The sequence below is a fragment of the Coloeus monedula genome (assembly GCF_965178545.1).
Source record: "Coloeus monedula genome assembly, chromosome: 2".
Taxonomy (NCBI): Eukaryota; Metazoa; Chordata; class Aves; order Passeriformes; family Corvidae; genus Coloeus; species Coloeus monedula.
In genome coordinates this window covers 94261030-94403678 of record NC_138782.1, presented here as the reverse complement: position 1 = coordinate 94403678, position 142649 = coordinate 94261030, and the positions used below count along the sequence as shown (strand labels likewise).

At 38.2% G+C, this 142649-nt stretch overlaps 1 protein-coding gene across 1 annotated transcript; it reads left to right on the top strand.

Moving 5' to 3' along the window:
* The first annotated feature begins 28165 nt into the window (after positions 1–28165).
* On the top strand, positions 28166–124704 carry PRIM2 (DNA primase subunit 2). Its single transcript, XM_082303037.1, has 13 exons — positions 28166–28373; positions 29077–29180; positions 29490–29569; positions 36938–37058; positions 52956–53051; positions 53894–54031; positions 86228–86295; positions 89792–89864; positions 90847–91032; positions 110476–110602; positions 111448–111530; positions 119260–119328; positions 124217–124704. Exons 1-13 carry the CDS (start codon positions 28220–28222, stop codon positions 124442–124444), a joined length of 1527 nt encoding a protein of 508 aa, XP_082159163.1. The 5' UTR covers positions 28166–28219; the 3' UTR covers positions 124445–124704.
* Positions 124705–142649: the final 17945 nt, after the last annotated feature.

The window sequence follows — 142649 nt, the reverse complement described above, 5'->3', positions numbered from 1 at the left end:
CCCCCCTGTTTTTTTTTGGGGGGTTTTTTTGTTTGTTTGTTTTTGTTTTTTGGGTTTTTTGGTTGTTTTTTTTTAATTAAACTGCTGAAAGATGTCTGCTGCCTTAAATCCCCTTTCCATACTGCAGAGGATATCCGTGGCTGGGGTGGCTGCTCTTAGTGGCCCCAGCCCTCCTGCTGCTCGAGGCTGGCCAAGTAACACTCAGATATTAACAAATGTGGGTTGATGAAATCTGCCTTCCACAACAGAGAGCCCTCTATGCCTGTCCTGTGCTTCCCAAGGTGACAATTTTGTTCTAGATTCAATTAGTGTTGCCTGTACCTAAATACTTTTTTTGGACTAGAACATTTTGCAGTTACATCCCAAAAGAATAGTAAGATTTTATGCATGGTTTTTGTTTTGAAATTTATTTGTTCATTTTGTTAATGCTGATGCTGGCTCATAGTCTCAGAGCCTGTCTGATGTCAGGACTTTTCTGTTCCAAAAGGCTTTGAATTGGAGAGCCCTCACATTAAGAGAAATTTGTTACCTGCCTAATACCAAAGTAATATATTGGAAGTGTGCCTTATCATACTTCCGTGTTTTCATCATGGGAGATGTTGGGGGTGTGGCTGGGATTCATCTCACCTAATACCTACACTGTAAACACTTGTATGGTATGGTTCATCTTCAGGTGGGTGTCAAGTATCCCAGGTGGACTGCTCCCTCCAGTCTTTGTTGACTGGAAATGGGAGCCTGTGGCCACAGCTGTATAAGGTTAGAGAAAACATAGCCTGTCTTAAGTTTCCTAATTAAATTAGTCAGTATCTCAGTGATAGCTCTGTTATGAATGTTTTGTGATGTTGGCTTTTTGCATGTTCCTTAATGTTAGAAAAATTTCACCTAGGTTCTGTAATGTAACACATGATACAGAATGTCTATTGTTTATGTAGTCAATTTAGAAAAGATAGGCAGAGAAAGTCTTCACATTCCTGGAGTATTTATAAGAAAAGAAGAAAAACCACAAACCACAGAGAGAAGAATTTATGGAGGGAGCAGAGACAGAAAAGAGCCAAGGAGGAAGATAAGGCTGATGGGATGATACATAGAAACTCTAAAGAATTTATGAATCATGCATGATTGTGATGAATATGCACTAAGAGATGTACTTTTAAAGATTATCTTTTGGATGTAGAGGTGTGCCTTTGCCTCTGCCAAAGCACCAGGCCATAATACTTTTTTGCTGTTGTCTCCTAATTGTCCCTTTCATTAAATTTTTCCTAAAATTTTACTAAGAGTGAACCTCGTTTTTCACAGCTCTAAGTAATTTTAGTTTTTAATTTTTTGTTCTTTCAATTCTATATATGGGGTAATGCTTTTGTGAAGTGTAATGCTAGAACATGTACTATGACCTGCCTGTCATGTTGGCAATGCTCAGGTACTTCTTTGTAAAACCCCACCAATGCAGCGAGGCTGAACCCATTCCAGCATGTCTTACTGGGTATACTAAGAGTAATCCAGGAAACTATTTTTACCTTGTCCCACAAAGGAAAGAGAAGAATGAAGGAATTGATATATTAATGAATTTCAAGGCTTTAGCTTATACATTATTTGATGACTTGTGATGAGATCAGCTAGCAGTGGGACTTGTGTCTAAAACTTCTTTATGTCTTTTAAATTTGTCTAAATTAACATTCCAGTCACTGGATTTTACTACATCTTTTCACAGACCGACTGGCACCTATTCTTTGATATCTTTTGCATTTGCAGGTACCAGTATGCACATCTATGAAATTTCTCTTCAGCAAGCTAGATATGCCAAACCCCATAAAACACTTACCACAATGCTAACGTCTCAGCATCTACATCACTTTCTGTGACACACCTACGAAAATTGAAGTATTTTGATGTTGTAAACAGAGACACAAAATTAGCAAGCAAATTTTAGTGTTATAGTATTAGATATACAAAGGTGAGACAACTTCCTCCCTTCTAGTTTGTCTTCCCCTTAGAGACCCCCAAAAGATCATGCTAATCCCTCTTGCCATAGCATTTTATCAAGGTTTCCTATTCAGACAGTTTTCTGTACATTATCCTGTGATTACTTCCAAGGGATGTAGCCTGTATTTTTTTTTTCTTTTTTTTGCAGGTGCAGAACGGTACAGTTAGCTATAGTGAAATTATTATGTTTGGCTGCAAGGCAAATCAATGGATCTGTAACAGGAAAGTACTGCCAACCTTTAATAAAGCCATCTGTTAACAGCAAGCTTTACATGAGTAACGCAGTTCTTGGTGCTCGAGACACGAGCTCTGGCGTGCCCCAGGTCAGAGCGAGTCCAGCTGCGTTCTTCTGTGCATCGCAGAAGCGACTTTGGCACCAGGAAAAGAGCTGCTGGCTGGGCTGGCTAGCTGGCTTCTCAGCAGAGGGAACACGGCAGGAGCCGATGGGATCGGCTCACGTTAGCTCGGAGACAAAGGAAGAGAGGCTGTTCTGGTCTGGCTCCTAACAGGTTTATTGTTAGAAGTTTTGCAACCCGAACAAGCTGGAATCCGATGGGATGGGGTGCGATGGGATAGTGATGGGATGGCTCTTCGGAGCCTTGTCCTCAGTTTTATAGGGAATTTGAAAACCCCGGTGAAAGGGGAAAACAACCAATGAGTTACAAGCCAGGGGAGGATACAATTTAACAAGAACCACTGGGGGGAAACCGAGAGGCGGGAGCTATAACAAAGAACCAGTGAACAACCGAGTAACCGAGAATTTTCCCGAACCGGGGGAGGTGGCTTGGACCCGGGCTCCGCCCAGGGGGTGCGGCTTAGGCTTCTGAGCCGCCCCTCAACCCACCCTCTGAGGCTGCCTCTTCGGGAACTCGATCCAGGGGATGGGCTGGGATTGATTGGCATCTCGCTGCCCCAGCCCCGCAGTGGGCTGGGTCACACCAACACATGAGTATCATATATGTCTGATTAATCAATAGAAATGTTAAATAATCTCTCACAGCGAGTCTTTGGGAGTCCCATTGGTGCTGAAGGTAGTTGATGAGAACTGTCTTAATGATGATAAGAAGATGATATGACTTAGACAGTTATATTTTTTTATTAATAACTAATTCCTTTATTAAATTTTTGTGGGCTATATAGGCCCTTCTGAAGTATTTTGGAGAACACAGTGCTTGCTATGGTCAAGCAAACTATTGGCTTATTTTTACTTCATTTTCAGGGAATGTTGTTGATTGGAACATTGCATCTGAATTTCTAGAGTCTGTAGTGATAGAAGTAAGTTTCAAGTTCATGGTGTTACATATAGGCACCAGAGTTCACCTAAAACTATGTAAGAGAGGCTATATGCATTTTAGGTATACTGAGGACTTACAGCTTGCCTGGAAATCAGTGGAGCTGAAGAATCTAAGTAACCTAGAAAACTTTATGTGTATATGTACTTACATGCATGCGCACATTTTATATATATATATGTGTATATATATATATATATATACACACACCTAGTACTGCAACCCTCAGCCATAGGGAGGAGGAGAGAAGATCCAACAGGCAGGAATTGTGCAGCAAGATTGATTTATTTAATTATTTTACAAACTCTTTTATAGACTTTTTTCTTCATAGTCTAATTGGACAAAGGATCAGCCACCCCCTGGGTGGATTGGCTAGAAATCCTAAACATCCATTGTCAAAATATTTTTCTACTGTACCATAAACATGGTTCTACAAGGTCACAGGTGTTCATGGTTTACAGAACTTCTGCTATTATCTTCTGTGAGAGAGAAAAGTATCTCATGGCTCAGAAAGCAGCAGGAAAACTCCTTGCTAACAGCAATATTGTATCCACATGTACCTTACAGTATGTGTGTTGAGGATGAGATCAAATGCAAAGAAAAATCTAAATGTAAAAAAATAAATATATTGGCGATGGGAAACCCACCGATGCAGTGTTATAGTGTTGAGCTCTGCAGTGTTACAAATGAGTGTTTGAGATCCCTTAAAAAATCTTTGGCAAGGGGATGAGGAAAAGACAGGTTTGATATTAAGCGACAAAGCACGACAAATTCATTGGCAAGATTCACTCTATTACTTACAGGACATTTAAGGCACAACAAGGGAAAACAAGCAACAACAAAACCAAACAAAACCCAGGCATTCAAAACAGAAATGAACCAAGAACTACCTAGGTGTGTGGGGGGGGGTGTGTTTAGGTACGTGTGACAAAAGACAGTGAGGCCAAGGATAAAAAGGAATACAGCCTAAAACCTTAACAGCACTCAAACTTAACAGTACTTTAACTTAACTTATACCTTAAGCCTAACAATTTAACACAGGAAAAACAATTATACCTAACTTAACATATAACTTAAACTTAATTTGTAACTTAACCTTGTAGGAGCCCAGAGTGCCGAGAGGATTTCTCTGCCTGTTTTTAAGTGTTCTTACACTCCTGAACAACACTGTTTTTACCTCCAACCTTGGGAAAAAATTACCAACAGTCAGACAGGAACTAGAAAATACAGCGGTGTGAATTAGGTGATAGACTATTAGGTAAGATTGTCACAGGGTGAAAAATTTAGAGGTTTTGGGCTTCTCTTTGTAGTAAATAGATAAGAGTAAAAAATATCAAAATGGAGGATTGTTGTTGTTCTCTAAACCTTCTTCTCCTTCTACTCCTCCATGTTCTGCAGTAAAAGTAGTTTGGAATGATTGGATAGAGAATTCCGCAGTTCTTGCCCGTGTTACTGAATAATTGGTAGGAAAGTGAAAATAATATACATTTTTAGTAACCATTGGTTAAATTATCTTTAAAAGGCTGTGTAAATCTTGATAATTAGAGCTTTCACTCCTGCTTTCTGTGCTCTATGCTGTACCTGGGTCACACTAGTGGCTCTGTTCCTCTGATAAGACTTAATAAACAACTATCTGGAAGCATTGAAACTCAAGGAAAAGTCTTGGTTTATCTTTGAAACTCCTTGCAAGGACTTTTAGAAAATTCTCTCCCATCAGTAGGGATTTGATTTATGGCACGGTTCAGTGTCAAACCGTAACAATTTAACAGAGGATTAACACTTAACAGCCTTTAACCTGACTTGTAACTTCGAAGTTATGCTTAGCAAGTCAGCTGAACAACACTTAGCTTATCACTTAGGTTTAACAACTTAGCAAAAGTACATTTAGCAGCATTTACTTAAGTTTATAACTTAACCTTACTTACAGGCCTAGCTTACTTAGGTATCCAAAGTACTTAAACATCTAAGAAAGCAGTATTTCTCTCAGATTTGCTACAGCATATGCGCAGGGGCACACACACAGACAAATAGTCAGTGCAAGGAAGGTACCTGTGAAAAACTCCCCTTGGAGGTCAGTGAAACACTTTGGATGCCTTTGCGTCTACTGAAAGGTGAAGGATCAGGCCTTGAGGAGTGAGGGTATCGGCCCAGGACACGTCATTTTTCAGTGGTCCTCCAAGTATAGCAAACCTGAGGGTTTGCTGGCTCTGAGAGGCGTCCCACTCGGAGGGAGATTGCTGGGCCCGCTGCAGCCCAGGAGAGCTCAAAGGGCCCCATTTTGGACTGCTGTTTATAGGATCCCAAGAGAGTGGGCTTTAGTCGTAACAATGTTTCATCCTGGCCACAGTTTGGGTCGGCACTTTCTTTGAAAGGGTGAGAATAGCAATGTTATGCCATTCAGGCAAAAAAAGATTCTCCAAGTCTGGTCAAAAAGAAAACAGGAGCTTGTTAGACAACAGCAGTTCCTGGGAGCAAGACAGTGTTTCTGATAAGCTCAGGAAGAGCTGAGCCCAGGTGGTTTCAAGGCCAAAGCCTAACAAGCATTTCTCACATCACACTGCAGCCTGGAAAGGAGGAGGGGGGAATGCACCACCACATGCAGGTGGTTTTTTCTTACCTTCTTGTGTGTTCCTTTGCCACACGAGCTCCCTTTTATTTAATTTAATTACAGATAAACAGTCGCCTTCTGACTGGTCCCCAGGGCCTCTGCTAATTTCGTAACACACAAAATTTGTCTCAAGCATTCCATGCATGTGATTGTTTTCAATCACAGTAAGACACACACTCAAACGGTGGATTTTCTACCAAGACAGTTTGTTCACGGCATCCTCAGCAAACACACAAATTAGAAAGGCCTTTAGGGCTAATATTCTCTTGTTCTGATCTTGGTTAGGATTTGCCAGGTGTTTGGCACCATTCCCACAGTGTTCACATGTTGACTTAAAAATTTTATGAAAGTGTGGGTTTTTACTTCTGTGTATTTTGTGAATAAAAATTTTGACAGCATTTCTGGGAAGACTTAAATAGATAAAATAGAAATAAGGAAGGTTACAATAATCCTGTGAAATCAAAAATTCCAATTAACTGTTTCCTTAAAACTGTGAAATGTCTAATAGAGGAAAAAAAAGGAAATAGCAGCAGCAATCATTACTGTGGTGAAATTAGACTGCTGTTCAACAGGAGGTCTAAGAAGTCAGAGGAAAGAAGACAAACACTTTCAGTGCTTTTGTCTTGAGAACTTGTTATGAAAATACATACGATGAATTAAAACAAAGCTGCCCAGAGACCTAGGCTGTGAAGAGTTTTTCTTGCTATCCAGTGTCATCTGTAAGGTCTGTTCAGACTTTGTGCAGAACTGTACTTTAATCCTTATGTGGAATTAGAGGACAGTGTTCTCATTAAGTATAAAACCTTCCTAATTTTAAACCAGTGCCATTCAGGAAGTGGAATCACCAGAATGCAGTAAGCTATAGTTGAGATTGTTCTCAGAGGCAATTATGGGTTTTGCAAAGATAGTCATTTCCTTCTGTTGTTCATAGTTACACTGTCATTCATCAACATTTAGTTTCCCCCACATTTTTCAAGTTCCCTTTTAAGTCACTGTAGGCTTTATAGGAAATAAATGATTTGAGAAATACCTTGCGTGACCTTATCTATTTTGTGGTCCAGTCTTTACAGCCAGTAAGATGCACCTACCAGTGTAATAGCAGTTGAAACTTGCAGTGGCAGGAATCAAAACACATATGCATGTGGATCCCTGTAGCTAGGCATGTAATATATTTGCCTGGTTGCCATGTCCGTATTACTTGAGAAATTTTTCAGGGACTAGAATAATTCATAATTGTCACATTAGTAAAAGTCGGAAAATCAGTTTTGTGTACAATGAGTCATGTGTCCAAACTATTGTTGAAGTAAGTTAATGTCTCACGTAAGACTGATATAACCTTATTTTAAATATACTCTATTAGATAGAAGGTGTAAATTTACTGTATTAAGTGGTCAACATCTCTGTATCCTTATTTTTGGAAGCATTAGTTCTCCACATTATAAGTCTTGCATTCTAGTGGGTGTCTTTGCAGGCACTTGCTGCTGGAAAGCAGTTTAAATGTGGAACACCACATTAGGGGCATTTATCCCGGACACCTTTGTAAGTATATTTACAAAAAGTAACAGAATCTGTTCTATGAAAATAGAACCTCGCTTATTTCCCTCTTTACACAAACATCAATAAAACTGTTTAAGCCTAAATGAAGATGGCAGAAAAAGATACTCTCCAAGAGTGAAGCTGGATATTTTGCATTAGAGCAATCAGAAAACTCTCAGGCATAATTGTCAAGAAAACCATCACAAGGATAATAGGTCAATTTGCTTTGAAATCTATAGAATTTTCCTTTCATTCACATGGAATTAAACTGAATAAATCTGCTGCAAACAAAACTTTGTATTTGATTTAAGTACTGACAAATAAGTGCCAATTTTGTTATCTTACTGTGTAAAAAACAATGTTAAAATAATGTTGATATTTTTATATAAGGCTACAATTCCTTCACTCCTTCCTTCTCTCCCTCCCTCCCTCACTTGTGGCTGACAATATAAAAGTTCTTTCTGGGCTCTGCCTCAACACTTTCTAGTGGAGATCTATTTTCTCTGAAATTCCTTTAAACACTATTTATTAGAACACTGCAATCTGGAGCTGGAGTGTGTTAATTCATGTGAGGACAACTTTAAATCACAATTAGATAGTTCTTCCCCACACTGTATAGCCTGACCAAAGCACACCCCATATAGTCTTACTTCTGAGCCTCTCATGTGGGGCGAGGATGAGGTGGCCTCACTGGATTATGTTCTCTTGTTGGAGCTACTGGAGCAGGGACTCAAAAGCCACAGGGGGAACTTGTTGATACTTTGCTTGGAAAACTGAAGCATGGATGGTTTTGGGAAGCAGAGGAGAGGAAGGAGAGCTAGAGAACGTATCTTGGCTGCATGTAGTTTAGTCAAATGCTTTGCCAGATGGTTGGGGTACGTATATAGTAAGCCTCCAATTAATAAGGGGAAATTATTTGGGACTAAAAGTGCAGATTGTAACAACTGACAAAATGCAAAAGTATGCAAAGTTGTTAATTGTACTATAAAAATAGCATAACAACTTGTTTTCTGAGATTTTACTTAGCATTTTAATCAAGAATGGCTAAAATTTTCATGTCCCCTGTGAAGGAGCCAAATGTCAATAGAAAAGTAGTAATTTAGTAATAGATTAATAAATATACTGAGAGTCTTGAGAGTAGTGATGAGTCTTTCCATGCCTACACAGTTATTTCTGTTGTTCTCAGCATATTATGTGCTATATCTTAAAATTCTATAGGCTTGTTTTAAATAACTGCTGAAAAGAGTAGCAATTATGAGTTATTTGACTAAAGATGTTGATTTATACATCCCGGTAGCTGCGTACTCCATGATGCTGTGGTTTTTTACATTTGCCTTCTAGTAACTCTAGATATTTTTAGAATTTTTTGTTTGTGTTTGTACGACATGATTTATGTGTATTGAAGTTGGTCTATATGTTTAATAATAAATGAATTTTCATAAGGAAATAATTTGCTGTGGGAATGCATTAGTTAAGATATCACTTGGTCAAACTTTGTCTCTCTGCCCAAGTAATCTGAATTGTGTTTTTACCCATATACTGGGAGGACGTACAGGAGGGATAAAAGTTGAATTAGTCAGAAGAGAAATGTGAACTAGATTTGAGTTTTCCAAATTATAGCTCTAAGCACTGGGCAAGTAAGCGTAAAGAACTGCCAAGATGCTGCCTCATGCTTTGTGTGAGGTTGGAAGGTTACCAGATGATGACTGCTGGGGCACATGGTGCTCAGTCTTCTTGTCTTACTGTCCTTGGGGGCTGACAGCTTATATAACATGATGACAAGAGTGGGCTGTGGTGTGAGAACTTAACTCTTCACCCTTGCACTATATAAGTTTTTAGCACATTTTCTGTTTCTTTATCACCAGATTGGCTTTTGCCTTCTGACTGTATCACCATATTCTGTATAAGGAGCCATGCCCATCACTGCCCCTTGGCTTCTAATTTGCTCTTGCTGTGCTGCCCATGAAGCTGGCAGGGTTTTAGCTGTGCACGGCTGGTTGAGGACCCTCAACATCCTATAGAGTAGGGCAGATGACTAGAGTTTGGCATCACAGACCTCATCTTTGAAATAATCTTAGAGCCCTCCAAGGACACATAACACCTCAGAAATGAAAGAAAATATGTACATAGATAGGTAATTAGAATACAAGGTCTATGCTATTATGTGCCATTATCTTTTTTTGTCTACTCCCTTCTTGGTAGCACATATTCAAAAAAACTCTCATAAACATGTTAAGAGAGTTAGATGTTGTGAGTTCAGACCCTGTCCAGCTGCCATATGACTGGAATCCAAGGTTTTCCTGGTCCTGGGTTTGAGTGCTCAAAGATTTGACCTTTATATGAAAGACCTCTGAAGGCAGTTGATTTTTTTAATCCTGCATAAATCATGACACTTTAAAATAGGAATTAGTTTTGGTGCCTAAAGCCATTAAAATAGACCCATACAAGAGAAAATGTTTTAGGTACACCTCTTTCCTTGCCATTTGTGCTTGCCTTGTTCAACCATCTCACTGTGATAGCTGCTCCCATCTGGACTGGGGAGTGTTGCTCTCAGTGTAGCTCTGGATCATTTAATATATAAGATTAGGCAAACACTAAAGTTTGTTTGTGACCTTGATCTTAGAAAAGTTTGGACAGAAAAAGATGAAAGGTGGAGGCCCAAGAGAAACTTTGCAGCAGGGCTCTGTGTGCACACTCAGCCCCATGCAACACACTCACCCCCCTACCAGTGAGATGTGGGAGAGAACCAGAAGAGTAAAAGTGAAAAGACTCATGAATTGAGTTAAAGACAGTTTAACAGGGAAGGCAAAAGCCACACACATAAGCAAAGCAAAGCAAGGAATTCATTGATCACTTCCCATGTTCAGGCAGGTGTTCAGTTATCTCTAGGAAAGCATGTGTGACTTGGGAAGACAGACGCCATGACCCTGAATGTCCCCCCTTCCTCCTTCTTCCCCCAGCTTTATATGCTGAGCATGACACCATATGGTATGGAATATCCCTTTGGTCAGTTGGGGCCAGCTGTCCTGGCTGTGTTCCATTCCAGCTCCTCGTATACCCACAGCCTCTTGCTGGCAGGGCAGTACGAGAAGCAGAAAAGGCCTCGCTGTGCAAGCGCTGCTCAGCAATAGCAAAATATCCCTGTGTTATCAAGCCTGTGTTCAGCAGAAATCCAAAACACAAACCCATATTAACTGCTGTGAAAAAATTTAACTCTATCCCAGCCAAAACCAGGACACCTCATTACTACAAATCCTGGGAGATCTCACCAGGTATTTTCCAAAATGCCTGGTGGAGTCAGCTATATAATTTAAACTTTTGAAGGAAAATAGATATTGATAAAATTGATGTCAATTAAAATATCCCTGAAAATAGGGGGAAATTACTGCATAGCTGTACCCTGCAGGGCACAGTAACTAGGCAGAGCACTACAGCTTGCCTTGCAGAAGGAGGTTTTCTGTAGCTGCTGTCAGCAGAGGGATTGACTTTCCCTGCCAGTGGCTCGTTGAAATTGATACAGCTCACACTTCACCTCCGAGCTGCGCTGTGAATCTCTGAACTCCTGCTAAATAAGCAGACCATAGCTTCAGAGGTAGCAGTAACTAATATGGGGAAACCCACCATCGACTGACTTATAAAAATAATTTGGGCTGAAAAAAGTAATCCCACTCTGATATCATTTGGGTTATAAATTATATTTAGCCAAGCATATGGTTATTTTGCTAGATTAGAGATAAGATTTCTTTATTTTGAAAATGTGAAGGTTTGTAAATGAGGATATTACCAGATCCAAATTCCAAGTCCATTCCTCTTAACAGTACTGCTCATTTGGGGATACACTGTGCTTCCTGTTTCTAAGTCCACAGGAACACAAATTGTGCTGTCAGAAAGTGAAAAGAACCTGTTCTTTGAGCCCAAGTTTATTCTGAGACCCCCCTCACATACTAAACCTTTTCTTCTGACACAATATCCATTACAAAAGGTGTCTGTCCTATAGTCACCCAGCAATAAAATAAAAGCCTTGTATTTGTTCCTCCCTCCATTCCATACACTCTCACTCCCAGAATGTCCTGAGACTTGATTTCCTTAAGGATTACTTTTCAAGCTTTCCTCCTCATAGGAAGGCTAATGAAACTCCTTAATTCCTGGAGAGGTTAGTAGAAGCTAACCAGGGACCCAGAACTGACATATATTCCTCCAAGTGTGGCCTCACCAGTGCTGAGTAGGGGAAAGATCACTGCCCTACCTAACGGCAGCATTCCTCCATCCTAATTCAGTATAACAGTAGTCACCCTTGTGGCATGGACACATTGCTGGCTCATGATGAACCTCATGCCCACCAGGACACTGAGGTCCTTCTATCCAAAAGTGCTTCCCAGCTGGGTGGCCCCAGCAGGTACAGATGCTTCTTGTTACAGAATCACAGAATGTTCTGAGTTGGAAGGGATCATCAAGCCCAGCTCTTAAGTGAATGGCCCATACGGCAGTGAACCCACAACCTTGGTGTTATTAGCACCATGCTCTCACCAGCTGAGCTAATCTCAAGGGCCTGGTGCCTGGGGTTGTTCTTCCCACAGTACAGGACTTTGCAATTTTCTTTTTTGAGCTTCATGAAGTTCCTGTCACAAGAAACATTGAAATAAAATAAATTTCTTATAAATAAGAAACAATTTAGATAACAAAATATTCCAGTTGAAGGATGTTTTTGTATTTCTGTCTTGCTCGAACAGAGCACCTGTGCCTAAGTCATTCCTGACAGACATTTATCTTGGTTTTAATAAGCTCCAGTAATGAAAACTTGGCAACTTCTCCCAGGCACTTCTTCACCCAGGGAAGGTTTTTCCTGATGTCTACCCTGAAATTTTCCTTGCTCTTATCATTGCTTTTCCTTCATGATGGTTTTTGAAAATCATCAGGTTGCCCCTCTCCCCTACCAGTCTTCCCTTTACTAAACAACCCCACTTTATTACATATTTTTGATTTTGGATCTTTGATTATTCTTGTTGTTACACTCTCCAATTTTTTTGTATCCCTCTTAAATGTGATGACCAGCTGTAAAACCAGATTTGTGGCCTCAGTTGTGGTCTGGGCTTTTGGTGATGATGGCTCCTACTGAAATTTCACACCCCAGCCCCCTCCCCCTCCAAAACAAACCCACAAAGGAAACTGAAATACCTTGACCTGAACAGCCATGCAAAAGACTCTGTGCTTACCAACTTCATTTAACTTTAAAACTAGCACTGCAAAAGACAGGGACCTGGGCTTTGATTTGGAATAGAAAATTTCAAGTTTTCTTCCTACATCTCTGAAATAATGCCTCAGTTGTGGTGGTGCATCCCTCCTCCTTTCCAGGCTGCTCTGTGACCTTAGGAATTCTCATTAGGCCTCGGTCTTGATTAATGACTCTTGGGCAGTTAAGCTCCCCCTGAGCCTATCAGAAACACTGTCTGTTCCCAGAACTTCTGTTGCCTTAGAAACTTCTGTTTTGTAACAGATAGCCTTGGAACATGATTTTGTCTGAATCATAGCCGAAGTGGACCAGTATTAGTGTTACTGAGGAAAGTTCAGTAATTACCATCTTGGATAGTAATTGCAGCCAGGACGGAGATTGACAGATAATTACAGCCAAACCTTTTGTCACCCTATAAACTGCAGTCCTGAGTGAGGCCCTTTGAGTTTCCCTAGGCTGCAGCATCTCCCTCTGAGTGCTTCTCAGAGCTTGCCAACTCTCAAGTTCAAGATGATTGGGGAATCATTGCTGAAAGCTGATGATGGAGCCTTGTTAACAGAGCCTGGACTAGTAATACCCATCCCCAACTCTTTTATTATTTGAGGTATCTCACCAAACTCGAGGAGAATTTTTAACAGGTGCCTTTGTACATAACTGTTGTGTGTGTGTGTATGAATGGAGGTAAATACCTTATAGCAAGTTTAGTGTGAATGTTGCCATCTCCAATTTGTAGTTAAGCTACTGCTGTGATTATTGTAAATCCTATTGAATCATTCATTGTTAGTCAATTACTAAGGGTTGATAAACCCTTTATATATAAGCTGTTGACCAAGTCTGAGGTGAAGTTTGGACTCAACCACACCTAGGCTCCATCAGGAGTTTAGAAAGTAAGGGGTCAACTCTGAGCCTTGTGTCTCAGTGGGAGGATCTGCCTTACCCTCTTGCCCTTTTGTGACCCTGGTCACAAATGTAAATTGATCAAATGTAAATTGATCCTAATACAATTTTCCTTTGTGTACTTCATTTATATAGTAAGTAATAGAGTGAAACTTGCCACCAAGTTTTAAGTCATGCTTTTACAAATTTATATTACACTTGATTTTGCTAATACCTTTGATAGTATTCTTTAAGTGACCTAAACCACTCATTCACATCAGCTAACTGTGATTTCAAGCTGGGTCTATGTAATGCCATTTCTTTGCAGTCCATCTGCAGGGAACTTTGTAAGTACACTGCCTAACAGCAGAGGTGGGCATCCATTTAAAATTTGCTCATTTTGACTACCTCTGTACTCAGCAGAAAGAGGGAGGACTCCTGGAGGGTGATTCATCTTGGGATAGTGTAAGTATCAAAAATACACTGGCAATCTTTTGCTCTCTGAGACCATTCTCCCTCTGCAGTAAACAATGAGGCAGCCAAGTAAATTAGCTTAAATTAGACTTAGCCTTTAGGTGGTTAAATTGGCTGAGTGAACGTAATTAGCAACAACATTCTGTTGTGGAACTTCTCGTTACTAATGCAAAAAAAAAAATTAATGCAAAAGGTGACCTCATGAAATATTATCCTGCTGACTGCTTTGTCAGTGTAACTGAACAAAAATGCTTGTTAAAACAAAATAGACATGGCTGTGGGCTATCTACTCAATAAACTGTACACACACATTGCAGCTGGTGACCTGTGGTGAATCTGCTGAAAATGCCAAGGGTCAAATTGCTGCAGTACAAGCAAACTGAGTGGTAGGAATTGGCTGAGTTTACAGAGATTAAAACAGCACATTGAAAAAGATTTGCCTCAATCAGGTATCTGCAACACAGACTCATAAAGGTGCAATTTCTCCCAGTTTACATAGTCATCACCAGTGTTTTATACAACACATAATCCATGGATTTGATTGTTCAGTAAGGACTGAGTTTAAGAGTCCAGCAGGTTTCAGCAATAAGTGCACATCAGTTGTTACGGTCCCTATTTTGAGTTGGATTGTTTGGGCATGTTGTCCATACTCCATGATCTACACAAGCATGACAAGCCCAACTTACAGGTATTAAGTGAATGCTTATTGACTCACAAGTCAGCTTGGATTTAATGACTTCTGAGGTTAAGGATATACTCACTGCTCCAGATATGGCACCCAGGGTTGTTGCTGCCCAGCCAAGCATCAGCCACGATGGGGAGGGCAGGCTGTCCCACAGCTCCCTGCAATGGATGCCCAGGGCTGCTGAGCTGCCACCTGCCACCAGCTCCACTGACATTCATGGCACTGATGACATGACCAAGAAGCTCCTGAATAGTCCCTGGGCCAAGGAGCCTTCCTCTCTGTTTCAATTCAGGATTATATACCTTCCTGTGCCAATGTTTTCCCTCATGAGTCCTTGAGCTGCTAATAATCCTGGCACACCATACCTAGAATATTTATTTTCCTTTTTTCTCTGGGGACTCAGCTCATTTTCTGCAGTCTGAGCAGAGGCTGTGCAGCCATGGTCTCAGAGGATCCTTAGTGCACAGACTGCTAAAGCCCTGGAGATGAGGGAAGTAGGCAGCAGAGTACAGAAAGAAAGAGACAGGCTTCACTGAACAGGATATACATTATTGAGGTGACGGGAGTGAATTTGGAAAGGGCATCAGATGTCATTTTTTCAGGGCATGAACCAGCTAAACAGTAAATTTGGGAAGAAACTGTCATTATGCATCAGTTCTTCCATGACTGCTTACCTCGTGGTTTCTGTGGAAATTTCCTTTGCATCATCTGGAACCAATCACTGTCAAAACCAGATCACATTAAGTAGGTGCTTGGGCTGCTCTTGTATTTGCAGCTCCTGCACTTTGTGCAGATGCAGATATCTGTGTGAAAAGAAAACCCACCTGTGCTCTGCATTGCTCTGATGTTAGTGAGCAGACAGGGGTAGAAAGTGATTGTAAAAGATGGATCAATGGCTACTAATCTTTTTTGTCAAGTTGTTCAGTATTTCATTTTTCAACACTACAGATGGAAAACAACCCACTTTTTCTTCATTTGTAGAATGAAATATCTGTTCCCATATTTATGTCACATTCTTATATAACTGATGTCCTTGGTGATGATGGCAATGAGAGAATATTGGCACTTTAATCCAATGTCCTAGTTATGGGGTAGTGCATGGTGGTCCTCTTGCTTGCTTTAGATTTATTTCAGTGCCAAGGCTCTTTGTCTCATGACTGGTTATCAGTCTCCTTAGCAATGGTAGGAGTTATTTATTATTTTTTATATTTATTATGTTGACTTTGCCTTTAGAGCTTGTCTCTCTTGCATTTGAAAAATCGACAAAACTGATTTCTCTCCTAAAACATCACATAGCTCAAACTTTTTTTGAAAGAAAAATGTCAAGAGGACATGTTTTTGTTACTTAGAAAAAGGACTCAGTCATTAAATGCTTTCCTTCATGTGTGAATTTGTAGTACTTAAAGCTGCCTTCAAGGTAGAATAATTACAGTGATGCAAAAATGTTGCCTATGAAAGCCAACTGACTGGATCAAGTTAACCTTGGGTCACATCCAGGGAGCCCCCTTATTTCTCATTTAGAGCATTTCAGAACCATTTGATCCTCTTTATTTTTATGTGACTTCTCACTTTCCTCTTTGCCTCCCTACAATCAGAAGATATTGTTTATTATTTTTATATTCATATAAGAGTAATGAAGGAAATGCCTTCATGAAAATCAGGAAAGACTTTTCCTATGAAACCTGGAAAATTCTAGGCTAACATATACAGGTGGTGCTAAGGACTAAAATTCCTGTGTACTTTTCTACTTTCTCGAGCACTGCCTTCAGAGCAGCAGCATCTGCACTATTCTGAGATAGCTGGGACATCTGGATATCTTGGATGAAACTCCTAAAGAGTTGCAGACAGGCAAATTAAGGAAATAAAAGAGGATAAACTGTTCAGAAGCTCTATACAACTGAATTCTGATAGTCATAATTCTTAAGGACCTTACAATAAACTACCTTCTTCTCTAAGATATAAGAGAACTGAGAAAGAAATATCATGACAAAAAGTCTTATTTTTTATCAGAAACAATGTGCTGTAATTTGCAAGATAGGCACCATATTAGCTTACCAGCATTGTCCCCATTCCATGTGACATTTTGTGGTGAAGACAGGGACCCACTATTTGAGTGGCAAATGCTGTCCATGTGGTTGATCTCTGCTGGCTGCCTTTGCAGGCTGTTGCAAATACAACAGCAGCGGCAGAATTTTCTGTTTGAATGGGCAGCTGGTAATGGTAAATTTCAATTAATATCTATAGATAAACATCTTGGAGATGGTAAACATTCAACATGCCTTAAAACTGACAGTTGAAGTAGAAGAAAGAGACCTAGATGTATGTTCACCCAGGGGCAAGACAGCTGAAATGATCTGTCACTTTTGACAGCCACCACTTAACTAAGCAGTGTGCAGGCTATGCTCACACGTACTGGGATCTTAAGGCAGCGAGGAAGATAAGGAGAACCTAGGAGACACAAATGGGGAAGAAGGTGAGGCTGTGTGTGAAATGGAGCAGAGGACTGTAGGCAAGCTAGGGGAAAGAAAAAATGGTGATCCATAAAAAACCTGAATATAGAATGGATGCTGTACTTCTAATGGTATAGAGAGTTTAGGAATTATTCCAAGTCCCAGATACTTCAGGGAGATCTTCTTTATCCAGTGACCTGTTCCTGCAGACTGAGTGGGTCACTCTGTATTCCCATCTGGAACAAAGCTACTCAGAAATCCAATCCTCTACACCCCAGCAGACACTGCTAGCTTTATAGCTACACAGAGCTGAAATGAATAGTTTTGAAACATCTGTGTGGAGTAATGGGGACAGAGAGGAACGGGTAACATGACTCGTTATTTTTTCTCCTCTGTTTTTAGTTTATTTAAATTCCCAAGTCAATCTGAAACCCCAGAAATAGTGTTATAAACAACTGTAACAAATACAAGACACACTATTTTGTCAGGTTTACTCTCCTGAAATTTTGGGCTACTTAGTTACAATTATAATTGCAAGGAATAAGCCAAAAACAGATAAGAAACTGGTCAACCACACCAGATTTTAATATGAGCTGAAACTGTTTTAGATACCGTACTGCTGGCAAAATTTCAGCCTGAATGTGAGTGTTGCCTGAAAATGTTCTTTCAGCTGACTGTCAAAGGCTTTTGCTGTTTGAAATGAGAATCTTGGTGTCTGATAGATTTTTTTTTTTTCAGAAATTTCAGTCCTGACTTTTTTTGTTGCTCCTGTTGTACTGTTGTTTTCATCCTGGCCTCTGTGTCTGTAGTCCAAAATTGTAATAGCTTGTCTGTACTATTTCTTTTGTTTTAAATATTCATTTTCATGAATCTTATGTAAAAAAATGAAAAATGCTTAATTATATTTCAAAACTTTCAGGAATTATTAAAGTGTAAAGAAATTAAAATATGTAGATGATTTACAATTGGGTCCTTTCTTTCAGTCTTGGCAACAAGATTAGGTGACAAATATCCCCTGTAACACTGAGGTTCTTACTTTAATCTGTGAAGAACTTATAAGTAACTCATTATTAGTATGGCAAAAAAAGATAAAAATTACGATAAAAATTATTTTTAAGATGTTAATGTTATAAAATCTGCTTTAAATTCACTATTTAGTTTGGCAGTATTCTCTAAGGACATTTAAATGCCATTTGCCTCAAAATTATGTATTGTTTAAAGGTTAGAGCATCAGTGTTTCGGATGTTGGTGAAGCAAGCCTCATAATACAGTCTGGCAATTAAAATATCATCAACCAGGAACAGTTTTGTGCTTCTTAAGCTTCAACCACTGTAAATGCATGCAATAAGAAATAACAAAGCTTTGCCTCCCAGGGTCAGGATGCAGGTTTTTTTGCAATATTAGTCACAGAACTGATGGCCTATCAAACTATTTTTGGTGCATTTTGAGCTGTTGATGCCACGCCGTCTTTCAGACATGCCGGTTTGTGCGTGTATAATTAATTGCTTCTCCAAGAGCATGGCTCTTGCATGCCACTGCAATACTAGCAACAACAAGAAGGAAGAAAAATAATTTGCTGCCTTTATACAAATGTTCTCAGCCAAAAATGTATCCAGCATATATAAAGTCTATTTCTTTACTTTTTTGTAAAAAAGCCAGTTTCAGATAGTTGAAGAAATCTGAGTAAGTCAGCTCTAGTCAGGCTTGAGTAGTAAGCACAGCTGGACTCCAGACACTGACTCACTCTCCAATTACCACTACCCAGATTTTTTTCCAACAGGATCTTTTCTGCCAATAAATCTTCCAGCTTCCCATAATGTACTGTTAGGCTGAGATCATGTCAATGTAGACAGAAAAACTAAATCTATGTTCACATTCATAAGGAGGAAAATAAGGCAAGAAATTTGGAACTAACTAGCACCAATAAAAGCAAAAGAACAACTGGAAAACATACAGACAACTTTGGAACTTCTTTGTACAGATCACTGTGGAAATATTCTGCCTCTGTGTTTACTGGGCCTGCCTACTGTAAGTCTTCCGTTGCAAGCAGGAGAGGAAAGCAATTTATACTTAAGAAAGACTACTTAAAAGCAACAAGACAATAAAATTTTACTTTGTAACATGTTACAGCCTGACTACAGGAAAAAAACCCCTTACATTTTGGTAAATATAAGGAAAATAAATAGGGGTCTCTACCAACCCCAGTCTTGCTATCGTATGTGGATAAATAATTACTGATCTGAAGGGCTGTTTGCAATGTCTTGCTGCAAATTTCAGATATATGTTCCATGTTCTTGTGACCACAGCACAAGAACTTTACTAAGTTTTGGCACAACCAGATCTTCCTTTTACTTCAAGTTTTTCTCCAGAAAATCTGGACTGGAGTTTAACTGAAAGATCTCAAGATCCACTCTTTCCTGAACCAGATATTTTAGACCAATTTTAATTGTACGGGTCCATACAGTGGATGAATTCTACGACCTGTTATATATAGGAAATTTAAATATATTTCCTTCTGGCTATAAAGCCTAATTAAAAAAAAAAAAACAAAGCAGAAAAATTAAATCATAGACCATATTCTACTTTTTCTAATTGTGTGGTCAGTCTCTTTCTGTAGACCACAAGTAAGCACCTTACAGTCAATCTGTCATCATTAGAGCACAACTTAAAATAGACACTGATGGAAAATGATCTGTCAATCACAAAAACAACACAGAAATTGTACTGTTGAATTTCCAGAGCTATCTCATTTTGAAGTAGTTTTTACAGATATCCAAAGATACTAGCCAACTGTCTTCTCAGTCCTAAGCAGCATGGAAAAGAAAATCTCAAAGTAAAACTGTGGCTGACAAACAGGCTAGTAGAGAGTCCCAACAACCCAACCAAATTGATATAAAAATTTGGTTGGTCTAGCAAAATCTCAGCCAGACATTTTTTTCAGTTTGTTTGAAGATCAAAAATATCAGGAAGAATGAGTTCCTGGTCTTTTCTTTGGCTGCTAGTGAAAACTTATCAATATTCAGACTATTACCCTTGAACTTTGAAGAGTCTGTCATAGCAACCTTAAAAAAAAAGTAAGTGAATCCAACTTCAGTTTACTGAGGGAGACAGAAACCTTATGAGGGAATGCATATATTTTTACACCAAACTCAGGAAAATGCTCAATAAAAATCACTGAAGTAAAACATTATGAAGAAGGATAAATGCAATGAGAAATTAGGCTAGTCTTTTGCCTCCAACACCAATAATTTGTAAAAGAAAATGTATTTTTAATTATCTAAAATGTCATTACCCTCTCTCTGCTTTTTACACATAACATAATTGAATGTTCAGAAAAGCCCTTTTTTGTCTGATGAGTTCCTTTGAATTTCAGTACTGTCAGGAGACAGCGTCGGGAAGGTGTCGCTGTTGCCTACTTAGCATATGCCTACATTTGGAGGGGCAGAAGGCTGGGAGATGGGAGGTCTTCTTCTCCTCCTCAGACACTGTAAACTCCTTGGATAGCTAGGCTGAGGTGGAGCCATAGTGAAGAACAGGGTCTAGATCACTTCATCTGCAGCTGCTGAAGGTGAGTGCCTGGAGATGCAGAATCAGCTGGTTAGTAAGTGTGATGCTGATGAAAAGTGTGGGAAGAAATAGGACTGGCTGTGGGGCCGTGAGGGAGGGCAAGAAGTGAACTGTGGTGGTGTGATCCAGGACACCAGGCTGCTGGCATTACTACTCTCACTCTGACTACTGTATTACTGCTGCCTGCAAGTGAGGGATGCCTGCACATGCTTGGAACTGGGTGATGTGGGTAGGCAGTAACCCAAGTGCTGCCTATGCAGAAGACAAAGCAGGAGAAGGAAATATGGGGAGACACACACACACACACACACATATGGATGGGACCAGAGTGGAAATGAGCTTCATGAGTTCCTGGGGCCCAGAAACTGTCAGAGTGGACTGAGTTGTGCTAAGTGAACTGGAACGGGCATATGGGGTGACTTAGGAGCTAAGGATGGCAGTGTAACCAGCATACTTCTGAGGACACCTGTGTCTGTCTCTCTCTTTTTGAGACTGCCTGCTCTGTACTCCCCTCCTACAGCTTGGGCTTTCTCAGTGTCCTGTGTAGCGTTTGTAGGCTGCCATGGGTATACAAAGCAAAAACCAAGATACCCAGAGGCCTGTTGATAAATTAACACTCTTGTCTGTTCCCTGAGAGTATCATCTGTTCACTTCTGCAGGGTGATGAGATTAGCTGGCGTTGGATGAGAAGGTGCAACACCACACATACTCAAGATGCAGTATACAATTACATAGCTGCCATAATTTTTACTCATATTTAACTGTATACAGTTCTTTGAGAAGGCAAAACTGCAGGCACTTAAGTATGTAATACCATCCAGGTACCCATGTAAGTTACAGGTCCCTAAAAATTAAATATGTATAAAGATAACGTAGCCACTGTTGAAAGCATTTGTAACACTATATGCTATCTGCTACTATATACTATCTGCTACTCCATGCAATACCACCTAAAATATAAAGTATACGAGCTGGATTCATTTAGATAGATTGTGATCCACCCTTGCTGTTTAGCTGTTACCAGATTTGTTATAAAAATATCAAGTCTTCAATATATCTAATAGAATTGTGGTTTTTAAAGCAATATGTTGCTAATAGCTGTGCAACTGATAAACTTGGTTTTCTAATTGGAAATATAAACATATTAAACCCTTGTACTTAGTGTGGCTATACTGTAGGCAGTTTTAATGGTTATTCAAAAGTTATTAGGATGAGTCTCAGCTTCTGAAACTTGTTATGCAAACGTGCCATGTAGTTTTCAAAATAACAACGTGTGTACCAGATTTCTGCATATTCATGTAGGTGAGCTGAAGAAAGACTGCCAAGATACTGGTGCCAATAGTTATACTAGCTCTGTAGTCTGAAAATAAATCAACAGTTTTACCAGCAAGCCCTGAATTTTAAGGAGCATTACAGTAGGAATTGATTTCCACAGGGCTGGTGGATGGGGTTGGGGTTTTATATTCTGAGGCTATATTCTGCTTCTGGTGAAACCAGTGCAATTTTAGACAATACTTAATGGGGAGAGGAGCCTTAGTTGGAACTTTTCCTAGTCAGTTTTACTTCTTTAGCTCAAGTTCCACAAAGTTTCAGCCAAAGGAAATTACAGAGCATGACAAAAGTAACACAAAGGCAAAATAATATGAACTAAGACAAAATAATATATTTAGTTTACAGTAGGAAGGTGGCTCAAGAATTGGCTGGTATGTTTATTAATCATCTTCATCTTATATGTCTTGCTTAGGCGACTTTAAATTAATTGGAATTTTGCTTACATAAGTAATGTAAGTTATCTCTAACTCCTTATGCTGGAATCTATTCCTAATGGGGAATTACATGCAAGGGAGACTTCTTTCCCCTAATTTGCAAAAATATTTAAGTTTCCACTCCTGAACATCACTCATATTTGAAAAAAGACCACAAACCCCAAACCCACAGAACAAGCAAGTAAAAAAGCCAAACAAATTTGAGGGAAAACAAATCAGCTATGTAGGCACCTAAATTTAGGCAGTCTAGATGTCCTTTCGGAGGCCTGCAGGATACCTACCTCTTTCCAAGTATTCTCTGGAACACTCTTCCCTTTAAAAGAAGAGCTTAAAAGGTAGGTGCAGGTTTAGTGGCTAGATTAGGCAGACGAAATCCCACCCCAATGTTTATTTTGGGGGGTTTCACTTGCAATGATGGAAGTGCTCTGAGTAAGTCTAACATGAAGATTTCTTAGCGATTGGAGTGAGGCTGGCTACTTACAGTTAGGTTGGAATTTTGCAGACTGTTTTACAAAGTGGCTGAGTATTTGAACACTCAGTATGTGTCAGGACTGAACAGGACATTTTTTCATCATCAAGTCATGGGCTTAAACCAGGAAGTCTTCCTGGCCAAGTCTCTATTATAAAATACCCCTAATCAAACACCAAAAAGGCTGAACAAAATCCTTCAACTGAAGTGGGTTTCTTTTAAGTGAGACAGAATAATATTTAAAATTTTTCAGACAATAAGAGATTTTCCTTGTAAAAATATTTTAAACTTTGTTTTTTTGTATTATTCTGAATCCTGACAAATAATTCTCTACCTGATTAAAAAAAAGTTAAAAATCCTAATTACATAGCTATGTCTAGTTCTTATGTTGGATAGCAATACTTTTGGGGTTAATGAAATGTTTCAATTATCTACAGATTACTTGATACGAAAACATCCTATTCTTCACTGCTATACAGGTAGAAATTTGATTATTCTCAGGAGAGTATTAGAAATGCAGTAAATCCTAAATGTTATATGTCACAAAAGCATTTTCTTCTTGTAAATTAGTTTAGTGGTAATAAAAATCCAAGAAAAGAAAACATCAGTATCCCTTCAAATAGACAGACTTTGAAAAACTTCTATGTGTGTTTCAGAAGCTCACAATTTAATTATGATAAAGATAGACATACTAGAAAGAAGAAGAAGGAGATCCTTATGCAGCAGATTAAATTAAGTCTAGAAATGAATTCTAATTTCTTGGTCCTGATTCTGGATATTTCAAACCTTCCCGTCTGTTTGGAGACGATGGAGTGGTGGCTGAGCTCAAGCTGTATTTATGCAGACTGGCCAGCATGTTTCTGCTAATTGTCTTGTTGCTGCTGCTCCACACACACAAAAGATCAAGTTCTGTTTTTCTTTTCCATCCAGAAATATGAATCTGCCTCTCTTTTCTTTACTCAGATCTAATTTCTCAGATATATGAGTGCATCTTATCTTTGATACTTCAACCCCTCTCTTTAACATTGATTCAATGCTCAAAAGTTACCAGAGGAAGATTAACAAGAGAAAAAAAAAAGTCAACTCCTCCGCTCCCCCAAGCCCCAGCATGGCAAACAAAATTATTTCAAGTACATGGAGCATCTCATAAGGAAATACAAAGATAACATCCTTTTGAAAAAAGCCTAGCGCAGGGAAAGGGCAGATTTTGCCTCTATATGTACCCTGAAAAATTATATTATATATAAAATTATATATATATATATATAATATAAAATTAAGGAATCAAAAATATTATATATAACAGAAGAAAAATGCAATGAAAGTATTTGCTACAGCAGCCTAAACATACTGAAGAAGATGCATGCAGTGAGAGGCAGAGGTGAATGACAGACCTACCTGTCAGGATAAATTTAAGAAGATTGTAAAGATGTATCTAGATTTTCTCTGCCTCTGCACTAGAGTCTTGGACAGGGGATTTGGGGAATAAATCTAGGATTTGTGAACCATATGTAAGTGGAGCCAGAGAGATTCAGAGTGTCACAAGGGATGTGACTATTGTAACTCTCCACTTAAATAAATTAATGCTGAGAGCATATTCCAGCTAAAGCAGCCCTCTGAACCTCTCTTCACTGCATGATTCATACTTTACTCACTTCAGAACCCGAGGAATTTAAAGGCCAGCTCAGAACATTTACCCTTCTATTTATAGTAAGTACAGAGGTATCTGTGCATTGTAGTCAGAACTGAAATCCAGGTGTAACCTGGATGTCAAACATTTAAAGAAGTAATTAAAACAATGGAGAACTGTGAAACAGAAAAAATAAATAGGAATTGGGCTAGGAATTACACAAAGATATTACAAGAAAAGATTTCTGAAAAAGTTAGATCAGTAAAGGAATAGAGTTAGACAAGGGGAAAATATGTAAATAAATATTTTGAACAAACAAAAGTTAAAAAATTATTCAAGAAGAACATTTTAAGAGGTGAAAACACTAAAACTCCAAGATATTAATACAATATATTTGAAGACAGAATTATATGATAAGTCCATCAGGCTGATGATACATGCAGTAAGTAAGATTGTCAGTTAACAACAAGAGCTGAAAAGGGAGCCCAAAGCAGAGAAGGGACATTTTGTGTTAATCATTGCCATCCATACAGATCCAAGCATCCCAGACATGAGGGATGAAAGGCGTTTGAAAGAGAGACTACATATAAGCATCACCATATTTACCCTTTTATTAGCAGATGTAGTTAAACAAATAGAGAAAAACTGGGCTCTGGCAGATTAGCGTTAGGCACTCTGCTAGTTAATATAACAAAAGTGGGAGTAACAACTCTGCAATGATACATATTTAGTGCAAACAAGGATTCTGTGTGTGTGTGTTGTGTATCTGTGTTGACACAGTCAGGCAGCTGGAACAAGCACAAAAACACAGTTAAAATGCAGAGGGTAAATTTATTGCCTTACCTTGCTAACTGGAAGATCCCAAGGCAACACCCTGGCAGAGACACACAAGCAGAAAGGCAAGCACTGTTAGGCTCAGTCCATCTGAGTGGAAAGGCAGGCCTGCTGCTTGCACCTATTTATCAAGGGTCCGTGCATTTGTAGCTTACCAACATGCTGTGATCTCCTCTGGGGTTTTTTTATGATCTCTGAGCTTTGACCCTCTCTCTCCCAAAACCAAGGAGCTGAAGCATGTCCATGAGAGTGCCTCCAAGTCTCTCAAAACACCGTTATCTATTCACAGAAATGCTTCTCAAAACAGAGTATAAACAGCCATAGGGGCTCCCCACACTTTTATTCTCCACACCCTGACATTCCCAGATGCAAGGTCACTTGAGTGAATCTACCATCCTCCTCCTCCTTGCCCTTCTTCCACTTTTAACCCTTTCCTCCCAAAAGTGCGTAAATTAAGTAGCAGAACAGTTTGGGGTGTGCTGAATTTGACTGTTTGCATGGCATGATGGGGACAGTTGACAGCTGAGCATATGGATGTTGTTGTAAAACATTTGTGAGGTGGGTTGTTACAACATCAATTATTCTCTTAAAAAGTGCTTAAAAAATCAGCCCCCAGTGGTAGTGTTACTGTGGGAGTAGTGAAAATATATTTAGAAAAAAGTAACCAAAATATAGTGAGAAATATTACCATCTGTAGGTTTCAACAGATGCATCAGGAAGAAAGTTTGAGTTTTGAATTTTGGGGGGGTTTCACTTGTCTATTTTCTTTTCCCAAGAAAATTATTTTTGTGTCAAAGGTTAAGGTCTTGCATCATAAGTTTTATTTAAGTCTAGTAATATAGTAATTAAGTCTAGTAACAGAGATGTTAATTTTGATTCTTAATTTCTGCTGAATTATTTTTATGTATCACTTTTTGCAATGCTGTTAGTGTCACCAGTAAACTGAATTTTAAAAAACCAAACAAACAGGGTAGATCTTCACCTAACTACAGACAATCTGGGGTTTAGTATTCAGCAAGAAAGGAAAAAAAACCCTAGAAGTAAAACAAACAAAAGAAAACAGATGTATACATAGCTGCTGACCTGTCAAAAATTAGCAGGACATGGCTCAGTGGAATTAGTGACGGACAGCAAACTGCACACCGTGGTTTCCAAAGGTGTGGTGCTGCTTATGTGCCAAAACCTAAAACATGAGTAGAAATTAAAATAAAAAGTAACTCTGGTGTCTGCTGTGCTCCTCAGCATTGTCACACTTCTCCCCCTCTGGTCCAGGCTGGATACAGCACTCCAAGCAAATGTGGGAACTCTGATGGAAGTCCTTGACCTGCCCTGGACAGTGCATTGCCAGTCTCTGTAAGATCTCAAGGGTGTTAACACACTGGTCAAAGGCAAAAACTCCGCCTTCTTGCAAATATTAGGAGGATTTTGGCGGAGGCACTCCTTACTCCTAAGCAGCTCATGCTGCCGCCAGGTGATGAAGGGAAGAAATTGTGTGGGATGAGCAGTGGGTATTTGAAAAAAACGTTGCTTCGGGTTAAAGTTTTTTTAGTATATGTAAAAAGATATGAACTTGATTTCGGTTACATATTACAAAAATATGAATACATAAAAATATATCAATAGCATGTTTTCCCCTGGAAAATTACAGAGGTGTCCTGGAGAATGAAACTTGACTTTCTATCCTGCTAAAACGTTCAGGTATTGCAGCGGCAGAGGTTTGGCTCAGGCCAAAGAGGAGATGCCATAGTTTGAGAATTAGCACGAGCATAGGATTATGCACTGTAGGCAGTTTGGATGTGGCCACCTTGTGTTTGAAGGTGGAGTGGATTATCCTGCCTCAGGTGAGCTCAGCACCACGTTTAATCTGCTGGTACAGAGGCAGGCTGCAGTTCCAGGCCGGCTTCCAGGGCAGTGTTTGTTAAAGCTGCAGTCAGATCTCTCGGGAGTGTCCCAGGTGTTGCACACAAACACGGGACTAGTTCGTGTCCTGATCCATAATCCTTTTGTTGCTCTTAAGAACTTGCCAGCCTAAACTACTGATTTTCCTCACTTTTGTTGGCACAAACTGTATGCCAGTTCTCATTTCCCAGACCTTTACGGTCCGAACTTCTTGCAAGATCATTAACCAACTTCTTGGGTAGGGGAAAATTAGCAAGTAAGTGGCATTTTGTGGCAGGGGCATAAAACAACATAACCTCAGATGCAGCAAAATGGCCAATACAGCGGCAAAAATAGCAAGTCCTGCAGTTCTCTTGGAAAAATGACAAAATTATAAAACTGTAAAACAGTGTAGAACATGACGGTGCCAAAAGCGCCCGTGCCGGGTGTAGGCACTGCCAGCATCTCCCGGCCCGCCTCGGGGCCGCCATGCCGGGTGTGGGCACTGCCAGCACCTCCCTGCCCGGCCCGGGGCCGCCATGCCGGGTGTGGGCACTGCCAGCACCTCCCTGCCCGCCTCGGGGCCGCCATGCCGGGTGTGGGCATTGCCAGCACCTCCCTGCCCGGCCCGGGGCCGCCATGCCGGCTGTGGGCACTGCCAGCACCTCCCTGCCCGGCCCGGGGCCGCCATGCCGGGTGTGGGCACTGCCAGCACCTCCCCTCCCCGCCATGCCGGGTGTGGGCACGGCCAACATGGCCCCGCCCAGATCGCGGCAGCAGCCAATGGCCGCTCAGGAGGCGTGGCCATGTGCGGAAGTAGGCGGGGCCGGCGGAGCGCGGGAAGCTGGGGCGCGGGGCCAGGCGGGCGCAGGCCGGGGTCTGGCCGGGCTGTGTCGGTCGGTGTCGGTCGGGAGCGTGCCAGAGGCAGCCCGGGGGCGCGGGAGATGGAGTTCTCCAGCCGAGCGAGGCAGAAGCATACGCGGCTGGCTGGAGACCGGCGGGAGCAGTACCCTCACAGCCTGCAGTTTTACTTGGAGCCCCCCACGGAAAGCATCTCCCTGCTGGAGTTTGAGAGCTTTGCCATCGACCGCCTGAAGCGTGAGTAGCGTCTCTCCCTCCTTCCCTCCCTCCCTCCGTCCTTCCACCTCCCTCCTCCTCCCCCCTCTCCCCTTTTCCTTCTCCTTCCTCCCGTCCCTTCTCTAGCTCGATGCCTTGGATCCTTCCTGTCATGGCTGTGTGTATTTCTGGCGGGCCTGGATGTTGTGTTCCCCTGACATAAACGGGAGCTGGGCTGGCTGTTCGTGCTGCCATGAGCTCCAGCTAAGGGAAAACGCGTTGCTTTGGGCGTTTCGGAGAGCTGAGAGAGATTTTACAATGAGGGTTCATTGTAGCTGTCGGGACTCTGTAGTTCGGTTTACACCGGGGGGTTTTATGAGCACGTTTCACTTTCTGTAGATGTTGTGACATATTTGATGGCTCAGGACTACATTTCAGATCGTTGTGCCTGGCAGCCAGAGCTTCCCCTGAAGTCCTGAAAACTGCTGGATCCAAGTTTCCATTAGAGTTGAAACCGATGTTCTGAGACTGATCCATCAGTTAGCTGTCTCCCTTTCCTTGTTGGCAGTATGGATCCCAGAACTGGGCCAGCTGTTCAGGACTCACAGGCCGCACTTCATCCTCCATATTTCTCACCTTTTTGCTCCTCATACCACTAGAAGCAATTCCTGTGCTCTTTCCCAAGCCGTGAGAAATCGATTTCAGCATGTTGTCTCTAACACGGACCTTTTCTTTTTTTGCCCAGTGCTCAAAGTAGTTGAAAATCTTGGTGTGAGCTATGTAAGAGGAACTGATTTATACAAAACCAAGCTGGAGGCTGAGTTCCGGAAACTGAAGTTTCCCTACAGAGTAAGTAAAGATCAAAACATGGAACTCTCTTGCACTTTACTTTCTTTACACCATTCAACAATGATGACTAAGAATAGAGGTGATGAAATGCTGTTTCTAGAACTGCAGTTTGGTCGTTTTGTCAGAGGTGTAGTTTTTCTTTGAAGGTATATAATTCTTTCTTTAGGGTAACCCCCTTCCTCAATAAGTTTGCATTTTTTGTCTAAAAGATGAGTATTGATACACTGTTGAAGACCAATGGTAAATTGATTGTAAATTTTTAATCTGGGAGAGATTATTTCTCCAAAATAATAAGAATATGTTCTATAGGCTTTGGCTGAGGATGATTATGAGGCAAGAAGAAAAGATCATATCTCCCATTTCATACTGCGCCTTGCTTACTGCCAGTCGTAAGTACTTTTTGGATTATGCTGTACTCTTATTATTAATTTTAAATGTATACAGATACTGCAGTACTTTATTATAGACATTACAGATGCTTTAGAGTTGCATGGCTACTAAAAAGAAGTAGGCTCAAAGAGGGGTTTTTTTGCTAGGAATCTGATTTCGACTGTGATGGAAAGGGATATGTGGAATCAGAATTAATATCTGGATTTTGTAATAACTTAAAAATTTTAGAAACTTTTGGCTTTTAAACACACAGCATTGATTTGAGTCTCGTGATATTTTTTTTTAAATGAAAGCACATCAGTATTAAGAGTTTGTCAGTCATTTGCAGTGATTGATAACATAGTTTAACTTCTGTATATGCTAACTGTTGATAACTGACCAAAGACCTGACTATTTAAACAGGCTTTTTATTACTGTATAGAAAGCACTGTTTCTGACGGACTAAAAATGCCATCTGAGTTTGAGGTTTCCTCTACTGCCTCTGTTTTTTGTCCAAAGTCATTGCTGTGGCTGGTTACACTGCATTTTTTTGTTATGTGAAATTTCAAGCAAAAAGTTGATCCTGTAAAATGCATTGGTTTTGTTTCCCATGTAGTTTTTGGATGAAGTTAGAGGTTGTCAGTTCTTTGTTTGCAAGTAGTTTTGTTATACATTGGTATGAAGTCTTTACTCCTTATCACTGCAGTTTTTCTAGAATTAAAACTGGCAGATATGAAGTGTGTGCTGTTTTGAATTGTTAATTCAATTGCACTTAAGACTGCAATACAGTTCATTTTAATTAGGTGAATGTGGTAGAATGCATATTATGATACTGTGATAGCTGACATGACTGAAATGCTGCTATGGATACAGACTTGTAAGCAAAACAGACAGGGAAGGTGAGCAGGAGAGATTGTGGTCTAAGCCAGGATATGGAGCTGGAATGGATGGGGCTTTTCTTTGAAATGGCTTTGGATTCCTGCTGCAGACCATCTGATCGGAGTAGGAAATAGCAGAGGCCTCAAAAGCCTGCCTCCAGATGGATGAAACCTTGCTATGACAGGCCCTGGGTGACTTTTAAACACCCTGAAATTTTCTAGATCATTCATGTCCCATCCTGTTGACCTTTCAAAAGACATCTGGGCTGTGCTGAAAACACAAAAGTTTGTCAATGTGTGTGATCAATGAGCCTGCTAGATCCATGGTGCATGTACAATGGGGAACGGGTTGTGGATGTGGAGATCAATACCAGCCTTCACTGCAGTGACTCTGATAGTGTAGCTTGGAATCCTGAAAGTAGGGAGCAGATTGAATAACAAAATTGCAACTGAAATCCCTTCTGTATTCTACATGTATAATTTGTGATTGTGTTTAACAAGTGAAATATTGCCTTCTTTCTAGTGCCCACGTTTGTTGTATTTTTATAAACTCCCTTAATCATACTAGTCCTGGTGATTTTCACAAGAAAATATCTTGCTTTACCTGTATTGTAAGTTTAGCAAAACCCCCTAAAAGGTAGTATCCTCAAGTAGTCTGGGGACTAAAAGGCCCCTGAAAACGTAGTGTTTTGTATTAGTGGCATTTTGAATAATCAGTTTGTCTTAATTCCGAAGCCAAAACTTTACTTTAAACATCTAGTTGTTATTTAGATTGTTTAGACCATTACTTTTTTCTTGGGAGATGAGACGCATTGAGGGTGTTGGTAGTGACACATTTGATGAAAATTCTGCTCTTGTGGAAGGTAGAATTGTCTGATGGTGAGAATCTGATCTGGAATTCAAGAGGTATCTATTTTTTGGTTGGTCTGTGACCTCAGGAAAATGAGTTTGGGTCAGATTTACAGAAGGCAACACAAGTCACCTAGCAAAAGCCTGAAGGTTAGGTATTGGGCTCAGGAGTGAAATTCCTGAGGCTTTGTCCACTGAACTGAGCAGGGAGGAAGACACTTGTAAACTGACAGTGGGTGGCAGGCTTGAGTGAAAAGCTGACTCAGTCAGAAATAACCAAGGAGGGACTTGGCTAAACATCTGCCTTTGTCAGTGATGTGATCTTTACCTGCTCTACTTGTCTATAATGGCTCTAGAATCTCCTAGAATTAATGATAGATGCAGGTGCTTACTTTTTCCTCTGCAATCTGTGTTTTTAAAAGAAGATGCTTGTGTCTTTTATCAGAGGTTATTTGACTGAAGTTCTTGCTTAGTAAATATATTGGAGATACTGTTCAAACCCTGTGTTTCAGGGAAGTATCTTAAAAATTAGGCTATAAGCAGGGCAGAAGTGGGCAGCTTTTTGAAGGTGAACCACTGTGCAGAAATGAATACAAGCTATTTTGGGCCACAGAATCAGCAGGAAAGAGCCTGGCTTTGTAATCTAGGGGGAAAGACATCTTTAGATGGAGGAGAGGTCTTGGACAGATCTTTGGGGCACCCTTTAAACAACTTGCAAATGCCATTTTGTGTTCCTGTTTATATATACTTGCTGATTTTGATAAAGCAGCTTTTAGTCAGTTTCCGATAGCACTTTTCTTCGAAAAGGTGGATTTGGTACTCACTCATGAAATGGAAAATAGCATTCTAAGAACTATGAGGTGAGCCTGTACCCAGTGTTCTTTATTTTCTCGAAAAGCAACTACTTTGGGGATATTTATATCGTCTGCAATTGGCCTGTTGTCAAAAAGATAAAATTGGGAGGCAGATAGAATATACTGTACTTCAAGTTTCTGTCATACTAGGTCAGAAAAATAAGGTTGGCACAAATCATTAGGTTGATTAAAGAAAGTTGTTAAGGTAGGAGTGACTGAAAAAAATGCACTTAAATAGACATAACTGCAAACTAGGTTGAATTCAGTTCCTGTGGCAGCTGTGTGTACATCTGTTTGCGTTTTCCTGTGATAGTGCTTTTTTCAGTTTTCAGTTGGCCAACAGTGCCACCCAGGGGTACAAGTCAATATCGATTTTTCTTTTCTAGTCTGTCATAGTCCTCACTTGTAAATTGGATTGTTTTGATTTGATTTTCATATGATCTGAAGTGACCAGCTCCACCATTCTGGTCAGTTAAATTTGTAAGATAGTCATCATCTCTTGACTTCCCTTCTTCTGCCTTCTGAAATCCAAGACTTTAAAGCTTATTCCCGTAAGATAGCATATGTAAAGTCTCAAGAGAACAGTCTCGTCCATACCCTTCTTTCACACCTCTTCTAATGTCGCTTAGATCTGTCAAGACCAGGAAATAGAATCATCTTGTTTCATTTGCTTTCATGGCAGATATAAAGGTAATTTTATATGGATGTGGACACGACCATGCACTTTTGCTTTTGTCTGCTGCATCTCTCGTCACTTCATCAAACCGACTATGAAGAACCTTGAAAGTCACAGGAGCATAATTTTCATTTTACTTTCTTAAGATGGAAGAAATAAATTCTGCCTGTTCTCTGGCAGCAAAACTCTTTTTATCTAGGAAACTTTGAAACTTTCAAACATACTTTTGTGCCTTTTTTTTTTTTTTTTTTGTTTGATTTGTGTCTGTGTCGCATAACAAGGACATAAATTCTATTTCAAACTTAGCAAGGCCTATTCACTACTCCCTGACTTTTTTTTTCTATTTGGTAAATTAGACCTGTGAGAAATGAGACAACTCTTAAGATTAATTTATTGAAAACAGAAAAATTGAAAAATTACAGAAATCAGAAAAATATAAAAATTTGGGATCCTATGGCTCGGTAGATGGTATGCCCCAGGAGCGCAGGGATTTGAGATCTTCTGGCTGAGACAGCACTAGACCTCAGGTAGAGAAAAAACTTGCAGTGCTGGGTTGACTTAAAAAAATTACTAAAAGCCCCTTAAAAGGGGTAAGGCTTTTAATGCCCAGCACCGATGTCTCCCACAGCTAGTCTGGAGAGAGCAAGAGGGGAAGAGGGAAGAAAGAAGAGAGAGGGAAGAGGGAAGGGAGAAGAGAGACCGCCTCTTGGCTTCGTCCTTTTTATAGTTTTTGCTCCGCCCCCAGTCCGCCCACAGCCCGCCCCTTCGGTCCAAGGCGATTGGTGCTTTCCCTTTGATGGATCATCTCTGTCCACCAATGGCTCATCGTTGTCAAGGGGGGTGGTATCAGTTAGAGATAAGGGAAAACAATACCTTCATTAAAATTCAGGTATTCAGGTTGCCATGGAACTTGCCTGCAGAGTAATGGCTCTGCAGCTAGAAATAGCTGCTGGCTATCAAGACTGGGTGGGGGGGTTTTGGCCTTGGAATCAAAATGCAAGTGAAACACCTACAAAAAGTATTAAAATACATCCAACACACCTCAGAACACTTGTAAAAGTATACAGTAAACACAGGAAAGGTAACTCTTATGGTGTACCAGTGGTTTGTAGCTTGAAAAGGGGCAAGTTTGTGATTTTTAACTGGGAAAATTTTAACTGGGAAGGGTGCAACTCTATTAATAAATTTTAAACAAATAGAAACACTGATAATGGAATTGGATTTTTGTACCTGGGCTGATGGGTTAATTGTAACATTCAATTTAAAAATAATTAACTCAAAATTAATTATTTAAAGCACTTAATATGCAAAGACCAAGCACAAATAGGGATTTCATGTATGACAGACCTGTGTGCTAAAATTGCTGCCTCTTATATTGAGTAGCATTTTCTTTTGTGTGTTGTCTGTACCCATGTTCCCCTTGCTGTCTAGTCTTTAAAACTTAAACTCTGAGTAATCCTTTGGTGGTGTTGGTTGCCTAGTAAAGCAGTGATCTGGCCTATGCCTAGAGTTTTCATAAGTCAGTGTTAAGTTGTTAGAACTCTTGTATTAATTGTGGAATGTCAGCTACTAGTCTTAAATTCCAGATTTACAAGCATTTGCATGCCTTTTCTAAAGTACTTCTATGTTCATGCTTCCTAACAAATATTCTGATTTTTTCCTACCCCTCCTTGGATTGAAGATTATTTCTGTTCCAACCCCAGCCCCTCAAGTGCTGTTCCGTATATGAAAGAGACTGTTCTTTTATACTATTTTTATAGTTGGGAATCTATGAACTGGTTTAAACTGTTGAGTAATCTGCACACCAGAAAGTTAAGTGGCAAAAAATGAGGAGATATTCTTAACATCTACACCTCAATGACCTGCAACTCCCTCAGCTTCAGCAGCAACTTGGTTAGTTATCTAATGGCAGTGACATTGCTTTTCAGTTAAGCTTGGGGTTTTGATAATAAGTATTATTACTTAGTGTGAGTTTGAGATGAGAGTGTACAATTTTTTTCATGTGAATATTGAGTAAAAAATAGGATTTGGCTCTAGAAATGATGTAAATAATGCCCTAATGATGATGATCCTAGGAAAGTCAGTTTTAAAGTATATGCTGGACATATACAGTAGCGTGAAGTCAGCTCGTCAGCTACTTTGTTAGATGTAGGAAGAATCCAGATAGGTGTGTGTATAAGTATTGCAGCTGGTGAGGGGGTCAGTAGCTCTGACCCAAGAAGGGGTGACCGGTCCCAAAAGGAATCGCCTTCCCGAGGCCCGGTGTCTTCCCTCAGCTGCTGGCAGGAGGGCCCTTGCAGAGGCTGTCAGCTCTTCAGTGATTATCAGCTCGTGATTCCAGCTCAGCTCTGCAGGGCAGCCTCCAGGCCAAGCCAGACCGGAGAGAGAGACGAGAGGCTCATGTGGCTGGTTCCGCACGAGGCAGCTTTACTGGTCCATACGCCGGCGAAGGGGAGCTACGGGCGAGCATCTGTGCTCGTAGGGGCAGAGGGCTAGCTTTTATAGGGATACAGGGAATGAGTCTCAGAGGGTAAAGGCCAATGGGTTACAAGGGATCTGCATAGGGTCTCCTAGAGGATTCTGGGTCTGACTTTTCTCGCCGTGACCAAAGAAGTGGTTGCCTTTCCAGGGAGTCCTGCTGGGTGATTACCCAATCTCAGCAGACATCCCTCCAGGGCAGGGCCTGGGCATACCCCACATATAAGAGATAAAGTAATATTTTCTTGTTATGGTAACTTAAATGGGTAGGTGGGATTATAGCCTTTGATCTGCTTTCCTGAAGAAAAGGAACAGGCTGGCTGGTCTCCAAAGCAGTTATACATAATCGTGTTTGTGGTTTGCTTGGTTTTTGTGTGTGTGTGCGTGGTGGTGTTGTTTTGTTTGGTTGGTTTTCCCCTAGGAAAACAAATGCAGTGTAAATCTAGGAAAACAGAAAAAATTGACACATCCCTGGATTTTACTACTGTCCAAGATGGCCACAGAAGAGCTGCAACAGATCAGTCATTAAAGCATTAACTTGCATTTTAAGTTGCACAGATTATTATTACATGCCAAGCACTGAAACTGTCCACAGGATTATATTTTACAAAGCACCTTAACAGCCTTTCCATCTGGAATTACTGTGAAAAATAATTACTTTTCTTCAAGCCATATTTCAAGCAGAGGTTTTGTCACAAAACCACAAACAACTCTGTTGTGATTCACACATTCCCTTATGGGAAAAGATGGTTAAATATTGTAAAGAGAACATATAAGAGTGCAGTATTTCTGTGCTCTGTGAATTCCAGTGGCAGTGGCCCACAGGGTAGCTCTCAGAGTACAGCTTAAGAGAGTGCCCTGTGGTAGTGAGAATGCATCATTTGCATTCTGTGCTTGCACATACAGGGTGGCTTTTGGTACTGGCACTCTGGTACCTGCTTGCTGTAGCTTTGAGTAATGTGCTGCTGCCTGGGAATCTGAGCACTAGGATGTGAAGAGTTACATAAGTGCTTAGAGTACTTGGATTGGCTTCAGTGTTGTTTTATTCTGTCTTCTGACTCCTGTTTCTGTGTTCCTGTTTGTTCTCCTGTTCACCTCCAGTTGGTAAACCCCTTTTTCTCTTTGTCAAGAGTTAGATGTGCTATTTGTGTTCCTCACCCAATTTCATTGTCATGTATTTTCCTTTTGCCTGTTTCCAGTCTGTTTGTTGCCTAGAATAGAGTGCACTATTGTCATACTATCTGAGATGTATGCGTGTTTCTTCAGCTAGAGATACACCAAAAGTGAGAATTAAAAGAAGTAGCCTTCAAAATATATTTGCCTCATCACATTAATTGTGACATTAATTGTACAGTGAAGAAATATTGTGCCATGTTGTAGAAAAAAGCTGTCCTTTAAATACCAAGGGAGCATGTTAACTACAACTGAATATTTTTATCCAAAAAGTAAAAAGTATTGTCTCTCCACAAGTCTTTTCTGATTGAGTGTGCATTACTGAAGCTTTCCTGCCTTCACTTCCAAGCTTCTCAGTTTGTGAGTCACATGCCAAAGTCAGCATCACTGTTGTGTTCACTGGGTTTGAGGTCTAGTTTCCAAGCAAAGAAATAATGCGTATTCAGAAAATGTTTTTTTTTTTTACTATTTTTATTGCAGTGAGGATCTCAGGCGATGGTTTCTTCAACAAGAAATGGATCTCTTCCGATATCGCTTCAATGAACTAACTGGAAATTTAAGGCAGAAATTCCTGGAACACGTTAACTTATCATTTGAAGGTGTAAGTATGTTCTGTATTTATGTTGCACATGCCTGTTGTTTTTTAAAATTCTCATTAAGATAGTTTTAGCAATTGTGTTTGAAAAATAGTGCAGTTATGGTTTTAAAAAAACCCAACCACACAGAACTTCTGAATTTGGAGAATAGTGTGCATGAGGACTGAGTGATAAAATTGATTGAGTGAAAAACAAGAGCAGTTCAGTCTGCTTCACTCTACAAACACAAGTGAAAAAAGATGTGATTACACAGGTAAGTTAAGGTTTACAAAAGCTGATAGGTATTTTTGAATCAAAATTTCGGGTGGATTAGATCATAGGTCAAAGAATGGTTTGGGTTGGAAGGGACCTTAAAGATCATCTAGTTCCAAATCTGTCTTGGTTTGAAAGACAGGTGCCTGCTAAGGAAGGCAGGGGCCTCCCTTGGAATGGAAAATGCAACCCCCTTCCCTCTGAATTATTATTATAATTTTGAAAGTAAGGGGCTCTCAGGCAAAGATATAAGAAATAGGAATTACAGTTCATTGCTAGTATATATAACAAGGCAATAATACAGAAACACTGGCTTAAATTGCCGGAGTCAGGATACAACCTGACACGCTGCCGGCTGGGGTGGTGGTAGCAGTCCGATTAAGTGGTGGCTGAAGTCCTGTTTGAAGTGATAGATGTGGTTCTGTTGAAGGGGTGATCCTGTAGAAGGGTCTGGTCTTCCTCAGAAGGTCCAGTGGTGGTTATGTAGCTCTTGTCGTCTGGGAATCCAGTAGGTAAGGCTGACTGTGGTGTTCCAAACCTCAGATTATATCCAGGATGGAATGCTTGGTTGCTCCCCCTGGGTGGGGCATGTCACACTGGGATGATGTGTAACTTTGAGTCATGCAGTGAAGCTGGATGGCCCATTGACAGAAGATATCTCTCCAGAGGGAGTTACCAGGGATGTGTCACAAAACAGATAAAGAACACTGCCCCACCTGGTTTTAATGGATGATGATAGAATACATACTTTTGGTTACATTTTACATTGTAACCTAAGACAAACTCCCTGCCATGGGCAGCGACACTTTCCGGTAGACCAGGTTGCTCCGAGTCCCATCCAACCTCGCCTTGAACACTTCCAGCAATGGGACATCCATGACTCCTCTGGGCAGCCTATTCTAGAACATCACTGCCCTCGCAGTAAAGAATTTTGTCCTAATCTAAACCTACTCTCCTTCAATTTGAAGCCATTCCCCCTTGTCCTGTCACCACATGGCCCTTGTGAAAAGTCCCTCTCCATCTTGTAGGCTCCCTTCAAGTACTGGAGGCCACAATTAGGTCACCCCAAAGCCTTCTCTTTTCCAGGCTGAGCAATCCCAATTCTCCCAGCCTTTCCTAATACAAGAAGTGTTCTGTCCCTTTAATCATCTTGGTGGCCCTCCTCTGCACTCATTCCAACAGGTCCATGTCCTTCTGTGCTGAGGACCCCAGAGCTGGATGCAGCACAGCAGATGGGGTCTCACTAGAGTGGAGTAGAGGGGTAGAATCACAGAACTGTTAGGGTTGGAAGGGACCTCTGGAGATCATCCAGTCCAACCCCCCTGCCAAGGCAGGGTCACCTAGAGCAGGTTACATGGGAACACGTCCAGGTGGATTTTGAATGTCTCCAGAGAGGGCGACTCCACAACGTCCCTTGGCAGCCTGTTCCAGTGCTCTGCCACCCTCAGCAAAAAGAAGTTCTTCCTCATGTGGAGTTGAAACTTCCTGCATTTTAGTTTATGGCCATCAGTCTCGTCCCTTGCCCTGCTGGCCACTATACTTTTGATGCAGCCCAGGATACAGTTGGATTTCTGGACTATGAGTGCGCATGGCTGGTTCATGCCCAGTGTCTCCTCCACCAGCACCCTCCGAGTCCGTCTCGGCAGAGCTGCTCTTGATCTGTTCATCCCCCAGCCTGGATTGATACCAGGGATTGCCCTGATCCAGGTGCAGAACCTTGCACTTGTTAAACTGTGTGAGATTCCTGTGGGCCACTTCTGGAGATTGTCCAGATCCCTCTGGATGCTGTTGTTCGGGTGTGTCAACAGCACCACTCAGCTCAGTGTCATCTGCAGACTTGTTGAGAGTGCATTCAATCTCTTCACCTATGTCGTTAATGAAGGTATTAAATAACACTGGTCCCAGTCCTGAGGGACACCACTTGTCACTCACGCTCATTAGGACTCTGAGCCATTAAGCACTACCCTCTGGATGTAGATGTCCAACCAATTCCTTATCCATCTAATGGTTCTCTCATTACATCCAATTCTCTCCAGTTTGGAGAGATCTTGTGGACTGTGTCAAAGGCTTTACAGAAATGCAGATAAATGTCATCTGTAGCCCCTCCCTTGTCTGCTGATGTAGTCACTCCATCATGGAAGGCCACTAGTTTGGTGAGGCAGGACTTGCCCTTGGTGAAGCCATGCTGGCTGTCCCAAATCACCTTCCTGTTAGCCATGTGCCTTAGCACAGCTTCTAGGAGGATCTCTTCCATGATCTTTCAAGGCACAGAGGTGAGGCTGACTGGTTGGTAGTTCACAGGGTTTTCTCTAAGCTTTTTAAAGGTGGGTACAATGTTTGCCTTTTTCCATTCACTTGGGACTTCTGACTGCCGTGACTTTTCAAATATCATGGGGAGTGGTGTGGCAACTACATCATTCAATTCTCTCAGGACTCTGGGATGCATCTTATGTCCCTAGTTTGTGTTCTTCAGATAAGAACAGTCTGTGTTCTTCATGTAAAGTCTTATCTGCCTTGTCTGGCCATCTCGGCCAAGTAACACTCATGTTAAAATTACCTTGCCTTGCTTTCTTGGTGAATTGTGTGGTAATTCACCCTAAATGTTTCAGTAATAAGAAAGCAATGGCTGTGTTTGATCCTGATGTCAATTGTATGTGCAATTTGTTCTCATCACATTATTGACTTCAGTTGAAAAATAATTGTGGCCAAAATATGTCTTTGTTCATAAACTTTGCTCTAGAACCTTTACAATCTACTAACTACTTTTAAGATGTGGCTTTTTGCTATAGTAACTGCAGCAAACTGCAGTGACCTGGGGACTTTGTACATTGTTCCATTTGTGAACACTGACATCTGGAAAACTATGTGGAAATGGAAAATAAGTGCATTCAATGAATGCTTATGATAACTGTTCAGGACATACTTAAAATTTAATAATTCAATTATGAAAATCCTGTATGGATTGCTCAAAAATGTAGCTTTCTGTGTTATTGTCTCCATGGGGACACATGGTTTACATGTTTGTGCATGCCAAAAACCATTCTGATTCTTCTTGTTTGTGCATATTATATGAGTTACTGGAGCTATAGGTGTATAACCAAGATCATGATTTAGCTTAAATAATGAAAAACTAAAGGCCGGTGTTAAATACAGTAGCTACAAATTGTGGTTAAGGACTTATTTATAATTTTAAGAGAAATGATGTACAATTAAATAAGTTTCATTGTAACATAGACTTTATACATGCACATACATGTAAATTATCCTATTTTCTTTTAATAGCTAATTTGATTTTTGCCCATTAAGTACATGCTATGGAGAATGCAGAATATAAGTTGTCCAAAATTCTGTAAATGCTCTAATTTCACAGTTGTTGCTTTCTCATTAGAAGTTAGATTCAAAACTTTTTCCCTTTTGACTTAAACTCATTCTGTTTCTTTTGACAAGTGATGAAAAACCTTGAAAATGCAAAATCTGTTTAGACAACTGTTGTTGGTGTTTTAGGGATATTACAAAAGAGTTCCTGCTGCTATGTACTGCTTTGTTTGTCTGAGTGGATTAAAGGAAAATGTCTACTGCAGTGTCTGTGTTAATGATTTTAACAATATTTTGCACTGCAGCTATGAACTGTTTCTTTAGGAAACTCCAGCTTTTGCCCATAGCTCTCATTGTAAACTTGAGTTAATAAAAATTAATGTGCAATCATCACTCTACTGAAAAAGCCTTTCTCTTAAAATGCTGCTTATTAGAAGAACTTAAATATTCTAAGATATGTGGCTGACATACATTATATGTTGCTGGATTGAAATATCTGGCATCAGTGCATGTTGGTAAAATAGGATTTGTATGTTAAGAGTAACAGAGGCTTTCCTGTGTCATTGAGAGACTTATTAGAAATGCCATTCTCTGGTTCAACAGACCTTTCAGTGAGAGGTGTGTTTGTGGAGCTGTATTTCTGTTGCTTATTCCCCAGCCTCATATTCTTCTGTCACGGTTTCAGCATTCAGGCTTGTATGGATAAATTAATGTTTGCAGGTTGCTGGAAATAGCTAGGAGTAGGGCTTGGTTCTGTGCTACTGAATGTGCCTTCAATATGTCAAAATGATTAAGAAGATATTACTTTCTTACTCCTGTTGAGGCAACAAAGCATCATTTCATTGAAAATCTACTTCCCTGCTTCTACTTCCACCCCCTGCTTCCAGTTCTCATGGGAATTTAGGCAAAACTAATCCTTCCTTGCACTATCATGTATAAAACATTTGAATATTACTAAGGAATTCCATATGTATATGAAACAGGTCTAAATGCTATGGAGCTATGTAGAGGCCACTACAAAAGTAAGGGCACTCTAAAAGCAGTATTCTTTTTCTCAATGTTCTATTTGTAAAAGGCTTTAAGAAGAAAATTAGGATGAAGTATTCTTTTTATGCTTTTCTGTTAGAAGTAACAATGTTTTTATGCCTTACTGTGGCATGAAACAAGATAGAAATCAAACTTCATGCTCTACCTATTAGAAAAGGGGATGGTCTTCGGAAACAGGAAGGAAGTTCTGATGTTACAATCCATTTTCTATATGGGTAAATGGGTATTATGGAACTTTCAATTGCTTATGATGCACTAAGAAACTTCTAGTTAAATTTCTTCAAAGAGAAGAGAGGTGCCTTGCATTTTCTAGATAATTTTTCTGGTTTCAGAACTGTAATCTGAGAAAGGCCAGAGCTGCTAAAGCTTGACCTTGATGTAGTCTGGTGTAGCAATGTTAACAATTTTAAGAACCACTATAAGAAGTGATTCTCAGTATTTATTAAAAGAACTGGTCAGCTCTTTTGTGGGGAGCAGGAATAATTGGATTGCCTTGTACAGTTTTGTCACAGTTGTCTTCATTTACAGTGCTGACAAAGTGAACCTAAAATTGAGAATTCATTAACAGTCACCTCTCACCTTCTTGTGTTTGTCTACATGCATGAGGAAGTGAGACTTATGTAATATTCTGCAGGGGATTTTCAGACTAATTTATGAGATTTTGTAAATTATGCATTGAGAATTATTGCTTTATAGAATCAAGAAATCTTCGATCCCACCAATGGATAATACTTAAGAAGTTGTTAAGATCTTTATATATTTAAGATCTTTGAATACTTAATAAAATGATCTGATTTAGCAAATTTTTGAAAGAAAGAAGTTGTTAGCAACTAGAAGGAAAAAATACCAGATTTGAAAGGGTTTTTTTTAATATGAAGGTCAGCTGTAGAGAGTTTGATATGATAGTAGCTCTGATCTCATGATTAAATAAATTTTTAATCAAGAACTTTCTGAAATTAAAAATAGAAATGAAATTTAATGTAAACTAATGTTTTAATTTTTATACTAGGATTTCCTATGTCATGTGGCTGACATTTGTATTGCTGAAGGAGCAAAATATGTGGCACAGGGCTTATTAAAATTAGTAAATTCCTGCTCTGGGGAGTTTTACCTGATGATGAAGATGCCCTTCACTTGAAAAAGGAAGGCTATAAACTTCATGGTACTCAAGATAAACGTGATGGTTTCAGTATGATGAAATGTCTGAACATGTATAGGATTATTCCAATTCAAAATTTTTACCATGTTTGTGATTAAAAAATAAGCCTCTCTACTGTGGATACAATATTGCAGCTAGCAAGAATTTTATTGCTTCTTTCTAAGCCCGTGGGATACTTTTCTCTCTCACGGAAGATAATGGCAGAACTTCTATAAACGATGAACACCTGTGACCTTGTAGAACTGTGTTTATGGTACAGTAGAAAAATATTTTGACAATGGATGTTTAGGATTTTTGCCAATCCACCCAGGGGGTGGCTGATCCTTTGTCCAATTAGACTATGAAGAAAAAAGTCTATAAAAGAGTTTGTAAAATAATTAAATAAATCAATCTTACTGCACAATTCTTGCCTGTTGGATCTCTCCTCTCCTCCCTACGGCTGTGGGATACAGTAATACTCTACATTTAGTATAAATCATGGAAATTTGAAGGTTAGGTAAGTTCTTCCTTGGAAAGTTTTTACAAAGCTGGTACTGGATTACGTTAGTCCATCTTTAGTATTCTGTAAGAATACTAAAGTATTTAGTATTCTGGGACCTGGATTTCTTGGAAAAAAAAATGAAGCTTGATTTGAGTTTGTATTTGAGACACTTTTTTGAACTACTAACATATAGATTGCATTTTAATCACTTGTAGGAATAGCTTTGGCCAGTCTCTTCTCTGACAAGTGTGGAAGGTGGCTGGACTGGTGCTGCCCAGCCTAGTAGAACATTGCTTTGGTGCTCAAAATTTTACAGTAGTCTGGAATATTGTTGTTTACACCTACCAATTTATGCCAGCACGAGCAAGGGGTAGAGTGCATGGTATTGAATAAAATGTCGAGAAAGGAAGAGGGTAGAAGGAAAGCAAGAATAAATCTCTACTTTAAGAGTATTTTCCCCTGATACATGGATTGGTTTTTTTATCATAGTAAAAGGAGAATAATGGTATAGTTCTGAAGGTATTCCAGAATGTTTTTAGTCTGTTCTACACTTTAGGTATTAAAAAAAAAAGGGAAGAGAAAAGGTTTTTAAGGGACAGTACTCCCCTCATTCAGATAAATATGGAAGCTTTTTATGTATGGCATGTAATTTTCAGCACTCATGGCCTATTAAATAATCCAGGTGCAAAGTCAGTCACGTAGGGAGCATCGGAAACCCTTAAGCAGCACTCAAGAGGAGTAAATGCTGACATTTAAGGTGACAGAGCCCATCAAAGATAATATGCAAACACAGGTGTGCAGTTGAGATTTACATCAATTTAGGATATTAAAGTATTAAAATCTTACTATAAATGAGTAATTACATCAATGATGCCTGACAGTTTCTGGCAGTAAAAGGTGCTAACAGATGTAAAGATATTTAAAGGGAAATTTGTGAATATTTTAAATATTAAAGTCATTGAAGAAAATATTTTAATCTCAAAGTAAGTTGTTCAGTATATGAAGGAATTATATAAAATAAATGGTTTTACAGGTAAGTGATACTTGGGCATCAACTACAAAGTTGCTCTTGACATGGTCAGAAATAGCTCCTTTGAAGCCCTTAATCTGAGTTTCAGCCTTTTGTCTGCTTTGCCTCGCATAATTTTAACTCTCCAAGACCTGCCACTTGTTCTTAGACATCAAATAGAAGATCTGTCCTTTCAGCATCTGCAGCTGTAGGTCTGTGATACATCTTGTTTTGATTTGGAAGATCTAATGAACTTATGGGTCCTTTCCACTTGGTTTTTCTGAAAATTTGCCACAAAACCTGTTCACCTAAACCAGTCACACTTTGTCTCTCGCTGGGGTTGGTTCTAGGGTCTCTTCTGCTCAGGTGGACCAAAATGTTCTGTGGTTGCGTTCAAAGTGCTGTGTGTTTTTTTGTTTGTTTGTTTGTTTTTGTTCATTTGTTTTTGTTTTGTTTTGGTTTTGGTTATTTTTTTTTTTCTTCAACACTTTCAACAGCATTTTGAAAATGACAGTTGTTTCACTTGCTTTGTCTGTGAAAATGTCACAGCTCTGCTTGCAACGTTCCCTGCAACTCTATATTCAAGTCTCACAGCGGTGGTCATCATTCTGCTGCTTTACTTTCCTTTTAATCTTTTTAAACTAATGTCAAACCTAACATATTTCTTCTTGTTCTATCCACTAGTTGAGAAAGATAGGGCTTTTCTCCTGTTTTTTTGTTTGCTTTTCCCTTCTCTTTGTATTTGCCTTCTATCTGTCATGATGCTTTCTTGTTTCTTCTTTTAGCCTTTCTTTGTGTGGTGTTTTGTCATTTCTGTGAGTGCCCTTTGCCATTTTTACAGCCTTCAGTTTTAGATCAGATTTTCTTCCCTGATCTCATTCTCTAGAGCTCTTACAGTGCCCTCAGCTTCATGGTATTTCAGTATGTGATCTGCTCCTCTTTTAATATACAGGTTAGGAACTGAAGTATTAAATTTTAGTTTGATTGTAGAATTTGGCTTAAGTCATCCTTCTGTTTTGAGTTCAATTCTTCCATGCATGACTTTTCCAATGGGTTTTGAACCCCGGTTTTAGAAGATTCAGTGGAACTGTTTGGAACTGTTTGGTCATTTGCATGTGAAAGTGTCTTTTGGTGACTTCAAGGGCATTTGACAGAATATGACACCTGCTTTTTTCTGTGCCCCTGAGGTCTGCTGCACTGTGATAAAGGCAGTGAAATCAGCTTAACACAGTTCGGTTTTTTTGACAGTCACAGGTGGATTGCTGCTTGTCTTGTGTTTTTTCCTAAGTACTACTGGATGCTTTGATTTGTTGCTGTACCTTTCCAGCAATCAAACTTACATACTGGAATATGGAGTGGAGTAGAATGCAAAATTTTATCCTAAATTTATTTTTTGGTGATATTGTGGTCATCATTTTGGCTGTTCTGGTTTCTTTATCTTCAGACTGTTTGTACCTCTTTGTTGCTTCCAGAAGAAATGAAAATTAATAGTTATTATCATGTCTTAATCTGTGGTGTAAGGATGTTGTATAATTGGATTTATATTTCCTGCAATGGTTCTGTTCACTATTATCTTTCTGCATTGTGCAAAAGACATAAACTTCTAACCATGGTGTATTTAATCTTGAATACATCTGTGTTGCTGTTTCCACTCCACAGAGCAGAAAAAAAAGTCATGTTTAAATTGAACTTTCTTACCTCTGAATAGCCTCTTGAAATTTAAAAAATATTATGACCTTTTAAATAACTTATAGTTTAGATGAGTTATTTTTTGGGTAACAGCCAGTTACTGCAGAATCAGATGTCCTAATTTTTAGGTGCTGTTATAAAGCACATTATTTTAATAAATGCTTTGGATCATAGTAATGGGGAAGGAATGGCAGATGGGAATAGTCAGCTGGGGGAGCTAAAGGTCTTTAGTGCATCTGCAGACATTCGAGCGAAAGGAATAAGAAGTGAAAAATAAAATGGAAAGAGCAAAATGCATTAGCGATGGAATTTTTTTCCACAGTAGCTCTTTGATGATGCAGTTGAAGTGCTTTTTTAGCTGCTTTAAGCACTAGAAATTAAACTTCTTTAATTTGCATTTTTATGATCAGAGTAGTCCTATGAGAGACTTTCTGATATCACTATAATGCTTTCTTCAAAAACATTTATCTTGGTAGTGGGGCAGTTGTAGAAATATTTGTAGTTCAGCTTCTTGAAAAATGCTTTATGACTGCCTTTATTTGGTACAGAAGATCCTAAAGTCAGATGTGGATTAATGAGAATGGGGACTAGTTTTTGTCCCTATTAAGGACAGATATGTTTGAAAGAATACTCAATATCATGTCTAGCCACTGAAGGGCTGTGACTGTAATTATCTGCTTTGGAACCAGATGTTTAAACCACAATATTCTTCTGATACAGTTTATGGCTTTTCATTTCCGGGACATCAAACAGTATTTCTTCCTTTCCCAAACAGGATGGGGAAAATGCTTAAAAGTAGAAACTGTCTGGAGTCTATATTACTGTGTGGAAACTTACGCCAAGCTAAGACAACAACTATGCAAGTAGGCTATGGTTTGCATTTGCTAAAGAAATGGTTCTGAATTGTATCTTACTTTTCTGCTACTTAGATCTTGTTTTTGTCCCTTTGCTTGAAAACCGGTGATGCTTGTCTTACAGGTGACAGCAAAGGTCATAAGTGATGCATGCCGAAGTGGGAAACGGGCCTTACTGCCAAAATAAGCTAAAAATATGTATTGTCATTTAACTCCATGCTTCAAGTTGTAACAGAAACAAAATTGTATGTGGAAAGGTTTAGGAGTAGGGTGGTTTTTTAAGTGCTAGATTTTGTTAAATAAGACACTGAAACGTGTACTATTAGTGTTTTAAAAAATGTAGTGAGTTACTCTCATCCAAAAGTAATTGGGTTGATTGCCAAGCAGCCTGGGTATTGTAGTGAGCTAACATTTTGAGGGACAGGTAGATGGGATGAGGTTTGATAAAAACATTTAAGCTTAAAATCAGTGGTAATATTCTCTCACAGACTTTTAAATTTTTTTTTTTAATTTCTTTTTTTTATGCACTGACAGGATGTATGGGGTCTCTTTATTTACTCTTCTCTAATGGATCCTTGAACTGTAAGCATGACTTTTAGTTATGGAGAAAACATGCATTTTGCTGCAGTAATTCTAGTTGCATGTATTTATTTGCACATATGGTATCGGTGATATTCTGTAAAACTGTAGAATTGAGTAATAGATGTGATTAAAGAATATATAGCTACTGGGGATGTCCTTTTTCACCTTCATAAACATAATGAACAACAGTTTGTAAATGATGCAAAATGCTAATTAAAAGTTTTAATTTGGCAATCATCTCAGTTTGATTAGAAACAGATGCTGATTATCTGCAGAAATCTAAACAGACCCTTAGAAGGTCTTTTTTATTGCTTAAAATTGACTTGTGGAACGAAGTCTAGCTACACCACAAAATGTACAGTTACTTATGCCCCTTTAGTGGACTGGGGCACTATGATTCTTACTAAATGGCTTTGTGTGTTTCTTCATTTGAGTTAAATAGGAACTTTACAGTCCACTGTAAGGCTGAATCCTTCTGTACTAGGTACTATGTATGTTCTTTCTGGTTTGAAGTACATTCTCTAACTGCTTTGAAAAAAGTTATGTGCTTTGAAATAAAATTGAAAAAAAGGCTGCAGTAAAGATATGATGAATAAAAATATTCTTCCTCTTAATCTAGCTGACAGCTACTAGACAACATTTGGTATACAGTCTGAATCCTGAGGCAGATGTTCTGCTGTAACTCTGGATTTCTAAAGTAAAATTAAAGTGGCAGCTGTGGCAAAATTGTTGTGGAAAATAGGCTCTTCAGCTTAAGGTAGAAGTGGGAAGGGGACCCACACTGCTTGTGTGATAATGTGCTATAGCACTCAGTAGCTGACCAGGTCATACTTGACTGCCATTTGTCTAAAGGCTTGGAAAGGGTGAAAAGCATAGAAAATCCTAACTTCATCCTAATAGATTTTCAGTTCTTAGCAGTTGGTAATTTTGGATTCTTGGAAGAAACTTAGTATAGACAACCATCAAGTGTCTCCTCTTTTTTCTATATATTCTAGATATTCTTTTGGGGAACGAGAAGAGAGAAAATTGGGAAATCATTAGTGTATTTTTAAAAATGATACCCGTATGTTGTCCAAGAAGAAAATATGTTCTTTGAATAATCAAGGTGTTAAGTTCTTTTGTAGTGGTTGAAGTTAATAATGTTCGTAAAATGAATTTATTTTTTACATAGCAGTGAATGCAGTAGCTTTGGAGATGTTTGTATTGATCCTTAATACAGCAGCATAAAAGCTGATAGGATGGTTTCTGCAGGATGTAATTACTCTGCAAGTAGAATTTACTACCTGCCATTTTGGACATAAACTTCAGAAAATGGTCTGCCAACTTTGAAACACTCTTCCCTGCTAATCTTGGGATTCAGTCTAGAGAAACATTTGCTAACAAGTTTCTTTTTAATTCTACTTTTATACTTCTAGGTAATTCTGTAGTAATTGTTTTGTTCAGCTTTCCTTTTAATGGATATAGGGAAATGCTTGTCAGGAATGTAGGAGACTGAACCTGTCATTGAGTTTCTCTGTGATTATGGTAACCCTGAGTTAGCCAAATAGTGCGGAAGAAAACATAAAATGTTCTTTCTGTGCCCACTCTTGACTTAAGAAAAAGCCCAAACAATATTTCAATTCAGGGATAAGAATAGATAATAATTCCGAGTGCTGCCCTTTATATTTTTAGGTATGCCAGCAAGCTGAACTTGAGCTAAAATATAAACTTGTAGTACTATGGAAGATAAAATCTTGTTCTTAATTAATTTGTGCTTGGCCACAGTGAAATTGATAATCATCAGGTTTGTGAATGACAGATTTACAAGCCTCTGGAGTGTTTTCTTTAAGGCTCTTCATCCTTTTAATTGGTAGGAGAGCTGGGAATGGTGTCCTTTGCTAATCGAGCTAGTATTCATTAACTGGCTGATTACACTTCAAATTTATATTCTCAAATTTAATGGTATCTAGGTTAATACTTTGGTATTCTAGTGCTAGCTTAGTTTGTAGTGTGATGTGTGACAATGGAGAAGATTGATTAGGAAATGATTGTTTTTTCTGCTTCATGCCTAAAGTTGCAATTTAGCAAAGTATTGATTGACACTGCCTGTTTTTGGGAAGGGTGTTGTGCCACTTGAGTACCTGGTGCTCTGCGACTTACAGCAAATTTTAGGAAGTTCACTTTCTAAGGACACCAGTGGCATGTTCACATAAATACCTGAAGCTGAGTCTTGGAAAAGGAAAGGACTTGTGCATGGAGTTCTTCTTGCTCCTTACTGGGAGACTTAGAAATAGTGAAACTAGGTAGTTGCACATGTATAGCAGTATAATGTATACATGCATCTTTATCTCTTCATTAAAACAGAGTAGGGATATCAAATTTATTTTGAAGTTTTTGGACTACATCACTGACTGTGTTTGTTTAACCAAGCCCTGCATATTAAATTATTCATATTTTAATCTAAATTTATGTGTCTTTTTGTTTCCAGGACAGTTCTGTGATTAAAAATCAATGAATAAACTGCACATAGGAAGCAAGAAAACCAGAAATTATGCAACTTGTCCTGAGTACTTGCTTTTTTCCCTTCCTCTCTTTTTCTCTCTTTATTTTTCCTAAGTCTCAGAAACTTACAATGAACAGCTGAATTGTTTCAAGCTGTGCTACCTGACCCACTGTCACTGAAAAGGGAAGATCCTGTTCCTGGTGTTCTTTGCTTGTGCAAAGCAAAGTCTGACATGGTGATAAGCAGCTTACTAAACTGGCTACAAACGAGCAAGACAAAACTAGTGAGTTGTTTTCTGTGAGGTGAGTTTAATCAGTTCTGTGTGGAAGGTCAGATGATCACCAGGTGAGACCCTCAGAAGAACTGTATGTTTTGTTTTGGTTTTTTAAAAATATTTTCGGCAACACGGTATTTTATCTGGTGAAGATCACTGAGTTCTGTCAGAAGTTAAGCAGCGTGTTTATCTTTCCAGTCTTGATTAGAATCCTAAAAGCTGTATTTAAGTGTATCTAATTTTTTAATGATTACTGGAATGCATTTTTGCAGGTGCTATTTTAAGATGAAATTATTAAATATACAAACTGTAGTATTCTTATTTAAATAATTTAAAAACCCAAAAACAACAGTAAAAATAAGCTTTTCTAGCTTCTGTGAACCAAGAAAAATTGGGATACATCTTTCATGATGCTCTGAATGCAGAGGTACAGGCATGGCCTAACTGAAAGCTGGAGTCTGACTTTAGACTATGAGGAGCATATTTCTTTGCATTGCATCTTCAGTCAATTTTATGTGAAAATGGTGAAATCAGTAATGCCGATGGAAGGTTATTTTTCATGTTTCAGTCTTTAGGGAAGCCAATTTTATTTTTGAATGCATTCTTGCGTAATTTCCCAGCTCTAGTTGGGGGCTAGGATTATTCTTGTTTCTTCTTCCTCTTTCTCTCTATTAGCTGAAAACATGAAGGCAATGTGAATTTAGTGTAAAGGCAAGGAGCAAAGTGTTTCTAGGGCTGCTGAATGTTTGCCTAACCTATAAGAGACTTGAGGCTCTAAGAAGTAAATTATTTTACAGCTTTATGTATATTATTTATTTATATAATAAATAGTGGTTTGATTAATATTTGTTTATTTAAAAAATATATTATATATAATGCTATTGTGTATTTCCTCTCTCTTCGAAGCTACATTCTTCTGCCTTGCTGGCATCTTTATTATTTTTTAAGGCTGGTTTTCCTGAGAGAGTACTACAGATTACATCAAGATGCAGACAGGGTAACCATAAGCCTTCTCAACATTGCTGCCTTGGCCATTTTGTATGTGTATATCAAATCACTGTTTTTCACTAAGCTACTCCTCCAACTTTGAAATTAAAGGGTCCTTCCTATGACTTCCAATGACTATGACTTGTTTTGTTTTCTTGGGTTTTTCAACTGGGAAGGCAAAAATCTTGTTTAAATGTCCATTTAACTGCATATCGGCATTGGTCAACAAATTAGATATTTGGTCCCATTCAGAGAAGAAAACTGCTTAAGTACATCCCTTCCCATGGAGAGAAAAGTCACTGGGTGACTATCTTGCATTTGGAGTCTGCTCATCTATTGCATTTGATGGCCTGGGACTGGTTCCTGATTAGTCTCTAAAAACTACCTTGACTGCAATGTTATATCAGCTCACTATAGGTATTGGAGCACACATCCAGTTTATGGAAAGCAGTGTCACACGTGTTATGCTTTGGTGACATTGCTGTCCATCTACATTTTGAGAAGGTATTCTGCGTTCCTTAACACTTTTAATTCCTTTCAGTCAGGGACTACTCCCATTACACTTCATCAAGAACGTGTTATGCAAATGCGTGCAGTTTTAGATGCAGTAGTATAAGAAAGATAAAAAGTTACTAGAGAGTGTTCAAAGGAGGGCTAGTGAGGGTGGTGAAAGGTCTGGAGGGGAAGCCATATGAGGAGGGGCTGAGGTCACTTGGGCTGTTCAGCCTGGAGAAGAGGAGACTGAGGGGAAACCTCATTGCAGTTACAGCTTCCTCATGAGGGGAAGCACAGGGGCAGACACTGATCTCCTCTCTGTGGTGACCAGTGACAAGACCTGAGGGAATGGCCTGAATCTGTGTCAGGGGAGGCTTAGGTTGGATATCAGAAAAAGGTTCTTCACCCAGAGGGTGGCTGGGCCCTGGAACAGGCTCCCCAGGGCAGTGGTCACAGCACCAGCCTGACAGAGCTCAAGAAGCGTTTGGACAATGCTCTCAGGCATGTGGTGTCTCTTGGGGCTGTCCTGTGCAGGGCCAGGAGCTGGACTCCGTGATCCTGATGGGTCCCTTCCAACGCAGCATATTCTGTGATGTGAATTTATGTGTTATGCACTATTTAAGATTTTTAATAGGAAATGTAACACTGTGTTCTTAAAATACTTCGAGTTGTTAAATTAGAGCATTGCTGCTTACTTGTTTCAAGAGCTGCAAAAGCACTAACACTTAGAGGACAATAAATATACCATTGTTCTCGCTGCTTAGAAAAGTGAAGTTAAATTCCTGAATATAAGATTAGATATAGTTTTGTTAAATCTGTATTAAATGTATTTAAAAATAAGCTGAAACTGTTTTTTTTTTTTTTTGTTAAAAATCTGACAAAGTTGTTTAAGTCCTTACTAACTGCCATTTAGTCATCTTGCTTTGTTTTAATGTGTATCTAGAGACAAGCAAGGATTGTCACAAGTTTTATTTTAGAGAGGTTGACTTCTAAAAAGTGTGTTTTACAGTTCTTGTTAATGCCTAAAATTATTGTAGTTTAAAATCTGTTCTTCTACTTCAGAGGGAAGGTTGCTTAACACTGTTGACCTCTAGTATTTTGCTGGTTTCTGCGTGATTAATTGTTAGTGATTGCTTGCTGAATATGTACTTCTTTTTCTGTTTTCAACTAAACTGATGATATTACAGGTTAAGTAATATTTTAACTCATGGTAATAAAATAAAAAAGCCTTATCCTAAAGTATTTCAACAGTTTTAAAACAAATTCTTAATTTTAGATTGGTGAAGACCTGAAAAATGAATTGGCTGATGAACTGTGTGCATCAACCCCTGGCTTTAGTATGTCTAAAGTAAAAGAACAAATGTTCTATAAGGTAAGTAAAAATTGCTGAGTCCCACAGATCTGCATTCATTCTCTCTCAATTAAATGCAGAGTTACTAATTTTAGTTTTACCTAATACTAACAGTTAATCCAAGTTTCTAAAAGACTAATGAGAGTTCCTCTACTTCATGTGAGTATAAAGGTGGAGGCAGGGACTGGGAAAATGAAGGAAGCTTCAAACTCCTAATAATGTCTTTTGTCCTCTTCTGCCATCCCTGACTTTTGCCACAAAAATGATCTTATGTTTTAATATTTCCCACACAAATGACTTAATTTACCTGGCTGTCAGATTGTTCAGGATGGAGATATTCTCAAACATCTATTGCTGAAATTAGGTTTGGTCTGATTGTATTAGTCTAAAATTTATTTTGCAAGAGAGCAAGGGGAGAGAAGAAAATTTCTCATGTGGCCCACTATTTCTTTGGAGTAAATTTGGTTGGGTTCCAGATCTGTTTACAAAACCTTTTGTATGTTGCTTACATGAATCAAGTATTTCAAGATGTCTGAAACAGAAGGCCAACAGAAACCCATTTTCAAATATTGAATCAGTAAGTGATGCAAAATCATACAATTGAGTCAGTAATCTGACACAAACTTTAAAGTAGCTTTTTGTGCCTAGTTGCATGACTTTTTGTAAGCAAGTAGTATTTTCCCACCAAAATAATGATCAGCTATTCCTAAGTCAACAATTAATTTCACAGTCTTTGAGTTTTGTCTGGAGACAGTGTTAAAAGGCAGAGAATGACTTAAAGCTTTACTGGCCCATCTTAAATCTTAGGGCTTGTTACTGCATTATTTTGCTATTCCACAATGTGGGTTTTTCTTCTTTCTCAGGTTGGACTTGCAGATGCTGTGGATTTATTTAGAGCCAGAAGAGTATTTATTAAAGATGGCTTTGCCTATGTGCCATTAAAGGAGATTGATGTGATTGTTTTGAATAATTATAGAACAAAATTGTCTAAAGCACTGGCGGTAAGTCAGATAAAGTCTGATTTTTACAACTCTTGTTGTACTGTTTGGTGATGCTCTTGGACAATTAGCCTTTTTGGTTTTTAAATTGATATGCTTCCATCTGGAGAATACCAGAAACCTTACTACAAGTACTGGCAGCACTAAAAAAGTTCATTGTGAGCTGAATGTACATTAATTTCAAGTGGTGTGCATTCTAAAGAAATTTGTGCTAGAGGATTTTAAAAATTGTTTCTCACAGAGATAGTAACAGCTCTTTCACTGAACATGTTAGCCCTATGCACACAACTGTTTTTTCTACTTGTATCTATCTTTTCTCCCACAGCATTTTGCAACAGTTTTTTGTTGGAATGGGTAAAATAGTTGTGGGTTTTTTTCTCTTTTTTCTGTTAGTTAGAACTGAGATTAGCTCATTTGGTTAGGGCATGGTGCTAGTAATGTCAAGGTCATGAGTTCAATCTCTGTACAGGTCACCCGCTTAAGAGTTGGACTTGATGGTCCTTTTGGATCCCTTTTAACTCAGAATATTCTGTGAACTGAAATGAAGATACGCCAGAAGATGTCACACAAAGCTAAAGTTTTTGTTGTATGAGTATGTGGGGTATCACATCTAGTTAGGACCTCGAAGGCAAACACTGTATGTGAATGGCCTTCTGTTAGTAATTCAGTGATCAACTCAGGAGTTGCATTTTTACAGTATGAGACTCTTCACAGGGCTTAAAGGTGGGTGATCGTGCCTAATGCATGAAATTTTAGTCCTAGAAAATGCAGCATTGAATCACATGAAGGCAGTTTGCATTGCTTTTTAAAAATATTTTCAAAGCCTTGTATTCTTATGTTACATTGATACCAAGATGACCACAAACATTTAGTAAACAAACAATGGGAAGTAAAAATGCATTCCTTTAACAAATTAGAAAATTAGCATACTGGAATCTTATCAATTTTGAATATAACTGGAATCTGTGGAATTGTTTAATGTACAGTGGAAATTGTGATAGTCTAATGTGAACATTTCCATTAGAAGTCTTTAATACAACTGCAGCTAGAGATATCTGTATTTGAGTTGATGCATAATGTTCTTGCTGAAAGCTGATAACACTTGTGTAGGATTTAAAAAAAAAGAATGTATTCTGCAGGAATGTGGCTAAATATGCGGATTATCTGCATCTATTCAAAATACTTTTGAGAAGCTTTGTGGACTTCTGGAATTTGTGTCTTTTGTGAATAGCTGAGAAGTCTGAAAAACAGTAAGAACTGCAATGAGTAGTTGCTGACTCCTTAGTTCGAGCAGAAATCTGAGAACACACACACTATCTTACATATTATTCATTTCACCTGGATTACTTTCTTAAAGCCAATAGCTGCTTTATAGGAAAGAAGTACTTCTTTATGTTGTACTTTGTAGTCATGGCTTAGAAATTTGAACACTCATGACCTAGGAAAACTATCTTCTACAGAACTGCTGTATGTTATTGCAGTGCTTCAGGTTTGCATTAGTCTTTTAGTATATAAGCTTTGTTTATTAAAGTTCACCATGTTTTCTAGGTAAGGAATAAAAGATTAGTGATTTCTCTCCTATTCCAAAGCTCCTAATTGAACTTGGGAACTTGGCGGGGGGGGGGGGTTTGATTGCTAATTTAGTTTGACAAACTGTATTTAGTAAACTGTTTCAGCTAATTTTAGCCAGCCAGCACAGTGCACTGCTGAGAGATGCTAGGAATATTATTAAATTGAGTCTTTGGAAATAAAGGCCAAAGTTCCAGCATGTTTTACAGAGGTCAGTCTAATGTTAACTCTGTTACACCAGAGGCTTAACTGAAGTGTGGTACTTGGTAGCTGGCTACTTAGTGTAGTCTTCACTGAAACAAAACCATAAACATCAATTACATTACAGTGAAACTGTAAGAATACAGTTCTAAAGAAAGGACTGTGTATATATAAATCCAGAGGATAATCTTAACAATTTCCTCAGCCATATCTGGACTGAAGAGGCAGAAGTTAGGACACAGTAGCACAATTCCAGTATTGTTTGTGAAAAGTAGTTGTAGAAATACTATTTGATCTGGGCCCAAGCTCTGCAAGTACAGCTGGTTTAGCTGTGCTTGTGTAGGACATGGATGCTGTTTTGCATCTGCTGCAAAGGACAACTCAGGCAACAGAAATGTGTTTCATTTTAGGCACTCTGGCAATATAGAGGTCTTCATGACTTTGAACAGAAGTTGTGCATCATGGCCAGACTTAATTAAGAAGTAATAAAGCCTTGAACATCATCACCTGTTTTGTTATTTAATTTGTCTCTTAATGAATTACCACTTTGGTAAGCGTTACTTGTGTGTTCTTTTGGGAGTGTGTTCTGGTGGTTTTGCAGCATCTGGCTATTTACACTCTTCTCAGCACTTTCTAGTGAACAGTCCTTGTATTAGAATTTGAGAATTAAAAACTGTAATGGTGCAATAATCTGAATGCTATTTCTAAAGAAGGGGTTTGTAAAATTAGGTTAAAAAATTGTATCTCCTGTTGGATATTTTGACTTCACTGGGTTAAAAATTGTCTGGATGGCCAGGCCCCAACTGTGGTGGTGAATGCGGTCATATCCAGTTGGTCTCTGGGCACTAGTGGTGCTCCCCAGGGCTCAGTATTGGGCCCAGTCCTGTTTAACATTGTTATTGGTGATCTAGATGAGGGAATTGAGTGTATTCTTAGTGAATTCATGAATGGCACCAAGTTGGATTGGACTGTGATCTGCTGGAGTGTAGGAAGGCTCTGCAGAGGAATCTGGACAGGCTGGATTGATGGGCAGAGATGAGTGGTCTGAGGTTTAACAAAGCCAACTGTCAGATCCTATACCTGGGTCACAACAACCCCAGGCAGTGCCACAGTCGGGGGGCAGAGTGGCTGGAAAGCTGCCCTATGGAAAAGGACCTGGGGGTGCTGTTTGACAGCCAGCTGAACATGATCCAGCGTGTGTCCAGGTGGCCAAAAAGGTCAATGACATCCTGGCCTGGATCAGCAGTAGTGTGGCCAGCAGGACCAGGGCAGTGATTGTCCCCCTGTACTCAGCACTGGTGAGGCCACACCTCAAGTCCTGTGTCCAGTTCTGGGCCCCTCAATTCAAGAAGGACATTGAGGGGCTGGAGGGTGTCCAGAGAAAGAGGCAACAGAGCTGGTGAAGGGTCTGGAGCACAAGTCCTGTGAGGAATGGCTGAGGGTGCTGGGGTTGTTTAACTTGAAGAAAGGGAAGCTCAGGGGAAACCTTTTTCATTCTCTACAGCTTCCTGAAAGGAGGTTGTAGCAAGGTGGGGGTTGGTCTCTGCTTCCAGGCAGTTAGTGACAGGATGAGAAGACAAAGCCTCAAGCTGGACCAGGGGAGGTTCAGGCTGGACAGCAGGAGGAGTTTCTTCACACAAGGTGTGATTAGATATTGGAATGGGCTACCCAGGGAGGTTGAGGAGTCACTGTCCCTGGAGGTGTTTAAGGAAAGACTTGAATGTGGCACTCGGTGCCATGGTCTGTTTGACAGGATGGTGTTTGGTCATAGGGTGGACTTAATGATCTCACAGGTGTTTTGTAACCTAATTGATTATGTGATTCTGTGACTTTGGGCAATACTTCTGGTTTTGACAGTCTGCTGTATACTTCTAAGAGAAAATACCCTGATTATAGATGTTGGAAAGATGGTTTTTCAAGCATGTAGTTTCTTTCAGCTCTTGTTAGAGGTGCAGTTCTTCAATGTTAAAGCAGCATCATTTTCCAGTATGGATTGTTTGTGCAGTATTATTGATTATTTGTACTTGATCCATGTTTTTCTTCATGGAGCTTATTTGGTACTACTCCAAGTAGTCACATGCACAGGTTTTTGGAAGAAATTATGCTTATGCAGGAGTGATACTATAACGAAGGTCTGCCCCATGTTTTCCAAGGTCCTCTAAAATTGTACACCTTATGGGAATGTGCTTGTACTAAAGATGCTCTTCCTGGGTCTCCAAAACATTCAATAATTTGGGTGGTTGCCTAGCCTTGTTACATTGCTCGCTACATTGCAGATGTATGTCACCATCCTGCATGTTAGAGTGATTCTAGTTGGGGTTGTAAGGGAGGAATAGAATGAGAGTGAATTGATGTATTGACACCGAGCTTTGGGAGAACAGTAAATAATTCATAGCACTGACTTTTAAAAAAAGTTTTATGTTGACACTGGCAGAAATTCAGTTCAGTCAGTTATGCTTTAATCGCTTACTAGTCAAGCCCATGAAGCACTCACATGTTCTCTTTCATCATTTAAAAACAAGCTTGACATCCCAACTGTGGCTATTCCTTGAGGCTTTATAAAAAGGGGAGTTGATATTAGTCAGGCCCTCTTGGCAGTTCCAAGTACAACTGAAGACGTTAATTTTATGTGCAAAATCAATACTGCAAAGGCCTTCTTTATATATTCTCTGACCCATTTGATAGTAAATAATTTCCTTGTGCCATTAATGATGATTAAACTTTAGAAAGCTTAAACATTTTCTGTAACATGTGAGCTGTAATGTTAGCTCTACAACTGTTTTATAACTTAACACAATTTAAATTCATAGAAGTTTGCTTAATGTTTTATACATGAGGGTTTCACTGTGTTTACGCTAACATACAAAATTATGCATATCATGTTTGAGGAAAGGAAAGTAGTTTTAAATTTTGATTTTTAAAAAAAAAATCAGAAGATTAAGCTTAATGTCATGGCTCAGACCCACAGACCCGTATCAGAGCTGTACTGGACTCAGTACTGCACAAAAGAGGATTGCTCCAGAGAAATCTACAGTAGGACAAAAGGGGGAGAAGATGGAAGAAGCAGCTGACACATAGATACAGGACAGAAGGAGGCACCAACACTGAAGCAGGTGGAGAGCTCCTGAAGGAACTGCAGCCTGTGGAAAACCAATGCTTAAGCATTTTTTTTTTCCTGAAGGACTGCATCCCATGGGAGAAAACCCATTCCAGAGCAGGGGGAACTGTGAGCAGGCAGGAGCTGTGGCGAGGAGCTGTTCTGGATCGATCACAGCTGCCCCTGCTGTCCATGTCCTGCTGCTCAGGGTGGGAGGTGTGAGAATCTTGGGTGAAGGAGCACAGTGCAGCTGATGAGAGAGGGAAGCAAAGGTGTAGTCTTTTTTGTCTCTGCTCCTCACTACCTGAGTCTAACTGGCAGTAAATTATATGAATTTCCCCCACATTGAATCTGTTCCGCTTGCAGTGGTACTTGTTTATCAATCTCCCTGTCTTTATCAGCATCTGGTGGGATTTTGGCCATTAGGTTGGGGTGAGTTATCTATGGCTGTTCTTCTCATATTTTGTCATGAGGCTTGTAGTTCTGCTGAGGTTGGATGCTGGAGAAAAGGAGGCTCAGCACTCTGGTTCCAGCTCACACAGTCATGTTAACTTCTGTGTTTCCTGGGCTCTTCCTCTGAAAGAGCTCCCCAATAAATTCAAGATGTGGGGATCTTAGATACTGAAAAACCTGACTCTGACTGGGATGCCTCCAGTAGTGTTTGAATCAAATAGGTTGAATCATTGTCATTTTACCTTAATGAACATTACATTCAGAAAATGCTTTGTCCTAAAGTTTTAGTGCTTTTTGAACAATACATGTTAAAGCCATAAGCTGATGCTTGAGAATGTGTAAATATTCCTGCTGTGTGAGTGCTTTTGTGGTGTGTTGAAGAGTTTATTTTACAAAGACTTGTAATCACCTAGGCTAGCATAACTGAGCCATAGATTTCTCATACTTGTATTTAAATCCTGCCCCTTTTTTTGCCAAGCAATTGAAGTAATAACTTGGCTGGTCTCCGAATTACTGCAAAAAAGTTGCTTTTTGTGAAAACACTTTGTCAGAAAATTATATAAGATCTTAACTGTTTGCAAATTAAAATATAACTCAGAAATAACACTAATTGGTGCCATAAGAAATTGATTCCAATATTAATACATACAATCTTAAAAGAACCTTTTTCTTCCTAATTTATACCTGCACTTTTTTACTTTGAAATATGATCTTGTGTAATCTGACAAAATGTCTAGAAATAAACCACTACAAGGACCCATTGCAAAAGGAAGACCTCACTGGTGTTTTCTGATTTTGTATATTTTTTCTTGATTATTTTCCTGATTTGGCATGTAATCTTTTAAATAATTAGAAATGGGGATCAAGTAAGTTGCATTACTAATATTTGTAATGATTTGTCTTTTAAAATGAAATATTAGTTAAATAAATACGCTGTTTTGGTTGATTTATGCTGTATGTACAAAGAACCTTCTAATTCAGGAAAAGTATCAGTATACATAGCACCATCTGTGAAACATTTTCTTCCTAAAACACCTATGTTTTAAAGCAGTGGAGCAGAAGGCTTTATGTGGTGGCATTAATGTTGAGAAAGTATGATTGATGATGGTCTTGTCACTTGAAATTCATTTCAGGTGTTGTGTTCCCAGTGTTAACTTAAAGTAATTCACTGTAACGTAAATGGATGATTTTTGTAATATGCACATACAAGGTTAGTAAGGTAATAACTTTGGCAGTGTAAGGTAAAATGTGATTACAGTGACTTTGTCCTCTGAATCTCTCAGGTAAAGTTTGCAGTGAGAATTTTGCAGAGAAGCAGCTGGTCTTCATTTCTGAGTGCTACACAGTCATTGTCTAAGGCACAGGTCAACTGAATAAAATGGTGGTATTTTGAGTGGGAGAATTGATATTAAGGGAAATTATTTAGAGAGTGTGTGTGTCAAGAGAAGACTGAAGCTTGTATGTGGAATTGTTCCTGGACTTCTCTTTGTGGGGTTTTTTTGGCCATTGTCCCATTGCTCTCTGTTTTCTAAAATACTTCCTAACATTCTTCAGTGTTTTATCTCCTCTACTAATTGAAGTACATGTGTTCCTTCTAGAGACCACACAGGTTGGTAGCATAAAGTAATTATGAATAATGTTAGGAGGCTAAATGAAATTTGACTGTATTTGACTGTGTGTTTTTTCTTTCTATTTCTTCTCTTGGCTCCTCACATCTTTTGTACAGTGTATAAGATTTTGTTAAGCACTAAATTTGCAGCATAAACAACTGCTGTGATCTCTACGTGGTTGTCTCTGGTTTGATTTGTGTGAAAATGTTTCAATCTTCAAATCCACATCCATATTTCTTGATAGTCAAGCTAACAAAATAAGATTTGGAGTATTTGGAGCATGTGGAAGGCTTGCATAATTTAAGTTAGTTGTTCCCCAAATTTAAAAAAAAAATTGGAATTGAATATATTAGTTGCAAGTACAGTTTTATTTCTATGTTGTGTGATAGATGTGATAACCTGGAAACTCATCAGTTAATATGACACCTGTTAAATGTTATTTATTAATATGCTGGTAACAGTAATTTGAGAATGATGCACTTTAGTCAGTGAGAAAGAACTATTATGTCATATGCAGTTGGTGAGTAAACAAAAGTCTGTATCTTAGGATGACACTGTGTTACAAATTTGCATTTTTCCTGATTATTTTCTTATGGCAGCCTATGACCCACAGCCAGTTGCTTTGTGATAGCTGTAGTAGTATCCATCTGGAGTTAATTTCATCCACTATACTCTGGCTTAGCAAGTTTATGGAGCAGGCAAAAAGAAGTGGGTTGAATCACTAAAAATTGTGATGGCTACCTCTCCAATTACATGATTTTTTTTTCACACATTTTGCAGTGAAATATGGAGAATGGCTGTTCTCCTGAGTAAAGTGTTATAATATCCTAATGTACATTGCACATGTGACATTATCATGTTCATTGCCATTCCTATTCATGATAAAGATTGGCTGACCTTTGGGGAAGGACTGAATCTTAAATCCTTTTTTCAGTCAGAAGGAAAAATGGGAAATGACTGTCGGTAGATCAAAATCAGACCTGAAATAAATTGAACACCTGGTAGTCATATCAGGTCTTGGTAGATTAATGTAGAGAATCTTTTTAGAGGTTGGAGCACTCCTTTAAGCTGTGAATGTCAGAGTAAAGTATGCACAAGTTTTATCTCAGCAGTGCCTTTGCCAAGATGTGTTTAAAAGAAATTCTACTGTAAAACTAATTTAAAAATGTCCCCTAATTTTACTGATTACACAACTCAAGTGTTTTGAACTCTTTTTTAAGAAAAAGGTAGCAATATGCTTTTTGAAGTTACTGAATATTTATTTTCAAACTTTTAAATATAGATGAAGTGAGTATTTTTAGAAATGCTAGTCACTGTCAGTATTGCTGCAGCTGTTTTCTGGGTGGTGTCATTGTATCACTTTCCATTTTACTGCAGTTTCCCAAAGGATATTTCATCTGTTAATGTATTGTTGCGTCAATTTCCATACCTATGATAGAAAAGAAGTTTTTTTTCTAGTTCTTGTAATGAAGATTATTTGTCAGAGTAACTTTTTCCTAGTAATAGGAAAGCAGGGTATGTTTCAGAGGCAGTATATTTGAAATTTTTTACAATAAAATTTTTTACAATAGAGTTTTTGCAATAAAATCACACCCTGCTGTCTTATGAACAGTCTGTACAGGCTATCACTAGAATTCTTGGAGTACTGTCTTCCTGAAATATTAGAAACATGATTTAATTAGGCTGCAAATATGAGCTAGAGTAGTTAAACTTGGCTGTAGTAGCATTGGGCCTGTTGGTGAACCCTGCCCCCCTCCTTCCCAGCTGTGACTTCATTTTGCACCTCTGGATTGAAAAGAAGCAGGTCCTTATTTGGATAATGACTTGGATTATATGGACAATAATAACCAGGGAGGCATCAGGTGCCTCTGCATTGCCTGTGCTCTGCTGTCAGGCTCCTACTGGATCATCACTTCCCTTCTAGTGGCCAACGACTTACCTGCCTCAGGAGAGTACTGCTGTATCCCTGAATATTTTGACTGCAGGGATGTTTTAAAGTAGGGTAATCAGTGGCTTATGCTCAACGGATTCTGGATGGTCGGTTGATTTGGGGTTACTTTTGATTGGATTTCCTGTTGGATTATTCCATAGATCCTATGTGAGTTATGTATGTTTGATAGTGTCAACATACATAAATATTTTTTATCATCTCATTGTCTGATGATATCTCATCTGTCTAAGGGAGGAGGCAGTAAAATATAGGTATTTTGTTGTAAAAATGGATTTTGGAAGGTGATGATGTATTTGGAAGTCTCCAGTTCCATGTGAAATTTTGTAAAATCTTGCATGTGCTCAGTAAATTTTTGCAGGGACCCTGAATTAGGTGTCCAGTGTCTGAGTTGTAGAAAGGCAGAAAATAAGGTGAAGTATCAGGGAAAAACAGACCAATGAAGATACTCAGTTTCAATTTACATGTAGCTTTGAAAGATCTTTTTAGCTGTAACTTTTTTCTGTACTTATGTAAACAAATTCCTTTTTGTGTAAATACTAGTATTTTTTTGTTTGTAAGGATTGATGTTTAATTTAAATAATCTGTAGTCTTGAACAAATACCAGAAAGCAAAGGTCTTTTTATTACCATCTGTCACAAGTTACGCAAAATGGCATGGTTTATTAATGACTGCAGCCTTTGTTTATATATGTACACATGAAAAAAAAAGGATTAAATTTGGATGTACTGCTTAGAGCTTTTTAAGTAATAGAAAAGCCCATGAGTTTTCCCTGTTACTTTCGCAGTTATGATGCCAAAGTGAGGTGAAGGTTGTTCTGTTACCAGATTTCTTAGTCCCAAACATTATTTATATTTCTTTTTACTCCATCATTTTGATTTATAGGCGTTAAAAATAAATTTTAGAAATGTGGAAGTCCCAACACACTGCCCTCCACCCTCTCTCTTTAAAACTGAGGTGTGAATCAGGAGAATCCTCTTTGGGGATGGTGGAAATGTAGAATTACTTTTTTTCAAAGTGAGTATAATGCCACCAGTTGTCAAAGTGAATGAATAAAACTATTAATCACTTTTTACTCCAGATGACAGGCTTTTAAAGTAATTTTTGGAAGAGTTGAGTCTCCCACACACTATTGTAGAATGCTAGACATGTGGTACCCCTTGGTGACAGAAAACAAATAATCTGTTTTTCAATAAAGTTGATGATATCTCATATTGCATGAGCAAGTAAGTAAAAGAAATGTAATAGGAGGATGTAAACGAAAAAATAAGAGCTATGAATTAATTTAGGACATATTTAAATTTAAAACCAGTCTCTTATCTGTCACACACAATACATTTTGCTGTTAGATATTTTAGTAAGTGTGATTTCAAAGGCAAATTACACTATTTCTTTTGAATTATGCTTCTAAACTTTACTGGAATTCTTTCTCTAGATTGTTTCTACTGAACAAATGAAAATATTGGGGTAATCTGCTTTTAAATTTGGTATGTTCTCTGGTGTTCGTGTATAAAAAACAAAAGGCTTTGGAGAGCAGGTATCTTGATGCCTGTAGTTACCTTCCCTTTCTTCCCTCTCAGTACTTTTATCACTCATAGTACAGCTAGCCAGTTTTAGACTAACCAGTTTTAAACAGCCAGTCCAGTTGGACTTTTGATCTTCAGTTATTTCAGGAGGAATGAAGAGGAGAGTGTAATGGATCATCTGGTGATGTGCTTTTGCCAAAATTTACGCTGGGGAATAATCCCTGACTTTCATTATTAGTTCCCTTTCTAGGTGAAAACTATTAGACACTTCTATTCATCTATGTATTTTTCTTATGTCGTAGGATAATGCTGTTAGAGCCTGCAAGAAGAACAGAGATGGTTGAACTAATAATTAGGCAATAATAAAAAATTCTTCTAAGCTGCATGTTTTTCAAACCAGCACTGTGTTTAGATCTGTGACTTTTGGAATTTACAGTGGTTCCAAGGTAATGGGTAATTCTTGTGACATGAAGTACTTGGTTCCTAAAAGAGTTGGATTTTTTCGTGGGCGGATGTGAGATACTCGAATTCAGTTGTTACAAGGGAGAATACCTCGTACAGAGCGTGAGCATAAACCTGTGCTCTGCTGCTGAGGGATTAAGAAGTAGATGTGGAGTAGTGGAGAATGAAAGCTCCTGGCCTGCTCGGCACAGGTGCTCTGCCAGCACTGTTGGCAAATCTGTGCAGAAGCTGTAAGAGGGTCATTGTGAGCACTTTGTTCAGGTGGACAATTTTTCCCCAGGCATGAATGTTACTATGAACAGGAGAAGGATATGAGATATTTGAAAAAAAGAAATCAATTTTATTTTCTTATATAACATCCTTTGCTTTTGTGACAGTGTCTAGAAGCCACAGGGAACCTCTCAGGAAAAGAAGCAGCTGTTGTTTTTGTGTGTATTGTGGTTTTTTTTTTATTTTTAAGACATGATTCACCATAGAAATGTAATACTTTGTGTAGCAGATGGTAACATACTCTTATCTGACAAGTGATTACTCTGAGCTCAGGATTAGTTCTTCAACTTCTCTCCTTAAATTTTTTTTTTCTGAGTGTTGGGTAGCATTATTGAAATCTAAGTCACAGTCACCAAGGATTTCCTTGGCCACTGATGTGTGTTTCTTCAGCCACTTAAATAGCATAGCAAAAGCAACCACAATGGGATTGTGTGATGCTGTTGTTTAAACTTCTAGTACAAACATTGCAGTTTGGATTTAGTGTAGTTCACATCTAAGCAAACAGTAGGCTCTATGTATGCCAGCAAAGTGCCCTGGCAGCAGAGAAGATTAACAGTACCTTGGGCTGTATCAGCAGTAGTAGGTAGGTAGAGAGAAGGAATTACCCCTTTACTTTACACTTATTAGACCACATCTAGAATATTACCTCTAGTTTGGGGGCGTTATTAATGGACAATGTGGGTTTAAATAAGTCCCTGCCTTTTGCCCAGGCCTCTGGCAGCAGGCAGTTGCATTATTGAGGTGGCCAGCCTCCCAAGACCCACTCTCATTCACAAGTTCTTTAATAATGGCTGATTGGGTGTATTACAGAATGAATTATTTATGAACAGACACAAAACGAACAGACATAAGACTTAAAACAGACTGTTACTACACAGGGATAAGACAAAAGGGAACCTAGTATATTATACATGTATAATATATACATATATGTGGGGTTAAAGGTACCATGAAATTTATGGCTAGCAAAGAAATAATATAACTTAGGATCCAATGTTTCTTACCATCCAAATCCTGATGGAGCACACATAGAAATCCTTTCCCTCAATTCCCAGGAAAGTGACCATGGAATCTCCATCCAGGCTCTGTGGAGAAGTCTCAAATGCTTTCAGGGTGTGTGGGTCAAAGGCTTCTCAGGCTGTGCGTAGGAGACTTCTGTCTCTGTGGTAATTGTGTGGGCTTTTCTAGACATAAGAACCATGTCTTTTGGTCAAGAATATTTATTTTTCTTTCATCTCTTCCCACATTTGCATTGCAGACTAAGATGTTGATTCTTAGGTGGGGACCTGAGCCCTTTTGGCACCAGAGATGACTCCATGCTGGTGCCTGTGACCTGCCTGGGTTATCTCTTGCATATGCACCAACCATCTCTGGTAGAGAGGGGGTAGACACGTCCTGCCACAGGGGACTTGCAGCACAACAAAGATGTTGATAAACTGGGGCAAGTTTAGTAAAATTCTACCCTGTTTTCTGCCTGTCCTCACTTCTGAAGTTGAACCTACTGCTTACCAGATTTTCAGCTCTTTTCCAGAAGAGCTGTTCTCCAGTGAGTTGGGCATCATCCTGTACCATTTTGTCATAGGTACAGGACTTCTCAGTTGTGCTTGGTGAATTTCAATTACAATTAGTCACCTAAATTTCTCCTGCAGCCAAGGAATATGGGTAGCACAACACGGGCCTGAAACCCAGGCTACACATACAGAGTAGCACAGTCCAGGCTTGGATTAGTGAGGTTTACTGTAAATGGAATCCTTAGCTACTTGCTTTATACAGTAAGCAGTGATCTGGTGAGCATCACTACAACCTTCCAACAGCTTTTCAGTCATTTAACTTAACCTGGACTATAAAGTTACAACGTAGATACAGGGAGCCTGTATCAAAAGTCTTGTCAAAGCCAAGGCAAATGACATCCACTGTTCCTTACCCACAGATCTACTTGTTTTTGTCACAGAAGGCAGCCAGGTTGGTTAAAAACAAATGAATTATTAACTGCATTTCAAGAATACTAAGCTCTGTGACTTTCCCAGGGTCTGAAGTGAGACTGTCTGGCCTGTTGTTCCCCACTCATCCTTACTGTTTCATCAGAAGATGAATGGAGGACTTGCCTTTAAGTCATCAGGAGCCTCTCCTGATTAGAGTGGCCTTCCAGCAATGGTGGAGAGTGGGTTCATAACTTCAGCTCTCAGTACCCTAAGGTACATCCCATCAAGTTTCACAGACTTGCATGAGAGGACATTTCTTGGTAGATCCCTTACTCAATCCTTTTTGACTACTAGGTAGTTCTTTGCTTCCTTAAATAATCTTTATAAAGCGTAAATGTCTGGAAATTTATCAGTAAAGATGAGAGAAAAACGTGAAGGTTAGAATTGCTCTCAAACTTGCACTTGTCTTTAATTTGTGGCATTAGTCTTAGAAGCTGAAATACTTAAGATCTAATTGATTTCTGTTTACTTTTGGAAATTTGGAAAGTCAATATGTAATACTCCTTTTTTTGTTTACTGTGTCCTGTCACTTAGCAAACATAATTAAACTATGCGCTTTTAATATTACTTGGAAATTGCTATATCAGTTGTATTTCAGTGACTGCATAATTGGACTCAAAAGTTTCCTATATTTGCAGGATTCAAAAGGCAAAGTGTGGGAATTTCAAAATACTGTTGGGTAATTCTGCCAGTTTTCAAGTTAGATTTTTTTGTCTCCTGAAGTCTTTATTCAGCTCTTAAAGTGAGCTCTGTGAATGCTTTGTTTTCTGTGTTGGGCTCAAATTCAAGGAAACTTTCAGGAAAGCAAGCTCAGACTAAATACTTAAAATCAAATGCTTTGTATGAATTTTCTCTCCAGGCTGCTGCAGTTCCACAACTTACATCATGTGGATGTAAGTTGGACGTTTTGCCCACCGAGTGTGGAGCTTGGAGTGGCTTTATCAGTTTCGTGTTTTGTGAGCTGACTCTGTTTATAAGCTACGGTGGCAGTTTTAGTTCTGGCCAGCACACGGGTGATGCGGTGAGCTCTGGGAGCCTGCCCCTGCGCCTAGCTGGCTTAGGCTGCAGCTGCCGGAGCGTTTTTCCTGCGGGGCGGCCGTGCCCGGGAGCTCCGTGGGGCGAGGCTGTGGCTGCACCTCCCGGGCGCGGCCGGCGGAGGGCGCGGCGGGAGCGCCCAACGGGAGCGCGGGGAGCGCGGTCCCGCAGCCTCCGCTATGGATAGCGACGTCCTCTGTGGAGGACACGGGACGTGGGGTTCAGCTCTTGATGCTAAAGCAACTTGTGTTGTGTTCGGACTAGTGCAGAATGTATGTAAATGAGGTTGGTTTTATTCCCTTGGTATGCACCATATGCAAATAAGCATTTCACAAAATGTCATTAATTTTTGCTTCTGTGATTAATTTACCTGTATCTGTCAGCATGAACTAATAAGCAAAAGTTAAGAAATAATCAACACTTAAAAATTATGTTGATGTCTTTAGCAGAATACTCCTGTCATTCACTGGGAATCTGCATGTCATTCACAGTTAGTAGGCTTCTGTGTATTTGTGATTTGTAGCTCTATCTTTAACATCTGCTGCATTCAAAATTTTCAGTGTCTTAGGTAATATTTCGTTTTGTCCATGATGTTAACACTATACAGGTTAATCTTTCAGTCGTTACACTTCATTCCATAAGATTTAGCATCAACTAAGTATCTGACCATAAAAGAGCAATTACCTTTTTCTTGTTAATTATTGTTGAGACTGCTTACCATTGATTTCTATGGTCAATTCCTTGTTCTTATTTTCTTTCCCTAGTGTCTTAATTTTCTTCCTGATGTCATTGTATTCTTACTAAATGGGCATATGTTCCTTTTTAAATAATCTATGTCAAAAGCTTTTTGTAATCTTTAAAAGATGAGGGATTCTTTCTCTCTGAATATTTTTTTACCAACTACGCTGATTTTGGAAAATAATGCTATTTGGATTTGCCAAAAAACCTGTTACTAGTTAACTGGCTACTCATTTGGTTTGAAAACTGTTTCTGTTTGCCTGTCTTTTCAGTTTTTTGAGGTCATTACTTGAGCATTTCCCCTCAAGTCCTCTATAACCTGAAATACTGCAGATGTATCGTCATCAGTGGACAGCTAGCTGTAAGAGTCATCCTGTGTTTAGAGCTTTGTTTTTTGCCCTGATGTGGTTATATTCATCAGTATTCTAGTATAAGATCTCTGTGTGTTTGATTTTTATCTTGCAAATATTGTGTATTGGATCTCTGAAGATTCCATTTTACCAGCTGGATATTTAGAGTGTTGTCCTGCATTTGATACTGTAAGAAGAGCACAGCCTATTCCTGGTACTCTGGAGCTACAGTGACACAGGGGTTCAGTCCCAGATTTTTATTCTTGTCAGCACTGCTATGAAATTGCATGTCAGGTTCCTTGTAGAAAAGATGTGTTTCAGGTTTTAGCTAATATCTCAAGGTTATGTCTAAAACTTTTCAAGGAGAGGATGTAGCATCTTACAATCTTATTCCTCCCAGATTTGTGTTCTAGTTGAATTCTCTTCATTGTCAGATCTAGCTTATGTTGAATTGTGAGTTCCCTGCCTGGCAACAAATCCAATTCTGCAGCAAGCTTAAAAAAACCAAACCACAATTCTACTATAGGCTACAATAAAAGTAAATAAACAAACAGTGTTACTCTTTGTAAAGCCATAGCCTTAAAAAATAGTTATGCTAGGTGGTAACTGTGCAGCTCACTGCAGAGATAACAGAATTAGTGACGTGGCTCTATTACCTTCCACACCATATCTGTGTTACGCCAAGCTATGACTGATAACTCTGAGAAGTAGATGAAAATACAGAGGCAGAGTACCGTGTTAACATAATGCTTTTATCCTTAGGATTTGTGGTGGTATCTTTAGTGAAAGCTCTGTGTGTTTAGCACAAGTGGAGGCAAGTATATTCTGAAAATCATTCTACATATTGTGGCTTTTCTGCATGTGAACTTAAATATAGTGCAAACATAGTTCAGGTGTGCTTCTACTTCAGCTCACATCTACCTATTTAAATGACAGTATAAATTTAGGTTGTCTCACACATTAGGAACAATCTGAAACCCTGTCACTGTCAATGTTCTAGCTGGTAAACCAGTGAAGAAGTAGAGCCTTGAGTAAAAAAATGTATCAGTTTGGAATGCTTCTGCAGTTGTCTGCTCTTGCAGCAAGATAAAGCAATAAAATAGCTTTGAAAAATATTTGACACATTTTCTGACATAGTTTGTCTGTAAGCAGTGATTCCTATGTAGCTCAGTTTTGCTGTTTTCCTCCTGTAAAAATGTTTCCTCCTGCAGTTTGCAATGGTCTTTCTCAAAATAATAAAAGTAATAAGAGGCATAGTACTTCCTGAGTAGTAGAGATCTGACTTTATTAATCCTAAGCTGGTTGGTGATACCTTCATGATAAAAAAATTCTTTTCTGTGTTTTTCCTGGACTTGCAATTTTAAGCCTTGCTTGTGAAGTTTCAGTCAGAATAGCAGTGTTATATACACTTGTGTACTGTGTTGAATTGAAAATATAGTTTAATCAACTCTTATGATCTGGTTATGCAGCATTCCCCACAAATGTTGTTGGTTGTTTTTTTGGAGGGTTTGTTTGTGTACTTGGTTAACCATTAGCACTGCGTGAAAAACAGTTGGATTTTTATTGAAAACACATATGGGAATTGACAGAATCTTGTTTCTGAGTATTTGGTTATATGCAGAAATGAAGCATGCTATTTCAAACATCTTTGCTGTGTTTTTCAAAAAGAACTAGAGATGTTTTTAGGTTTTGAAATGTAATATTTGAGTTAAGAAATGATGTTTTATGGAGACTGTCTTGGTTTTTATTTTAAATTTTGTTGCACCTAGACATGACTGTTTAGCTTGTACAACTTGTGTTATATCACCTGTTTCTGCCCAGAAGCCCTGATGGAATTCTGTGACTTTCCTTGTGTGTTGCTTTTGATCTCTCTGATCTCTTTTGCTCTCTTCGATGCTTCTTTGGTGCAAGGCTGGCATATCTTACTATCCAGTGGTATTTCCATAGTGGTGATATTCTTGAAAAATGTTGATCTGACCCATGTTAGCTTGACACTGTTCAAAAGTGTGCTAGCAATTGTCACCTCAAGAGCAAGGCAAGTGCTTCTATACAATATCACTTTGTGCTGTAGATAAAGGGGGACTGGTTTGGTGGAAATTGTTATCCTTGTCTTTATCCAAGTTTCAGACTCAGGCAAACAAAATTATATGGTTCATGCACACATTGCCTTCTTCATCTGGAGCACTTTACAGATATGATATTCAGTGAAGAGCAACTGAAGTGTCAATGGATGTCAGAGACAGAGTTGAAGTGGCTCTTTCTGAAAAGAAGAGGTATTTGGCCTTACTTGGCAGAAAACAACCTCTTGCTGGATGTTACAAAAGAGCTGATTATCTTTAATACTGCTTCACTGGTAGTAAGTTTTCTGTACTTTTTGTTTTTATATAGATTATTTCACTGAAAAATATAGCAAAAGATAAATCAATTGGCTAATAAAAACAAAAAGTACAATTGAAAACCTGCATGACAATTTAGTATGTCTTTTTGAGCATATGGTTAAGAACATTGCAATCTCTTGAAACACTGCACACTGTTTCTGATTTACTCTCTTAATTTTCCATTCCACCTATACCACTTGATAGGGCTGGGTAATGAAATTGGGAATACAGGAGTGAAACTGAGCCTGGGAAGAAGAGGAGCGTCAAAGCAAGTGTTTTGGTTTTTTGTCTTTGTTTCCCACCATCCAGATCTATTTTAATTGTCAGTACATTAACTTTTCCCTAGGTTGAGTCTCTTTTGCCCATAATGGGAATTGATAAGTGATCCATGGACTTGCAGATCTATTTTCTCCCAACTTCCTGTTGAGGAGGGGGAGTATGCCAATGGCTGGGTGGGAGTTTGGCCCTTATCCAAGGTCTACCCACCAAATGCTTCTATGACCAGCTCTCACATTCTGTGAAGAAAAGTGAGTCACATCAAACAACTCTTCTGTCAAGCTGTGACTGGTGCCATGGATGCTGAACAGGGCACTCCCAGCAAGGGTCAGGTCTTGGCTTGGTGGCTTGGCTTCTATGCATAGTGGTTCCCTCTTGGGGTCAGTCTTTTGCAGTGTTGAATGTTCATGGGTTAGTCACCTTATTCAGGGCTATTATTTTTTATTTATTTGTTGCATTCTAATTTAGACACTTGGCATAAGCTGTCAGTGGCCTCCTTGGTGATGTTGTCTTTTTGACCTTCTCTGTATCTAAAGCCAACCTGCTGTTGATACCTGAGGTGCTGTCATTGTTCTGCATTTTGGCCCAAGTGTTGTAAGAAAGTAAAACTCATTTATGAGTTCATCCATTCTTCTTGTTTTTGTCCTGCCCATACCTAAACCATTAGAAGGAGGCAGATGTTGTCTTTTGGACAAGCTTACACCAGTCATCTGTGCTTTCCTCATTTTAGCAGTGTATACTGGTATCTTCGGAAGAGCTAGAGCTGGACAAATGTAGTCAAAAGTCTTATTTTCTGAGCGATACACTTGGACAATACACAGTTGTTTCTGTCACTTGTTGAAGGCATTAGGGACAGAAAGTTTGAATAAAGGCAAATAAAGATGTTTTGTTGCATGTGTTCTTCTATTTTGACTTAGTGAGTTGACCTTAAAGAGAAGAGATAGTATTTTAGACAAATAATTTCTCCTTTAACTTTGCTTTCTAAAACAATGTTCTATATAGGCTGAGGGGTGACTATAATTGCTCTGGCATTTTGTGGAAACTGTTTTCTGCTTTTTCCTAACCCTTTCCATTATCTCTTGCACATAGATGAAAACAATACAATTTTCCCAACCTCGGTAACCTTATTGCCCCAGATAATTTTTCTCCTGCTTGAGTATTCTGTACAGGCTTAGTCATGCTGAAGTCATGTGTTAGTGTGAAAAGAAGCTAATTTTCTTATACAAAATGGACAGTGGGCTTCCACATGATTTTTAGTAACAATGAGAGAAAATGTCATAAAAAGCAAAATTAAAAAACTGTGTAGGTTTGGAATCTGTGTTTTTATGGTCATAGGGATGATGTGATATGTTGACTGCTGTAGGAAGTATGCTTAGTAGGACTTGTGAGCACTATTTCAATAAGTATCGAATGTATATATATAAAAAAGTGTCACTCAGTTTCACCTGGTCACAGTTTAGTGAGGGCTTTGGAGCTGTTTTGGTGTCCAAGGGTTATGCCAAACCAATCTGCAAAAGAATTAGTAAACTGGCTGTCATTAGCAAGTGATTTTTTAATTTTTATTTGCTGTTGCTGTGTTGATAAACTACTTGAACATGACTGATATGTATTTGGATCTAGTAACTTCTAACTTTTAATTGTATATTGATCTTATTTTTGTACTGTATTTAACAATGGCTTTGCTGAGCTATGTAGAAAGTAGCTTTTTAGGTTACCTTCCTCTACACAGGTTATTTTCTGTTATGAGAGAATGCTGCAAGTAGTTGTGAGCAGCTTAGAGATCCTTTAGGGCTTTATAATTACTCAGCAGCCATGGTGAAACAGATTTGATGCTAGCAGCAAGAGTTCCTTGGCTAATATAAATACTTGAACTACTGATTACAGCCTCTGATCCTCTGCCAGTAGTAATTACATCCTCTATTTCTCCACCCCGAGGGTGCTGAACTGCTGTAACTTAGGAGAAACCAAACTTCTGCTGTCTGTTGCCAGACGCTTGGCCAATACCATTGTATATTTTCATGGCTCCCAATGGATCATAAACTGTGGTTTGAAGAATGTTAGAATGATACGAGACTACAAAGGATATTTGCTAACAGGTTTTGCCTAACAATATGTTGTTCTTGCTTCAGAAAATGAATACCAGATTTGTTCAAATACTAATGCTTGGAGAGTACATTCTTCATAAAAACTCTTTTTTAGTACCTCCTGTATTTGAAGACATTATTATCTTCTGAAATGCAGTTGCAGTACCTGATTTACCATTTATTTGGGTTGGTTATTCCTTTACACATTCATCTGGCTTCACACAACTTACATCTTTTAATCCTGTACTTTTGGTTGCTATGGTTCCATAGTCTTTTTCAAGTCTTGTGCTGCAGTTATGTATATTCATTTATTCAGGGTCTCATTATTTCATTAGTCATCTCACAGTAAGTCAGATGTATTAGCTAATAGGAGCAGCTTCCAGAGATCCTTCCAGATGACCAGTAGTCAGAAAAAAATACAGGCTTATTGAGAACCATGAGAGATACGGTTCTAGTACTATTGCTAATATCCCATTCTTGAAATCTGTTCTTGAAAACTAGTCCATACACCTCAGTAAGTAGTTAATTGTCATCTATTTGTCTGCTTATCTTTTCAGTTATGTTGCTAGTTGAGCAGGGGGCTGGTTTCCTGCGATTATTTTGGTGTTTGAATACAAACTGAAAATTCTCTTATAATTGACATAACATGTTTTCCTTGTAGAGTCTCTGCTGTTCTGTTTTTTGTAGTGTTTTGATTTCCGAGAGATGATTATGTCTCTCACCCAATATTTTACTGTGAAATTTATTAGGACTTAGTGTCTTACAGGTTTTATCTCTCTATTAAGTGTGGTAAGATTGCCTAAGATGGGCAAAAATTATTAATTCTAACACTTAAAGATGAGTGTAGGTAGTAGGATCACTCTAACCTCAGCTTATTTGTTGATGGACCATTGAGGAAGCAGCTCAAAGCCTTGCGGGAAACAAGATTGTCCTGTGTGTCATGGAAAAGAGCAAACTTATTATGGGATATTTGAGGAGACTTGTGGGATCGTGTATAAGTGGTTATGGATCATCTAGCAGAAGAGCCAATGGCAGGAAAAGGGAATGAAAGAAATCTATGATAATTAGGCTTCTGCTCAGTGTCTTATCACTGCAGTAATAGCTTAATAAAAAAATCTGTATTAAACATTATTCCTAATTATTTTCCTGGTTGAGCTTGTTCTCTGTTTTCTGTGTGTGTAGTGCTAGCAACCTTCTATCCCATGGAGCTGGTGAGTAGTTTCAGAAGGCTGAGAGCCAGAGCCCGTAAGTCTGGGGGCAAGATACTGGAGAGAGCAGAGGGTTTGGGAGTTGGTGCTGGAGTGTCTGGTGTCCAAGATGTCCAGAGGGAGAGTCAGGGCTCGAGAGGCAGCCTCTGAGGAGACCACAGTTTGTGGCCAGCTACGAGAGGCTTATATGCCTGAAATCAGCCAACACATGTGAACAACCCAGCCCATATTGTGTGGTTTGTCTGTGCATGTGCTGTTTGTGTGCATGTGGTGCCTGTTTTTGTGTTTGTGGAGTTCTTGAGGTGGCCAGCAGCGTCTGTACAGTGTGTGTGTGTGAGGAATACATGGTCAGCCTGGCTGGGGTCAGGGGCTGGCAGCAGCCTGGCTGCCAGGGGCTGGGAAGGAGAACATCCCTGGGCCTTGAAGCCACCAGCTTCGGCTTCACTTCAGCGGCTTGCTGTGTGCACTTTGCTCTGAAAGGCACTGAGCCACAGGCCTTAATATGGGTCAAATGGAGGTCCCACTTACATGGTTAAGTTCTAAGGCAGCAAAATTTATGTTTTATAAATAAGTAGCTTTTTTTGAAGGCTTGGTTTTCTGCTTCATGAAATTTACTTCTGGGGGAAGTGTTCTTATGTCAAAGTGTATTTGTTTATTCAGAAGTAAAATATTTGTAATAATTGTAAATACAAGTAATCAACATTTAAAAGAAAGAACATTTTAAGGAAATCAGAGCATTGCATGTTGTTGGAGTTGCTAGTAGTTCTCCTTAATATGAATGTCCTTTTCTGTTTTGGAAAGAAAATATTTAAACATTAACTCTTACTCGTGTTTGGGAAGTGTCATTGCTGTTACTGGCAGCGGAGAGTTGAGATGAAGTAAAATGTTGGAAAATGATGATAAGTAGGCTCAGATTAATGCTGGGTTTTAACAGTATGGAATTTGAGTGCCTGTCATGTTTTTAGCTCTACTCACTAAAGATAAGAATGTAATCACTGATACTTGAACATATGGGAAACTGGGGTTTAAAGGCTGGCAAGATTTGATTTTGCTTCTTAAAAAAAGTTAATGAGTATTGTAAAATATGCACAACTGAGCAGAAGTATTCCAAATACCTTTTTACTTTTAAAAGATGGATATTTTTCTAAGTTTTAGCAACAAACTATTAGTTTCAAGCAGTACCACATACTGAGAGAATAAAACAATTGAAATTCAAATGCTGCCTTCTGAGTTTTGGAAGTAAGAGATTGCTGTCATCCAGGCTGTCATAATAAAATGTTTTCTATGTTGTTTGTTACGAAAGATCAGGTATGGAATTCCTAAGGGTTATTTAAACTTATTTGAAATTGTATGGTAAATTTGTCAAGGGAAAAAAGTAACTATATGGAGATTTGAGAAGGTCGTTAAACACAGAAAAATGGTTTGCAATAGTATCCTTTTTCCTTAGATGTTAGTGTCTCTATCTTAGTGTTTAAGGGCTGAATAAGAACACAGCCTTGATTAGTGTTGACTTCAGTAAGTAATCTTGGTCCCTAAGAACAAGTGGTTTTAAGATGTTTTGTTAATAATTTTTCCCTGAAAGATATCTGAGAGTAAAATGATCTTGTTTCCAAAAAACCTCCCTTCATTTCATCCTCCTGAAAAAAGGACTTGACAATCTTGTTAGAACTTGTCAGAATAATCAGGAGTAGTTTTTAAAATTTCCCTACATTGCAGATGAAAATGTGGACTTTGGAGGCTGGTTAGAGAATGGAAGCTCTTGTATGCACAACAGGAAGGCTAGTAGTTCAGAAATATTTGGTAGTGTTTTATGGGCTGTATTATGTATTATGTATTTGATTTTCAGCAGATTACCCAGGGAGATTGCAGAGTCTCCATCCTTGGAGATACTCAAAACCTGCCTGGGCAGTCCTGGTCAAACAGCTCTAGATGACCTTCAGAGGTGCTTTCAAACCTCGGCCACATTGTGAATCACAGTTGTTGAAAACCAAATACACAGTACATAATACAGTGTTCCTTGATGTTCAGATGGGATCTCCTGCATTTCAGTCTGTTGTCTGTGTTTCATCTGGTCCTGTCACTGGTCACCCATGGAAAGACCCTGGCTCTGTTCTCTTTCCACCCTCCCTTCATTGGTAGAATCCTCCAGACCCTTTCTGCCTCCATGCTGAACAGTCCCAACTCTCCCAGTCTTTCCTCATAACAGATGCTCCAGTCCCTTCATCTTCATGGCCCTATGATGGTCTTCCTCTGGTGTGTCCATCTCTATTGTACTGGGGAGCCCAGAACTGGACAGATAATCAATTCCCGGTAGTAAAATCCTATTACTACTAAAATTTAAATATCTCTTCTGAAGTTCTGTAATAAAACTGATTTATAGTAACTGATTTTTATACAGTAGCAGACATTTGTTTCCTGTAGTGGATAGGGCTTTAGTAATAGGGTTTGTAAAGATAAAATACATAGCAGTTTTTAACTGAAGGTTTTTATGATGGCCTACATTGATGAAGCCCTGTAGTAGTAATGATGACTATGTAAAATGAGCTTTTAATCAAGTGTATTGGATGGGTATATAGAGAGTTGCTTCTTCTTTTTTTGACTATATAGTCTTCATCATCAGAGAACTTCTGCTAGTGTGGTTGTTCTTAAAGCAGTTTTGGAACACAATGCTAGACTGATGAAGTTTGTGTTGGGAAACACCTACCATGGTTTGTGACCGTGACTTTGAGGGTCTTTAAATAATAATCTTTCATACGTTCTATCCAATTGCTTCTTGTGTGATATTGACTAGTAGCTTCTACCAAGAAGAGATTTTATGAAGAGATTTTGGCTTTCTTAATTTCCTTCTCACGAATGAAGAGCGAGGTGCGGGATGTGCGTGTGAAACTTTAAAATCATAACATTAAGACCTTGGGGAAATCACTGCTGTCTGAGTTACCTTCTCCCACTTCAGTAATGCTCCATGGATGCAAGTTAATTAAGGCATCACTGTATAGCTGAACTGAGGAACACATTCCAGGTTACTTTGGAGTAATGGAATCACCATTTAGTCTCTGGGAGAAGGACTGGAAAAGCAACAACTTTCTGTTCATAAATAATGCCAGAGAAAGAAACAGAAGATCTGCATGCAGCCAAAGAATAGTAAGGAGTAATGAAGAGATGAAGAACTGTTTGCATGAATCAGAAGTTCATAGTGAAATAAAGTGGAATAAAAGAAACTATTTCATTTTCCATGCTTGCTGCGAAGGCGAGTGTTCCAGTACACTGTTTGTTTGGTTTGAAAATTACTAGGTATCTGGAAGTTGATAAAAAGGACTGAGGACTAAATGAAAAGTTGACAAGGCTCTCTGTAAAGGCCAAGTCAGTGGTGAAACAGTTGATAAAATCACTGAAGAACCTTTACAACTATGGGAAGCAATACTATTTAACAGAAGATTTGGATTTTGCTGACAAGGTAGCTTCTTAAATGTCTGCTTCAATCTACATATAATTAAAGCCTGAAACACACTATACACTATTGTAAGAAAGATGGAATCAATAACTTATTTTTGGGGGAAAATATCTAATGAGCATCTTCATAACTGTCAACTTCAGCTTTATTTTAGTATGCAAAAAAGTACAAGAGATGAGTTCATTTACATGCTGTCACCCTCACATGCAAGTGAAATGATTATATGCACAAGTAATAATGCTGCAAAACCCAGCAACAGTTTGCTTAGCAATTAAACAAGGTTTAATTATTGAAAAATTTTGCTTTAAAGACTAAGTATGAGACTCCAATCCAGATGTTATTTATACCTCAGTGTGAATATGAAAGCCTAGACATTTCCAAATAGAAAAAAGAAATCAATTACTTTCAGAAGCAAGTGCCTCAGGAAAACATTAATTATTATTCTGAGTACATTTGACAAATGCTGAGCTGAAATTAGTGGAGTTTGGTTTCTTCAGAGTTCTTAAAGTATTAGGTAAATATCTAGGACAAGCAAGGACACTTTTCATAACTCTTAATTTCTTTCTTCTTTTATGGAAAATTTGTCCTTTGGTAGCTTGACTTAACTGGCAAAATGAAAGAAGACATTGTATATCTAATATTTATAATTTAGAATATATATCTTACAACATAATTTATATTTAATTATACTAGTATATAGGTTTTAAATTTTCAGATACAGCATCTAAGCAACATTGATAACTATTGTGCCCTGCCTTTTAGAGTCCAAAAAGAAAATGACAGTGCTAATAATATAACTTTAATTCCTTTTTTTGTTTGTTTTTTAAATAAGTTAGTTGCTGCCTTTGATGTGCTTTCCTTAAACATAAAAGGCCACTTTGTGTTCTGTGTGATTTTCTTTTGGCTGGCTTGAAGGGGGGGTAGGTGTGTGTGTGTGAGAGAGGAGTTGGTGGAGAGTTTTACGTAGTTAAGAAAACAAAAGCAAACCCACAAAACCATCTTCAGCCTTATATTGACACTTATACCATCCACTACAGATTCAAGAGTGAAATTTTTTCCTGTGCTTGAGAAATGTCAGAATTGTTACATTTATACTGGAAGCCCAGTAATGCTAGTCTGTATTATTTATTTCCTTTAGTCCATAAATTTGGTGGTACTAGATGGAAATAATCAGAATGCTTGATGTATTAAATTATATTGATCCATTTTAAAAAAGGTTTGATAATGTCAAAAGCATTTTTTGCATAGTTTTGTTAGTTTTGAAGAATGTTATTTGCTGTTATATAGGTTGTGTGTTAACAATTGTTGTGGAATAGATGTAACATTAATTTTTGGTGTAGTTTTTATTGAGCATATTTCAGTGTAAGTGCTGCTGAAATAACTTTTAATAACTGAAGAAGCCTTGGCAAAAATTACTTATTAATTTTATACAACGCTTGAGATATGTAGGATGCTGTGAAAGCTTGAACTCCAGCTTTTTTCAAAATAAAATTGATCAGTGTTAAAATGTCAACTGTCTAGGTACAGCAGCATACTGGCATGCAAACACTGCTTTCTTATTTCAGGTTCCCCAGCTGCATAACATTTGCATTGTGACATTTTGTAACAACATTAGCACTACAGCTGATGTTTCACAATCAATCGGTTTTTGTTGGTATGAGACAGCCTGCAACTTAGTTGGATGCTGAAGGTGTTTCTCTGGAATGTAATTAACTTGAATTCTTGGGTTCTGGCAGTATCTGCATCTCATAACTTCTTTGTGCAAAATCATACAAACCATGTAATATCATTCTGAAATGTCTTTTAAAAAAATAAAGGCAAACCAAAGTAATATTAAGGCTTTCTCAGAAGTACAAAACCTTTCTAGACATTGTATCTGAAATTTAATCTAAAGCAAGTGTCTTGGTGCCTGGTGCATTAAAATGCCTTACTGGAGAATTCATATCCTTTAAAACTGCATTTTAGAGAATAGCCAGCTAAAATTCAGGTTTTGTTGAAAATGAAGTTGTTTTAAAGTTTTAGAGCTTCTATTCATGAACAATGCTTCTAATCAGAGAGAAATGCATTAAGGAGTCTTTTATGGCTATTACTTCCTCTATTTAGGCTTAATAAAATGTACACGAAAACTACTTTTTGTGGCTGAAAGCAGATTGCTGCAGGAAAGAGACTTCATGTGAGTGATTTGTGTGTGAAATGTCATTGTATAGTAGAGTTCCCCTTTTATATAAAAGCATGGCCTTGGTTAAATGTTTTGAGAAACACTTACAGTTGGACTCTATGTAAGTGGAACTGAGACTTAAAGGCCTGTTATTTATCATAATCTTGCTGGATATTTGCGCAGTTCATGTTCAAGACCAGGCTGGATGGGGCTCTGGTTTACTGGAAGGTGTCACTGCCCATGACAGAGGGTTTGGAACTAGATGAGCTTTATAGTCCCTTCCAACCCAAACCACCCTATGATTCTATGTTGATCTTATAAATATGTAAAGAGTACTCTGATGTGTGTAGTGTATCTATAACAATATAGTGATTATTATGATACAATCTTTACTGAGTAGAACTAAAATCTTTCTACAGCATTATTTTAAACCTGTTCCAGATCTTAAAATGAGGAAAGCTTCCCAAAGGCTTTTGTAGCATCTCCTGAAGATTGGTTTTTTTTTTTTGATCAAACGGATACTCCAGAAGGATAGCTGTTGTAATGCTAGGTTTAGTTGAGCAAGCTGCAGCTTTCCCTGAGAGCTCAGCAGAGCTGCTTAGGGCAGTGCGACCATTGTCACCCTCCCGCAGTCCATTTCGGACAATTCCGCGGTTTTGCTCCGGCAGCTGTCCGCTTTACAACCAGTGATGATGAAGGAGGCGAGAAGGGTCTCTCCATAAGAGTTTAAGAGGATCTAGTAATAGCTACATCTTGTCCCAGCGATCCCCAGAGGCAGAGAGACCTCTTGATCCGGGCGCAGGGGGGTTTTGTCAGATCGCAGGGGCGGTACCTGGGCGGAGTTGGGGTACAGGAACCAATAGGGAGAGCCCGAGGGAAGGGCCAGGGCTAGGGACAAGGAACGGCGGGGAACAATCTGGGATAGGAAAAGCAACGGGTAAACAGATTGCTACAGATAAACTAGTTTATGGAAAAACCTAATCTAGATAAACTAGGGTTATGGAAAAAAATTCAGAATTAAGGTAAAGACTTTCACAGTGTCTTACTGTCTTCTCTTGTTTCTCAGTTATTCCCAGTGGAGGGGGAAAGCTGGGATCTGTAATTCTGACTCTCAGATATGCCATAGCTACAGTGTTGTCAATTAAAAAAAAAAAACGTATGGTTTGGTTACATAAGATTTGATATTCTGTTAGATTGGTTACATTTAGAAAACATCTTAAAATGCTGGCCAAACAGATCTTTAAATAAAGTTTAATGAGTTAGTGGGAACAAGTGTTTGTCTTTTAACGTTAAATAGCTATCGCTAAAGGTTATATATATATATAACCTTTAGCGAGATATGTATCTATGTATATATACATAGATATCTATGTATAGATAGGTATACATATATATATAGAGAGAGAGAGAGCTATCTCTTTCAAAAAGCTCAAGAAAAAGGCGCTTTACCTGAAGTGGTGTTGGATTAGCAGAGCAGAAAGTAACTTTCTTTCATTCCACAAAAGATAATTTTTAATTGTATACCATTCCTTTAGAGGTGTTACTGCTGCAGTGACTACCATGATGTCATATTTTACTCATATTTTTGTTTCCATTTAGCTTTTACCTTCTTTCCCTCTTGCACTTTGCTACTGTGAGGGCTCATACTCAACTGAGTGATGCATTTAATGGGAACAAATAGACTATAGTGCATTTTTTTGGGCACAGATAGGTCAGGCAGTAAGTTGTGAACAGGCCCTGCAGAGAGACCTTGACAAATTAGAGGGCTGAGCAATCACCAACCATATGAAGTTTAACAAGGGAAAGCGACAGATTCTGCTCCTGGGATTGGGTAGCCCTAGTTGTGTGCACAGACTGGGGAATGAGAGGCTGGAGAGCAGCGCTGTGCAAAGGGACCTGGGGCTCCTGGGTGATGGAAAGACAAATATGAGTCAGCAGTGCCCTGGCAGCCAGGAGGGCCAACCCTGTCCTGGGGGGTGTCAGACACAGCATCACCAGCCGGGCAAGGGCGGGGATTGTCCTGCTCTGCTCTGCACTGGGGCAGCCTCACCTCGAGTCCTGGGGGCAGTTTTGGGTGCCACAATATAAGACAGTTATTAAGTACTGTTAGAAAGTGTCCAAAGGAGGCCACAAGGATGGTGAAGGGCCTTGAGGGGAAGCTGTATGAGGAGCAGCTGAGGTCGCTTGGTCTGTTCAGCCTGGAGAAGAGGAGACTGAGGGGAGACCTCACTGCGGTTCTCAGCATCCTCGTGAGAGGAAGTCGAGGGGCAGACACTGATCTCTTCAGTCTTGTGACCAGTGAGAGGAGTGAAATGAGGTAAAAACAGTTTATTACATGAGAAAGGAAACCAAAACAAAAAACCCCACAAGCAATGCTTACCAGCAGCAGACTGATGTCCAGCCAGGTCTTGAGCAATGGGAGCTCTGGAAAAATTACCCCTCAGTCTTATTGCTGAACTTGGGGTTATAAGGTCACCATCTCAGTTTAGCTCTGTCTGTGTGTCCTTGTCTGCTGCTCACTCTGCCCCCTCCTCTGATGATCCAAGCCTCAGGACTTGAATTATCTTAAGTCAGCAGTGTTTTATGTTCTCTGTAAATTGAACTGCTTCAACATGATTAAAGTTTAGAGCTATGCTCTTTATTTGACAACATTTTGATATCTTTCATATATCTAAAATATCAAATGTCATGTTTTTGCCTTTTTTTCCCTGGTATGGTGATCTTTATGTTGAGTACCATATAGAGGTGAAGGCAAGGCTGTGCTTGCAGGAATTTGTCTAAATTTTATTTCAGAGTGGTTGAAAAAAGTCTTCAAAATCTCAATTTGGAATGTGTGATAGGGATCATCTTCTAGAAAAATGCTGTTGAAAAAGCTCCTAAAATTCTTAGCTGTTTAAAACCACTAGTGTTAATTTACCATGACCTTTGTAAAAGCTGCTTTTATTTACACTCTGGCTCTGTTAGAAAAAACATAAGGTGATAAGGAGAAACTTTATACTTGAAAATGCTACCTTTTATTTTTATAATCCAGGCAAGTTGAAGGAAAATGTGCTCTTTCAATTAAAGTTGTTCAAATATTTTGATGAAGTCTCCTCAACTATGTTTAAGGAAAGCTATCCTGGGTGTTAGATTCCACATCTTCCAGAAAATAAACATTTGAAATAACTGGACAAAGTGTTTGTTCTAAGATTTGAAAAGTGTTAGATCTTATTTTCACAACACTATGGTGTGTAGAGAACATTACCTTGTCCAGGCAACATAATAGAGGAAAATGGGGAGTCATTTTGCTCCTAAGATTTGCAGATTCAGAAAAATATTGGCCATGTGGATTCTCCTTCGACTTCAAGGGATTATGTTTTTCTGCCTTTTAATGGTGGATCCTGAAACAGCCAGCACAGACCACCTCTTCAATATTCTTTCATTGCGATGTCAAGTAAAATCTTCATTAAAGATCACTAGGTCTTGGTTCTGCCTCAATTACTACAAGTCTCCTAAATTAGTTTTAAACCAGTGTTTCTGTTAATTGATAGTGCTTACACAGAAACGTACTTTATTGTATATATAACTTTGATAATAATGTTGATACTTTTTCAGGTTTTGAATGTTACTTTTTTTTTTTTGCTGCTTACATCACTGTCCAGTCAGACTTTCATAAACGTCCTGTCATAAATGCATTGTTTTTTTCTGCTTAAATGCAATATTTCAAGTACTGCATAGAGAAAAATACCATATGCTTGTGTTATGTAAAATTGTATCTGTATTTGAGTATGCACACAAATACTGTTTTCTGTATCTCTTAAGTTATTAATGGAAAAAGAAGGAGATGGTATTTTGGGTGGTTCAGTCTTTGTTCTGATAACTTGTGGAGTAACTTGGTTGGTGTTTAGAAGGCTTCCAAGTTCTTTTCAGAAATAATTTCTGATTTTCTGGTTGTGTTAAAAACAAAATTAGAGGGTTACTTTATAGGGGACATGAATATAGAACAATCCTTATATCGGCCTTTAAAACTCAGTGGTAGGAAAATGAGGGTTTTTTTAATTAAAAAAACACTTCTGAGTAAATGCAGGGTTTACTGAAGTTCTAGTATATCATATGCATCTCAATCTAGCTCCATAAAACAAGGGAATGTGGATCATGCTTTATTGCTGAGATAGGTGCCCTTTTTAAAAGGAAGATGAATGGGTTGCTGAGAGTGCCAGGTTAATCTTTCCTGCAGCAGTCAGATTGGATGAGTACATTTGGGTTACCTGGGACTGAGAAGAGCCACGTTGTGAGACAGTGATTGCTGCAGTCCAGGGCTCCCTCAGCAGCAGAAATGGCCCCTTCCTCCTTTGCTGCTGTCCCTGTGTTCAGTAGCTTCAACTTCCCTTGGCAGACGGCTGCTTTGAACCTCCTCTCATTTAGCTCGGGCATGGTATTGCGAGCTTGAGGTGCAAGTTTCAAATTTGATTCTAGTCCGACTTCTGCCTAGCAGCAAAGGTTATGGAATGGATGTAATGAATGGGGGGGTCTTTCAGGAATTACATATTTTTAATGCATTTTATTTTTGAGTTACTTGTAAAATACTTAAGTACTTGATGCTTATTTATACAGTGTGAAATATCTCAAAATTTCTAATTTATTCATAGTTAGTTTTCAAAATACAGCCACAGAATCATGAAATGCATGTTATGTTCAATATTTTGTTAGATGTATGTCAGAATGATCAACAGTGCTATGTTTGTAGCTTTTATAGGTGAAGGTAGCTACCTTGTATACAGATACTAAGCAAATTTAATACATGTATTTTTCCAATTATTTTAGTTAATACACCAGTTAATTAGTATTCCACAATAGTGTGACATGTATTTGTGGATCTATAGATTGCTAGGTTTATTTATGCAGAAAAATTGAATGTTTTAACTAGTCATATGAGTTATAAGAAAAAAAAAGTGTTTATTTTAAAACAACCAAATTTCAAATCAGGTTATGCCCATTTAAAAAAAACTGTACACAGAGGCATGTTTATATAAGTCCCATGGTGCTAGATACTGTGTAAATTATGTATAATGTGGCTTCATGTATTATATTTACACTTGTAGAAGGCTGTCTAGGCACAATATGACTTCTAGTTCAAATACGTTTGGAAAACATACACCACTTTCAATGAAGTCTTGCTATTTAATTCTAATAGCATTGTAATTTTAGAAAAATTATTTTTCACTGTTTGTTAACTTGTGAATATTTCTGCTAGCTTCAGATTCTGGAAGGCTGTGCTTCATTATTTTTTATAGGAGAAATTACGTCTTACCCAATGTTGTATAAAGTTGTAAGAATACAGTGTGACTTCTAACATAATCCTGCCTTGTGTTACCAAGTTTTTTAAGCTAATATTTTATTGATTGTACTCCTTTTTTCTTCCAGCTGACAGCAAGATCACTACCTTCCATACAGTCTGATGAGAGACTTCAACCTCTGCTTAGTCATCTCAGGTAGTATGAAGTGAAAGCATGAGTGTATTCCTTCATGCAGATTAAAGTAATTGTTTTGGTAGAATGCCTTAGGTACAGGTTTTTTACAGACCTCATCTGTGTGATTGGCTTTGACTGGAAAAAAAACCCCAAAAGTAACCCTTCAACTTAATTCCCTTTGTAAATGACGTGGAACATAATTTATAGAACTAGTGTTGCTTCTAAGTAACAAAAAATAGTTGTAGCTTTTATAAAGTTTTTTTTTTAATAGCAAGGGCAAGGTTATTAAGCTTCTTTATGAACAAAACAGATTCCAAATTACAGTGCTCAGAGCATGGGCCTTCCTTGTTGCAAATATTCTATGCTCTCTGCTCTTTTTGGGAGATTTTGCTGTCATTGATGAATGGAGTACTAATTTGTTTTTTTAATGGACCTAAGTAGATTGCTGAAAGTGTGAACCATTAGAATAAATAATCTGCCTCCCTCTTAGTAGTATGAGTGTGTGTGTGCAGATATATATGTGTGTGCATGTGTAAATATATGTATATAAGCTTTCTACTTCATTTTTAGGAAAGGCTAAGCATAGGTCTCTTTCTTACATACATGATTGCTTTTTATCACTTTATATGGGAGACTTTTCTTACTATGGTAGTATGCAAAAGGACAAGGTCCATACAATTAGAGCGAGCTGGTTTAGAATAGTGGAATAATTTAGCTTGAAGTGAACCTCTTGAGATGATTTAATCTAGCCCATGCTTAATGCAGATCTGGTTAGATCAGGTTGCTCAGGTGTTTATTTTTGTCGAATTTTTAATGTCTTTAAGGATAGAAATTTACTTAAATATTGGATGTCAGTAACGAATGCTGGTTTTGAACACATACAGCTTAGCATTAAGATCATTGAAATGATGTTGGATTATTAAAAATGGAAGTGTTGAGGCTCTGTCATGGCAGTACTGCATGGGGAATTGGGATGCAGATCTAGTTTGCTAGATCATGCTCCTTATTTTCTATGGTGCTGTACTGCTTGAGCTATCTGTTCCCAAAACCTGACATTTTATTTAGATTTTTAAAAATCTCATAATTTTTATTATATAGGAAGAGTTTTATGTTTTGTTGTTTTTAGTGTAAATCAGAATAGAAAAAATAGCTTTCATGGTATCTCTGCTTATTTACATACGATTAAACTTTGTTCAAGAGCAAGGAATGAAAACAAGGATTGCAGTGTTATTGTTACTGTTACATAGCTGGGGATACTTCTGAATGCCAGTAACATTCCATGATTTTATTACCCTACATCTTGCTGGGACTGTAAAAAATACAGCTCAGTGGTATACCTTTCTCCATTTGAAGATCAAGAGCAATTAAGTTAGCTTTTCATAAACTGTGCTCTCTAGGAGTAATCACTAAGAAATTGAAAATTTCTTTTGATATGTACTCTGCATCTATGTAAGTGGAACAGTCCTTGAGTATCTCACAGTAATCAGTCCTGTCTGTGCTTTTTTTTAAATATGGAAAAAGGAAAGGTTCCAAAAAAAGCTACTTTAACAGGGATACTGTACCCCACATTTATGCTAACTGGTATTTCTTGTACATTCTTACGTTACCTTGGGTATGCATGTTATACAACTGGTAAATCACTTCCATTTTGCTTTTGTGAAAATGGAAGGACTGTTTCTGGTTTGTCACCAACTGAAAAAATTATACAAATGCTTCCAAGTTGCCTTTTTTGGAAGTTTTTTAAAATGAACAAAATAGATCTTGCAATTTGAAAAGCAGCCTCTGGCAGTGAACAGACAGGTGACCAAATAGGTCATCTTTGTTATTTATTTCTGTGAATCTGTGATTCCTTTTGCTTCATCTTGCTCTTGAGAAAGGAGAATATTAGCTAGTTGTAGATTTTCTTCTACCTTCATTATCTGAATATGTAGAGCAGTATTTTACTTTTGGCATACGTCAATAGACCTCTGTCAGGGAAGCAAAAGCTTAGAAATTAATGAAAAGATCTTACAATTGATGGTTACAGAGCATTGTTTAGTTGTTAATGCCCCACACATGCTTTGGCATCTATTCATGTTTGCTTGTGACTTACAAATTAGCTAGTCCTCTGAAAAGGTGATTTTACTGTGGATTATGTCTTCATAGATATTTTAACCCATGCCCATTATTTTTTTTAAAGGAAATGTATTTTGCAACTAGTTTTAGACTAAATATGTATTTTTTATGTTACTTAGTACTCTTTTTATTCTATTCTATTTCATTGGTGCTTTCTAGTACCATTTGTACTGGACCAAAAAAAAGAAAACATTTTCAGTAAAAATGTTAAAAGTATTTGATACAAGATTGTGTTTAGGGATTTCACATGCTCACAGTAGGCTAAAAGAGATTTAACTTGCTGAAACTAACAATTTAATAGAGATGGAAACTTAATATCTAAATGTGTGAGAAGAACACTTGTGCAACTCCTGCTTTTTATGGGGTGTACAGGCTTGTTAACGCTCTACTGTTCAAAATACTCAGCAGGAGTAATTTCAGATGGACAAAACCCGTTGTATGTAATCCCATCATCCTGCTGTAGGACTGGGTCTATACGTGAACTGTAGGGAGAAGCTGAGTTGACTTAGTTTAGTCTGGTGAAAAAGAAGCTTCAGGTAGCAACCTACAACTGTTTGAAGGACAAACTACTGTGGGGAAAAATTAAAAACGCAAAAACTGAAGAGTAACAGTAAGTATGGGATGGCCTTTCCTGCATTACTGACATATCAATACAGTTTAAGTCCTAGCCAGAGTAGCACAGGAATTTATTTACATGTGCTGTCTCATCTTTCACTCATACTGCAAAGAAGCTACCTTTGAAAGCTGAGCTAAGTTCAGGTAACCCTACACTACAGCAGAGACAGTCACACAGACATTGTCACCCAAGTAATTTCAAATCAAATACAAGCATCTAATGCCCAGCTTTTACTTTTAAATATTGAGACTTCTTGAATGAAGATATATGCAGGGCTGCAGAACAGGCCTGGGGGAATGCTTACACCAGAACCCAACCAAACTCAAAAGTTGACAGTACAGTATTACAGGCAATAAAGTAAACAGGGACTTTGGATACAGATTATTGGTCCAAAAAGCAGGTTGTAAAGTGCGGGTCAGCACAAATTTCTTTGTCCAAGAGGGATTTTGTAACTAATTTACAAGGATCATATCTTAAGTCTTTTGAAGGCATGCAGAGTTTAACTCCAGAAAAAACCACATTTTGCTAAATGACAATACCAAGTGCTGCACTTTATTCTGTGTATTCCTGTATGACCCCTCACTTCTCCTTTCTGATAAAGGGAGAGAGGGTTTCTTTGCTGTATTTGCTCTAATGTTGGCTTTATGAGTCCTAGTTACTTGGTTTCGTGTTTTTGCCTGATATTAAATATTTGCAGCCCATAACTGATAAATTATTTTCTTTCTAAATTTGTAAACTTAAAAGTATTTTGGAACTGCTTTAAATGATGTTTGCTTTGTTTTTCAGCCATTCTTATGTTGGCCCAGATTACAGCATCCAAAAGAACACTGGAAAAATTTCTCTAGAGCAAATTGATGCTGTAAGTTGTGTTTCTGGAGTTATATAGGATGTTGGAGTTATATAGGATGTTGAAGTATAACTTCTTAAATTCAAGTACTGTATGTACAAACAAAATAGAAAGCCTTTATCTTCTTTTTATTCATATTTGCTTTGTAACTGTTGAATGAAACAGCATTAAAGTTCAAAATGGAGCAGAATTAACTGAAAGTGCATCTAATCAGGATTCAGACTCAGAGTGAAGTTCACTCAGAGCGAAATGCTTAATTTGCTGTTTAATTTTGTGTACTTTCACAAATATCTAACATAATTATAAGCAGAATTTAACAAAATTTTCTTACTTAACAATCTTGCAAACTATGATGTTTAGTTTATGATTACTGTGTTGCAGTATTAGTCTTTTCAATGCTGTTTTTTGATTTTTGACTTACAGGAGGGGTTTTGAAAACAAGGAAGTAAATAAAATGGAAGTAAAGCATGGGATGTAAAACACCATGCATGAATTGTATAGAGACGATTAAAAACATAACTCCTTTATCTGAATTTTAGGAATCATTTGTTTTCAGTGTCCATCTTAACCACGATAGTGTTTCTCTGGCAGTGAATGAAAATCCCCTCCCCTTCCCCAGTCCCCCAAAACTCTATCAAAGGCTGCTTCGCCATTCCAGATGCTAAAATAAAGCAGAGTCAAGAAATATTGTAATGCAAGTGTGGATATATTTTTCCTGATAGCAATTAAACCTGTGTTACTTTGTAGCTGGAGGCAGTCTGATACTGCCACCTGTATTACTCTGTCCTCTGGATTTTGTTCTTGAGATGGTTATTGAATTGGATAGTTTATGGACTCACTTGTGCTATGAATTCAGTCCCAAGGCTCTCTGTACATGCATCTTTTCTTCCAGCCATTGGCATTTTCAAATGGAGCTAATTAATAATCACAGTAAACATATATCCTACAAATTAAATGATCAGTATGTCTTAAACAGAAATTCTTCTCTTGTCAGCTCTCTGTGAAGTCATTCCCTCTCTGCATGCGGCAGTTGCACAGAGCCCTCCGGGACAGCCACCACCTCCGTCACGGAGGCCGGATGCAGTACGGACTCTTCCTAAAAGGCATTGGCCTGACTCTGGAGCAGGCACTGGAATTTTGGAAGAAAGAATTTATCAGAGGAAAAGTGGATGCAGATAAGGTAATTCAACTAATGAAAGTATCTCAAACTTACCTCAATATGTGAATGTGGAGATGTAGTTAATGCGTACATTGTGCTACAGATTTAAGTAGATGCTTTTTGAAGGAGATAATTGGGCAAAAGGTACAGTAATGTATTTTAAAGGTGGGAAGTTTTTTTTTTTGCTCTCTTTGCTTATGATTTTAGTCATTTTGTTGGGTATTCACCTGAACTATGGGTAAAAAAGGCAAGCCATAAAGAGGCTTTTTATAGATGAAGACTAGAAAAACCGTCCCACTAGGAAACAAGTGTCCTTTATGAAATACAGGTACTATGTAACTAAATTAATTCACAAGCAGACAAGTGACCAAAACCAGTACTATCTGAAAGAAAAGGTTAGCCTTTTTTGTTGTTTATTTTAAAAATACTAATTGGACCGCTCTTTGTGAAGTAGTCTTGCCTCAGCAAATTTACAGTTGAAGAATGAAAGAAGAAGCTGGGGACAGAAGTCAGAAGAATATGTTCAAGGAAACAGTGAGAAATACTGTTCAGTGCAATGGGAGGTATAACTGATATATTAGTCATTAGTCTCACTCTTTTGTATTTTTGAGAGTGTTGTGGGTGAGGAAGATGTAATGTCTAATTTTTGGAGAACTGTGAACTGCTCCTTATCTTGAACAGCTCAGGTACAATGAAGAAGGCTTCCTGTCTCATCCTTCTCTGCCTGGCCTGTGGTATGTGTTAGAGCACAGTTTCAGACCATATCTCAGTTTTGGGTGGAGTATGATACTTCATTTTTAATATTGTGAGATCTCAGCCTTCCGGAGTACTGTGAAGTATTTTGGAGTGCTCGGTAGACAATCTTTTGTTACCTCAGGTTCTCTGGGCCATGGCTATTTATACAAGATACAGGGCAAAAAATAAAGTCAGCTAAAATGAATTCTGGTAGGTATGCCTCTTTCAAGACCCAGAAGATAGATCAACATATCTGCAAATTTTTTGGGAAGGAGAAAGGGATTTAAAGCTATGAATTGAATAAGAATCTAAACCTCTGTTTATCTAGTTTCTTAAATGTGATACGATTTAAAAGGAGATAGGTAGTTTATTTAAAAAAAAACCCTTAAAAATGCATTTTTTTCCAAAGGTCTTAAGAACATCTCTGAAGAGTGGCAATATATTTTGAAGTGGAATGCCAATTGATTACTAGTTGTATTGGGTTTATGTGGCCAGGTTTTGGTAGTGGATGGGGCTACAGGGTTAGGTTCTGTGAGAAGCTGCCAGAAGCTTCCCCCATTGTCCAACAGAGCCAATGCCAGCTGGCTCCAAGAGGGACCTGCTGCTGGCCAGGGCTGAGCCCATCAGGAGTGCTGGGTAGTACCTCTGGAATAAGATGTTCAAGAAAGGGGGGAAAACAACACCTTCACAATAGCAGCTTCAGCCAGAGAGAGGAGAGTGAGAATACGTGAGAGCAACACAGCTCTGCAGACACCAAGGTCAGTGCAAAAGGAGGAGGAGGAGGTGCACCAGGTGTCGGAGCTGAGATTCCCCTGCAGCCCGTGGTGTAGACCATGGTGAGGCAGCTGTGCCCCTGCAGCCCAAGGAGGACCAAGGTGGAAAAGAGATCCTGCTGCAGCCCATGGAGGACCTCATGCCAGAGCAGAGGGATGCCTGAAACAGGCTATGACCCAGTAGGGAGCCCATGCTGGAACAGGCTCCTGGCAAGACCTGTGGCCCCATGGAGAGAGAAGCCCACACTGGAGCGGGTTTGCTGGCAGGATTTGTGACCCCACAGGGCCTCACACTGGAGCAGGCTGTTCCTGAAGGACTGCTCACCATGGAAGAGACTGTATTGGAGCAATTTGTGAAGAACTGCAGCCTGTGGGAAGATTCAACATTGGAGAAGTTCATGGAGGACTGTTTCCTGTGGGAGGGAGTCCACTCTGGAGCAGGGGAAGAGTGTAAGGAGTCCTCCCCCGGAAAATGAAGGAGCGGCAGAAATGTGTGGTGAACTCCCATTTCCTGTCTGCCTGCACCACCTGTGGAAAGAGGTAGAGAAAACCAGAAGTCAAACCTGGAAGTCAGGAGGGATGAGGGGAAGGTGTTTTAAGATTTATTTTTATTTCTCATTTCCCTCCTCTGATTTGATTGGTAAGAAATTAGTGTTCCCAAGTCGAGTCTGTTTCGCCTGTGACAGTAACTGGTGGCTGATCCCTCCCTGTCCTTATCTTGACCCACGAGTCCTTTGTTGTATTTTCTCTCCCCAGCCCACCTGAGGAGGGGAGTGAGAGAGAGACTTGGGTGGGCACCTGACATCCCATAAGGGTCAACTCACAAGACTAATTGAATTCAGGAAAATCCAGAATTTTCAGTTGCCATATCTTGTGCTTAAAGGAACTGAAAGAATAAAAACAAGCTATTACAGTATAACAGTAACAGTATAAAGACACACATTTGTTGTTTCTGTTTTCAAAAAATATTGGGAGAACACATCTGATTCCACCTACTTGTGCTTTGACCAAATATGTACATGCACATGTATGAAGACATGTATGCACCTTGGATCCTCTTTTCAATCACAGAGTTATGACTTCCTACTATAGCATCTCTGTTGATAGGCCCTAGAAATACATGAAGTTTTATGATCCTGTGTTTAGCTTCAAGAGTTAGAAAGCATATTGTGAATCAAACAAGGAGTTTGGTTACTGCATTTTTCACAAGGAAGATGTTACTTCCATGTAATTTTGGTCCTTTTCAAGTTCTAAATAACCAGCTTCAAACTGGGGTGGCCCGTGATTTTTCACAGTAGTGTCATACAATGTTTAATGTCCTGAAAAAAGGAAGATTAATACAATTCTTATTGCTATTTTCTTCATTTGACATTTTTATTTTCTGGCATTCATGCCATTGTTCCTTTCCTGTAGAGTGGAGATAATTAATTACACTGTTTCATTTTACTGGAGCATTGTGAAGATATGTGCATGATACTTCGTAAAGATTAAGGTTAATGATGTATTACCTACTGACTCTTATATTGCAAAGAGGGAGTGTTCAATTTGCTGGAAATTGTTATGATTTCAAAATTGTTTGTTCATTTTTGTCTTTAATAGCTCCAACATCTATGCCAATTCTCAGTCCTAAGAATTCTTGGCACACAACTCGAGTCTTCAGCAGGAAGGAAGTTACCATGAGCACATTAGCAGCGAACTGGCTAAGCACGGTCTCCAGGCTGAGCATAGGCACATGGACAATTTGCACCAAAAAGAACTCCTCCTGTGCTCTGAGTAACTGATTCATGCATACCTTAGGGCTTATTGATAAAAACACTGTAGAAAGTTTTTAAGAAATTATATTTTACCTTTAGAGAGGAATCTGTGAAGTATGAATGAGGTGTGAAACCATGTAGTCAGTGGGGAAAAAAAATCAAGTAACACCTACAAAGAAAGTGCTGAAACTGGTGGAGATGCTCTCTTGGTGGGACGGGGGAGGAATGGTCATGTATTGGCTTGTTCACAACAAGGTCAAATGCAGAATGGAAAATATTACCTAATTTAGGCACTGCAATTAAAATTACTCTGCAAATTGCTAGGTTAAGAGTGCCTAAATGGTAAATTGTTGTTGTTCAGATGAAAGGATCAGCTGCCAAATAGGAGTAGATGCATTACTTCTGACTGAATGGTTGTGCCAGTTGGCTTTATAACTTCAGTGTTATTTTAAGACTGTTTTGTTTTTTCTATAAATTGTAATCTTACTCTAAACAGATACTGATTCTCATATAATCTTTCACTATTCTTGCTTAAAAAGTAGCTCCTGACCCTGTCAAAAAAAAAAGGGAGGGGAAAGATGTATCTCCAGTGTGATTTAAAAATACACAAAGGTAATAAGATGACAAGATAAATTACATAATTAGAGTACGGATTGAAAAATGCTTTCATAGTTGTAAATAAAGTCCTCTAACAGAGATCATTGAAGTGGAAATTATTACTGTTTTCAGATACTTTTGTATGATTAACCTGTGAATGTGAAAAGGAGGAGTTGAAAAATAATGCAGTGTTTTGAACAAAGGAAAGAAGGAATGCAGAAGCAGTTTCTTTAAGGTGTTATTCTGTTACATGTTTAGTTAATAGCCTGGATCTGAGGTCTTGATACAGACGGAAGGCTTTAAGGCAGCCCATCACTTTTTGCTTTCCTTTGCTACATATACTTGTGATATATGTTCTTTTTCTTAGCAGTAATAGATGTATGGTGGTACAGAATGCCCTCTTCTAGTACTCTGATTTTTTACCTCTTTGTGCAGAAGTAACAGTTGCTAGTTTTACACTTCTGTGTTGAAAAGTAATTCCTTTGATACTGCAGTTTGATATTGCACTAGTTTTTATTATTGTTGCATATGCTGTTGAAGCACATCTTAAAACTGTGCATGAGTGTGGGGGTTTATTTATTTATTCAGTAACTCTCCAAAACTGAAGTATTACTATATTTACCAAATTTTCCTTGTGACAAAATAACTTTCCTGTCCTTGTGACTTCTTGCAGAAAGTGAGACATGGCTCTTCAGCCCATGTTCTAGGACTTTCCTCAGAGACATGGTGGCACTCAGGCTAGCAAAGCCTCTTACTCATCCCGAGTCAGTCTTCCAGATTAATTCACTATAGTTTCATAGGGCATGTGGTTTTCTATCATGGCTGATCACCAGTGGGAAGGAGCAGGTTGTTTTCTAGTTGTTGGAGTACACCTCTTCATCCCTTCCTGCTAGTGGAGGTCCTCACAACAGATGTTTCGCTGGAAGAAGGAAAAGAAAAGTTTACTCAAATTCAATCTTGCTCAGAGTCTGTTGTTGGTAAAGAAGCAAACCCTTAAGATTGAAGCTTTTGAAATTCAGGAGATTATTAATATATTATGTTTCTTCCACACATGGCGATCATGTGGAAGCTGAGTACAGATAATGTGACAGCCATATAGTGCATCAATATGCAAAGGAATATGTCTCTGACTCTGTTAAAAAAACATTCCAGTGAGATAGTTCCAGTGACTTTATTTTCCTGGCTTTTTGATTTCTTTTCCAAATGATCTTAGGAGATTCTTGAGTCTGGATTCGAGAGTGAGCCTTTACCTTGATTGCAAACAGCTGGTGATGAATGTTTCTACCAAGGCCAACCAGAAATTCCATGACTAGGGACCTCCTGAGGTCCTTTCCAGCCTGAATTACCCCGTGATTCTGCACACAGGGCTGAATCCAAGCAGAAGCATGTTTGTGAGAGCGAGCCGCTAGAGGGAGACAAGATAGTACGGAATAAACAAATGTAATGTATAGATGTAAATTAGAAGTGTTTATGCTCTAATGCTTTGTAAGTCTATGCAATTATATTTTTTACAAAGCCCTGTGTATCTAAAGTAAAATAGAAGTAGGCACTTGGCAATCTTCAGGTCAGTGCTTTTAAGCGCATACAACTATGCCCAGTGCAATTTATAATGCATGGATGATGTGGTGGTTCTTTAAAACAACCTCCACCTGCTCAAATCCTCATGAATATTTTCTCTGTCAGTCAGTTGGTTACGTTTGGTTTTGGTATTTTACTGTCTCATTTCTTAGAGATTTGAGGGTGGTTTTGCTCTTAGATTTATTTTTTTTCTTACTTGGCCCCTTTATATTGGGTATTGCTGTCTACTATTTTAGGAACATTTCGATTAATAAATCAGAAAAGGATCTTTAGTCTGTTACATTTTTAATTATAATTCTATCATTTAATGTTACCTGCTCTTCTTATTCTTGAATTATTTAAACTTAGCAAATCTGCAGGCTAGAGTGACATTTTGGACAGCAAACCACAATATTTAACATCTAAGAGATAAAGATAAAATTGAAATTCCTCTATATGGATTAAAATTTCATTTAAAAAAAAACTTACATCAGTGGTACTGTAATGTAAATAGGTGGCCAGGCTTGAATTCTCCTGAGATGTATAAAGACTAAAACAGAACTTCAAGAAAATGTTGTTTTCTCTTCTAGGACATATGAAACAAAATTGTAATAAAAGTGCAGCATATAGTAGCAGTAAGATCTTATTTCCTGAATTCTGTAGCAGTGGAGGACTATGTCATGGCAACAAAACGTTGATATAGTAAAGAATATTGTTGTTGCTTTCATTGGTTATCAGGGGTCAAGATATTCACATTATTGATTAAATTGTATTTTTGTGTTAAACTTACCATAAAATCAAAAAGATCTTTTCCTTCCACCAATGATTGTAAAAATTAGCTTCAGTAGAACCACTATACTATCTGTATTTGTCTTGGACTATTTGGGATTTATGATTTCATACTCTAGTTATAGTGAAATATAACAAGTGAGTCTTAAAGATTTTGAGTGAATAATTTTTGTTGTGTTTTGGCAAAATTGCATTACATTAATAAAATTATTATATGTTGAATGGCTATACTTACATAGTATAAAGAAAGTAAAAACACTATTATGGTATGTTTCAAAATGTGTTTTGTATTCTACAAAGTTAGCTCTTGAAATTTCTTTAATAGCAGGCTAAAAGTGATTTAATTGTCAGAAGAAACAAGAAAATGCATTTTTCATTTGCACGACTCATTTTTATTCCCAAACTTACTGTTTAATTTGCATTAAACCTTTTCTTTTAATGCAAGTTCAAAGAAAAATACAGTAATGTGCAATTGTTAGGGGTGTTTCAAGACAGTAGGTGGTCCAAGGCTTACATCCTAGGCATGTAGGCTTGAAGTAAAAATTAATATTTAATTTGAATTTTAACCCCAAAGGCTAAAGAAAAGAGCCAGGTAAAGAAAAGAAGGACAAGTCTATGAAATCAGAGTATTTGTGCACAACTGTGAAGTGATTCAACCAAGATGTTGAGTTATATGTTGAGATGGTTGTTAGGAACTGAACAGCCTCTGAGACAGTGATACACTGAACACGAAGTTAAAACGTTAGTCATGTTAGTTTCCAGAAATCAGCTTAATATCAGTGTGTCAAACATCAGGAGATCTACTCCTTTCATACAACTCTCTCAGTGGTTTTTTTTCCATACAAATTGAAGCCTGGAGGAGAACAGGTGTGTTGTTCAAATGGGACATAACTGTTTTTGAAGGTGATATTCACATGAAGACAGGTGGCTGCTGAGATCAATTAGCTGCCTTGATCTTGGCTGAAGAGAATAGTCTGGAGGCCCTTTTGTATTTTAATAAGCAATATGCAGAAGAGGCATTTTGAGTGAATTTGTTTCATAGTAAAAATTTATACAACTAGGCATGAGAATGAAAAGCATGACTTCAAGCTATAAATGCATGGATTGCTGGTGTTACATTTGAGTCGAGCTGAATTAGTAGTATTCTTGTTGGTTGTATCTGGAAAAAGATTTTGTTTTATTTTCCTTTGGCTGTAGTAGTTTACTAATAAGCAGTGAAGATCTAGATGTAAATAACTGAAAATCCTGAGAACTTATGTTGTGGGCAGCTATTTTTCTTCACCATTTGGTTCCATATGAATAGTTGGAGCTGAGCCTGACAACTAGGATTTTCTTGCAAAACCTCTGTGATCTGGCCATTAAGTTTAGAATCATAGAAACATAATATCCTTCTTTAGCTGAATGGAAATAAGCTTCAATGGCCATTAAAATTAGGTTGGTTTTGGCTTTATGGCTATCACAGTATGTGTGCTAAGTCTGTGCAAGATTCTTGCTGTCATATATTGTTACTTAAAATTGTGTTTTGTAGGTGGGAATTTGTCCTTTGTGTCCTTCATGTCTTGTGTGTGCTGTGCATATTTGCTTGTGCTTGCTAGCATTCTATTCCCTTCTCTTGTGGAGTCCTTCAGAATTCTGAAAGATCATCTGAGTTCTGTTGGTGTTACTGACACACTGATCTGCATGGTTTGCTTTTGTCAATTTGTTTTGTGTGCCTATTGACTACAGCAGTAGGAAGGATTCTGGAATGGATTCTGGAAGAGAGAGGACTGAGAAAGCACACTCACAGGGGTTGCATTTGATTGTATGCCAAGAAGGAGGGTACTTAGGGACATGGCTTAGTGGTGGATTTGGCAGTGCTAGGTTTATGGTTGGGCTCAATCTTAAAGGTCTTTTCTAACATAAATGATTCTATCTTTCTGTGATCGTACTTGAATAACTTCTTGCAGAATCCTGTTAAATTCTGCCAAATCATAGGAAGGAACTGGGATAAGATTCCTTACTTGCTGTATCAAAAGTAGAGATGATTAGCAATGCCTGTAAAGATATAACCATGGCTAGAGGGAAGTCCCTATTAGCATTGTCAGTGTTACTTGTGTTTAGTCTTGTGTACACAGTGATTCTAGAAAGACTGCAGAAAATTAGCTCATCTAATCAGAGCTAGAGATAGCTGTGTGCTTCCTGTTTAATTAGGCATCGTGAGATCAAATCAAAATTGTTTAAAGTTGTTTGCATCAGATAATGATTTTTATTAGGACTGAGAAATAAATAATAGTACGAAATTGCTGTCATTAAAATAACATGCCATGTTGCATTTGTGGATGTTGCTGCCTGATAAGATTAATAGTACAAGTTTTACAAAGCAGTTGGTACCATTTCTGCTTTCTTGATGGATAAAAAATTCTGACTTAGCTGCAAAGAGATTTACCAGTAACATCTACATTGTTCACAGTCCTCACACAAATATGTGCAAGTTTGTAGGTATTGCTGCTCTAACCTCTTCACTAAACAAAAAATACAGACTTGTTCTGTGGCTGTTTCTCTCGTATAGTTTGTTTTACTTTTGGTTCCAAATTAAATAAACAATACACATCATAATTGCAGTTGACACATAAGAAGTCAGATGGTGAAAAATGAGATGTGAATATAAGATTAGGTGTTCCACTTACTTAAGGAAAGTAAGATGAAAGTAATTTTCTTTTCACCATTTCTGCCCATGTGCTATATATGTAACCATCACTGAAAAGGTACTGTTAACTTACAGCTTAATGTAAACAGAAATATATAAATAAACATGCAGATCCCTTCCAATGGTAGATGCTGCACCAGTTCCTTTTGGCAGGGGAATAATCTGTAACTTCACTTGGTACTGTTTGCCTTCAGTTTGTATTATAATTTGCTTTTTGACTGACACATTGGAAGTTATGAGCACTAGAAGGAAACAAAGGAAACCCTTACTTTTTTACCTTTTACTTGTAAGAATTTATTTTACTTTAAACAGTGTTGCCTGACCTTTTAAACCCAAGGTGCTTACAGGTTTGTCCGTGAAGTTAAGGATGCTAAGGAGGAAGTGTCTTTGGGACATAATTATGTTTTAATTATGCCCTGTAGCTAATGTAGATGAATATTAAACTCAACCATATTTCTGTGTATTTCCCTCTGAAACTTCCTTTTCTCAAGCCTTAACTTAAAAATCGGTATATCAGTGTCTCTTACAGTTATCTAAGCTTAGGAATATTGACAAAAATCTGTTCCACTTTCATTTTATAACTTCTTTTCATAAGACAGTATTTTTGTTACAGAAACTTCTAATTAAAGAACCACTAGTTTTTGCATAATTGATTCAAAGTCTTAAAGCAGTATTTCTTAAATGAAATGGACCTGGTATAAACCCATTATTTTTTGCCATATTTTTGTTTCATGGGTGTTATTCCAATGGACCCCAACTGAAGATGAGGTACTAGAAAACATTGAAGAGTATTAGACTGTGTAATATACTTGAAGGCTAGGGTGTGCACTTAAATATTTGAGGAATCACAGTAATACGTGATGGTAAAAATGTGTGCTGTTTCACTCCAAACTCAATCCCTTTTTCGGTTTTCCCAATTATCCTAGTTAAAGCTGAAACTCTGCAGTCTTTGTTGTGATGCCCAAGTTATGGTGGCATTTGCCTATGAGATTATGCAGTTTAAAGTGCTTTAATTTGTTCAGCATTTTTTTACCCTGTTAAAAATGTATGGTTTTCAGTTTTCATCTTCTGAATTACATTAAAAGGGAACATTTTGGGCCATTTTTTAGCCTGTAACATGTCTTAGGGATAGAGAAGGGCTCTAGCTATAATCTCTCTTCCAGGACATTAACAGTGATGGCATAGTTTTAGTGATGTTTAACTGTGCTAGCTACCATAAAAAGAAATAGGATCACTTTTTGTAGTTGTTACATATTAGACACAGAAATCTGTACTTAATAATCGAATGTATGAGCTGGTTGTGATATGGTTCTTGCAGTGAAGAGAGTGAAAGCAATAATTATCTTTCCTGTACTGAAACTAATTTAGATCAGAATCTGCTCTCTTATGGCTTGCTTTATTCTCAGCAACACACACTGCTGTTGATATTCCATGATGTAGTGTCTTTTTAGAACTGCATGTATAAAAATGAATATTGAAGCCAGACCTTTAATTTTCTAAGATTCGTTTTGTAGTTTTGAACCACTTGTCAGTCTTGCACTTCATTATCAGTGAAGTTGGACTGTACTTGTCAGAAGAGGTTTCTGTTTTATTGGCCCTCACAGCAGCAGCAAGAAAGTCATTCCATGACATTTTAAGAAAAGTAATAGATGGATTTGGGCTGATACATTTCTAAGTTTAGGGATTGTGAAGTATCTGAGTGTCGCTAAATGTAGAGCTTTTAGCAGACTCTTTTGAATACCTTCTTAACCATACAGCTGCCTCTAACCATCTGCTGCACACACCACTGGTAATGTATTTAAGCTCTTTGGCTATTTACCCCAAGTTCTGAGACAGGTTAGAGGTTTTTGAGATGCAAATCTTTTCATCCGTATCTTTTTATTACCTTCCAGGACAAGCTGAATGACACAGCAGGTCTCTTCCAGTTGTGTTCCTGTTTTTTTTTGAACAGAAAAGTTTTGATAGGATTTTTTTTAATCTTAGTTGAAATAATACTTTAAAATTATTTTATCAAACATTCAGGTATCCTGTAATTGTATAAACTGTTTTCAAAAACAAACCCCAGAATTCTGAATACTTTTGTTTGATAATGTCCATGTAGTTTGTGTAACATCATATACATGTCATATTCAGTCTATATTCAGCCAGTAAATCATGGCTGTATTTCATATTCAGTCATCCAGAAAAGCAGCATGTTGTATCAAATGTGCTGATATATCACAATAGGCACAATGTAAATAAAAATGTACTTTTGCTTTCAGAATTGATTTAACATTCTGCCTCATGTCTTCGAGATCAGTTGCATCTCATGAATAAAGACAGAACAGCTCTTCATACATTATTTGTTCTATGTGCAATTCATGTTTTGCAAGTTTAATATATTGATTTAGGAAAAGGAAATGACTGTGATAGGGCTTAAGTATTTAAACATTATAGATGTTACTACTTCTTGAAAGAAAGTTGGATTCTGATTTTGTATGAAATGTACAATGCTATTTAGCTGTGAAACTGAATTCCACATAATGTGGTGTGTGCTAAACTTCCACTGCTCCCTGCATTCCTTATGTCCACTCACAAAGGAGAAAAACAAAATGTCCCTCAAATATGGTTTATTTGTGGGCTTTTTGGGGATTTGGAGTTTTTTGTTAGTTTGTTTTCTGTTTCCCTGTTTTTCTTTTGGTCACCTGCTGTACATGTGGGAGCGGAAGCATGTGGTCTTTATGGCAAGTTTTGCTGTTTAAATTCCAATTTATTTTCTTTTTCTATTTCATCTACTTAATGGAGTTGAATTTGGGGCATGAGAATTGGGACAATACTAGTGAATTATAACAAACTTTTTAAAAAAGCCCAACTGCTCCTTGTGCTTTTTTTACCACAGTTATTTCCCTGTTTTTAGAAGTTTACAGCAGGCACTAAAAATGAGATGTGTGTTACTTCTTCTGAGACAGTTCAGAGCAGTCTGGTAGTAGAGCTTCTTTATTCTTCTGTTCCCATTTTCCCTGCAGTCAAGTCATCTTTTAGTAAAAAAAAAAAAAAAAAAATAGGAAAATAGTCTTGTGTATTTTTGAAACAAGCTTTCTTTTGTTGAGTGCAGAAAAGCTCTTGTCAAAATTGCAGTCTAGAGTTGAAATATGTCTTGATTATAGTGAACTTTGCATAAGAGAATATAAATTGTTCTTTATATGTAAGCAGTTCTTTTTATTATGACAGCAGGGGCTGATACCTGGTTTTCTGACCTTCTGTTTGATCATTATCTTAAAATGAGATTTTGTCTTTTATTGTCCTGTTAATAAATAAAAAAATCTGGTTTTATAGCAGAGCTTTTAGAGAGTATGCCAGTGATCTTGAGCCAAACGATGCTGTTAGGAGAGCTCCAATATCTAGTTTACTCTATGTTCAGATGGGTTGACAAACCTCAAGTATCCATGTACTATTTTGTGTTTTATTGCCTTGCTTTTGTCATTCTTTTATGACTGCCTCAAAAAAGTTAGGTGTGTATGTTTCTAGAGTAGACATAAGGAATACTTATCAGCCTGAGGAAATGTATTCATTACTCTGTCTCCTTGTAATTTTATTTTAAGAATTATTTGATTTTTTTTTCTAATGATCAATTTATCTAGAAAATAAATCAATTTGTTTTAATCTACGCTTATACTGAGGATTTGCTGACATCCTGAAACATGTGATTGGGACTTGATATCCTTTTGTTCTGTCATTGATCCTTGTCCAAGAGGTTTAATCATATCAGTAAAAGGCAGGGGTTTTTTCCACAGTTGTATCAAATGTTGATAACTTTCTCACTTTGGTTGAAAGGATGTTTTTCAGTCTAAGTCACTGAATCTCTTTGAGTGATGTGGCCACGTTTAAAAATCTGAGGCTTAGGGTAAAATTCAAATAAAAACTATAGAACATCATATGAGAGCATTCTTGTTTAGGGAATTGATAGATTTTGAATAAGCAGTAGGAAATTAGTTTTTGGACTTTGGGCCCCTTGCCAGTCTTCATCCATCTTCTCTGTGAATCTGTAATACACAGTGCTGTGGTATACATAAGAGTATGGATTTCTCTCAAGTTTTGATACAGACATACTGAATTTCTTTTCTCCTTGATATACATTCTCTTTACACTAGGATTATAAGCTGCCATTATGACCAATAGAAATCTAGCCCTTATAGTCAATAGTGTCTAGAGAATGATTTATTTAATGAGCCTCCAGGGCAAATGGAATTGCTCCCCAGACTCCTCTGATTGCATTGACCACCGCTGATAATAATGGCAGATGTCTGGATTTAGATGTCTGGAGCGGAATCTTATTTCTGCAGATGCAGTGAGTTACTATTCTACTTCTGTTTAACTTTCATAGGCATCAAAATAAAAATAGAGAGAGGACCCCTGTCCTCCCCCCTTCCCCCCCCAAATCACAATCCCCCCCCCCAACAAGCCACTAACTGTCCTTTCGGTTCTTCCTCCCAGCGTGTGGTTCACCTCCTCACTGGCAGAGCATGGGGAACTGAGAAGTCCTTGACTCAGAGTAAGCACTAATTATAAACAACCAAAATATCAGTGTGTTGACAACATCATTCTCATACTAAATCCAAAACATAGCACCGTACCAGCTACTCAAAAGAGAATTAACTTTATCCCAACTGAAACATCAGAATAATTTAGATACAGAAAGAAATATTGCAGTTTTGAAGAAGGTAATAAAATCGTTTGTAGGTGACCAAGCATGTGCCTAAGAAAAATCAAGTTGTTACAGACATGGCTTTAAAATGTGTTGTGCTGATAATTTGATGCAGTGTCTTGAGGCAGAAGACAGCCTGCTGCGGTTTATGTTTTACTTTTCCTGGTTCAAAGTCTTGGTGCATGTAAATGTGTGAAGAAATTGTGTACATAAATTGTATATTTAGCTAAATTATACTAAGGCAAGCTTAGACTGCTGTAAATAAAAGCCTGTGGTATCAGATTTTTGCTAGTTCATCAGCCACACACTTTATGCTCATATGGGTAGTATACAAGGTGTTTGATACCAAAAAATTCTGGTTTTCTTATAGCAGATGAAACCATCTCCAGGGCTAAGTGGTTCTTGCCTCACGTAGTTTGGAAATCCTGGAACTGGAGAGGAGAAGGTTTTTTATACTGCTGTGAATTGGTCTGTGCTGACTGCTACACAATGTAGTAGTTTTCCAGTTCGGTTTTAGGTGATCTCTCTGATCTGTACTTTTGAGGTAGAAATTGGGCTACAGGATGGTAATTTAGGACAAATTTTTGTTGTTGGCAGATAGAGAAGCATTTATTTGTGCTCCTAAATACAACTGTGCTTGCAAAAAGATAATCTTAAATTGAGGTTATTTTAAGAATGAGCTTAAAGAAAGAAAAGTTGCTTGGAAAAAGATATGCCAACTAAGCAGTGTCAACAGTAATGATTTGAGTGACTGCTTATGAAATGGATGAAAAAGAGAACCAATTATTTCAGCAGATAAATGACTGTGTGTGATAAATATATAAATTTGAAGCTGTTATCTATACAGGCTCAACAATTTTAGACAGGAAATTACCCAATGACTGTTTAAAAAAAAAGAGGTGTTAAGCCATTACTTCTTTGAATTTTGCAGACTTGAAAATAATCAGGTGGTCAGCCAAGAAGTCAGACAAAGTTCGTGTGCCATTTTTCTTAGTTGATAGACTTCAAATAAATAAATTTCCCAGTACTGTAAGGAATAGATGCATAAATCTTACATGAATATATAAAAGTAGTTTTAACTGAAACATGTTTTGTGGAAGTATGGACCTGAACATACAGGGCTTGCAAGACCTGTCAGCAAATTATTTTCTATCCTAATATGCATGCTGAATATCAGATTTGATAACAAATTTTATGGGGCACCTATTTCTATTTTCAGATACTAATCTGCAAATATGGCAAGTGATACAAGGAAGGTAATGGTCAATGATGACATGATGCCCATTGTTCAGTGGCTGGAGTGCCTGGGGAATGTCATTTCTTGTAGTTCTCTTTTGAAAGTATATTCTGTTATATCAAACTGATAATTACGTGGCAGACATGACCCATGCTTTCCTGCTTTGTCCACTGAAAACTTTCCTTCAAAGGAGAACATACACCTGCCAAATGGTCCCTTTGAGGTACATCCTCATTCCATGTCTAAAGATCTTGTATGCATTTATATGATCAGAACTTGTTGAAAATAGGTTTTCCTGAAGTTCCTATCTGGAACATGGTAATCTGGTATTAGGCTATACCAGTTGCAAATTTACAGCTTTTAGATATCTGTATCTATATCTATCCCTTTTTATTTACACTATAATTTGTAACTTGTATATCTTCTAGTGAAGTGTATCTAGTATAGTACGTGTGTCTTAACTAACATTTATTAGGCAAATTAATCTGCAGTACCCTGATACTCTTGTGAATGTACCACATAAAAGCAAAATATAAGTTCCTTGCTACAGTACACTTACCTATACCAAGTGAACTGTCTCCCAAGCCTCCTTGATTCTGGCTTTGGACTACAGGTTTTGTCCCACTTGTCAGTACTAAGAGCTTTGTTTCTTATAGGGAGAGGTTGTCTAAGAAAGCCTCAGTGTCACCAGGATACCCGGTATCATCTTTAGTATATTCAGTATCATACAGTGGACATATCAGTTTATTACAACAAACACTGGTGCATAAAACCTCAAAACCACCCACCTGTCTGGTCTGAAGTGCTCTGCTGATGACGTCACGAGCATCCTACAGCCATGCCTAAAGGAAAGAGAAGTCCTTAAAAACTTTGTCTTCAGTGATCAGGTTAAAGCTTGGAGAGTTGACTTGCAGTTTTTTGAAACAAAAATTGACACTGCTGCTAATGCCTAGACTTGCACGTTCCAAGATCCGAGTGACAATTTTTGATAGGGCTGCCTTTGCCTCAGCTTCTTGGCTTCAGTGTGAATCAGTTCATTGCTGTAATGAGACATATTTCTTAATCTCCTTCTCCCTTGCCAAAGCCGTGGCCCATTCACCTCACACATAAATTATAAATGAGTTGCAGATTTTAAAAAGCTCAGAGAGTTAAATAGAGGCAAAGTAAGTGAGATAGTCCTGATGTGGGCTTACAGTTAAAAACTTGCAGAGAATCCTTGCTGTCAAGTGTGACCAGCAGTAGGTCATCTCAATAATGTAATGGTCTTGCTTCAGTATTACTGTTTCATAGTAACTTTGGCAGTTTCTGTTGATAGTTAGCACAGACTATGGTGGGATGTGTAGAACATGCCCAGATTTTTGATGAATCATTTTTGGTTTTGTATTCTTTAGTTTCATCTCAGTGAAAACTGTAATGCAGAGTACAATGGAAATGTACTTGCTCCTGCAGCTTTGTTACTGTTTAGCAACTTCATATCTGGGTTCAGTAAGACCCTCAAAAGTTCTTATAAAAATCACCAAAAATTTTTGGTGATTTTTCAAATCACTTAATTTGAGTCTGACCTTTTACAGGTTGTTGCCATAATGCCCTTTTAGTAGATTGCAGTTAGAATAGATGGTAATAATAGTTTTACAGGTTTTAAAGCTGTTTCTCTAAAATAGTTTAAAACCAAGCAATTTATAAGCAGTTAGAATGACCCTGCAAACACCTACATGCATGATATGTGCTGTGTATAATTTATTTTTTTCAAGGAACTTAAATTGAGCCACTTCAATTTGAGGTGTTAGAATAAACAGGAAGGAACAGATCACTCTGCCTTCTTGTTTCTGCAGATTTCAAACATGTCTAATTTTACCTTGGTGATTTTTCTAGCAAAAGGGGTTGCTCCTTGTGTTTTTTTTCCTTTATGCACATCCTAGAGTAATGATATTAGGAAAGAATGAGGCAGACCATGGAGGTCATTCCCCAGTGTACAAAGAAGGTTGTTCTGCAGGATGTGTTTTCTATAATGAAATGCCGCAGTTCATGGTTTCTTCCTGCTGAGGATGACCACGCAGCCTGTCAGATATTGGCTGTGCTAAAATCCTGTTTCTGTGATCAATGATAAGAAAAGCTGAATCACAAGGATGAGAGAGCTCTCAGTGAAGCATGTAACTGCACATGTGCCAACTTGCACCACGTAGCTGTGTTATTCTCTGCCATCTGCCGCTGCAAAAACTCTTGGGAACCAAACAGGATTACAAGAAAGCAATGAGAAAAGATGCAGCCTGTCCCAAGGCCGTGTTGTGTTATTATGTAGCTGTTGTTTCTGTTTACTGCAAGAGCTGCTTCTCAGCATAAAGTACTGAGTTAAGTACTAAAAGTAATTTCTGTGGGCATTAAGGCAAGTGATGTGAAAAGTACAGCTCAAGATTTTAGTATACATAACTGTTAAAGAGGGGTGTTAATTTTCTAGGAAACTAAGCAGTGCATCCTGAAGCGATCACAATTTGCTTTACCCTTGGAAAAAAAAAAATTAGTGTAACTTAATTGTTTGCTCAAACATCCTTTGTTAAGAAGATGGAAATGTGCTTTAATTCATCTTTTGAAAAGGTGGAAAAATTCCAGAGCTTTTGGGTAGAAGAATAGGTGGCTACAGGATCACAAATTCCATCTTCAGTTTAACAGGTTCATGCAGAGTTGGAAATTAAAATGCACACGTCTTTGTATTTGATCTTTGCTGTTTTTCAGGATAACCAAACCACTTGCTGCTCCAACAGGGGCAGCAGCAGGACTTGGCCAGCAGTTGCTGGGGCCCTGCGAAGGGGTGGGGAGCTGTTCCCTGGCCTTCCCGAGTGTGTGCACACACCTAGAGAGTTCTCTCTAATGATGAGTTGGTAAGCCCAACTCTCTTGCTAGAAAAAGTAGTGTTCATTTGCTATTCAACCAACCAGTTCTTTTATCTCCTGAGCAGAAAGGTTGGCTAGATAGGAAGTATTCCCACCCGCTTGATCCTGCCTGTTGCCATGCTGGAAAACAAAATGCTGTTGTCTCTCTTTTCTTCCCTTTCCTGCTTTTTAAAAAGTCTTTTAAAGTAGAGTAAAGTCACTTTGCCAAGTGCACAGTATGGATTAATTAGTCAATGTTTGTTCAGAGCTTTGGATGTCTTAAGCCTTATTAGGGGTAAGTGCTGAATTTTAGTCTTCTTCATGCATTGACTTGGTTATGAGCAGCATCTTGATGGATAAGTTTTTTTTTACTGTTTGAGTCAGGTGCAATTTAGGATTTTATTCTCAAAGTTTGTGTATATTTTTATACACATTTATCATGTATATTTGCATATTATGTTACAGAGTTTCAAGTGACTATATTTTCAAAAACATTGAATTGTTTTTTATGAAGAAAAATACATTTTTGTTTCTATTTTGTTTTTGTCATCTTTAGTCCAGTCAGGAGATTTCATAGGTATATGAATATTCTGAAGTACTATTTGGACATCCACAGGCCAAATAGGGAACTACTTTAATCAGTAGAAATGAGAATATCCTTGCAGTAGTAGTGTTAGCAGTTGTATATTTGAATGATTTTTCTCAATATATTACATTGTCTTCTATTAGGAAAATACCAGAGTCAGAGTAAAAAATTCATTTAAAGTGGTTTTTGAGAAGAAAAGTTAAATTCTTATGGGAATTGTCTGTACTTAGATGTAGAATTTAAGATTAATGCTATAATTTTGAATTGAGCAAGAGCAGAGTTTTTCCTTTTACGTACTGTCATAGCTCTTTTTTGAGGCGAAGAGAGACCAAAGAGGTGTAATTATAAATATGATGCTTCATTATTTTATCATATTTGTGGTTTTTAGAACTGGAAGTATGGTATTTGAACAAATGTTCCTTGATGTCTTATAGGAGCTAATGCAATTTAATGGAATCTGTATATTAAGTAATCTGATTCTACTATGGGTCACCTCTTACCATGTAAAAAAATGTGAAGTCATGTAATTGAATGGTCTCCATAGGACTTATCTGAAATGATATATTGATAGCTTTGTGCTCAGCTGTCAAGATAAATGTTTGATTACATCTATATTACTTCAGAAGATTTCATTTTATTGGAGGAGTTGATAGTCTATTGGTAGACAAAAGAGAAAATCTTTTTTTATACAAGCAAAGTATACTTAATTTTAGAATTTGAAGACTTGAACTTCAGTGCTGAAGCAAAGTATAGGTGTAGCATTATACATTGGAAGAACAAGAATGTGAACCCGAGTAAAGAAATCTGTATTTCTATTTTTTTTTCCCTGATCAGGCAGTCAATGTATGGACATTTGTGAAAGATTTTAAATTACCATGTTTTCTCCATTTAATAACATTGTGGGGTTCAAAATTTTCCTCTTTATATCATCTTATCTTTAAAGCCATTACAGAATCAGCTGAAAAGACCTTAAATCAATGCAGTTACTCACTTCTTTTGTGATGTGTCTGTGAAACATGTATATGTACAAATTCAAGTTCATGTAATATAAACCCCAAAGCTAGCAGCAAGCAAATAGGTTTTCATTTTCCTCAGTTTGAGTATGTTTGGAAAATATATTTTGTTATTCAGCATTTCTATTTGCAGAGCAGATAGAATTACTGACCCAATGTGTACGAATTTATTCTGTTTTTATTCAGTTTGACAAAGGATATGCTTACAGCATTCGCCACAACTATGGGAAAGAAGGAAAGAGGACTGATTATACCCCATACAGCTGCATGAAGATTATCATGTCCAATCCACCAAGTCAAGGGGATTATCATGGTGAGTTCCTTAAGGGGAAAAACCCCAAGTGTTTACAAAATCAGAATCCTTTGGCTAGAGAAGTTATTCCCTCCTGTAGTCTCTTAAATTATGTATTTAATTTCCAGACCACAGTGGTCTTGAACTGTTCTCTTTAGATCAGACTTGATAACTGCTGGTTTTATATTCATTGTGTCATGCAGTTCAAGGAGACTTTAAATGTGCAGATGCTTTAAGAAATGACCAGGTAGAGGTGTTCTGAAATATGAATCAATCGTATAGGAAGTCTGAAGTTTGCTAGGGTATTTTAAAAGCTCCTACAGCGGTATGACTAAACATGGGAAACCTGTGCTGGCTTTGCTGTTATGCTAGTACTAAGTCATTCATTCAGTTGTGTCTCAAAACTCACTCTGGGACAAAAAACTTCCGCCGTTACTTAGGTGGTGGAACTTTCTAAGGTACTTATAAAGGGATATTTTTACAATGGACTATGCTTTTAAAGACCAGTTGTCTCTCATTACTTTTATTTTCTTGAGTTTTTTCCACAGCTATTAAATGTACCAATGCTATCATTGTTAGTAAGGAACTAACTTAAACCCTTTTCCTGTCAGTGAATGAGAATTGTGGCCTGTTTATGGTGGGATATTTTATGTGACTCTTGAGCCTGTGGTGCCCTGATAACTCTGCAGTAGAGTAATTATTTAAAGAAAAAAAAAAGTAAGCAATTGTACACATGGGTAATTAACTTTCCTATTAATAAGCTGTTAGACAATTAGGAACAGCTTAGCTGGTCTCTTGAGTGCCTTACTGCACTAACTCCTGAGTAAACAGCCTTGTTTGTGAGCTTGCTTATTTTTTACTGTCAGGGTGCCCATTCCGCCACAGTGATCCTGAGCTACTGAAGCAAAAGCTGCAGTCATACAAGATCCCTCCCAGTGGAATAACTCAGGTAAGGCATATTTTGCTTGACACTTTCATTAATAAGGCACTGCTTTTCAATTTTACTTTCTCGTTGTGTCGGAATACCATATGCAATTTGTCAGTGTGTATTGTGAAATATTTCTTCTTATAAAAGGTTTATACCAGAATTTTGGTTTTCTGGCTGCAGTGCTCCCACTGATATGATGATTATAGTCACCACCTTCTATTGTTTAATATTATGAGTAGGTTTATTACTATAGTGGATACGATGCAGAATTTTTTTATATGTTGTTTTACTGCACTGTGATTAGAAAAGAAGTTTAAATGAATCTGTGAGTGTTTTAGTGAATTTATTTTATTCGTGCAGTGACTTGTGGATGACTACTGTGTAATCAGTACACAAATGTAATTCTTTTCTATAATAAACTTCTAAAACCCATACATTCCTCATTAACTGTTGTGCTAACTTCCTCTGAACAACAAAAGCACATAAAACACCAAATGAAATTAAGCAGAAATTTTTATCAGCTTTTAAAAAATGGAAACTTAAATTGAAAATCTATCTTACATAGCAAAAACAATGTAGGAATTGGTACTTTGAGATGTGTCCTGAAGAACTGTGACTCCCACTGCTTGCTCTAGCAAGAGCTTAAGGTAGTAAGAGGTTGTCGTCATTTTCATTGAAGGAAGATGTACTGGTGATATTTAAGCTGAGACCAGTGAGTTCTGTGTATTAACTGTATGGAACCTGCTTGAGATCCATAGGAAAAACCTGCTTTAAGTTGTTGTCTTTAGTTCATATGGAATGTCACCACTACTTGTCAGGCATCAACAAACTATTGCACTAGATAGAAAAGAATGTGAAAGTTCCACTTAAAGGACTCTCCCTTGGAAGGATTAATTCAGATACAAATTAAAAGAGAATAGTTTTAAAGACTTTATTGTTCACTGATAGTAATTCTTGACAAATTCTTGAAATACCCATGTTTTTTCCTAGGAATGTTTTTCCTTTTTTTCTTTTTTTTCCCCTATTTTCTCCTGGCTTATATCAGTAAGCATCTATATATCTGACAAGCCCTAGAGATACTATCCTTTGGCTTTTTTTCCTTATATATGCATCAAGAATTGATGCTGGTCTGGGATTTTTATCCTGCTAATCATTGGAAAGATTGGTGAGGATTTACTGGCTTAGATGCCTTGCTATATGTGTGGGTTGGATTTAGTAGAGGTTTTTTCTTCAGCGAATTTGCACACTAAGGCAGTATCTTTATATTTAATGTAGTTCCTTATTTAATGTGAATTGTGATTTTATTTCTGTGTATGTGTTTAGGGTTTTTTGTTTGTTTTTCTTTTGCAAAGTAGAATTCGGATTCACTAGGAGTCTTATCTTTTCTTATCAAAAGTGACTAAGAAAAACTGTCTCCATAAACATCTTCTTTGCTCAGAAATGGACGTTGTCCTGTCCATGACTTTGACATGGTTTAAGTGTGATTAGGAAAAAGGGCTCTTCAGTGTCCACTCCTAGCGTTAAACCAAAAAACCCATGAAACAATACACCCTCCATGCAAACCTAATAAAAAGAAAATAAAATGTTGGCTATACCTGGGTTCTCAGAAATTAATCAGACAGTCTTTGAGATAGCCAGTAGGAGAAGAGGAATAAAATTAGTTCCCATCTGTCTCCAAGTTGTCATTATTGCTGCCCCTCCTTGTTGCTCTGTTTGCATGGTCCAGTAATGTTTGTGTGACTAATATTAGTTCAGGATCCTTCAGTCCAGACTGTGGCTTTTAGTAGTCTTCTCTGATGCTGATGACAGTTGCTGAGTATCAGAAATGGTTTTTTTCCTTTAGCTCTGTGAATAGATGTTAGGGGTGGATGGTTTACTAATCTTTCAGTGCTTTCATGTAACTACATTTCCAGTAGCTTGGTCTCAAGATTGACATTCACTCAAACCCTGCCCTTTGACTGTTAGACTTTCTGTTAACTCCAGGTCCAACAAGAGCTCCCTTACAAACTGGTAGATACCTGTTTTTACTGAATGGTTCAGAGCTTGACCTTTCAGCTATGTATTTTAATAAATGGTATGTTTTTTCTGGGGCTTGGGACCTCTTATGCTTGTTCCTTGCTCTGTTTCAAAATCTTTGGGATGATGCATAATTTTTGCATAATAGAAACATCTATTTTGAACTTAGCTATGCACTTATGAATTGGTCCCCCACTGGGATTTTCATATTTTGGTTTAGAGTACTCACATGTCTTCCCTTCAAGCCCATAAACAAGCTGCTTCCTTGTCTTTGAAGCTTGTTCCTCACAGCTATTTATGAGCCACAGTGTGGGATAGTGTCCGGCCCTAAGGCTGTGGTTTTACCTAAGATGCTCAGTTTTATAGTGTTGTTCTCAGCCTTCTGTTTCTAGGGCCATCCATACTCTTGACATGCACCCTTTCCTTTAAGGTTCGTAAGAGTTCCTGAGTTTTTCCAATACAGATAAAGCATTTGACCGGTGTGTGGTAAGAACAAACCCCATCCTTAAGGGCTTTTCGCAGGATTAGGGGTGAAAAGGGAAAGCTGGACCTTCTGATGATGGTACAGAGCAAATACTGCCAGACCTCACGTGACTTCAGTAGCCAGTCTGAGCATTAGACTGCTTCATTGCATTCATTTTGTAGTAATGACAGAAGTGATCAAAGCATTTGAATATGTGAATCTGCTTGCTGTGAAGTATCTGGATCCAACCTGTTGTTCCAGTCTAGATTTCTGAGGCTGTATCTTGTCTGGGATTGTATCTGCTGAAGTAATTGTCTCAAAGTAATGCAGCATATGACTTAAAGGTCTTGCCTAGTTATCATAGTGCTTAAAGCAGAGATCTAATCCTTATGTTTATTCCAAGAACTGAATTATTTAACTTGTATTTATTTCACATTTTTCTTAGGCTAGTCTATATCTTTATTTGTGATAGTAGCTTTTCTGGTTTGTTTTAAAAATAGTTCTTGGAGAAAGAAGCATTAGCTGAGCATCTAATGTGTGAATGTGTAAGCATAGCATTTGAATTTACAGTATATAAGTTTTCATTTCTCTCTCTGGTGTACTGCTAATTAGGTAAAATCGTAATGAAATCAGGTTTGATAACAGCTAATCCATTTGAAGACTATAAAGATTAAAGTAGATGTTAAGATATGTTTTTATATATGAGACACTGAACAAGTGCATGTAGTGACAGGACAAGGGGGAATGACTTCAAACTGAAAGAGAGGAGATTTAGATGAGATATAAGGAAGAATTCCTTTACTGTGAGGGTGGTGAGGCACTGGAACAGGTTGTCCAGAGAAATTGTAGATATCCCATCCCTGGAAGTGTTCAAGGCCAGGTTGGATGGGACATTGAGCAATCTGGTCTAGTGAAAGGTGTCTCCATTCATGGCAGGTGGGTTGGAACTAGATGATCTTTAAGGTCCCTTCCAGCTCAAACCATTCTATGATTCTGTGATAAATACATCTGTTGTGGTGTTGTACTAAATGCACTGGAATGTATTGCCTGCACATCTCATATATAGGGAGATAGAAATGATAGGCTTTGAATTAGTTATTTCAAAATATCTATTATTTGTTTCAGAAAGTTTTCTTGGAGAAATTACCTTTTTCCCAAATCACGTCAATCACAATAGCAAAAACAAAAAGTGGTAAAAATTTCTGGTTCTACAAACAGGAGAAACAGAGAGCCTAGACTAATTCTTTTTGCTTTTCTATTAGGAGTAAAAGCTTATGTAGGTGAACAGCAGATAACTTCAGAAGAAGGTTTGTTCTTTCAAGTAGAATTTTTCTCTTAATTTAAAAATCTTTTTCCTATAACTGGGTTAAATTTAAGGTTTTGAATAAGCCACTCACTGAACTTCTTCAACAGATTTAGTGTTTTGATGGGTTGGAGATTATTCACAGAGATGGAAATAAATAAGCCAGTCTGTCTTAGGCCTCTGATATGGCTATATGTTTCTATTAATGAAAAAAAATCCCATCAAAACACCGAACAAAAAACTGCCAAACCTGCAAAAAAACCCACCCCAAGACCACCACAGTGAAAAAAAATCCTCACACTCTCCCTGTTGATCTAATATTTTAAAAGTTTTAGATTATTGCTGGCTGTAAAAATACTTTCCCTTGCAGCTAAAGAAACTTTCCAGGGAAAGTTAGAAATTAGGCATACATAACTGAGTCTATAGCAGAAAGATTTTCATGATAAGTTAATTCCACAATATAAAAAACCCAAACCCAAACTGACTTTGAGTAAGTTAAAAATAACAGTGGATAATTATAGAGCCCAAACTATCCTGCTATGCAGCATCTTTACTTGGAGTGCTGAGGATCTATAAAAGCAGGTGGCTGCATACAGCTGCCAAACATCATCTCAGCCTCATTAGCAGTCAGTAGAGCAACATCAGAAAAGCAAGTTGCAGATGGCAGTGAAGAAAAAGGCACATAAGGACTAACAGGAAAAGTCCTTGAGTATGTACCTTTACTTACACAATAAAGCAATGCAGTGTAAATGTCTTTATGTATGTAGAGGCAAAAGACTGCTGCTGGGAATTAAGCTTTGAGTGGAGGTCTGTTTCTGGAAAATACTAGGGAAAAACAGCTGCAAGTTTGCTTTCCTTATGGACACAAATGTAGTAGAAAAGATAATATTTATTATGGATGGTAAATCTGTTTTATTTTAATAGAGGATTGTTAGTTTCTCTCACACAGAGGACTCCTTTCTAGCTGGGCTACATTCTCTTGCAGTGTTTAACCTTTTTTGTTTCCTCTCTTAGCAAATCGTTCCCTGATAAATCAAGTTCATCTACTAAAGCTGTTCTTCTTTAAATATGTTAAATGTGCCCCTTATTCCTCCTCCCTTTCATGTATGCAGAAGGTGAACCTGGTCCCCCATGACGTGGCCAGTTTAAACTTACAGATGTACTAACTATCAGGCGTACTCTTTATCTGCCTTGTGGCTGCCTCCTGGAATGAGTAGGAGCTGAATTATAACTGCTTTTTTTCTTTTCTTCTGGATGAGCAACAAATATTGGTCTGGCTTTTCTAGCCAACCACAACTTTTAATCAGCCTTTAGCTTTTTCATCTCTACTTGTCAAATTTGGCTGAAATTGGCCAACCATTCGAAGCTGGGGAGGTCACATGGTGTAAAGCAGCAGGAGTGAAATGATGGCTACCAGTACAATCACGTACATTGATAAATATTACAAACTGGATGAAGCTCTCTGGAATGTTCTGGTGAGCATCTGGTCTCTGGAGCACTCTATCAATGTCAGGAAGAGAAGTAGCATGAACACCCAGTTACCAAAGTTCACTGGAGAATGCTGATATAGGTTCCTCTCACAGCAGTTCTCCAAGATATGTTTTCATAGCAGAACAGCAGAAAAATCTGTGTGGTGACTTAATAGTAGCCTGTAAGAGATCTGATAGGGATTTTCAAGGGAGTGGGACAGTAGTTCCGTGGTGAAACGACAGTGTAGCTGGGCAGTGAAGACTGAGATGTTGTGAAATAACACGGCTGCTCTTTTAAGACTTAGAGGCCAGCTCTGATAACATGACCCTTATGGCTTTCATATGTCAGCGGCATCGACTCAATGAAGTCCTCGTCTCCACCTTAAAGGTGGGTAAAGTTTTTGCCAAGGATGAGCTTGATTTCCAAAAGTTTGCTCTGAACTGGAATTTATTTGTAAGTGCCCCTTTATTCTGTCATCATCTGTGCACTGTCAGTCAGCAATCCCTCATCTGGTATCTGCCACTTGAAGTTAACATTTTCCTGCTGAACTGTCAGAGAAGATAGCAGCAGCTCGATCTCTCATCCCCTCAGTTGTTGTGAATTAGTTAATTAAAAGCTAGCTTGGTAATCCTTGTCTTTTCTGCTTTTCAGAGTAGTTGAACAATGGCATCATTGATACAAAAAGCATCTGTTACTGTGGTCTGCAATTCAAAAGTTAGACAAGCTGTGGAATGTCTCCTAGACTCTTAACTGATCATCTCTTTCAAAAAGTTTCCTGAAGTTATAAGAGAGCCTTGGTGCTTTTAATCTTTTGGGGTTTATACTAAGAATTTGTGCATGCCTGAGTTTGTTTGCTCACTTAAGGTTCTGAGATTTAGAATGTATTTACACCTACATTTAGAAAACTTTTTATTTATATAATTTTATTACTTGTAATCTTGATTAAACAAAGAAGAATTTTGAGAAAACTGTAAGTATTTATGAACTAGATTGAATTAGCTGACTTATTTCAACTGGAAAATTCAGGTTAGACAGGCCTGAATGCTACAGAATATTATGAATGTTTCTTTTAACTAACCAACAGATGAATAGGTCTTCTCATAATTACTCCATATTAGGTGAAAAATACTTTTTAAGAAAGTATACACATATAACATGGTTAGCATTTTCTTCAAAATAAAGATACCTCTTTTGCATGGCATTGTATGGAACAAGCAAGAAGGTGTAAGGCAATATGAAATGGAAGTGTTTAGAATAGATGAGTTTTTTCAATCCTTAACTACTAATTTGTTCAGTCAATTGCAAGGAGAGAGGAGAAAAAACCCCAGAAATATATGTATGTACACAGATAGTGCCAGATTTCAGACTCCATTGCCTAGTTGGCCTTGGCCTTTCTCTTTTACAGAATGTTTAACAGGAGGTGGCAAGAGGGATAGAAATGTAATCAGTTGGGCTATTACAGAGAAATAATGGGACTAAGTACTTTCCTGGCAGTGTGTTGCTGTTTTTATCCATTCAGCAAATGTAATTTATTTATATACCTGTCAATAAATACATGGCAGCATCCGATAATGAGTACAGCAGGGATTTAAGCTGTATATTGCTGTGTTTGACGCAAAGGTCAACCTTGGGAAATGGCTTGAAATTAACATTTCTTGAAAACTATTTTTCCTTCCACTGAGGCTGTCTCTTAATTCCAGCAATTTTCTCTGTTTGATAAGCAGAGAGAGCATACATTTTGATTATATAAAGGAGGGAGGAGGTAATGAAACTTTAAAATATTTCAACCAGCATTGCATTCTGGTGATAAGAATGGGACTTTATGCAGCACAGAAGAGATTACCTGAAGTAGAATTGGAAAGCAAATTGTATTTACAAAAGATGGCATGATTTTCCTAATACGTGTTCAAAACAGCCTATTCACTCACATATTCTGCTGAGCTTGACTAGAAATAGCTTCATTTCAAAAAGGGCAAATCTGATTGAAGGTAAAAGCATTCCCCTCTCACAGATACTTGTCTAAAGGATTTGCATTAAATTTTCTTGATGGGAGCACGGTAGTATTTTACTGTGCATCTGCATGAACTGGTAATGTGGAAAATAAAAATACAAATCGTGTCCTTGATTGCTTCATGCTTCAACCACTTGAATTACTAGATTTATGTCTGCAATTATGGAAGAGTTGTTGCAATATGATAGTTTGACAATAACTGTCACAATTATATTACCAAAATATAGATTCAACTTACTCTTGAAGTTAAGAGTATTGAAATTACATTTTAAGGGTCAGGCGTAACTTCTTGTGGTTTCATCTTGTTTTTAATGTAGCCAGGGCATTTTTAAATGTTGTCAGCTATTAGAAGGATTCACAGATGTCATGTGCTGCAAATGTCCATGAGCTCTTGTACAAGGCTGTTAAGGAATTCCTTGTTGTTGAAAGTATCATGAAGGTGTATGTGTGCTACTTGTGACTGTCATGTTCCTCTCCCTCCGTGTAGATCCTGGAGCTGGTGAAGGGCATGCATTACCAGCTGGCCTGTCAGAAGTACTTCGAGTTCACGCATGATGTGAGTAGCTACTATTCTTTGTTCAGCTGTTATCACCAACTTTGTCTTTGCAGAAGGCTTTGGAACTCAGGAGTGAAGCCCAGAGACTATTTTCTGTTTGCACATCCAGCATTAGCTGTTTTGCCTTGTTATTTTTCAGCAATTTGCAATATTCTTTTGCCATTTTCTGCATTTATGTATTGATTTTATTAATATCCTCAACTTTACAATATGTAAAATGTTATGCTATCTTCCTGAAAAGGTCAATATTGCGGAATCTTATCTATTTCAAGTCATTTAGCTTTTTCAATATCCTGCTTTTAATCAAATTTGTAGGCTTTAACGCATTGTGCAAGTTTGATGTGTTTAGATACACCTTAAAAAATAAACACAAAGAATCTAAAACCTCTTAACTTAATCTCCTAGCATTTGCATGGTTCTTATTGTTAATTTTTACTTGGTATTTTTTCACATTTGTTGTCACATGGGATTATTTTTTTAAATCAAAATGAACATTTTCAGAGCTTTTCCATTTTCTTAATTGTAAGCAAAGTTATCTTACTGTTGTCTCCAAAAGATTTTAAGATAACAAATGGCCACACTCCATCTCCTGTGTAATTTCTTGATTTAAAGAACCAGCTTTTGCAGGGGTTCAAGATTCCTTGTTGTAAAAAAGCCCAACCTAATGAAGCATAGCTGTTCTTATAGCTTTGTTCTCTTCACAAACCAAAAAATGTAAACATCCCTTTCAAACAGCAGACTAGGGGACAGCCTTATGAAGGATATGGATGAGGATTAGATCACCCACCCCAGAGGCAGTGACCACTGACTTTTTTGTTCTTACCAGTTTTCACAGTTGATCTAAGTGGAACTGGTTGTCTTCACATATTTTCAGCAGTCATATGTATGAATGTATAGCAAAGGCGTACCCTGAGCCTGTGTCCAGTGTTGTTTTGGCAGCTGTATTTTGAGAGGAACACTTTGTCTAACAGTCTTAGAAAATATGAGAACATTATTTATTAAAAAGAATGACAATTTTAAATCTAGGTAACACTTGCCCTGTTTAAGCTCATGTCAGTAGAAATAATATTTACCCAGGATGACTACAGACCCCAAGGTCAACATTCATCAAAAGATAAATCAGTACTGTGCATTTTAGGAAAGCTGTCTTTCCATTCTTCTATAGGAAATCCCAGAAAAGCATTATTTTTTTATCAATTTTGTGGTAATATACATATCTGTCTTTGCTGCTTGCACTCAGAATTATCTTTCTGCTTTGCTCTTGATATTATTTCAATGAGAGAAAGCAGAATACACAGACACCAAATGTAGTTTGAATGGCACATGCTTATGATGGGAATTTTTTTTACAGAGTGTATCTGCTCAACTTACCAGCCTGCTTGGACTGATTTGTCTATTCTACAATGATATGCTTTATTAATTTTTAATGTTTTTCTGTGGGGTGGTAAAAGATGTCTTGAAGCTGGTGACCTTTGTTTTCAATCAAACCTTTGCTTTCCTGTGTATCACTAGCAGAGTTTTTCAGTGAAGGAAGTTTCAGAAGAATCAATTAGCATAACATTGATTGTTTCTTTGAGCAGGGGCACAATCTTATGTAAAATTTTCATGGAAATAATAGACTTGCTCACATGGAGAATTTTAACTTAAACTATGTAAAAATTTTACCAAGAAAGTGTTTGATATATGTTGGGAAGAGCTGCTGGTGTTGCCTGCAAGTTATGGTGTGTATGTGGGTTAGATTGACTATGAATGACTTTGTAACAGAGACTTATTTTATTAGTCTCAGTTCACAGGGTCAGCTTCAGTAGTCTAGTACTTGGCACTAAAACTATGCTAATACATGCAGCTGGACTAGAGTGAAAATGTTTAGATATATTTTTTAGGGGGTGGGTGATGGGGGTTGTGTCCTTGCACTTCAGTTCTACTGGTTCAAATAGCACAGGCTAACAAAAAGCTGATGCTCTGTGTAACCTGGGCTTATTAACTTCAATGCTACAGCTCTCCTGAACTTTGGTTTCACTGTTTCACAACCACAGAACAAAAGCAGACATCATTTGTGTGGTCCAGTGCATTGTCTTCAGGCAGGAACTAATAAACACGTAGGCAATTTGTTAACTCTTCAGTTAGTCTGAGAAAGGAAAGCTGTAGCACCATGATTGCTCCACGTGGTTTTTCTGTAATATCAGCTGTAGCATTATCAGCTGTCATTTTAAAAGTTCTTGCTTAAAACCCCAAGATGTTATAGCTGCAAAATTATTATTTCAGGATTTTCAAAACAATATTTCCTATAGCAGGAATACTAAACTGGAGTTTGTATGAGAACCAGTGTGTGCAAAATGTGCTGAATCCAAAAAAAGTCTTGTGTTAGTATGTTAGTATCACCTACTTAGATGGATTATACAGTTGTGTCTGAAGTGGCAGGTCTTTTTGCTTGTTTAAAAGATTAAAGTTTTAAAGCTTTTGCATGTTAAAAGCTTAAGCTTTTACTTCACAGAAAATACATTTTTCTTTGGGTATGGTGGATTCCAGATAGATTTACAGGTGTGAATTGGCAAAGCTGTTAGAGAAATCTACTTTCTCTATTTCTGGTAGTAAGTCTCAGCTAACTTACTGCTAAGTTAATGATGAGGCTTTTAAAATTAATGCGCTTTGATCTATATTACTTAAAAACATTGTAAAACTTAGGTAAAGTAGTATGATCAGTCTAATGTAGAAAAAACTTCCACTGTTGTGTTCAAATTTTTTGTGAATTCCCAGCCACAGCAGAATATTTTTATTCAGAGAAATGCTCCCTGAACGCTGTTGAAAATTAGAGAACAGAATTGTTTTTATATCACTATATCGCAAATGAAGATAATGAACAAATCTTCCCCTTTCTCTTTTTAGGCTCTCACAAAAAGGTGATGGTTTGAAGGGATGGAATTCTTTTAATTAGGAGTTGTCTAAGCTTCATCTGGTAGAGTTTTATTTATTAGCATTTAAGTTTGAAAAGGAAAAATGATACATGGAGTCATACAACAGTTTTAACTAACAAGCCGTAAATAGCTTTTAAGAACCTACAAATTAAAACCCACAAATATCATCAATCACCTCTGAAAACATGGTTGTAGGCTCCATTCATACAATGAGCTGCTTCTACAGCTTATTCCAGTCTGTTGGGGAGAGAAGAGTTTAGAATAAAATTAAGAGTTACAAAGTGACTCTTAAATTGGTCTGAAGAGAACTGAGATTTTAAGGTTAAAAAACCCAGAGCTAATTAAGAGCTTCTACTAGGAAAGCCAGTTTTTCACTATATCACTTCTTTTTAAGTCTTTTTCATGTAAAGAAGTAATTTAGTTTCCATGTAATGAAAATTGGAGCATGGATGAAAGCTGGCTGGATGAAACTCATCCAGATAAGACTAAAATGAAATTCAGTGATGACTTTGGGTTAGGTTTTTTGGTTTTTTTCTTTATGCCTTGGAGTACCAAATTAGAGTGCTAGGACTGTTACTTACTTTTAAGATTTTTCAAGCAAGGTCACTGACTACAGTTGCTAATTTGTGTCTGAATTAGATTTTGTTATCCATGTCGCCATTTTCTAATGGAGCTAAGCTAGGCAGTGGCAATGCATTTAATGAGGGTTCCATTTAGAGCACACATTGATCCTCTGCTTTATGATTATTCACAAGCATCTGAAATTTAAATTGATGGGGTTTGGCCTATTAAATTAGCCACAGTATGTCCTCAGGAGACTCTGTGTGTGTGCAGAGTTGCTTATTATGCCTGAATTGGCTCCTCCCTTCCAGGGAAAAAGGAATATAGTGGGAGCAGAAATTTACTTGTATATGACTCTTAGTCTTTCATGGTTTGTTGTACCCCATGTTTGGTAAGTCTTCCAATGTATTTTAAGAGCAGTATTTTTCTGAAATGTTCCTGGAATCCACATGAAGTGACAGGCAGATGAAAGGTGCAGGTTGCCTTGAATAGGAGGTGAAAGCACCTTTTGAAGTAAGCATTTCTAACTTCTGAGCCTCCCAAAAGACATACAAAGGTTATAACTGTGGTTTGTGGTGAATACGTCAGAATAGCTTCCTTTTAAAGCTGAAAGCTTTGTTGATTTGAAATATTTGATGAGCGTTAATTGAATGTTCATTTATCAAATAATTGCAAAGCTGAAAGAATGCACCTGCTAAGTAAAAAGTAGTAATACGAATATGCTGCACCTTATGCTAGTGTTCTGTATTTTTTTCCACTGAAGACTAAATGTTCTGTGGTACTGGTTCTGCATCTAGAGTCAGGATGCTGATGGTGGCACTGATGGAGCAAAGATAAGCTTGATCTGTGGGGCTTCTGTCTTGGCCACTCCCTTGTAAATATTGCATTTGTGCCTACTGGGGAAACCAGGGAAAGAAGTGAAGCTCCCTGTTTCCATTTGCAGTTTCACACTGATACTTAAAGTCTAAATTTGTACTGTGCAGTTGCTACAACTCCTAGTAGTATTTTCCACTTTCATTTTCACTCTAGACCTGTCTCACTCCCTCTTTTGGGGGGAAAGTCCCTTTTAAGGTGTAGGTTCAATAGTCCTGCATCTCTAAAGAGATGCTGTTTTACTTACGTGTTTTTAGATGCTTTGGGGTGTTATTTTTCTTTACTGTAGTAAAGACAGTGTGAAATAATGTTTGAATAAGCCAAAGTTATTTTATTTCTACAATGAAGGAAGAAAAATCCTGATGAAACTAGATCTGTGTCATGCTAAGATTTACTGAGATAGTATATACAAACTGATGCTTTTTTCTTCAACAAAATTGGAACTTATTAAATTGTTGATTAATTTGTTATTGAATATGAAAAAGATTATTTTTAGAAATAAATGTAATAACTTGGTGTTCCTTTCCTTTTATGTGCAGGTTGATGACATTGGGTTTTCTTTGAATCATCCTAATCAGTACTTCACGGAGAGTCAGAAGCTATTGAGTGGTGGTAGAGAACTGAAGAAGGAATTCAATAACTCAGGAAACTTTCAACAGAAAAATAATAGTCAGGAAAGCATGAATTCAAGTTCTACTCCCACCTCTTCAAATGCAACAGCTGATACAGAACTGGAAGGACTGGAAGCATACTTCACTGAAGACTAAGCAGCTGCATTACTTGTTTGTTATTTGTGTTATTTTTTTCTTTCATTCTTTCCCTTCTTTAGCTGGATTTGTCCCTATACTGAGGAATATGCACTTCACTTGGAATACAGAAGCATTTAGTGCTTTGAATAGGCTGAAAAAAAGAAAGACCAATATAAAAGCTGTAATTGCATCCAGTATTTATTCTTACTGCTTTAGGAAGCTGTTTTATATGGTGTGTTTAAGGATGGGAGATGAAACTTCCCAATTATTAGGTAATTTTTGTCTGACTTACCTTTTTTGGTTTTCTTCAAAATGTTCAAATATTTTTATCTCCTTTTGGGTCAGTTTTCTATGTATCATCTTAATAAAAAAATTGCAAAGCAAAATTTTTTGTATTTTCTTTTTAGCTATATTGGGATGGTAATTAAGTAGGAGTTCTTATGATCAAAATTACCCTCTGGAGGAGTCTGTCTCTTCTATAGGAGGAGCTGAGGAAAATCAGCTTCTTAATTTGTACCTTGACACCAAATTTAGAGAGCTGGCTTTGATGCTTGGAAGAGAACATAATCAGAGTTTAGCAGTATTTTTCTAAAATTTTCCTGGAATCCACATGAAGTGACAGGCAGATGAAAGGTGCAGGTTGCCTTGAATAGGAAGTGTCTTTGGAAGTGGTAACTGTGCTCTGATTTTGCATTACTGAATACCTGAGTTTGAGGTGCCTCAGTGGACATTGTGGATTCTTTCAATAGAAGTGAAACTCTTTCAGACCTGCAGTGAGATTTATGTTCCTAAGTGAAACAGCTGGGAGAAGAATGAAGTCATCAGGGCGGTGGGTGCAGGTGGTGTTTCCCAGTGAAAGGAAAATGTAATTTCTGGTTCAGCCCTGATCCTGCTCACATAGACATTAAAATTCCAGCTCTTCCTTTCTGAACTTTGCTTCAGCTTTGAAATCTATTTTGGGAATGGGTTGTTTGCACACATATTCTATAATGGATTGCTACATTAGATTAAACTTATTTTTAGAAATTCAAGCATAAAATTTTTTTTGAAAATAAGTCTTTGTTACAATGAAGAGAATATAACCACACAAATCCTCTGAATGAAAAATCTTAAACTGAAGTGCAAGAAACATAAGGGTATGGGGCAAAGCCTTTGGGCTTTATTGCCGTACTTCATTACTGTCTGTTTACATTTCTTGATTAATAGTACTACAAATTGCTTTAAACAGTATTTGCTTTCCTTTTTTTCATCAGGACAACTATAGCAGAAAAACGTACAGATTATAGCATACAGTTGCAAGTAACTAGCAAAGGATTGAAATTAATGCTTTTGTTGCTATTTGAAGAAAATGGCAATTTACTGTATTTCACACATTTTGACCATTTTGAATTTCCTTTGAAAGCTGAATATTTTGGAATTGATAATACGGAAAAATCCAAAAGAGAATCCTGCATTTGAGCTGTTGGACACCAAGGAGCTTTAAGCTCTTACTGCTTTGTAAATTCAGTAAGAATCACTTGTTTCATGATTATGGAGCTCTTTGAGATTAGAAAGGCAGAATCACTAGGAATATGTAAGTAATTCATTTGAAAACATTTCCTGCCTTGTAGTAGCGCTATTAAAGTTATACTTAGAAGGATTCTGAAAACAAAAGGGACCCTGATAGAATTATGAAATAGTAAAAAATAGCAACAAACCCAATTGCCAAATAAACCAAAGCCCCACAAGCTTCCAATTCCTATTTTACAAGTGGAAAAGAAAATGTTTCTGCACATTGCAGATGGATCTCTTTGCAAGTCTCAACTCTTCTAAGTGGATCTTTAAAGTAAATTATTATATTTTGCTACTTGAATAAAAACAGGAGATGCACATCTACAGTTTGAAATTTTGCTGGAGAAGACACTTCAGTATCCTGTGTCAGTAAAGGAGATACTAAGATAATATTTGGTTCCATTTCTGAGGGGTTGCACTGTGCCAGAACATAGCCCTGTGCAGCAATCATACTGATATAGGAAGCAGTTTTCTTTCCATCCAACATCTGATCTCAATTGTACCACAGTTCAGCTTGGAGATGGATGGTTCAAAAGGAATGCTGGCCCAAAGCTTGTGAAGTGCTAGCATTCAAAGACAGTGAAACAGTCTCTGACTTCAAAGCCTTTCAAGATCTAATGATGAAGAGAGCATCGCTGTCAGGTGTTCAGCAGAAGGAAGGGTGAGGAGCTCCCCAACTGAGTGTGACTAAAAGTGCTCTGCTGAGGTGAGGAGTGGTGCCCTGGCACTGGGAATGGCAGGAGGAGCCACCACCGTCACGGCACCATAGGAGCCGATCCATGCAGCCACACACCTGATGCTGAGCGTGCTGTGTTCCTTCTCTGCATGTTTTGGGAGGTTTACTTTGGACTAGTTTTTGTCTTGGGCTATGGCTGGGGTGGTCATTAGCAGGTAGAGGAATGTGCAAAATGTGCCTTTTGTGTGAATTTCTTCCAGAAGGGACCCAGTTTGCACACACTCAGACTGATTGGCAGCATGAGCCAAAGCAGAGCAAATGGAGGTGCTGAGAGATTCTCCTGAAAATGGTGAACATCTCAGACAGTCTTCAGCCCATGTAATTTATCCAGGTTTTAGCTGGAATAGAGTAAATTTTCTTCCTACAGCTGTTACAGTGCTGTGTTTTGGACTCAGTATGAGAACAGTGTTGATGACACACTGATGTTTTAATTGTTCCTGAGCAGGGTGTACTCTAAATCAAGGACTTTTCAATGTTCCATGCTCTGCCAGTGACCAGGTACACAAGAAGCCAGGGAGGGAGCACAGCCAGGACAGCTGACCCAAACTGGCCAAAGGGATATTCCATACTGCAGAATGTCATGGTTAGTGTATAAACTGAGGGGAGTTGGTTGAGAATCACCAATTGCTGCTCAGGGACAGGCTGAGCACCAGTCACTGTGTGGTGAGCAGTTGCATCACTTCTTTCTCTTGGGTGTTATTCCTCTCTCTCGTTTTCATTACTGTAATAATAATAGTAATAATAATAATTTTTTTAAAAACTTTGTTTCAGTTACTAAACTGTTCTTATCTCAACCCATGAGGTGTTTGGGGATTTTTTTTTGCTTTGATTCTCACCCCTTCCCCAGCTCCCTCCCCAGGAGTTTGTGGTGTGTGTGAGCTTTCAGGTAAGCTTACTGATCGCAAACTATTACAGGTGCTTTCCTTGTTTTCCCCGAGTACATATCAGAAAAACAGCTGGAAAGATGTATTCAAGGTCTCAGTATTTGAGTGGTTCTTTTGGGCGTATTTCACATCATGGTACTTCAATTGTTACGGTTTTTTTAAAGCATATATAGCATATTCTAAAATCCATATCCATTTGAAGTCCTTTAAAAACCCATAGAAGAATCACTTTTTTTCATGCTTGTACTCTTGGTAATGGTATTACCTCAATATCAAAACTTCTACCTGTGGTATCTAGTTGACAGAAAGGAAAAAAAAGACTTTCACCCCTTAACACATTTGTTTGCTGAGATTTGTTTAAATCCCTCAAGTGCTGAAGGATTTACAGTGTTTGAATTGGACAAAGGTTATGATCAATGGCTGTAATTCAACCCCACAAGGAGCCGGAAGTGTTTATATAGGTAAATTGATTGAAAAACAGGTAGAAAAATGGTTGGGATACTGTCAAGAGTGAATTATAGCTGTGAAATGCATAGGAATATATACCTAAATACTAACTTATTAACAGAGGAAGCAGTGGAAGACTTTAGAAGTGGGTTAGGGTGGGTGAAAAGTAGATCAGTAGCTAGAGACTTGATGGTGAAATCAGTGTGTATCAGCTGAGGGAGAGCAGGACTTGGTGATTAGGATGGAAAAAAGTAAGATGTATGAGCTCTCAATTTCTCTTAGAATAAAAATTACAACCACAATGAAAGCATCATGAGAAGCTGTGTTTTCTAGCCAAAATGAAAGTTTTCCGCCAAGTTGAAGATGTTTGGTCGCATAATCATCAACTTGAATTAAGATGGTTCATGAACATGAGATAATGAAAAAGACATCAGTATAATAGAAAATATGGCACAATGTTTTTTTTTTAGAAGAAGAATATTGCATTCTACTCAGGATCAGAGTTGTATCATGGTAGGTGTTATGCAAACAAAGTCTCTGCCCTGCTCAATGGCCAGACTCATAAAGTGAACTTCACTTAAAATCAGTTTAGATCAGAAGTGTCTTTGTTCAAACTGAACCAGTCAAATGGATGCATGCAGTACTGGATGAAATGTAATGGTCTCTGTTGTGCTGTTCAAAGTAGATGGCCTGGCTGGCCCCTTTGGCCATTAAAGTCTATGATGTGTGCATTTAATAACAATTTAATCTTCTAAGCTGAAAGTGTCCTTGGTTCAGGCAGCTGCTGTAGTGCTTTTGGGTGGAATATAGATGCAAACTAAGAGAGACAGAAGAGTCAGAAATGTGTGATTCAGCCACTCGGTGTTCAGGTCTTTGAAGTGTCAGTGGCTTGGCCAGCTACAGTTTTCAGAGAAATGGTTGACTGTAGAAAAATACCAGGAAACCTGCTGAATGACTATGATGACTTTGATTCTAATTTGATTTTTGGTATTGGAGCATAATTAAAAATATGTAAAGTTCTTAACATGCTGTAGGTAAAAACCAATAATAACTGCACTTACTATAAGACTTTGAATGGAAGAAAAGGAGAATCCTTGTCCACTGTGGCTTAGGAAGGATGCAAGGATTTTCTTACATTGTGTCTCTGTTAAATCAGGAGGCACTGTTGATGAGTGGTTTTATTTACAGTGATCAAATTTTTCTCTCTATTATGATATCTTAAGGAGTGGCTGCAAAACTTTCTTTTCCAGGACCTAGCATTAACAGAAATATAATTTTTTACAGTTGGGGAAACTTTTCACTTGGATTTAGGTATTCACCTGTGGTCTTACTTCTCAGTTTCATCACTACTTTAGTATGTCAAGAATAATGAGGAAAAATATCTGAATTAACATACAAATAAGAAAAATAAAAAAAAAAATCTTTAAATACGTGTTTCAAATGAGTTGTAGGGTGTGTGATCAGAGTTACAATAGTCAAATACATTAGTAGTGCAGCCACAGTAATCTGGTGAATGCAAGCATATGTGAGGAGTGCAGTACTCCTTTCCCAGTCTATTTCTACTTGGCGTGTTTAGAAATGAGCCTTAAAAAGTATATTTCTCCCTTTTTTACCATTCATTTAAAGATTGTTATAATTTTGTTTTGTAAAGATTTCAAATTTATTATGCAGTGGAAAAATACATTGGAATATCCTTTTAAAATTCATCACTGATATTCATGGATTTTCTGTCTCTTGCCTCTGTGTTTTGGCTTAAGCTCCCTCTCATGAGCTATGTAAAGCCTTACCTTGAAACCTCAGGATTTTGCAGTTTTGGATTAAAGAGTCCCAATTAATTCAATTTTTTTTCATGCATCACCTAGGAAAAAGCCCCTACACAATGGAAATTCCAAGGACCTTCATAGGTCACATGAAATAAACGCCTCCCTTTGCCTTTCTAAAATTCCCATCAAATGAAAATGATAAGTGAAGAAATTAATTTTCTTCTAAACTTATCCAGGGGGGTGTAGCTACACTGGGGAGGTCTGATGACTATATTTATGCCAGTTCTAGAGGCAAAGCTTTTGATTTCTGAATTGTTTTGGAGCATATATAAATGACACTTCACTTCTGAGGGAAAGCCAAACCAACATCACTATCCTCATCAGAAATGAAAATAGTAGAATATTCAGCCTGCTGAACTGCTTCCAACCTGAAGGCCAAAGTGATCTGAAGCACAACCATCATGCTGGAATATCTAAATTGGCTGTCAAGCAAGTTTGATGGGATATTCACTCTTTTTAACTGCAATGTGTGCTCCCAGCATGGATCAAATTAGATGGCAGAGGAGAGACACTTGTTTCCGGTAGGTAGCTGAAAACTATTAAAGCTGGTTCGCCTGTGTGACACTTACTTAAGGGGCTTAAATACTTATTTTGGAGGGAAAAATCATATCTCTGTGTATGCCATCCAGCTGTATAACTGGTTCTGCTAAAGTGCTTCCTATAAATGGGTTTTATGTCTGAATAACAACAGCTGTATCCTAACAGACTTGTCATACTTTTGCAAGTAGTGTTCTTAGCACATGATTATTTCATAAGTTCAATATTTATTAAACTGTCTATTGTGCAGATTTAGATCACTAAACCCAGTTCTCTGCAGTAATGCCAGCCACCAGCAATCTCAGTTCTCAGTTTAGATTCAGTTTAAGGTTGTTGGTAGTTGATCTTATTTTTCATCAAGTAGCAAACTCTAGAAATGTTTTTTTCCTAAATAGAATTTAATGCTGTTTCAAAAATTTCACTTGCACTCTTCAGCTGTAATGATTCAATATTTTGTGGTAATGTTAATAAGATTTGTTTAAAGAAAGTTTTAATTACATTTAAGCTGAAAAAATGCTGCATTTCTTAACTACAGTCTGTTACTGAAGTTTTTTTAATTCAGTGGAGTTATTGCCAGCAAAGAAGTTTGTTCCTAATAAGTTACTTTTTTCCCCCTTCATGTTAGTAGACCTAAACCTGTCTGAGTCTTCCTCATTCAGAATGATTGCAATAATAATTTTCTCTAACAAAAATCACCTGAGGAACTTTCCGTGGCCTGAAACAACAAGGTCTTAAAACAGAAAGGAAAGTAGTGCTCCTGTATATAGTGTTATTCTTCCAGTTGTCATCTTCCTAATCACCATAACTATAGAGAACATTTAATCACTAATAGCTGATGTTGTCCATAAATCTGGAAGAATTGTCTAAATAAGTGCATCCCAAGCTTTAGTAAGGACTATTTTTAACAGTTGTTGTTAAATTGAATTGACATTATAAAGAAGTGAATAGAGCCCTTTTACTGAGCAAGGTTTATACTGCCATTATGTCTCAACAGGGCTGAGATTCCTAGTATCAGACTAAACTGTTCTTCATTACTTTTTTCAACTGAGGATAGGAATTTGGGCCTGACAGGCAGGTGGCCTCTACTGTGTGCATTGACCAGCTGCTTAGAAAACTCAGATCTCACATGCTGAATTCATGTGAGAATTCATTCACAAGTTGAATGCTCAGTTTATAGCTGCATAAGGAGAAAAGCAAGTTGATTTGGACTAAGGTTTTTAATACTGTGAACTAAAATGAAATGGTAGAAATATTCTAGAAGTATCTTATTTCCTTTCTCTACCAGTAAATTGAAGGTTGATGGCATTCCTTTAAAATCCAAATGTCTAAATACTTCATTTAAAATCAAACAAACACCACCAACACATGCTATTCCTGGGTACTTTTGAAGAGTCTTAATTTTCAACAGTTGCTGAATGACTGTTTTGGGAATGAAAAGTTGGCTCTTTTCTGTGCTCTAAGTAAATAAATGCATTTGTTGCATCTAATGTATCACAGTGTTAATGTCTTCATGGTTCACTGTGGTGAAAATCTTGCATGCAAGCCCTTGAATGTTGCTTAACCTAAATCTACTCACTGGAAGTGGTTTTATTTTTGCTTGTGTGGATAATTTTGTGGTGCCTCACTGAGCAGAATCTACAGCATGAATTAGCTGTATGGCCAAATTGTGGCTGCAGAGGGTAAATTATTAAATCCATGGGTTACTTTGCATGTTTGTTCCGCCAGGTGGAAGACTGAACTCTAATAATTAAAGATGTACTTCTGAACTAGTCTCAGTGGATGTTTGTAAGTGACTGGTAAAGTCTTGACTTCCCAGTGTAAAGAAGGCTCCTGCTGGCCATCAGTCCTGCTTTGCTCATGATTCAGAACAGTTGTTAGCACTGAAAGCAGTCCAGCCTGGTCCTTGGGGTCACAGGGTGGCTTTGGAATAGAAAAGGGAGGGATAAAAGCATCAGTATGTTTGTTTTCTGCACGCTGGACTGGTTGTGCAGTAAATGGGACATGGGCTGTGGGCGCTGTGTGTCAACAGCCATCAGGTACCTAGAAAAGTCTTGTGCTTGACATCTGAGGGACTTTTTTTAATACTCATGGTTTTTAGAACATAAATACCTCAAAAAAATCCCCCAAACCATACAGATTTTCATTTCTATGAATGCACAGAATCGCACTATCAGAAGAATTGTGATGTTAAACCTGCCTGTAAACCAAAGAGTACAAAGTGATCATTTCAGGGCATGGTGTGGTTCCATTATCAGAGGAAAATGCTGCTGTTCCTATTCACTGTTACTAACAAGAGGGTGACTCAATCCCACAAGCATCTCCCTTTGGTAGGCAGGAGACCTTTTGTGTGCATGCGCTCTCTGAGCAGGTTTTCAGTTGAAAACACTCCCCAGATGGGGTTTTAATGTCAGGTTTGCTCTTAGAAACAGCTTTGGCTTAATGGAAACATTCAGGCAAACTTCATTTTGCCATTGTCTCTTTTTGTGTGTTCTGTGTTCAACAAATTGGAAAGAGGGAAAATATGTACCAGGGATGTCTGAAGATCCGTCTGCTTCCTTCATCAGGCTGTGGGAACATGGAAGTTGCTAAAAGGATAATGAGCCACCTGAGTTGCAGCACTTTGGTCACTAGATGTAGAATGAAAGATTGCTTTTTCCAAGAGAACACTATTTCCATTCCTAATCTCCACTGCAATACTGAGGTGCTGTGTACTGTGGATTGCTGTCCTGTGACTTTAGAGCACCACAAAAATATGGAGCATGACAAAACCAAGGCATCTTCCTCTGAAGGACAAACCCTGCTGAATTAATTTACTCTGCTGCTGCTACAACACACTTTTCCTATGGAAGATGTGTGCTGTAAGGGGCGCATAGTGCAAAATGCAAAGAGGTGCAAATCAGAGAGCAGCTTCCATTACTAGTCCTAAAAATACATAGCAAAAAACATACTTCAAAATGATAAAGAAATGGTTGGAAGGATATAATAACATTATTACATGTATTGATTTCCAAAGGAGCTATTGTGTCAGGGTCTCACTGTTCGTGGTCTCATTGCATAAGAATATGGAAGACAGAACATTTTTTGTCCCTAACAGTTTATAGTTTAAATTATGAGATGATGTGATGAGTGAATGTAACAAATATGAGGGGCAGATGATAAAAATATAAAATGGAAAGGACTGTGACCAGAGATATTTTTATATTTACGTGTTGAATAAACTGAAGGTTTGAGGTGGGTTGTTAAAATAGATGTTGATTATGTCCATAGTCTCAGCTGGCCACTTGCCTATCCAATACGAGCTGGCAATTGGATACTGAGGAACGATTTGAAATCAATGAATAAAAAGTGAGAAAATACATGAAATTAAATTATATGCAAATTAACCCTGAGATGAAGCCTGTGCCTCCCTTGCTGTCTGTGTTCTCTTGCTGTACATAAACTTTTTCAGGATCTTTGACAATGCAGAAGCTCTTGTATGAACAGGAGTCTTCACTTTCTGACTCTTAATTCTGGGTTATTGATATGGCATTGCAATGATAACAAAAGGCACTGGAATGTGTCTGTTTCTCATATATGTCTATGAGAAGGGTGCTTTGGTGTCTGATAAGGCCTTTAGTCATGCTGTTCCTCTTCTCAGTGTTCAGAAAGCTTTACCTGTTCCTTTGCCTGGAACTTTTGGAGACAGAACAGTCCAGGTCTTGTTTCTGATGTTTTCCAAGTCTCTTTCATTCAGCTTTGTAATATTTTTCTCAGCTTATAATAGACATTTTTATTAGCCTGGTTTATTTTCCAAAGCAGGGTGTGGAAGCATTCATTTCCACCATGGAAGCACTTTGACATGCAGCAGCCTTGCCCAATGTCCAACATTAATGGCACATGCAGAAGGTTTATAGATTGCTCCAAAAGAAATGCTTTAGAGGCAGGTTTCTCTTGGCAGGCCTTTCAGCCACACCTTGTTCAAGGAAAGAAAAGTCCGCAGTAGCTGGCAATTGCAATTTGATATGAGTTAAAATACATTGGCTTTGAGTGACACTGGGCTAACATATCATGAGATGACATTTCTGATTTGTCATTTCAGCCATGTTAGCTCTTAGGTGTCAGCTCATAATTATTTATAAAGATTATTTTAATGTGTTGGGGTTTAGTGCACTGAATTGCATTTATGAGTGATCACAAGGGCACCTAGAACCTGGATTTCTTTGCTTGTTTCAGTCCAAATAAAAATAAGTAAATGCACACAACCTAGTCATGGCACCTTCTGTTTTTAAAGACCTTTGGTTAGAGAGTAGCTCTGTAAATTAAGTAAATGCACACAACCTAGTCATGGCACCTTCTGTTTTTAAAGACCTTTGGTTAGAGAGTAGCTCTGTAATTTAGGTGTGAAGTACTGGAGCTACTTGGAATCTCTCAATCCCAGCCCTAATCCTCATAGCATAGAATGGCAGTAACAAGTTTGATATATGTATATTGCCTATTCTGTATATTTTGGTTTGGTCCAAAATACTTATTACTGTTTATCTGCTGTGAGATAAGAATTAGGAGAAACGCAAAGCAGGCACCAAACTTGAAAGAATATAAAGAAGTTTATTAACAGACCTAAAAGAAGGAAAAAAAAAAATTATACCACCTTCAGAACTCTCCTCCTCCCCCCCACCTTCCTCCCTTCTCCCACTGACAATGTAAAAAAGACAACCCTTGAGATGTTCAGTCTGTTTGCCACTTCCATAATAACCTTGTTCAGTCCATTTAGAAAGAGAAGTCTCTTCTTGCTCATTCTACGGAAACAGTATCACAACGAGACAGCCGCCCACTTCCAAATATTGTTCAGTCCATTTAGGAAGAGGAGTCTCTCTGCCTGTATGTGAGTCCCTTCCCCTGACTTGCAGCTTTTCCCGCAACTGCTTTTGAGGGTCCACTCTTGAAGGTTTTTGGGGTACAATTTTAAGGTTGAGCCATTCAGAAACAAAAACAGAGGCCCTTCTCCTTCCCTGGGAGCAAAGGGTCTTCCTCATCTTCATTGTTAGGACTATCTCTGGGAGCATCTCTAGGGACTGAGGTTTTCTCCTTTCCCGTTTGGAGCAAAAGTCCTCTTCTGGTTCATCTCTCCCTGTCCAAACTTCTCATGGAATTACAGCTGCGTCAGCATCTGCCTATCTCAGCGCAGGTGCTTTTGCTCACGAGTTGAACACTCCACCCCCCATATCTTCATGAAATTACAACGGGATACTCTGATATATCATAGCTTCACAACAGAATTTCAGCTTTAACCATCTCCTCTCTCTCTTCCCTCAGGTTTTCAGCTCTTCACATCAATAAAGGGGTTAATCTCATTTCGGCCTTGCAGCTTTGCAGCTGGAATGTTGAATTTTTCTTATCGCAGTGGAGAGGGGGGAGAGCCGAGCCGCTCCGGCTGCCCACGGCAAGGCAGTGGGGGGGGTTCCACGGCTGGAACAGGTCCATGGCTCCAGGATGGCCGTGGCCTGGCCTGACCTGGCCCAAGCAGGGCCTGGCCGGGCCCGCTGGCCCCCACACGGGGCCCGCAGCCACCTGTGCCAGCGCCGGAAACGAGAGAGAGCTTGGGGGGGGAGTTTGTGTATTCTTAAATGTGGATCACAGAGGTGGTCACAACTTTGAGTGGCTTAGGGAATTGTCCATATTCAAACTGGCCGCTGATAGGTTCTTGCAGTTCCCAGAGGAAACTGTAAGCACCCCTTAGCAAGGACATCCCTTCCGGGACTATGCTTGCTAACCTATGACAATGGGCTAATCTTAAATTTTCATTGCTATTGCTGCTGCTTTGTAGTCACTGAGCATTTTGAATTGAAATGAATTTTTTCTACCTGATGAAGCTGAGTGAGTCCTATATCTTTCTAGTTCATACCTCACCCCTGGCAGCTGCAACTCATTGGATGCTTAGGAAAGGAAGGAAACAAGTGGGCAGTGATTGTTTTCTGGGTAGTCCGTGAATTTTAAAGCAGTTTTTTGAAGTAACTTATATTTTTTACCTTGGCATTCTTGTGTTTCCATGATGTGATTTTGTATTATATGAAAAAATGTTTCTTTTTTTAAGCTGTGTGCCTGATCATATCATTATGTTGTATGATGAGAAACAACTGCTAACTGTTACTTTCACCTTCTCAAAATAGCACGTTCTAGCTGTCCTTGTTTATCTGAACAGAAGTCTTACTGTGTTTGATATTTCTGCACACAGATGTTCTTCTGTGCATTTCATATTTCTTATTCTTGTGTCTTCTTAGTATGTGGTTTATTTCTACCCCGGACTTCAGGTTGTGTTTTCAGTCCCAGCGCTCTGGAGACTTGTTTGGTCACTGTTGCAGTGCAACTAATGAGTCTCACGGCACACCCAGAGGCACAAGTTCACCTCTCATGTTGAACCTGCATGAATGCTTCTGTGTGCCTGTTAATTTTGGCTGGGGGTAACAAAAGGTGGCTGGAGATGATGCAGAGAAAATTACTCTCCTGTGTTTTCTTAGCTCGAGAAACATCATCTGCCTGGTAAGCATCTGTATTTGAGACTGACCTGCTTGAATATTTATTAGGATTATATAGCTCAGTGATGTATCTAGGAGATCTAGTGGAAACAAGTAATTCTGCAACTAAGAGCTCACAACAGCACGTATTTTTTCTAATTTAAAATCTCATATTGTCTAGGATTTACCAATAAAGAAAACAAACATCTTGTAACAAGAATATATATGTAGAAGGAGATAGTAAATTAAACAGATATAATAGGAAGGATTTTTCATGATATTGTTTTTCATAAAAAAATCTAAGGCATTTTAACCTTTTTCATGCTTCCTGATAAATGCTGAGATTAATATAACTTCATTTTATGAAGTGCAGTCTAGGTCACTACATGGAGCCCAGAGTGCTGTTTCAAACATTTCAAATAGCTTCTGCCTCAAGCAGAAGCTTCAGCTGTAGTAAGAAATGTAGCTCTAAATAGAAAGGCTCTATTTACAAAGATGTTTATTAATTAAAAAAAAAAAAAAGATAAAGGAGAGATGCATTCTGTCTTCACTTCTGGCTTTCAGGGAAGAATAAATATAAGGCATCTAGGCTCCTCTAAATTGCTAGATTTTTTTTTCCCCCCCACAGAAAATTGGTTGTAGGTGTGACAAACATGATTTATCATCCCTCTGGACTGCATACAGTTACTTGATTGATTTCAGTGTTGTGAAAGACAAAGCCAGCCCCATGTTTTATCATTGTACTCCTCTATGAGAGATCTTGAAGATTGGATGAAATACCCCAAATATAAAGTATTTTTTATTATTATGGATTGATCAAAGAATAGGACTGCGTATACTTTGTAAACACTTCCTCTTGTTCTGAGCATCGCTGATCTCACAGTGTCTAAACACAGGTAGTTAAGGTTCATAAATGTCTTTGTATTTGAATGGTCTGTTTTGTATTCTAGTCTTGTGATTTTATAGCTGGAGTGAAACCCTGGCTTCAGCAAATTTCATATACTAGCTTATGTGCTGCACCAAATGATTTTGGATTGATGCCATAAAACGGATCTGTTTCATATTTTAAGAATTATTTTATAATCATAACTAACTGTTAACAATTTGTAATATACAAAATTACTACACAGACAAAAAAATCTGTGAAAATAACTTTTGCTTGACAGATTTGGTTGACTAGGGAATAAGAGAACCCCTTTTTCTGTTAATTTCTCTTTCTACATGCAGCCTAATAATTAATGACAAACAGTTTTTCAATACTTGAACATCCAAAATGTATACCTGGGTATTTTATTCATCTTTGACATAATGACAGAGCTGTCTTCCCCACTCTAGATATGTTCCTTTGTGTGAGGCTTAAGAGATGTGTTTGGAGTGAAACAGCCAGCATATTCTGTTTCCTTTCTAGCCCTAGTTTTTATTTCCAGAGCTACCAGTCAAGTACATTCAGGAAACTTCATGATGAACACTTGAAACATGTTCAAAACAGTACTCTGATCAATTATTTTCTGCCATTCCAGAATTGCTTTAAAGTAGAGAATTTTTTTTCAAGTTTAAATAGTACTTTCAGGAAAAGAAGCTTGTTAGAGAAACGGAGTTGCATAAAGAAATTTATGATCCTTGAGCAGGCACCCAGTTGTTTGGCTTTTACCTTTTGTTTCTGATTTGGAATGGATATTTGAAGTATTGCTTTGTGTTTCTCTACAGGTAGATCAATAAGCAAATGCATTTGTTTCTGACAAATGACTGAAGAAGAAAGAAGAAAAATTCTGTTTCTGCAGTCACATTTGAGCTTTCAGTTCCAAGGACACAGCATCCAAGAGCCTGAAAGGTACCAACCAAAAAAGTCAGGAAGGCAATTTATTTTATTTTTTTTATTTTTTACTTTTCTCCTTGAAGTCATGCCTACACTGAAGGGACAGTGTTTCCATCATCCAGAAACCTAAGCCTTTGTGGGAAAGGGAGCATTTCCTCTGCCTGCTGAACAGTATCTAGGCTGGGAATTTACCTTGCCTTTGACTTGCATACTCTTGCATGCAGAGTCAGTCACTTGCTTTTCCTTTTCAGAGTAAGCATAGATGCTTATAATCTCTCCTCATTTGGAGGAAGCCAATTTTCTATTTTCAGAACATGGTTTATTTGCTCTCCACTGCTGATCAACATACAAAATCTCCAGTTCTCTGGCAGGTGTTCTGTCTCTTGCCTCATCCCCTGAATTTGAGTTGCAGGGAGAGGTGCTCATTTGGGAGCTGTTTCATAGTAATTTCTTTTTGTGAAATGATAGGCTAGGAAACTGTGCTAACGAGGACTGCTCAGGAGGTCACACACCAGTGGCAGTTGTCAGGATGCACTGTGAGCCACAGGTGGTGGCTGAATACAGCCAGAAATAAATGCTTTGTTACAATGCACTGTGGGTGAAGCTTAGTAATTCTTTGTTCTGGCATACCTATTTCTTATTAATGCACCACAAAATGGCATATCTTAGGTATGAACAGCAGTAAAAAGAGTCACTTAATATGATTTTTTATTTGCTTTACTCAAGATTTGAAAAATTAAAATACTATAGGGCCTGGAGGGAGAGAACAGTTTTATCTACCTGCATTACAAAAGGATACAGAATGGTTTTCAGAGACAATAATGAAAAACTGCAGTCACATCTTCAGGATGTGCAAGCAGGTACAGTATCCAGCTTGCATGATAAAGGATTGTAAATAGGGACTAGCTGGGTAATCCTGCCTGAAAGAGAAGGCTCACATGCCATCAGAGGTAGGTAGAATAGGATTTTGCCTTAGTGAACTGGAAGATGATGGCAAGACCAGTAAGTTATGAGAAAAACATAGTCTTGCCTGCTTACCAGAAACTGCCACAGTTTAATGACAGACATGAGCTTAAGGCCAAATATTTCCAGATTTACAAGCTGATTGCAAACCCCTCTCTCCACTTACAATGAAGTTTTGGCAGTGCTGAGCCTATATCTGGACTTCTCTTGTATCCTTAGTGTGGTCTCCCCAGGAAATTGTGGAGAAGGGTGCAAATACCCAATTTGCAGTTTAATGCTCTGAAGAGGTACAGCTGCAGTAACAGATTTTGCTGTTGACACCGTCTTTTTCTGCTCCATTAAACCCTTAATCTCTCTGTGATATGCCAGCAGTGGGCAGGGACACTTTTTTATGGGGACACCCTTATACGTTGGGACAAGAGTGAATTTATTCACTAATTTATTTTCCCTTCCTAATAAATGTATCAGATTCATGTTGGCCTAGCAGGCACTGCCCCACTGCTGCTCTTGGGGCTGTCCCACTGAACATCTCCTTTCTTGCCATGCAGAAATCATGCTGCAGAACCTGGGACAGTTTATGTTCAATTTGAGATGTGGCCCTGAATTTCCCTGGTGATTTGTGGCAAATTGTCTACCTTCCTCACCTGTGAGGTGGAGGGAAGCATCACTCCTTACCCCAGTTCTGGCCCATTTGCATCAGTCTATACCACACGTGTTGTATCTCCTCCAGTGTAGCATGTGGAGAAGAGTGTCTCATCTGGTTTCTCCAAGCTTGCCTGCAATGACAATGAGCAATGATGAAAATTCTCTTTTCAGGCACATGATTTGTAAAGGTGTATTTTACCTGAGCAAAATCTTTGTATTATAATGGGAAAAAATATTTCAGGTAGCCTTCTCTAGCATACTGATGCTAAAAGTTCTGGGTGTTTGGGACACTCCTAGGTGCTAATTCTGTTGTGCTCTGGATTTCATGTTGATTCAGTGATGCTAGATTTCCATCTACCATTTGATACTACCTTCAAATCCTTGTGCTTCCAGCAGTGCACCTGGAACTGTTCCCACTCCTCTATCACAACATAACCTCTGCGTCAGCCTTCAGGGCTGGGTGTGGTCTGTGTGTAAGCGCTGCAGTACAGCATACACAAGGTAAAAAATGAAATCTTCCTTCTGACTGCATGGATGGTGCCAGGCTCCTCCAGCTTCGGGTTCACTCTTCTGTTCTGCTGTTTGCTATAATAGTCAGTTCAGATGCAGCCACAAAAAATCTGCCATGAACAGCTCCATCCCACTCTTCAGAGTGTGAAAACCCCTATTTAAGTTATTTGCAGTGTTGTGGGTATCTAATTATTTTGAATGTTCTGTTTATGCGTGCTTGTGTTCCCTCCCAGTGCAGCTGGCATGGCTGTGTCTGAACTGACTACTACAGCAAACAGCAGAACTGAAGAGTGAACTCACATCAGGAGCAGCATCATCCATGCAGTCAGAAGGAACTGGAACACTGCTTCCAGCTCTGGGGTCCCCAGAACAGGGAAGGCATTGACCTGTTGGAGTGAGTCCAGAGGAGGCCACCAAGATGATCAGAGGCATGGAGCACCTCTCCTATGAGGAAGGGCTAATTGGGTGTGTTCAGCCTGGAAAAGAGAAGGCTTTGGGGTGACATAATTGTGGCCTTTGAATCTGAAGGGAACCTACAGGAAAGATGGAGAGGGACTTTTTAAAGGACACATAGTAACAGGACAATGGGGAATGGTTTCAAACTGAAAGAGAGCGGTTTAGATTAGATATTAGGGAGAAATTCTTTACTGTGAGGGTGGTGAGGCACTGGAACAGGTTGCCCAGAGAACTTGTTGATGCCCCATCCCTGGGAATGTTCAAGGCCAGGTTGGATGGAGCTCTGAGCAACCCAGTCCAGTGAAAGGTGTTCCAGTGCAACAGGTGTGTTGGAACTAGAAGATCTTTAAGGACCTCCTAACGCAGGGTATGTACCAGATGGCATGATGTACCAGAACTTAAAATTGGTTATCCTTGCTTCCCCCTGCCCAGTGAGCACTTGGTATGTTTTAGAGGTTTAATTTGGTTTGCATTTCTGTTTGGTGGCTCCTGAGTCCTGTAGATATGGCATCAGCTTGTCCCTTTTTCTCCTGTCATGCTGGACATCTGTTCCGCTCAGTGGGACAACAGAAGGATTAAAATGGATTAAAGCTGGGTAAGGTGCTAGTAAGAAACACAGGAAAGACGAAAATGTCACATATAACTCATTAAAAGGTGGGGTGGCAAGGAGGGAAACACAGCTGTATTTTTGTATGGAAATCCTGACAGGTCTATCAGTCAAGATGAAATCTCATGTTACACAGTACAGTCTTTGTAGTCCAGAAATTCCCCTAATTGCTCTGCTGAAATCCCTGAAAATAATTTTGCAGATCAGTTTCTCTCTCTACCAATATGTCATTTTTGCTAATAATGGACACTTTTAAAGTGGAAATGAGTAATGTACATTTTTAAAGCTGAGTTCACAGAGGCAGCATGTCTGCCAAGGAGAAGTGAGGTTGTTACCTGCACTCCTCTGATAAATGTCGCAGGATGTGTAGCAACCGCGGAAGGCAGGTCCTTGCAGCGAACCCTTTTCCTTGAGGATTCATGTTGATTTTGAAGTATTTCCACCAATGTTTGCCATATTACGGATTGAAATTCATTGCCCATTGTCTCTGGGTGGGCTTTTCTTGTCCCAGTCAGGATTTGCTAACATCAAGCTAATTGCTTTCTTACAGTTGGAATAGGGAGAATGATGTTATTTTGGGGGTACTTTGCACAGTTTCCTGGAGCAGGGCCTGCTGTGTGGAGTCTGAAAGAACCTGCTGCTCTCCAACCTCCACCAAAGCTTTTCACAGAAGTCCTATGGGAAGTAAACTCAGTCAGTAATGGTTTTCCAAACATCCAAATATTTTTAAAGCATGTGTACTAAGCTACTGGCACCT

Bases quoted from the DNA above. Each gene is read 5' to 3' on its own strand.
- PRIM2 (XM_082303037.1), top strand. From the start codon at position 28,220: ATGGAGTTCTCCAGCCGAGCGAGGCAGAAGCATACGCGGCTGGCTGGA. The intron at 29,570-36,937 runs GTAAGTACTTTT...TTTTTATTGCAG, and splicing joins CGCCTTGCTTACTGCCAGTC to TGAGGATCTCAGGCGATGGT. The intron at 37,059-52,955 runs GTAAGTATGTTC...TCTTAATTTTAG, and splicing joins TTAACTTATCATTTGAAGGT to ATTGGTGAAGACCTGAAAAA.